We start from the raw sequence: 140,102 nt of genomic DNA, 5'->3' as shown, positions 1-140,102 counted from the left end.
GAGAATAACTTTCTGTTGTTTTAAGCCACTCAGTTTGTGGTACTTTGTTATGGCGGCCCCAGCAAACTAATATACTTGGTATCCAATCTTTCCACCTATATCCAAAGTGACACTAAGGAATAAGGGGGAGGATCCCAGGCCCTCAGTGCACAGGCCAGAGGCCAGGCCAAGACAGGATTTCAACGAGCAGAGATAATACTGATAGTATAATGTTTATAAACATCTGACATTGTTCTATGTGCTTTACAGATAGTAACACATTGACTCCTCACAACTGTTCTGTGAGTAGGAGAGTCCGATTGCTATATCCATTTTAGTACCCACTTAATAGTCAAAGTGCTAGCTCCATTTTATAGATGAGGAAACTGATTCTCAGAGGGCTGAACTGAACAGCCTAAGATCACACAGCTCAGAAATACCAGAGCTCTGACCCAAACACAGGCAGCTGTGTCTTCATCGTGGCACTCGGCGGAGGCAGAGGTGGAAGGGTGTATCACTCCTGCCAGAGAAAAAGGCATAAGCAAAGCCCCAGAAGGAGGCACTTTGGGGAAATGGTTAGTTTTCTCAGGTGGAGCACTCAGGAAAGGACATTTGGTAAAGGCAAGAGCATCCTACAAGAACACAAAGGCTTGGGCTCGGCCAAGGTCAGTGCAGCCCAGCAATTACGGGGGCTGTAAACGGGGCCGTGTTTTCAGTATGATTCTGGATGACGTGCTGTATTAGTCAGAATAGTTAAGTTACGCTGTGGTAAATAAACTACCTGAAAGTCTTCATGGCTTTATAACACCGCGGCTTCTTTCTCGCTTGGGTTACATATTCACTATGACTCCTCTGGGTCTTCTCTCCTCTGCACTGTCCGCACTCTGGCCTATGAGAAAGCCCCTCTCCGGAAGGCTGTTCAGGGCCTCACACCAACAATTAAATGCTGCAGCCCATGACAAAGTACAATTCAGAACCGGCTCTAGTCACGTGGCCCCACCCAACCACAAAGGGACCAGGTGGTATCATCCGTCCTCCTGCTCGGGAGGCAGAAAACCAGAAAGGCTCGGTGGACAGCCCTAACGAGGACCACCTAGCTGAGCTGCATTAAATGACAGGGAAGCACACCGTGAAAAACTGAGTTCCCTTTCAATCTCATTTTACCTTTCATAGTCTCCCAAGGAGAAAGCCTCAGTTCAGTGTGTCAGTGACACCTGTTAATTTCTGTTTTTGAGCAATTGAGGACACCACTCGGGCTCCCATCTCTGAACAGCAACAGTATTTAGTTAGACGTTAGGTAGAATTTACTAACATGATTTGGTTTGCGTTGCAGTTATTTTTACCTTTGCCCAATATGGGCTTTTTATTAATAGTAGTAATAACAAGGTTCCTTTCAGAGAAGAATTAATTTAAGTAAATAAAACACAATGAAAAAAGAAAACAAACAGAGGGAGCTTTAGAGTCAGAAGACCTGGGTTCAAACCCAAATTCCTCCATTTAGTAGTTCCTTGACCTTGGGGGCATGTAATTGAAAACTTTCTAAGCCTCAGTTTCCTCAGTAACTACATCACAGGGTTGTTGGGAAATGTTGGTCAAGCTCTTACTACACTGCCCGACCCATACATAATAAGTGCTCAATGTTGGCAATTACTATTATCTAGCTGGGTGACCCCCTCCCTTCCCCGACCTCAGTTTCCCTGTCTCTAAAGTGGGTGCAGGGCATGACCTATGGCAGCCTCTCATCCCTACTTAGGATAGTCAAGATGCAGGTCCTCGAATGCCAGTGTGACTGAATTGAGAAGGCAGGGAGAGGACCCCAGAGAGCCTGGCAGCCCCCACCCCTCGCCTGTCTGGTCCCTCCCTGCACATGTTGTGTTGGGCCTCTGGCTGACAGCTGTGTTTTCTCTGCTCAGCAACGGCCTTCACCATAAACAGCAGAAATCGGGTGACCTCCAGCCCCCAGAAAGCCTCACCCCTGGGGCCTGGGTGAGAAAAGGCTCCTTGTGTCTGGGATCGGGGTGGGCTCTGCATTCCTCAGGTCCAACCATTCGGGCAGATTTGCTCCTGGAATGCGGCTGGAGGGCAGGGGCCCCTGCCAGAAACAGCGATGGGGTGGCTTTGCTGTGGTCTTCCTACTCCAGGGAAAGGCTCACCTCCAAGGGCCCTGCTGGTGCTGGGAAGGCTGAGGGTCACAGCACCCTGGACAGGATACAGGCTGCCCCATTGGAAAAATTTCCAAGCCCTTCCCAGCTTAGTTCTGATTCAGGCATTTGGTGTGTGTGTGTGTGTGTGTACGTGTGTGTGGTGAGGGGGTGGTCTTGCCCTGGAACCTCAACCTACAGAGGTGTGGAATTGTATTTAGAGAGAAGTGAATATGTTTTAACAGGGCACTCCCTGTCCTCAGCCTGCGTCGCTCCCTTTCTCACTGTAGTCAGTGTGTTCACGGAAGCTCCATCTACCTTCTTGCCATTCCTTCCACAGCAGACTTTCTCCCGCCACTGGTGTTTGCCCTCGCTCTTGCCCTGGCAGAAGTACTTTTCCTCCTGCCTCTTCAGAAGGCTGGTTTCTTCCCTTGGTTCAGCCCTCACCTCTCAGTGTAAACATCTCCCCCTGAGAGAAGCCACCTCTGGCCCTTCCATCTAAATGGCATTCTCCAATCACTGTCCATCATATGTATAATTTTCTTGCTTGTTATCCATTTGCCTCTTCCCATCTCACTTTTCCTCACTAGCATGTTAAGTCTCATGATGTAGAGACCACGGCTCTCAACACCTGTGTTTTGTTTGCTCAACTAAGGTCTGAATCATGAACATCAACAATTGGGTGACCTCCGGTCCCTTGAAAGCCCTATTCCCAGCTCTGCCCCCACCTGGTAGGCACTCAATGATCACTGGTTAAATGAATCAATGAGTGAATGGGTGAATAATAAAAGGGGAATGCCAGAAGAGACCCTAGATAATATTTACTATTATCTTAATAATAGTTACCAATTCTTGAGAGCTTTCTCTAGTCATAGGGTTGAGTGCATTACATACCTTATCTCATTTACGCAGTCCTGCGACAGCTCTGTGAAGTAGATACCAGTTTTCCCATTTTCAGAGGCCCAGAGTGGTTAAGTAACTTGTCAAGATCACATGTGAGTACAAGACAGAGTTGGGACTCCAACCCCAACCCAGGTTTATCCTGTGAAAGCCCGTGCTCTTAACATACTCCCTGAGTGCAGAGTTGGGGAGTGACTTGCCCGAAGAGGGGTGAAGGGAGTGTCAGAGAATCTTCTCACTGCCTCCCCGCAGCCTCTCCCAGCTCAGCAAATTGCTAGTTCCTTCTGCCCGGGGCTCCTTCCCAGAGAGCATGTGGGGTCAGCTTCCGGCTTTCATGCAGCACAGACCCAGCTGGCGTTTCTCTGATCATCTGAGGCCCCCCATAGGTCAGCTCCCAGGCTGTTAGGCCATGACCCAAGGCCACTCATTTGGCTGACTCTCCAACATCCAGCCTGCTGAGGACGCACAGGCTCACGGAGGTACAAGGGAGGGCCTTGTGGCTGAGCTGTGGTGCTCTCAGCCCCAAAGAATGCTGCTGACTCACAGCAGGCAGGCGGGTGGACTGTGAATCAGGGCTGATGTAGGCACAGCCCATGGGAGAGGAGCACAGAAGCTCTCAAGGGGAAGGCATGTCAGGCCCAGCTCGTGGCCTGACAAGCGTGAGGGCTCTCTCCACACAAGCTACTGTTAATCTCCAGCTCAGTGACTTCAGATGGCTTTGCCCTCAAAGGGCCTCGATTTCCTTGTCTGCTTGAAGTAGAGGCAGAGTATGATCCGTGATGGGCTGTCATCTGTGATTAAGATAAAGAAAGTGGATGAGAACTAGGTGATAGAGGGCTTCACGTGCCAATGTGAAGGCCGTGGGCTGGACTTTGTGGAGGTCTCCTGGACTGGGAGGTTGGGGGTCCTGGGTGCAAGTCTCATCCTTAACCCCAACTCACTGTACGCCACTGGGAAAATTGCCTCGCCTCGCTGGGTCCCAATTCCCTTATCTATCAAAAGCCAGCTTCTAGTGGGCAGAGTGGACTGTCACTGACTTGACTTTTGTCCATACTGTTTGTTTCCTCTGAGGAGAATGCCCTGGCCACCATCTCTGCCTCCTGATCCTGCAAAGGCCTGTTCAAATGCCACTTCATCAAAGGAGCCTTTCGGAACCTTCAATTCAAAATTCATCTCTCACAGATCTTAAAATGATGGCACGACTCTACATTTGATGACATAAAAAAAATGTCCAAAATATATTACGCGAACAAAGCAGGAGACAAAAAGGTGCTAGTGCTATTTGGAAACTGAGTTAATGCACATCTAAATAGCCATGCTTACCCAGTGGCCACCAAATTAGTGGTGTAATGCTAAATACACTTTTAGCTCAGATGTTTGATGGTTTTTGTATTTATTAAACTAACGTTTCATTTTCTCAGAAAAGCACTCTGTCGCCCACCTCTTCAGGAAATGTAACTCTCCCTGACTGAAACCATGTGACTCCAATGAGAGCTGCCGTCTCTTTGCAAATCCCACCCCTAGTCCCTGTTGATTGGCCAGGGCAGGCACATGACCCAAGCAAGGCCAATCAGAGCTCTTCTCTGGGACTTCTAAATTTATTGTGGTGAAATTTGCATAACTTAAAATTAACCTTTTAAAAGTAAATCAATAATTAATTCAATGTTGTGCAACCACCACCTCTATGTAGTTCCAAAGCTTTTTCATCATCTCCAAAGGAAACTGCGTATGGATTAAGCAGTTGCTTCCCATTTCTCCTTTCCAATTCCCCTGGCAACTACAGGCTGCATTCTGTCTCTGTGGATTTACCTATTCTAGATAGTTCACACACAATATACAAACTTTTGTGTTTGGCTTCTTTCATTTAGCATCATAGTTTAGAGGTTGTTCATCGTGTTGTAACATGTAAAAAGTACTTCGTTCCTTTTTATGGAGGAATATATTCCATTATATGGATTCACTACAATTTGTTTATCCATTCATCTGTTGAAGAATTGTTGCGCTGTTTCTACCTTTGAGCTATTATGAATAGTGTGGCTATGAACATTCGTGTACAGGTATACGTTTCTCTGTCTTTAGCTCTTTTTTAGTATTTACTTAGGAGTGGAATTTCTGGTCATATGGTCATTCTAGGTTTAACTTTTTGTTTTCCACAGTGCCTGCACTATTTTACATTCACATCAACGATGCATGAGGTCTCTTAATTTGGACCAAAAATAGGGTGGCTCTGAGTCTCTTCCTGGTGACCCTGGGTGCTACTTGTCTGGAAGAATGAAAATGGCACCCAAAGAGGGGAAAAGGTGAAAGATAGGACGAGTTCAAGTCATCCCTGAAGTTCTGCTCTGTCCCATCTCCTTCCTCATGGTTACACAGGTCAGAAAACTCCCCCTTCTTGCCTAAGCTGGCAACTTGGGTTTCTGTCACCCCATGAGTCCTGATCAATACTCTCTTCTCAAGGCTGAGTTCAGAATCTTGATAGCTCAAGTTGTATTTGAGGGTGCTGTAGGTAGAACCATCTACACTGTGTGCCACTGAATCCCTTCCTAGACCACGCAGCCAAACCACTCTTTAGTTCCCTCTGCTCCTCCCCAGGTCATTAGCCAAAAGCCCCAGATAGACCCCTAAGAAAGATTGGACCCTGGCTGGTCATCTGATGAGAGAGTCAGCCAAGGAGACTCATAGGAAGAGCAGGTGGGAAGTGGGTCACAGGAGAGAAGAGGGCCGGGGTTCCCCTGAGGACACTGGAGCAGGGAAAATGGGAGGGAAGCTGGAGGCTGGGCCTGGGGAAGGAGGAGGAAAAGGTGGAAAGAAAAACCCAGCAGAATCGCCAATGTTTAGATGGCCTTTCCAGGGTGATTGAGAAAACTCATTCAGGGCCAAACATGAAGGAAATGTTTCTTCAGGTTCTGGGAGAAAATCACTCCGATTTCGTTTTCTGGGAGGGAGAAAGAAATGGAAAGCGATGGGGAAGGGCAGTTTTGGAAACAACCACTCTAACTCCTTAATTCTCTAGAATCTCAAATCTGGGATCTGGACCCTAGGGGGCAGAGCCCAGCTAGTTACGTTTCTAAATAGGATCTGAGGAACCCACTCAGGCACCAGTACAAGGGCCCTGGTGGTGGAGGAATTGAAGTCCTAGTTGTGACAATGAGAGAAAGTTCCGGATGGCAGGAGCAGTATTTGGATAATGAGGGCAGGCCAAAGTGTCATCTTAGGTTATACTATTGGTAGGAAAATGATTTTGTAATCATTTTCTATAGAGAAAGTAGAAAGATAAGCCACTCATCCGTCTTACATGGTTAATTGAATGATAGTTGGAATGCATAAAACATGGGACTTCACAAATGGATGTGCTCTTTGTGGCACAGCTCCTGGTTTGTGGCCTAAAGACATGGGTCTTCTGACAAATTCTATTTCACGTGTGTGTTAGTTTACTCGGGCCTCCATAACCAAGTGCCACAGACTAGGTGGCTTAAACAACAGAAATGTATTGCCTCCCATTTCTGGAGGCTAGACGTCAGAAATCAGTTCTGGCAGTGTCGGTTCCTTTTGAGGGCTGTGAGGGAGACTCTGTTCCAGGCCTCTCTCCTAGCTTCTTCGATTCTGATACTTGGCTGACAATCTTTAGTATTTGTTGGCTTATAGACGCATCACCCTGATCTCTCCTCTCATCTCTACATGGGGTTTCCCCCTATGTGTGTGTATCTGTGTCCAAACATCCCCCTTTGACAAGGACCCCAGTCATATTGAGTTAGGGCCCACCCCAATGACCTCGTTTTGACTTGATTACCTCAATGGAGACCTATTTCCAAATGAGGGCACATTCTGAGGTCCTGGGGATTAGACTTCAACGTGTCTTTTTGGAGTATTACAATTCAATCCATAGCAACATGACAACCATCAAAAAAGAAAAAAGTTTATGATGCATTTATAATTATATCCATTGTATTACAGACTATTCCTGGCAGGAAATAACTTCCATTTTGTCTAAGCATCTCTGAGCACCAATTCCTCTACTTACAATTGTACAGAGCTGATAATTGGAAGAATTTTCCACAGCCTCGCTTCTGGCTCCCTAGATTTCAAACAGTCTCTCCTCTCCAACACACATAGTTCTGTTGCCAGGTACCAGAGGACACATTCCCATCACTATGCAAGCTCTGAGCCTGTACCTTGGTGTCATTATGCCAGGTGAGTCAGCTCAGCGGACAGCAAAAGGGTCCTGTGAGATATTTATATACCAAGACAGCCTACTTAACTATACACAGCAACTAGATAGCCACCAAATGCAAACTCAACGTATCCTGAATTCAACTTCCTGTTAGCCAGACCCCAAAAATGCCACAGCCATTCCAAAACTATCTGACACAAGGAAAAAATGACAGAGAAGGTCAGAGTGGGAAGAATCAGTGATCTCAACTGATTTTAATTAAAATGACTTGTGTAAACTTCACAGAAGCACATGACTATGTGAACACATTGTTAGGGCTCCTCCCGAGGCTTCGAGGGGGCCGTGCCAGGGACGGGTCCTGAAGCCTAAGCTGTTCCAGTTTCATGGTCAATCGGCCTCGGGATGGTGCCTCTCTCTGTCTTCAGAATTAACTCACAAACGTTCATTCAAGAAAAGCTAATTCACCTCCTATATGCCAGCCCCTGTGCTAGATACAGGTGAGGCAGGAATAAACAAAGCAAGCTGACTGCAAATCAAACTTATAGACATCACAGCCTCCCCGAGGGGCCCAGCCCTGGAGAAACTACAGTTTCCCAAGGGTGAGTCATTGGATGAAGGGAAAAACTAGCCTCAGCTTAGGCTGGAAAGTGGGGCTTTTCCCTTTGAGAAGTGCAGGGAAATCTCCCGGGAAAAGAAGCCTCTTCTCAGGATATTCTCAGTGCTGGAGAGCTTTGAACAGTTGGAACTGCAGCCCACATAGAGAGGCTATCCATGAAGCCAGAAGCGTGTGAGTCAAACCTCAGAAATCAGACCTTGGAGCTATGCTGCTCCCAGGAAGCTTCCCTTAGAAGGTCCCCTGGAGTCCTAAACCCGGGGAACTAGAACCTCACCCTCTAGGTCCAACCTCTGACCTGGGCCCAGAACCTTCCTTCTTTGACCTGGGATGAGCAGAAACTCATGAATGCCTAAACCAGTTCTTCCTGCCCCTGACTAACCAGTCCTCGCTGCTGGCCTCATTCAGGACCGTAGCACTCTAAATCATTTGAAGGACATGGACTTCAGAACATTCCCCTCTCTGAGCCTTAGGCTCTTTATATGTCAAGTGGAATGACAATGGACTATCAGTTCCAGGAGGGCCAGGAAGTTTGTCTTGTCTACCCCTCTAGTCTCGGCCTCGGTGGGTGGGTGGTACATAGTAGGTGCCCAGTAAGTGTTTGTTGAATGAATGAATGGACTAAAGAGATCCTTGACTTTTGAATGGAGGAGAGTATACTTGCAATAGTCGGTACTTGTTCAGTTGCATGTGACAGATACCAGTGCAAGTTGGCATGAGAATGAAAGACTAAAGCCGTTCACATAGCTAAAGTCCAGGGACAGTTCTAGCTTCAGGACTCATGTGCTGAATTATGATAATATGAATCTATTTGTCTCCACCACTATCTTTGCTTTCCTCTCTGTTAGAGTGAGCCCCAGGCAGGTCTAGGCTTATAGACCAGAAGAAAAGAGACAACCTCATTCTCAAAAATTCCAACAAAAATCTCAGAATTGAGTTTCATTGGACAGACTTGGGTCGCTTGCCCATTGCTGAACTAATAATCACGGTGTCCGGGGACATTTGCTGCTCTGATGGTCCAAGCCTCCTCCTGGAGTTGACCCACTAGTGGTGAGGAGTGGCTCTGCAAAGGAAAATCTGGGTTCCATCACCACGAAGGGAAGATGGCTCCAAGGTAGACAAATAGGTGCCCAGCACAGTGTTCAACTAAAGTCTGAGTGTGTAGGCAAATCTTTCCCTCTCTGAGCCTCAGTCTCTTCATATGTCATTGATGATGACAACTCTAACAAAAGCCCTGCCCTTCTTCACATCCTAGAGCTTTTGTGGGGTCCAAATGAGAACATGAGTTACAATAATAGCTAACATTTATTGAGGCATCACTAGGCATCTGACCCTGGGCTAAGTAAACCTTTTACACATTTATTTTTATATTTACAACAATCCATTTACTGATGAGAAGCAGGTTATGAATGGTTACAAGGTTTGTACACTGTCACACAGCTAGCAAGGGTGGAGCTGGGTTTAAAGCAGTGCCCTCAAGCATGAAGCTATATATAAACTGTAAATAATTTTACGAGTGTAAGGGATTATTAGTAATGGTCTGTACTAGTAATAATAGTAATTTTTAAAAACTCTGAAAGGGAAATTCAAATAAATTCAAACAAATGTTTGTTTAGCACCTACTATGGGCTGATCACTCACCAGGGGCTCAGAAGGAGACACATAAATAACTGTGAAACAGGCAGACTGTGATCTAATTGAGCCATAAACACGCCCCAGGGGAGTGTGGGGAGCAAGAGATTGACTCCAGGTGGGGAGGGGAGAGGAGAGGGGATCTGGAAAGGTCTCTTAGAAGAGTTGGAATTTGAGCTGAGCTTTAAAGATAAAAGGATGTCCACAAAAAGAGGAAAGAGAAAATCAACTTTATAAAGAAACTGGCAGGATCTAAAGACCCAGAGCAGAGTTCCTGGATAAGAGTTAAGCACTCATATGCAAAATAACTTTCACACCAGCAGGAGCTTCCAAAAGTGATTGACTAAGTGGAGCATAGCAGTCACCATGGGAACAGAGGCAAGCCTTATATCTGTCTTTGGTGAGTCTCCCTGACTTCGAGCTGTCTAGCCAAGGTCAGAAGGCAGTGGGGAAGTGGGGGTGGGGGTGGGGCTGGGCTGTGCTATCCCTTAGAAGAAAAGCCCAGCAAGACTGCTGCCCTGGGAGGTTGACTCTTGTTTCATAGGAAGGCAAAACTGACAGGTGACATCTGAGTCTGAGAAGATAGACAGCTAGGGAAAGCCTCTGCCTCGAAGGGCTTTGGGACATACAGAAGCTACTGAAAGTCGGCATTGGGGCCTCAGAGAAGGAATGTGAAGGGCAGGGAACAGGCCTAAGAGCAGGCTTGCAAGGTAGCTCCATTCCCACTTGATGCCTGAGGGGTGGAGCAGTGCAGGAGGCAGCTCTGTCCACGATGTCAGAGGAGGAGGGAGCCTCCCAAATCCTGTATCCCAGGGCCCATTTAGACCACCCATGGCCCCTAGGGACCACCAGGCTATTCTAATGCATTGGGAGAAGTGGCATCTAACCACTCAAGTGCGGGGGACAGGGGGGAACTATAAGTGAAGACCCCATTGACAGGCCAGCTGTCTTTAACAGGAGAGTGATTGATGAGAGATTTTATACAACAGGCATTAGATTCGAGACCTAGGATCAAATCCTGACTTTGACACTTTTTAGCTATGTGACCTTGGGCAAATTACTTACCCTTTCTTTGCTTCTTGGTTTCTCCATCTGTAAGACGCAGATGATGATAATAATTTTACCTACGTCATTGGGTTGTGTGAGAATTAAGTGAGATCATGGATATAAAGAGTCCTGCATGGTGCTTGGCACATAGTAGATGTTCAATTAATGCAAGCTATTATATTATTATTACTACTCTCAAATTTCAATTTGGTATTAATTCAGGGGTTTTATTCCCCCCACCCCGCCCAGGCAGGGTCTCCTTTGAGTTTAGGCTAAAAGCTGTTTTCTCTACATATAGTACATGACAACAGCACTATTAACAGTAGAGATGGGACTATTTACCTTCCATATAGCCAGTGGCTGTGATGAAAGAGGGAGTCAAAGTTCTATCCCTGAGTGTCAAGCAAAAGAGCTGGAGCTTTTTACTGTAGGCAGTTGGTAGCCATTGAACATTTTGGAGGAGAGGACTGACTTGATCAGGAGCATACAGATTTTTATCCCTGAGGCTATACACTTGTAGGAATAAACCCTAAGGATAATGACAATCTAAGTTTAGTAACAGTCATCCCAATAGCTGTCATTTCATGAGAGCTTCTGATACACCTGGCACTATGCTAAGAGTTTCCCACGTCTGTTATAATCCTTACAACCTCATGAGGTAGGTACTGTTATTATCCCCATTTTTCAAATAAGAAAACTGGGGCATTGAGAGGTTCACTTGGGTAGCCAAGTCACACAGCTATGATAGCAAATGGCACAGCTGGGCTGGAATACAGGCAATCGGGTACCAGAGGTCTCATATTTAACCAGGACACTTCTTTTGCGTTCCCTGAACCTGGAAGGAACTTGGAGCTGTGGTGGGGGTGGGGGGGGGTGGGAGGGTGCTGATGGGCAGCCTGTCATTCTCACTTTTAGGAGCCCTCCATTTATCTGGATCTCAGCACCCCCACTCTCTGTTTGATTCTTTGGGACTTCACCTCTTTCTTTGAAAATCTCATCTGGTGTGTGTGTGTGTGCATGCGTGCTTGCATATGTGTGTATAAGAGAGAGAAACATCAGCTGACCAGTGAGGACGGAAGCCACGAGACATCAAAGAGGGCATAGCCCCGGATGGATGGGTTGGAGGCAGGCCTGGGTCCCGTTAGGCTAATTCCTCCCGAGGCTGGCAGAGGCCATGGCGGGAACTTCTGAGAAGGTGGAGAACAAGTCCTTTCATACGGTCTCCCTTTGAGCTAGCCTTGAGGTGGGGCGGGGGGCGGGTAGGTGGAGGGTGGGGAACGTGCGGAGAGGCGAGGCCGCAGTCGGGCTGGGCAAACAGATTGGGCAGTGGCTGTGAGTACAGAGCACCCATTGTGTACCCAGAGCTCTGCTTTCAATAATCTACTTGGAAGAATGTTTCATTGAGCGCCAGAGAAAGGAGCCATTGAAATGCCCGGGCCAGGACCCCATGAAGGGTTAAAGGCAAGAGGCTAGAGGTGCCCAGGCTCTTGGTCCTCTGGGTTCTGATGTTTGATATGGGGATCCTGATACTAAGACACGGGGCACTCAGCGAGACCACCGAGCGGGCCAGAAGCTAGGGTCGGGGGGATGTGTGCTTCTCCCGGAAGTGCTAAAGCGGGGGTTACCAGCATCCAAGAAGGAAACACTTTCCCTCCTAGAACCATTTTGCCCAAGTGATATCCAGCAAGAGCTGGGCTTCAGATGCCCTGCTTCCTGTCCATGGGAGAGAACAGCTCATCTGGCCTTCTTCCGTGGACCCTTAACTGGGGCCTTTGCAATACATTCTCCATAATGCAGCCAGCATGACTTTCTTAAACACCTCCAACCTTTCCATTCATCATTAATTAATTATAATGAATGATGCCCTCGTTGAAGCATGGGAGTGAAAGTGAGAACCGGTGGTCTCTAGACTAGGTGACCTGTGGAACCTGTGGAATTTTCTCTTGTGGAGGTCTTTTTCAAAGAGAGAAGCTGCTCATTAGGAGGACAGGGCTTCACTGTTGGAAAGGGCACCAGAGGTGAAAATCTGTTCTCCGCTCACTGTGCTTCTTTCCCGAGGGCCACTCACCCTTTCATGCTATAGAGGCTAATGGGGCTTGAGGTGCAGGGAACATCTGTGGGCTGTGACAAGGAGGCAGGAGGTAGATGAGGCTGGCCTGTCGCTGAGGAGCGTGGTCCTGGGTTGCTGAGCCTGACCGCCAGCATCTTTATTACCACGGAACCCACTGCAGACATTACTGCCTTCCGAGCCTGCACCTTCAGGGAGCATGTTCTAGAACTGAAGCCAAGCATACCTACATCATGAACTTGTCATAGTAACCATTTTGGATGGAAACCTTAAAAAATAGCTGATGCCTTCCCCAGCTTTCTTAGAAAGAGGATCCTGAACTGAATTTATCTCTGGAGGGCAACCCATCCTTCAGCTCTGGGCTGGGCTGTGATTGAGTGATGGCCTTGGGTCTGTTTAGGTAAATATGGCGCTTTGCTCCTGTACCACATGGCCCCAAGCTCCCAGCCTTTGGAATTCATCAGTCTGATTCTTATGTTTATTCTTTTGCTTCTCCCTAATGTTTTCACTTTGAAACTGTATTAGTATAAAACAGGCAGTTGCCTCAAGCCATCTTCTTATATATTCTTTCCGAGCTGCTTCCAATCTTCTGAGGCTGGGAAATGAAATCATTAGCCTCGTAAGAAATGTGTACGAAGTAAGAGTCCATAGGCTTGGAGTGAGGCAGGCTTAAGTGGCTCTTCTCTGAGTTAAGGGACGGAACTCTGACACTTTTGACTGTTCAGAGGTCTTTTATGTTTTCTCTTAGGTCCTTGATTTGGTCCAGCCTAGACAAATTGACCTCCAGAGGATGACAGCATGTATAATCTAGGCATAAGATTTTTGCCAGGGTCAATGAAGTCAGAAAAACACACACAAACCTGTACTAAGATAATTTTAGTTCAAAGGTGGACAAACATACACACACACACACACACACACACACACACAAACACACACAGCGTAGCAATGAAAGCCAAAGCCACAAACAGACTCACCCAGTTTTTCACTTTTATATAAAAAATTTTCTGGAGATAAATAATTAGAACCATAACATGTTCAAATTGGAAAGCACTTTTAAAGTCCTTTAATTTTGCTCCCCATTTTAGTTCAGGAATCTCTCCTATTACCTCCTGGACAGATGGGCACTTTACTGCCTTCTTGCATAATTCCAGTAAGGAGGAGCTCAGTGCTTTTTGAAGTCTAATTTAATCTATGGAAATCTCTGACAGAAAGTAACCACACTGTTTTTCTGCCACATCTGATCCGTATTTCTTGTACAGATGTTAGATTTCTCCCAGTGTTTTAATGAGGCTATCTTTTGGGGGTTATGGGGTGAGCTTCACACCTATGTGAACCGGGGTACAGATCATAACCTGTATGAGATAGATTTTCTGCTGTCAATCATCTTGGAAGCAGGTGGGCCCCAAGACAGAAACAGCAAAAGCTGGCTTCTGTTTCTCTGAGGCTTACTTCTTGGACCTGACCTTGAGACATCTTGGAGTTCTTGAGAGTCTACCTGGATGGGGGTAGGGCTAATAGACATTATCCCAGGGAAGAAGGCAGGCAAGCATTCTGTAGAGGACATAAAGGGAAGATGAGTGAGTCACATACTGAAAGCGATGACCTGAATTCACATTACTCTTTGTGGTTATTTCCCCTTTGTCAACCCTGAGCCTTTGGAACCGTCTGGTTTAAACATTCCGGCCTGGCCCTGTTGTGTAATGGCATTAAAAGAAGAGTTGAGGGTAAGTATTTATTTCCCTAGAACATTAGAGGACGAATGGTGCTCTCTGAGGCCACTGTGGGTTTGGGGGATTACTGAGGGACTCTTAAAAGAAATGTGAATATTGAGGAAAAAGATTTAGGCCCGAGAGGTCCATCCACTCTTCCCCACATGTGATTCATCCATCACTGCCATCCTTTTATTAAGCAAGTTGCTAGATTTCCTACAAAAGTAATCCCTTACATTGGGCTGAAATCTGTCTCTCAGTCATTTTTACCCACAGGACTTAGTCTTTTCTCTCAGAAACACAGTGGACAATCACGTTAACCATTTCTATTCACTGAGTGCTTACTACACGCAGGGCCCTTTACGGAGCATTGTATTGTATCTCACTTATATTATCATCCCATTTTACAGATGGAGAAATTGAGACTGAGGGAGGCAAAAGAACTTGTCCAAGCCTTGATTGAACTCAAGCATTCTGCTGTCAGAGCCGACAGTCATGAACTCTCAGAAATTCTGCTTGTCTTGTTCCTGTGACAGCCTCACCGAGATCTGCAGCCTGTGAGCTTGCCTCCCAGACCATTTTCCTTCTGGGCTGAATCGCCACCCCATCCCCCTTGCCATTTCTCCTTGTGCCATTTCTCTAGTTCCTCCTGACCAAAGTCTGGGACAACACAAAGAATGCAAAACTGAAGTCCATCTGACACCCCAAGTGGGTCACTTGTCCCACTTTAACCCCCAGGACAGCGTCAGGAGGAAGCACTATTTTAGCAGCCTTCCCCTCAGGAGGCTGTATTTTTCTTGTCTGCCCTCAACATTTCTTCTTCTAGAACAACAGGCTCAGTTTTCCCTTCTGATAAATCTGGTCACCCTATATATGGGGCTTTGAGCAAACTGGAGCAGCGGCCTGCGCAGCCCTCATTTCAAAATGCAGATTGACTCGGGCTGCTATTTTGGAGGCCTGGTTTCTTTCCCCCCATACAGTGCTTTTAAGGAAGAGGGAAGGGATCATGACAGACTACTGGCAAGGGAACGACCCGAGGAGAAAAGACACACCTGGGCGGTCTTTGTTTCCCAAAGTTCACAAAACACTTGGCTTTCGAGAAGCTCTGTAAAAAAGAGGGTCCTTGGTCACAACAAATTGGTCACAGTTTACCAACCTCCCTTCTGGAGATTGGCATATTAAACATTTGACGTCCCGGTAGTAAAGAAACCTAACTAGTGTTGTTTAACTCAGTTTTCCCATTTAAAAATGTAGCCTACTTTGGAAAACAGTGATGCAAAGCAGAAGTTGCAAACGGGCACCCAATGGCCTAAAAGGATCCTCAGGTTGGATTTGCCTGTACAGTGCTTACTTTTGCTTTAAATTAGTGACTGGCACTTCACAATTGGAATCTTTCTCATAATAACCTGCATTTGTTTGTTCTTAAACAATCAGGAGATCCAGACATTCTTCCCCTGGTCCACATTCTTCCCCTGCCTTCCTCTAGCAATAAAGCACCTCCCCCTGACCCCCCCATCACCCTCCACCCCCACTTACTCATTTATGAATCTTGCCTGGTCCAGGTTCTCCCAAGCTTACTTTCTCTGTCATGGAGATTTCCTTGAGTGGGAGTTGGTCTGGATAACCTTGAGGCCCATTCATCCATTCATTCCTATGGCATATACTAATTGAGCTTCTAGAGCCTGCAGATACAAGATGTATACAAAAGCCCCTGCCCTCTGGATTCTAGCGCTGGCATTCTAAGATTCCCGCTGTGAATCGCAGAATGAGGAGGGGGAGGGGCGGGGGAGAGGAAGGTTGGCAAGGCCAGAATAGCTTCCTGATTCCCAGCCCCTGGTGCTTGCCCAAGTCGTCCCCTGTTCTCCATGGATCTCTCTACTGCCACTCAAACAGCCACCGTGAGCCCAGGGGAAGAAGATCTTGCCATGTTCTGGGACACAGCCGAGTTCCCGCCCATCTCAGGGCCTCAGTTTCTCTCACTGTAGACGACCGGATTGGAATAGAAAATTCTGTGCGTGCCTTACAGGGCTGGCGCTCAGAGATGCTAAGACTCCATGATCGAGGAATGTCTGACCGGGCCATTCCGGAACTGTTCCATCGAATTCCAAGCAGCCCCCTCCCTCCTTTCCCCAGTCCGGGCCAGGGCGGGGTGTGGAGCCGGAGGGCCGAGCGGGCCTGGGCTTCCCGCCCGGGGGCGGGGCCGCTGCTCGGCGTTCCGCCCCTCCACCTGGGACTCGGCCCCGGCAGATGGTACAACTTTCTCGCATTCTCTCCCGCGGTGTCACCCCCAGACCCGCCCAACTCGTGCCTCCCACCCCTTTCCCGCTGGGGTCCGGCCCACCTCCCTGCGGGGAGCCCAACTGTTCTCAGGACTCCGGGCGGGGCGAGAGGCCGGGCTGGGGGCTGGAGGGTCGGGAGGAGGAGAAAGGGAGAGCAGAGGCAAGAGAAATTAGGAGGCGGGAGAAATCGAGGGTTAGAGAAGCAAGAGGAGAATCCGAGGATGGGGGAGAGCACTTGTTGGAAGTCACCACGCCGCGTCTCAGGCTGGCCGGGCTGAGCTGGGGGACAGGGAGCCAGGGAGGCGCAGGGCAGGCGAAGGGCGGCGAGAGGCATCTCCGCGCGGGCCTGACCTCCCCTGAGCGCCGGGCTGCGGCCGGGCAGGTCCCACCTCGCCGTCTGGCCGCCAGCCCCGGGCCACTCGCTCGGCCGCCCCCGGGGCGCTGAGCGCTCTCGGAGCGTCCAGGCCAGCTGACCCGCGGGCGTGCAGACCGTGCGCCCTGGGCGCGCGCGGCGCTGAGGCCCGGGAGCCCTGTGCGCCGGGGCCCGCGGGCAGGCATGGCGATGCACGCCCTCACCGGCTTCTCGCTGGTCAGCCTGCTCAGCTTCGGCTACCTGTCCTGGGACTGGGCCAAGCCGAGCCTGGTGGCCGACGGGCCCGGCGACGCCGGCGAGGAGCCCTCGGCCGCTCCTCCCCAGCCTCCGCATATCATCTTCATCCTCACCGACGACCAGGGCTACCACGACGTGGGCTACCATGGCTCAGATATCGACACTCCCACGCTGGACCGGCTGGCCGCCGAGGGTGTCAAGTTGGAGAATTATTATATCCAGCCCATCTGCACGCCTTCGCGGAGCCAGCTTCTCACCGGCAGGTAGGCATGGCCCAGCACGCTGGGGCTGGCCGTCCAAGCCCCAAATAAACCCAGTCGTAGATTTCCTTTGCATTTACAAACGTCCCTCAGGGATCTGGGAAACCAGGTCGACAGGCCAATTCTGGCTCCAGTTGGCTGTGATCATTAGTAAGTCCTTTGCCCTCTCTGGGCCTCAGTTTCCCTGCCTGTACACTGAATGGGTTGGATCGCCTTTGAGGTTTTCTCCCTCTGGTATTCTAGGATACTCACTCTGCCCACCATGTAAAGGAGACATCCGTCATCCCTTTGTTAGAGGAACATGGCAGCCTCTGACACTTAGGTTTGAATGCTGCTTCTGCTTACACACCCTGAGACCCTGAGCAAATGACTTAACATTTCTAAGCCTCAGTTCTCTTGTCCATAAAATGGGGTGAAGAACCGTTTTTATCTTGAAAAGCAGTGGTAAGGATGGAATGAGTTGCATGTACCCTGCTTGGCTGTCAATGAATGACAGCCTCTATGTCACTGGAGGGATTAGGGTCCCCAAACTATTACTACATTAGGAAGAAACCAAGGAATTGATAGCTGGAGTGAGTGAAAGACACATACAGGGTGCCGTGACCTACTATGTAGACTTAGTCTACTTACTTCATTTCTCCAAGCCTCTGTTTTTTCATCAGCAAAATCCTCCCAAATTGGCTGGGAGGCCCAAGGAGATGTACTGCTTTCTCCATAAGGAGTTGTCCACAGGCAAGGAGGCAGGATTACAGGATTAAAAGAGCAAGGAAACAGGAGGTGTGGGTGTAGAAAGCAAACTCTGGCCACTTAGGAGAAAATCCTTTGGCAAGGCTGAAGCTAATCCTCCTTGGATGGGGTCCAAGGCCTGCTTTCTCCCAAGTTCCACCCAAAAGCCACTAGTGTGATCTCAGGAACTAGAGCCTTAATCTGTTTCCTGGATGGGAGAAACTGAGGCATGGAATCAGGGAGGGTCCAACTCATGCCGGTGCCCAACTTCAGGGCCTGTAGGAAAGGGGACTGAGAGGCCAGGTGCTTGGCAGGGGTCCTGGAGCTGGGAGTCAAATAGCTGCCTTTTCTTCCTGCAACCTGGTCCTCAGCATTTAGATCCAGCAACAGAGAGAGAGAACTGGAGAAAGAGGAAGAGGAGCCAGTGTATGTGTTGTGAGTTGCAGTGGTGGTGAAAACTAAACGGTGACTAACCTCCAGAAGTGGGAGGAGGAATCTGCATTCCCAGGAGTTGTGCACAAGTTCGCATTTCTGTCCTGAGAGGTGACTTTTGGTTTTAGCAGGAGAATGAGCAGCCAACAGGGCAGCGTTCCAGCCCCCTGATCTGTGAAGTTAGCTGAGCGTGGCTGGGCAGCGTCTGCCCTCCGCCCCCTGCAGCTGGCTCCATCTGACTGGTGCTGACTACTCTCATTAGTGTTTGTTAAAGCATCCAGTCGTGTTTGGAGAGAGCCAAAGTTTCTCATGTTACTCACTTGCACACGGGCTTCAGTGACTCTAAGCCGGCCCACCCACTTTACAAAGCAGTGCTCTATGGTGCCTAGCCTCTAGAAAGAGGCTCAGCCCTGACTCAGGGCCTTAGAGTACCTGTTGTATCAAATCTAATCATTCATTAGCTTGATGGAGGTCTGCAGAGGCCATAGCACCAAGAGACTTTGAGCATGAGTTGGGTAGACCTGGGTTCAAAGCTCAGCTCCCCTGCTTGCCAGCTGTCTGAACTTGGGCCTGTTGCTGCACTTTTGGAAACCTCAGTTTCATCATCTGTAGAATGGGGGTAATAATAGTCTTCCCTGTAGGATTTTTTTAAATGAGGATTAAATGAAATAATGCATGTGGAATATAGTATTAAAAATGACAGTAGTAGCTAATGATAGCTAACAGCAATAACAGCTTTAAGATAAGGTAACCAAAACAGAAAAACCCACCCCAGTGCCCAGGTTAAAGGAGTCAGGTATTCAGGTCTTGGCTTAACTTGGATGCCCCAGGGGGAGAAAAAAGGTGTGGGCTTCTAATACCCTTGTGAAGTTCCAGGCTTCTTTACTGTGGACTTTTAAGACCTTAGTAAAGGCAAGACCCCATAAGCAGACCCCCTGGGGGCCTTGACCACAGCAGGGGGAATGGAATTTGAATGAATGAATGAGGAATGCAGGATTCTGCTAATCATTTGCTCCTGCTTCAGGATATTAACCTGGGTGAGTGACCCAGATTCAGGGGCCACGTGAACTTAGATTCATTTCATAAAATTTGGGAACTGGAAGATTTTTAAAGATCTCCCATTTCAACCAACTCACTCCTACACATGAGCACACTGAGGCCCCCATTAGGGAAGGAACGTGGCAGCCTAGTTTGCCGGAAAAGGGTCTGTGCTTGGACTGCTTGCATTTGTGTTCAAGTCCTGACTCTGCCCCTGACCACTGAATAATCTTGCACATGTCCCTTCCCTCCTCTGGATCTTTCTTCCAGACAAGATGAATAAGCAGGTGACTTGGGTCCCTTCTGGCTCTAAAATTCTCTGAGTATCATTCATTCATTCATTCATTCATTCCATAAGTAATTGAGTGTCCTTTAAACACCACCTGAGTGCTAGGAATACAAAGTTGAGTAAAGGACAGTCCCATTACATATCCCTGGCCTGAGAGCATATACGCTGAGTAGAATCTCATGGCCACGTAGGACAGTGATCATGGGTACTAAATGCTGGGGGAACCCAGAAGCAAAAGTGACTCATTCTTTGAGAGAGTTGTGAGAGACTTTCCGATGGGGGTAACATTTGGGCTGGGCTTTGAACAGTGAGTAGGAGTTTGCCTGGGAGAGCAGGACTTGCTCGAGTCCTCATAGCAAGTTAATAGCTTAGAACTTAGAAGTCTCTGAAGACTGCCGGGGAGACAAATCCCAACTCCAGTTACTAATTGTGTGAATCACTGGGCAAGGGATTATTTTCCTGAGCCTCAGTTTCCTCATTTGGGAAATGGGAGTAATAATGATACATACCCCGTAAGTTGCAGTGAGGATTTAGTGAAATAATTCATAAAGGGTCTTAGTGCGATGCTGAGCACATAGTGAGGGCTTTGTGTGAGCTATTATTACTTATTATTATTATTATTATATATTATTTTGTTCTCATGATTAACATGGGTTCTACTCTTAACTCCCCAGCTTCCTAGCTGTGTGATCCTGGGTGAGTGGTGTAACCATTCTGAGCTTCAATCTCCTCATCTGTAAAATAATAATATCTGCTTCAGATGGTTTTGAGGATTCAGTGAGATAATGCATTTGAAGTGTTAGCACATTTGATAATACCTGCTGGTTATTGTCCCTATGTTTGCTGATAGCACTGGCACCAGAGCCGACCTCAGGGTGAGTATTAGGGGTTGGGTGGACAGAGCAGTGTGGTCTGTGGCTCACCTGTGCCTTCTATGCCCTCTCCTCTTCCCACCAGGTACCAGATCCACACAGGACTTCAGCACTCCATCATCCGCCCTCGGCAGCCCAACTGTCTGCCCCTGGACCAGGTGACACTGCCCCAGAAGCTGCAGGAAGCAGGTTACTCTACCCACATGGTGGGCAAGTGGCACCTGGGCTTCTATCGGAAGGAGTGCCTGCCCACCCGCCGGGGCTTTGATACTTTCCTGGGCTCACTCACGGGCAATGTGGACTACTACACCTATGATAACTGTGATGGCCCTGGGATATGCGGCTTTGACCTGCATGAGGGCGAGAGTGTCGCCTGGGGGCTCAGCGGCCAGTACTCTACCATGCTCTATGCCCAGCGCGTCAGCCACATCCTAGCCAGCCACAGCCCTCGGCGGCCCCTCTTCCTCTACGTGGCTTTTCAGGCAGTTCACACGCCCCTGCAGTCCCCGCGCGAGTACCTCTACCGTTACCGCACCATGGGCAACGTGGCCCGGCGGAAGTACGCTGCCATGGTGACATGCATGGATGAGGCCGTGCGCAACATCACCTGGGCCCTCAAGCGCTATGGTTTCTACAACAATAGTGTCATCATCTTCTCCAGTGACAATGGCGGCCAGACATTCTCAGGAGGCAGCAACTGGCCATTGCGAGGACGCAAGGGCACTTACTGGGAAGGTGGCGTGCGGGGCCTGGGCTTCGTCCACAGCCCCCTGCTCAAGCGAAAGCGCCGGACCAGCCGGGCGCTGGTGCACATCACTGATTGGTACCCAACCCTGGTGGGTCTGGCAGGTGGCACCGCCTCAGCCGATGATGGGCTAGATGGCTATGACGTGTGGCCAGCCATCAGCGAGGGCCGGGCCTCACCACGCACAGAGATCCTGCACAACATCGACCCACTCTACAACCATGCCCGGCACGGCTCCCTCGAGGGTGGCTTTGGCATCTGGAACACTGCTGTGCAGGCTGCCATCCGAGTGGGCGAGTGGAAGCTGCTGACTGGCGACCCCGGCTATGGTGACTGGATCCCCCCTCAGACGCTGGCTGCGTTCCCTGGCAGCTGGTGGAACCTGGAGCGGATGGCCAGTGCCCGCCAGGCTGTGTGGCTCTTCAATATCAGCGCGGACCCCTACGAGCGGGAGGACCTAGCCGGCCAGCGGCCCGACGTCGTCCGTGCCCTGCTGGCCCGCCTGGTGGCCTACAACCGCACCGCCATCCCTGTGCGCTACCCGGCTGAGAATCCCCGAGCCCATCCTGACTTTAATGGGGGTGCTTGGGGGCCCTGGGCCACGGATGATGAAGAAGAAGAGGATGAGGAGGAAGCTAGGGTTCGAAGCTTCTCCCGGGGGCGCCGCAAGAAAAAATGCAAGATTTGCAAGCTTCGATCCTTTTTTCGCAAACTCAACACCAGACTGATGTCCCACCGGATCTGATGGGGGGAGGGGAGGATCTCTGCTCCCCTAGATAGACTCCCCTATCTAGGGGAGCCTGGTCCTGTTCCTCCCCAGGGAGGGGCCTGAGGTCATGTCCCCATCTGCAGCGAAACGGAGGGGGTACAGCCCCTCCGTTGAAGGGTGGGGAGCTTGGCTTGGGGGTGGCAGGAGGATGAACTAGATTGGGATTCCTGGGCCCCAGTCTTGCCTCTCCATTGATTTGTTCTGTGACCTCAGGTGACCTTACAAGTTCTGGGTCTCAGTTTCCTCACCTGTGAAATGAGCTCTAATGACTTCGTGGTTTCGTGGTGTGGACCTGGTTGGTGCCTGGGGCCATGGTGGGGTTCTCGCCAAACTCACCACCTCCCTCCCAGCTCACTGAAGGCCTCACCCTTGAGCCCTGACCTCGGTGATACTGCTTGGGTTGGGGGCCACATGGAGGCAGCTTTAGGCCTGGACCTCAGCCAAGGCATGGCCATTTGCCTGCTCTGAAGGGACCCCTGAGTATTGAAGGTGGAGGTGCAAGAATCGGGGGGTGACCTTCCTGGGTCCTCACATAGCCTGGGCCAGTCCTGGGGCGGGACTGGCGGTAGGGGCTGTGGTGGAGAGCGCTCCTGCTTGTTCCCAGAACTCAGAGGAATTGGCCCAGCTGTTGGTGCTGCAGGACCAGGGGTCCTGGACCAAACAGCTGTGAAAAGAGCCCCGGAACCAACAATCAGGACACCTGGGCTCTGCTTTGACCGTGGGCCCAGTCCTTCCCCTTTGGGCCTCCATTTCCGCACCTGCAAATGGTGATGCTAAGCCCTGGCTCTGCCTACCTCACGGGGCTCTAGAGGACTGGCCAGGCTAGTGGTGGTGGGGGAGCCGTGCAGTTGATTAAAATGCAGTAGCACAAAAGCAAGGACTGGAATGCTGTCTGTGAGCACAAGTGGGTGTGGGCACATGTGTCCTTGAGGGCAGGGGTGAGCTCACCGCTGGCTGAGTGAATGGGAGAGGAGGTGGGCAGCCTGGCCATGCTGTGGGACATGTGGGTTCTGGTTCTGTCTGGCGCAGATCCACTGTGTGACCTTAGGCAAATTCCAACCCTCTCTGGGCCTCAGTGCCCTCTGTGTTCGGTGGATGATCTAAGAGCCCTGCCCTGTTGGCCATTCTGGGCTCCCGTGTGTGTGTGTGTGTGTGTGTGTGTGTGTGTGTGTGTGTGTTGGGGGGCATGGGCTGAGTGGCAGGAGGAGGGACACGGGTGTTTCAGAGCCTGCTCGCTGCATAGCATGCCTCCATCCGCACACTGCGTTCTGCATCTCTCTCTTCAGGTTCCAGTGAGCACGGCGTGTGTAGGCGAAAGCCCTGCTGTGAATTTTGAAAATAGTTATTTTTGTCACTGGCAAAGGAGGCCTGTTAGGACTCGTCAGCTTGTGGATAAGCAGGACGGGTGGGGTGGGGTGGGGTGGGGTACGGTGCAGTGGAGGGGGTCCAGGTATTAGTTACAGAGCTGCCTCCCCACGGCAGAGGTGGCTCAGCCCAGGAGTTAGTGTCTGGCCTGGGGCTGCAGGGCAGAGGTCCTGGAGCCCTTCATCCCAGCCCTGTTCTCTACCTCTACAGCTGCCCCCAACTAAAACCTTTGTCTTTCTCCAGGATGTTGCTGCTGGGGCCGTGGTGGGCAGAGGCCAGGACTGGCTGAGGCCTCTGGATTCCAGCCAGCCCCCGTGCTGGCTGAGGAGGGAGACTCGGCGGAAGTCACCCCCTGGGATGGTGTCCCAGGCCCAGGACACTCCAGAAAGGGGTCGTCTGCAGTCTCCCCTTTACCCAGGATACTCTAGCTCTGCGAGGGGGCTTGTCCCAACTGTGTGGGCTGTGCCCTTCCAGAGTGGCGGGGCTCCCCTAGCTCCAGGCCTGCGTCAGTTGAGTGGAGTCCTTGCCTATACCTGCTGAGTGAGATGACCCAGCCTCCAGCTCCAGGCCTGTTTCTCTTCTTGTGCCCCTGACTTTTGGGGCCACAAGTGCAGGACCATAGAAAGCGCTTTCTATTCTCCCCCAGGCACCAAGACCCACCCCCTGTGGCCTACCTGGCCTCAAACATGGAGAGCCCCGCTGGGGCTGGTGGTGGGCTCCTGCTCCTATTTCTGAGAAAGGTTCAGTCTAATCTCCAACTCAGCCTGCAGCTTGCCTGGCTGAGTCCCACCTAAGCCAGAGCCCGGCGAACAGCCCAGGAGCCCCACTCAAGCTTCAGCCTGAGACCTGATCCACAGCCCAGCAGTCCCCAAGCCTGCCTAACCGGCGCCCTGGCAGCTGGCCTGGTTGAGTGACCAGGACTATGGGCATTGTGGTGAAAGGCTCAGCCCACTTGCTGTGGCTTCTACTCCGTCCAGCAATCAGCATGGCACCATCCCTATCTGCCTCTCGTTCCCCCCAGTCAGGGCACCTGGGTCTGCACTCTGTGCCAGGCCCCTGACTGGCATCACCAGGCAGATGCTTATACCACCTGTGGCGGGGAGGGATGCAATGGAGGGGAGACCAGAGGCAGCTGGGGCCCCTTGGGTCACAGATCTGGGGGACTAGAGTCCAGAGATGCCAACCAAGCCCGTTGTTTCTCCCTTGGCTGGACCAAATCTGCCAGCCTGATGCGTTTGAGCCAGGAGTGGCCCTGTGTGAGCTGGGCTCTGCCTATGGAATCCGGGGCAGGGATGACCAGTCCCCTAGGAGCCAGGAGAGAGCCGCAGACATGGCTGGAGAGGTAGAGCTCTGAGCCTTATCCTGGGCATTGGCCCCATTTCCTCCTCTCACTCAGTGCCTACTGGCTACCTTGGGACCTAGGGAAGCGGTCTTGCAGTGTCAGAAAGAGGGAGGGCAGAGCAGGGGAAGAGAAGGAGCCCTGTTCTGGGAGCTAGGGTTCTGAGTTGTCCTGATCTGTCCTTGAACTTGTGTGACTGCAGAAAGGCAGCTTCCTCTCTCCCTGGGCCTTGGTCCCCCATCTGTAGGGCAGATGGGCTCCCTCAGGGTCCGTCCAGCTCTAGTGGAGGCCAAAGAATCCAGGGCAGCGTGCTGAAGTCACACAGATCCCAGATGGATAAGTCTCGTCATGTCTCTGCAAAACGGGCAATGATCATATATGTCTCACAGACATTCCTTGTGAAATATAAATAGTGCAGTAAGTGCTTAGCGCAGGGCCTGGCTTGAAAGTGGAAATAACTGTTTTTCCTGTTCTTGGAGTCCATGAAGGAACATCTTGTCCCCATATTTCTTAGGAGGAAGTAGAGACCCTAATGGGGAAAAGATGGGCCATGAGCACGCACAGCTAGCTAATGGCAGGACTTGATGTTGGGTCCTCTGACTGTTGGTTGTGCTGGGCAGACGCTGCTACAGTAGCCGTTGTCCTCTGTCTCTTGGCTCTCTGCTTCTCTCTTCCTTGCAATGATTGCCTCCTACGTGGGATACCTCGGGACAGTGCTGCTCCCTGACCCCTGACTTCTCTGCCTTCTGAGTACAAGTCTAGCATTATTTACTGCAATGAATTAATCAAATCACACTCTGCCTAGACCCTCTGCAGGATCATTTCTCTCTTGGCCCACTTTCCACCGATTCTGCCCCTTATGCTCACTGCCCTTAGTGGGACAGGCCTCGTGGGGACCCTTTGGATGTCACGTTTTCTGTGGTGCCTGCCCAGGCCCTGCAGGACCCTGAGCCACTCGAGCATGTGCACGTGAACATGTGTATGGGCTGTGGAAGGAGGGATTTGAGTTGGCTGTCACAATGCTACTTAGGCTCTGATCTCCCCCCGACCCCCCGCACCGTGGCCCTGGTCCCCATTTGTCCCTCCCCATCTACATGGCTTACATCCGGTATTCACTTTCATGTTCCTTATCCTAGAGTGTCAGAGCTGTGCTCAGCGACCTGGAGGGCTCCCACCCCTGGCCGCCAGCCCATGGCATGTAGGTCTGCTCTTGAGTACCGCACGCATGTTGCAGATGGGGGCACACGTGCTGGCTCGCCTGCCTGCCATGGCCCTGGGGAGTAGAGCGTTTGGCAGGAACAGTCCCCCTGATGCAATCATCGGCTCATTCTCTCAGAGCCATGGAGGCAGGGCCGGCTCCTCGCTGCCCGCTACCACCGGGCACAGCTGCCAGCCTTTCAGACACAAGAGGAGGCAGTGAATTAACAGTGCCTCTTTGGCAGGGTGGCAGTTACACTCAGAATGGGAGTGCGGTCCAAGGCAGTGCCCACACCCCTGCACTAAGCTCTTGAAGGTTGGGAGGTGAGTGAGTGAGTGTGTGTGTGTGTGTGTGTGTGTGTGTGTGTGTAGAGTTGCTGAGGAGATCTGTTCCTTCCTTGTCTCCCTTCTCTCCCTCTCTCCATCTCTCCTCTCCAGCCATTTCTCCACCATCAGGATCCTGCAGCCTGGGTCCTGCGCATCCGCCAGGACCGAGTGCACAGGGTTTGGGCCAGCACTGGGAGGAAAAGAAGAGTGACAGAAAGGAAGGGAGGCAGAAACAAGACAGGAGGTGACACGGAACGGGGAAGGATAGGGAGCACCGAGGAGGAAGGGCTCAAAGGAAGGAAGGAAGAAAATGGGGGAAAGGTGAGAAAAAGAAAAAAAGAGAGCTGAAACGAGAGATGGAAGTAGGGAAAAACGGATGGACAAGGTAACAGCAGTGAAGGGTGGAGTAGGGCTGGGTTGGCCCTGCACCCTGAAGCCACATCGGTCAACTCCATGGTCACTGTCACAGGCAGGGAGAAAGCTGGCCATCGAGGGCTCGGTCCCTTTACGTTCTCCTCTGAGTCATCGCTGGCTCTTCCCGTGATGATGGAGGTACCTCCCCCGTGTGCTCTGCTCTCTTCCTAACATGCCCCATTTCATGGGAGAAGAAGGAAACAGGGTGGTCAGGACAGCACCAAGCCAAGGAGCACTATCACCTCCTTTTTTCAGAACATTATATTCCCATTAATATAGCCTCAGGCCTTGTGACCTTGTGACCTCTAGCCTCAGTCCTTTGTTCTATAGGAATTGCTGCAAACCAGGCTTGGACAAGGTGATGTTCCAATCAGGAGCTCCACTCCAGTGGGGACCCAGAGAACGACACCTCAAAGTGCTGGGACTTGAAGATGGTGTGTGCTTCCGTGGTGCAGAGGGAGCAGTGTGAAGGGCAAGGGCCATTTGAGTCCCGTGATACTAATGATTTCCTACCTATTGAGCATTTAGTGTGTCAGCCACTGTGCTCTTCTCATTTAATCCACAGGACAGCCCTGGAGGTAGGGAATATTATCAACACTCCTTTGCAGATGAAGAAACAGAGGCGCAGAGAATTTAGGATACTCATTCAAAATCACACAGCCTGTAGGTTGTGGAGTCTCTCTAACTACTGCTCAACACTGCCTTCCCTCTCTCCCGGGCAATGACTGGGTGGCCTCAGGGGTCATTAAGGGCTGTTCTAGCACTTTCATGTATGGAAACAATCCCCTCCTGGGGATAGGCTAGAGGGTCTGGGGCAAGGAGGTGGTGGTACAGCCCTTCCCCCACTTCTCCACTTTACGCCTCTAGCCTCTAGCATGTTCCTTGTTTTGCCTGCTGCCCACTGGCTGTGCGCCCCAAGCACAGGCCTCTCTTCTTTGCCTCTGAATTGCAACGTTGGCGGCAGAAGCGGGAAGCATATTGTGCGCAGAGAAAGAATAAAACAAAACTGAGTGGATTTTCCTTTTACTGTAGGTGGTAATGGTGCAATTAGTGGCTAAGCCATTACCCTTCCTCCCTTGTTCCCCTCCCCATCCTTCCCTTCTGCCCTCCTCACGTTTCTCTCCTGGGAAGAAATGGCTGCATCGGAGAGCCAACCTCATTATTCCCACCCCTGACTCCCAGGAGGAGAGGCGGAATTCCGGGGAGGGAGTATTCAATGTCTCCAGGCACCTGCTCGGTTTTGGTATTACCAACAAGCAGACACCATGTCCAGCAAGGGAAGTGACCAGTAAGGCAATTTGGAGGTTCAGAGGAGGTGGGCTAGGAACCCAGAGGGTTTGGATCCCGTTATTTGACCTGTGCTCATTGTGGGCAAATGCTGGCATGAGACCTCAGCCTGGCGGGCTGTGAAGTGCCCTTGAGTGGAGGGGGAAGGTGTGAGCAGTCTGAGATTCTTAGTCAAAGTTGGGGTGATGCAGGCGATCATGCTCCTGCTTTAGACAGTCCCCTTTCCTTTTCTAGGGATTAAAAGGAGGCCCACAGCCATTAATCCACTCCATCTTCACAGCCTTTCTCTGCAGTCGCAGTTTTGTTCTCTTATGTAGAAAAGAAGCTGGAAGCTCAGAGAGGGGCAGTGACTTCCCCAGGGTCACACAGCTAATAAATGGTGGAGGTGGAATCGAACTCAGGTCCTTAAACTCCAGTCTTCTTCTTCCTTAACCCCCCATGCTTTGGGGTAAGATTTTGGGGCCACAGATATGGCTATTGCCCTGAAGAGCTTAAGTCGGCTGGGAAAGTAACCACACAATTTGGGAATGAGGATTTCAGGAGAGCTCCATGGCCACTCCCCTCCATGCCAGGCCATGCTCCCCTCCCCACTGCCTCCTCCACCTCTTTCACTTTGACTTGAAGCACAAGCAGAAACTGGGACATGAGCCCCAGGAGACCGGATCTCCATGGTCCCTCTGGGGGCATGGCGTGGGGGAGAGGTTGTGGAAGAGGCCTCAGGAGGGGACCAACTGGTACAGCTGTGAGGGGTGAGGTGAGCGGGTAGCCAGGGCTGTTCCTTCCAGAATCCAGGTGTCTCCTCTCCTCTGCACTTCCTCCCCAAGTTAGAGTGCCAGTGTGATGGCCAAGGTGTCCAAGAGCAGAGAGAGCAAGAGTGAAATGAGAAAGACAGGCAGAGGAAAAAAAAATAAATGCAGAGGGAAGCAGAGAGACAGTTACAGAGACTACGGTGATCCAGAGAGAGAGAGAGAGAGAGAGAGAGAGAGAGATCCCAAAGAATTAGCCATGGTTTCCCTGTAAACCTTAGAATCCGGCTGTTGCCAAGACAACGGGGCAATACCTGTCTCTCCAGAGATGAAGTTGCCAGGGTAACTGCATCCTGTCTTTCCTGGGGACCATCCCGGAATGTGGCATCCACTGTTACCATGGCAACTGCCTTTTTGCCCCACTTAATCCCATCCTGTCTGCTATGAAGGCCCCACAGTTGGAGGTGGGGGAGGTGGGAAGAGAGATCACTTGTGGACTAAGTTTGTTCTCCTCCCCCGTGCTACAGCCCCTCCCCCAGCCCCTCACCTCGGGGGTGGCGGTGGGGGTGCTGGGTCCACCTGCCTCTGGGCCCACCCTGGCTTGCAGTATTGTGTGCGGTTGGGCCAGGGCGTCCTGGAGCAGGTTTCGCACTGGGAGGCAGGCAGGTGTTGGGGAGGCAGTTACCGGGGCAACAGGAACAGGGCGTTTCGGAGGTGGTTGCCATGGGGACCTGGATGCTGACGAAGGCTCGCGAGGCTGTGAGCAGCCACAGTGCCCTGCTCAGAAGCCTGGGGCTCGTCAGTCAAGCCGGTTCTAGGTTCTCACTCGGAAGTACGGGCAGGCAGGCGAGTGGCCCCTAGTTCCGGGAGCAGAACAGCAGTACCCCAGCCCTGGTCCTCCAGCCCCAAGCCTCGCCTGCCCGCCCAGCGCCAGGATGGCTACCATCACCTGCACTCGCTTCACGGAAGAGTACCAGCTCTTCGAGGAACTGGGAAAGTGAGTTGCACCCCAGACTCCTGGAGGGCACAGGGGATTGGTGTCACGGGCAGGAATTTGCACATGCGGTGCTCCCTGTGCTCAAACAGGGAGGAAGGCTGCATGTGTTTGGGAGCACTTGTACGTGCAGAGTGCCCAGAGGGAGCCATGGGCAGATTTGCGGGTACACAGATGTGCCAAGGCCAGCTGGACGAATGTGTGTGTAGAGGTGAAGGGTTGATGGTGCATGCCAGGAAGTGCACACACACGCACGCACACACACACACACGCACACAACCTGGGCAAACACAGATTCTTAGAAACTCAGGGTTAGAAAGGGATTTTCCTGTCAGCTGAGTCCAAGGCCGGAACCCCCTGTCGAGCTTCTCATGAGGTAGCCATCTGGCCTCAACTTGGATACCTCTGGTGACAGAGTTCACCACTCAGGTAGTCCTTCATGACTTTAGACACCTGCAGCGACTCTGCAGAGTGACCAACTTCTCCCTGTGAGCACATCCTTTCCCCACTTTCCCCCTCCCAGCTCCTCTAGAAGTGAGGGCATTGGTACAGCAGGGGTTAATAACTGAGTGACTGGTGAGGCTTTCTGGGTGTTGGGAGGAGGGGAAGAGCAATCAGGCAAGTTGGGGGGAGCAGTGCTGTTGCAGGGGTTAGTGGTGTGATGGTGCCCCAGCTCTGGGCCCTTGGCAAAGTTGTCCAGCCCCAGAGCTCATTTTCTGCCTTTGATGACTGGTGTGGAGAGAAGGGTGGGAGGATGGAGGGAGAGGAGAGCCCCTTGGGAGAGTCCAGTAGGCTGTGGAGTGTCAGGAGCATTGCTGGATGCCTCCGGCCGGCTTTGTGGAGGATCTGGGATGGATGCAGGGGAAAGGTACAGCTTGGAGGCAGAGTCTGCCCCGTGGGCAAAGCAGCTCCAATGCCCAGGTGGTTCTTGCTGTAGCAGCAGGAGTGCAGGGGAAAGGGGCCCTGTCAGTAGGGGTGTGCTGGTATGAGATCTGCACATACACAAGTGTGCATTTGATGTGTTGTATAAGGACTGACTCTGGGGGACACTTGTGTGTGCTGACAGGTTGCGCATGTGTGAGCACCAAGAGGGGGTGCTGGTGTGTGCTTCATGTGTAAGGCCTGAAAATGCAAGTGTGCCCGGCAAGGGGGGTGTGTGTGCAAGGGGCACAAGGGCTGCTGTTGGCTGGTTTGCACGGGAGTGAAGGTGTGAACATGCGTCACTGTGTGCCCATGTATGAGGTCAGAGCTGTGTGTCCATCAGCAGGCTCATGTGTGTGAGGTCTGGGCATGTGCAGACATATCTGTGTGTGAGGACGCACATCTGGGACGTGGGCACAGAGCTGTTCCTATGAGGTCACAGGCATGCACATCTGTGTGAGGACTCAGGGCCATGCACACGGGAAGTGTTATGTGTGTATGTGTGAGGCCTGGGCCCACAGGCTTGGGTGGGAGTGTGGGTGTTGTAGGCATGTGGAAGCTCATGCTGGTGTCTGCATATGTGTGGGAGGTGGGCCTGTGGCTGTGTGGAACAGGCTGCCTGCACACACACACACACACACACACACACACTTGCACACCAGGCAATCCGACACCTACAGGCCAGCTCTCTCGTTCCCTCAGACACACACCCAGGTGCTGCCGATGTGTGCTCACTCTGGTCTGCAGACTTCTTTCTGAGCGTGTTTTTGTGCTGAGGTAGAGGGGGAGCAGGGAGAAAATGTGGAGGGACGCTCTGGAGGACTGAGGCTGTCCATCAGACTTGTACAGGGGCCCCCTTCTCAGCTGGTGTCCTGTGCTCACTGGAGCCCCAAGGATTCCCTGATGAGCTGGGAGCTGCCTTTCAAGGTGCAACCAAGGCTGGGTTCTGGGAGGAATGCGTCACAGAGTGCAATGAAATGGAGTTGACATGTGACTCAGGTGGTCAAAGGGAAAAGGAAAGTGATGTTTTGCCCCAAGAGGAGATGGAGATCCTGAAGGCTGGGTGCTGTGGGGGTGCTTTGGCAGAGCGCTTCCTCAGCCCCACTGCCTGTCTGGGTAACTTGGAGGGACAGGGGCCACAGCAGTACTTCAGGAGACAGGAAGCCCTGGTATGGCCATGGCAAGAAAACCGAGGGTGGCAGGCATGGCCAGACCTGTCTGATCAATTTCAGACCTCTTCCTTCCAGAACCATCTGTGCCTTTAACCTTTTTTAGGTCACATATTCCTCCAGGAATCTGATGAAAGGCTAAGTCTACATTCCTTAGGAAAATGCGCAAAACTACAAAATGCTGCATGCGATGTCAGGACATCAGGAAGGCTGTGGATGGGCCTCAGGTTAAGGATGCTTGTATTGGAATAAAGGGGATGAGGCTCCCCACCTCTGAGGCCTGGGTTCAAAAGGCCAGGGTACCACTGAGGAGGGGAGTGTCTCCTGCTCTGCACAGCAGCTTCAGTCCAAGTGCCCAGTGAGGCAGGTTTGGACAGTACTCGGAAGAGGGCACAGGTTCTAGACTTTACCACCCATAGCTCTGTCACATTGGAAGGCCACGGCACCTCTCTCCCAACCCCCCGTCATCTGCAGATAAAAAAGGGCTGTGGGAATGAGATGAGATGGTGCCCGGGAAGATGTAGTAACAAACGTGGCACATAGCCTTCGAGAAAGCATCGCTTCCTAGGGCTGGACTTTGCCTGGCTTGGGAGAGGGGCTGACCAAACCCTGCCTCCCCTGGGCTAGCAGGGAGGCAACAGCTCTTCTTCTGTCTGGAGAAGCACCAAAGATCCCTGCAGGGCCCAGCCTTCAACTGGTGACCACGGTCCCAGCAAGCCAGGACATTGCCGTCACCACACAGAAGCTGAGCCCCCGTTCCAGGAGCCCACTTCAGATCACCGGCAGAGTGACTGGCAGAGGCAGCTGGGTGGGCTCTACAAGAAGACATGGGAGCCTTGGACCTCCTTCTGCAGGGCCCTGGACTACCCAGCTGGACAGGAGGGCACATGCCTCTCGAGGGCTTCCTGGTACTCAGCCCTGTGAGGCCTGCCTTGTGACTGCAGCCTTTGTTTCGAGTAGCCCAGGGGTAGGGCTGGCTCTGGATGTAAGAGAAGCTGCCTCTCTCCTGCCTGGTGGGCAGCCATTTGGGGGGGTGTGGGCTGGAGTCAGGGCCCTGGGCAGGGGCTTCTGAAGCCTCTTGATACTGTTGGAGGAAGGTCCCACTGCAGCATCTGATTCAGATAAGCCAGGAATTCATTCCAGGTCCCATAGAGGGTTGAGGTGGGGCTGTCACTTAGGTCTCAGAGTGTAACTCACTCTTTCCTCCCTTGACCTCAATCCTCTTTCCTCCCAGGGGATGAGAGAAATGAAAACCCAGACCTCAGGAGCAGAGAACTTGTTGGGAGGCAGGCTGCAGCATAGATGCCAGCTCAGTGTCAGAGTGGGCCTGGGCAGCTGGACCAGAGCTCTTGGCAGATGGGTTTTCTGTAAAGAAGACAAGCCTCAGGGAAAGGGGTCAGGTTCCAGGAGGTGGAGAAGGACAATGCCTCCTCCAGCCTCTGACATTCTCTGGGCTTTGGATCCCACTCCCAGGAGAGGTTAGGGAGGCCGAGAATTGCCCTGCAGCCTGTGTAATCACCAGGCTGTACAGAAAGAGCCTCTGAAGGAGATATTACTTGAGAGAAGGAGAGGGAGGGAGGGAGGGAGGGAGACTGGAGAGCTAGCGCAACCCATTCTTTTCTTTCTAGAACAAATCTGAAATTGACTCAAGTGTGGTGTTGGGGCTGGGGGAGGGATTTCAGGGGCCAGAAGGTTGGCAGAGGGAGAACAGAGAGCTGGCTTCTAACCTCTGCGGCTTTGTATTGTGAACTGGGCTTGGGCTGGGCTGATCAGGGGGCAACCATAGGGCCCAGAGGTAGCACCCTGCCCTGGGGGTGTCCAGGGTCCTGGGTGCTTAGGTTCCCTCTGGAGACAAAAACTCTAAAATCTGAAAAATATGTTTAGCAACATGGCCCTTCTCTAGCCGAGCTATTAGGAGGATTGATGATGTAACACTGGAGAGAGAAGGCACCTGGGCATCAAAGACGGGTATTGTACTTTTATTTTGCTTCTCATAACCTCTCACATTCATAGCACTTTCGGGCCGTCAAAGCCCTTCTCCATCCATGAGCGCATCCCTGAGCGAGGCAGAGGGCTTACTCATCCATCTCACAGATGAGCAGACCGAGGCTTGAGCAGGTGGAATGACTGGCTCAGGGCACTGGTGGCAGTGCTTAGACTTGCATGTAGAGCTCCAGCACCTTGCATACGGGGGAAGGTTGATGAGAGGGACCCCTCCTGGTGTTGTGTCTGGGGAACACTATTAAGAAGAAGGGCAGTGGCATGGTGGGTAAGGGGACTCTGAGCTGTCACTTATTTTCCAGTCATGATTCTGCCTCTCATTTACAGGGCCACGGTGGGTGAAACCCTTGTCCTCTGTGTACCTCCACTTTACCATCTGTAAAATGGGATACTTCTGCAGATGTTGAAATGCCCCATTAGAGTTGCTGCCCTCTTTAAGCTCCCTCTGTGGGAGGTGCACGTGGGAAATTTCAGATTCCCAGAACCTCAGAACTAGAAGGACCCTGGACACGATCTACTCATAGCACAGATGGTGGAGCCAGTCACCCAAAGAGAAATGGTTTGGCCAAGGCCACAGGGAGAAGCAGTGGCAAAGCCAGGAGGGGACCGGATGATGTGCAGGGGCCAGAGGCCAAGGATGGGAAGTTGAGGGGCAGGTCGTTACGGAGGGGTGGCAGGGACAGGGGAGGGGATAATTCCTCCCTCTCCTGCCAGCCATCAGAGCAGCAGACAGGTGCACGTTCTGGGGCATGCGGCCGCCCTCCGCCCCCATACAGCTGCCCCCACGTAGGCTGAGACACTGACACTGTGCTAGGCCTCCCGTCTGCCCACCTGCCTCCCTGCACAAGCGCACAGTGACACTACAGCCCTGTCAGTGGGGTGCGGGCAGAGCCTTGGCATGCAACACCCGCATCCTGTTGCTAGTGCACACGCGCACACACACGCACATGCACACACCCCAGTGCATACGGACGTGCGCACACACACTGGCTCCAACTGGGCCTCCAGCACGAGTCGACCTCCCAGTACAGAGAGAGCAAGATGATCAGGGTGGGCTTCTGGTCTCTCCCCCCCCTTTTCTCCCCCACCTCTTTATCTCCCTTTCCCTCTCTTTCTGTGGGTCCCTTTGCCACAGGTGACACTCTCTGCATGCATGTTGCCCATGTCACATTCTCTTCTGAGCTGCTCTGTGACATGGTCGGAAGCTTCCCTTCCCAGGTCAGCCTGGTGCAGCCCCAGAGCAGGTTGCAAGCCGCTGAGGCACAGCCCAGGGTCCTTGTGAGGATGGCCTCCCATCAAGGCTTTAGATGGACTATAAGGCCAGTGGGACTTTTTGTGCTGGAGAAGGTTGAGGGCCTTGGTGTCTCGGGGTCATGTAAAAGGAGGAACGCCTACCACTTTTGCACCCATTCAACAAGCATTTCCTGAGCACGTACTCTGTTCCCAGCCCTGGGCTGAGCCCAGCAGGTGCCACATGCAAGACCTATGTAGTCTTTGCCCCTCTGGGGCGCATACTCTAGTGGGAAGCTGACATTAATTAAATCACTTCAGAAATTATTATTTAAATGCAACTGGATAAGGACCATGAGCACAAACATGGAGCTATAAGCTGCAAAGAGACTTCAACTAGTTAGGGGAAGGGAGGGGTCAGGGAAGGCTCCGCTGAGGTGGTGACACAGGGAGCTGGAGGCTGCATAAGAGTTAGTCCGAGGGAAGAAGGTGGAAAATTGTTCTTCAGAATAGTGGAAACAGCACAGGCAAAGGCTCTGAGGTATGTGTTTTGATGGAGGATATCCTCCCTCAGGGGATCGGGGGTCCCACTCTTCTTAGGCCTGCTCAGCCTGCCCCTAATTTTTGGATACCTTGGGCCTAGAAGGAATATTAAAAACCTGTACCATGTCTGGGGGCCAGGCGGGGTGGCAAAGGGCTGGAAGCCGAGTCAAGTAAGAGGCAGCTGAGGAGCTGGGGGACATTAGCAGGAAGGGGAGACATCCTCTCCCCTCATCTCTGCAGGGATGTCCTAGGTTCCCAGGGCATAAACTGCTGGCCCCAGAGGGCAGAGCAGGGTCAAATGTGTAGAGTAACAGCGAGGTAGATTTCAGGTCAACATAAAGAAGAACCTTGTAATGGTCAGAACTGCTCCTCTACCCTCCAGATGGACGTGTCCTCAGAAGATAGTGAGCACTCTGGTAGCTGACATATACACATTCACAACCCGGTCCCACCCTGTGCCTCCGTTTCCCTCCTGTTCTACATCCGTCTGTGCTCACCGATGAGATGCCTTGCTGAAAGCTGGAAGTGGGAGATGGAGTAGGGGCCAGAATATCCTCAGTCCCACTCACATATCGGAGCAAGAAGTGCTCCCTTGTCTTACGGATGGGGAACTGAGGCCCAGAGAGGGCTGGGCCTCGTCTAAGGTCACAGAAGCCAGGGACACACGAGAAGTGGCACTCCAGCCTCTCTCCAGTCTAGTGCTTGGCTCTCGTACTAAACCTTGGAGTGTCTCACCCTGCACCTCTGAAGGCCTTTGGGGTGTGCAGGTGGACAGAGCCAGCCAGGAGTTCATCTGAAGCTGGAGAGGCAGCAGCCCTTCAGCATCGTCCCTGCTTTGCCTACTCTGGTCCTGTCTCCAAGCTCTGTGGATATGTATTTTTTAATTTTCCTTTTTTGTAAGCCATTCAAGAAAACCCATGCACAGCCAAAACAAGGAACTTCTGTTGGTTCAATGTTCCCTGCAGCAAACAGAATCTTCCGGTCCCCAGGCCTTCTGTGTCCCCCACGAGACTTCTGCTGGGTTGGCGTGGGGCAGGCCTGAGGCGGGGGGTGGGGACGTTGTTGTGTGACAGTGTGAGGGACAGCTCGAACACACTGTGTCCCTGCAGCATCTTCTGGAGTCTGGGAGTGGGCGGCTGCAGCCGGGGCTGGGAGGAGGGAGAGCTGCGGTTTCAGTAATAGGGCCCAGGATTTTCTGGCTGGAAAATGCCGTTGTGTGTGGAGTTCTGGGCAGAGCTGCTGTGGTGAGCCGGGGAGAAGAGAGAGAAAACCAATCAAGGGGCGTCCTGAGCCCCCAGCCCCTATCTCCTCTGCTCTGTTTGCCATTTGGGGACCTGCATAGCTGTGTTTTGTTTGTTTATTAAGAAAGGGCGCTACTGCTTGAAAAGAAATAGAGAGAGAGGGCTTTAAAATGACTGATCAACAGATGATTTCACAGATGGGTAAACTGAGGTCCCAAAAGGTGAAGAGATTTGCTGCAAGTACATAGAGGTGGGTGTTTTGGAAACAGGATAGTCCTTTTGTTTCTGAACAAATTGGACCCCAGCTTTTTAACTGTTTTGGGAATCTGGGAGCCCTCACAGAATCTTATACGAACCCCAGCCACTATCCCCAGGAAAAGGCACGCGCACTCCAACTCACAGAATGTTGTATATTATTTCCCACCGATCTCCCTACTCTAAAGCCCACCTGTGGACCCCACGTTAGGGCTCCCTCTGATCTGAGAGTCTAGGGTATTGGAAAGAGCAATGGACGATAAGGCAGCAGTCCCGGGTTCGAGGTCTTAGCCTCAGTTTCTTCCCCTATGGAATGGGAAAGGTAAGATCTGACTGAGCGTGCAGCTTCTGAAGCAGCCACGTGTGGCCCACACTCTGGCCCCTTGGGTGGAGCTGCTCTGATGGCCTACGCCAGCTCTGTCCTTTCCCCGGACATTCTAACTCCATCTGCTCTGGCTTCCACACTCCCAGGCGTTGCTCTGTTCTGAGGGATCAGATCAATTAACCTGGGCTGCGAGTTACTGACCAGCAGAGGTTTGGGATGGTAATCCTCTCACCGATCACAGACCTGTCTACATGTGACCGGGCGCTTCTGAAATGATCCATCATCTCAGAGACGTGGAATGCTTAGGTATTGGACCTGAGAGTGGGGAGGGCTTTGGGGAGGAGGCAGGACTTTGATTATGAGGTGCCTGTCGCACAGCATGTAGGCAAGATGGCAAGTACCTAGAAGTCTGGGACTAGAATTCTGGAGAGAGCAGGGCTATCTAGAAGCAGAGTTCAACCTTGAGTGATTGTCCATGGCTTTCGCCACTGGGGGGGGGTGGCACGGCACAGTGTCACAGGATCCCTTGTGATGCTAATGAAAAATATGCCTCCTCTGCCTAGAGCAATGCACAGACTGAATAATTTAATGAAAGTTTTAGGTGTGGTCATGAACGCCCAGAGTCTCCCCAGCGATCCCAGCTAATGGCCCGGGCAGATGGCAGGAAGGGAGAAGTGGTAAGAGAATGGTGGAGAGAGAACAGTGAGCAAACCATCATGGCGGGGAACATGTGGAAGTGAAAGCACCGTGGGAGGGGCGGTTGCCAGGGAGCACACAGTGACCTAGAAACAAAAGGGAGGAAGGGCCTCAAAACTGGGTGGTCACTGGGGCTGCCCGCCACCTGGTGTGGGGCAGGCCAGGTGGCTCAGGCCCAGCAGGCTGGGGCTGTGGGGGAGCATTGGGTGGGCGGGCCTGGCACAGCTTTTCTTCCTGGGAGCTCGGGGGTGGGAACCAGATTGTGGTGGGTTCATGGGTGTGGGAGGTGGGAAGAGGAGGCAGCGGATGTCGGATGTCGGACACTTGTTCTGGAAGTTTGGCAGCAAAGAAGAGAGGAAGGAAGTGGCCCAGGCTGGTGGGTCGAGAGAAAGGTTCTGAGTTTCTACATTTTTGGGGGCGAGGCGGTTGTTTATTTTTCCAGAATGGGGGAGACCTGGGTGTGTTTGAGGAAGCAGCCAATGAAGGGAAAACCCTCAAGACTGTCAGAAGCCCTGACAATCAGACCCCCAAGGAGTAGAGTGAAGGGAGGGTTCAGTGACTGTGTGTCTCCCACCGGTCCCCACAAACAGTGTTCCTGTCTGCTGAGGTCCACAGGCACATCCTGGGCTCTGGGTCAAGGTAAGAGGGTTTGCTTTAGAGGATGTTGGCCGTCACCAGTCTTGGGTAGCGGGCGCCTCATCCCATCACTACATTGCAGAGACTTCTCCCAAATGGCCCAGGAGGAAGTGGGGCTGGGGCTCCTCATCTCCATCTTTCCAATGGGAAAACTGAGGCCCAGAAGGATAAGTGAGTTGGTAGCCAAAGTGGGTGAAGACCCAGGTCTTTCCACTCCTCATCAAATGCTCCTGGTGCTGCACCTGGCTGCCATGTCAGCGTTTGGGGATGTTTCAGGCCAAAGAGGGTGATGAGCCCCTACGAGCTAGCAGGCAGCAACTCCCAGGACACTGCGCCTGCCTAGCAGCCAGAAAGCAGTTTCCCAGTGTGAATCTTGCTTTTCACAGCCCATCAGCACATTCCCACATTCTCAGCCGTGCTGGACCCACTCTCACTATGCCCTCTCCATCTGTCTTTTGGAGAGTAGGGCTCGACCTCCTTTATGCCTATGCACACCCAGGGGGCAGGCTGCTCTGCCTGGGGGAGCAGCCTCTTCTCCTCCTCACTGTGCCCCCACCTCCTCTCCTAGCTTGCTTCTTCCCTGAGCTTGGCAAACGAGGTCCATTTTGTTTCTGATGATGCCAGCTGTTCTTATCACTCCGTAGGTAATGATGCCTATAAAAGACGTTGTTTTCTGAGCGTTTACCGTACTCCAGGGACTGTGCTAACCCATTGCATACCTTATTCTCTCATCAAATCATTGAAAAAGCTGCACAGGGTGGGCACTGTTCATATCTAATTTTACAGTGGGAAGAAACAGCCTTGCAAGGTTAAGTGACTAGTAAGCAGCTGCACCGCGATTTGAACTTGGTTGGTCTGGTTCAGGACAGCCTGCTCTTGTCCACGTAGAACTTCACTATCCAACGTGGTGATCACTAGCCACATGTACCTATTTGACTGAAATAAAATTAAACATTCAATGCTTCAGCCCTACTAGCCACATGTCAAGTGTTGTCATCATACGAGGCTAGTGGCCGCCACACTGGACAACACAAACTAATTCCATCATCACAGAAAGTTCTGCCAGACGGTGCTGGTATAGAATATTAAACATGGAAAGGCCTCTGCTATTTAACCTCATCCCTATCCCAACCCCATGTTGCAGATGAAGAAATTGAGGCTATGTTGGTGCAGACGCCTGCCCAAGACCTCCCAGCATGACAGACCTGAGATTCCATTCCTCCAGTGTCTGTCTGTCTGTCTCATACACACACCACTTGCTGCCCATGTTCTGTGACCCTTTCGCTAATATGGATACAAACTTCATACCCAGGGTGACGCACATGTGCTTTGTTACACCTGGGGCCATATGCCTGGCAGTGTGCCCATCACATACACCAGGGCACTGACCGGGCTCCCGACGCACACCTGTGGGCAGACACATTGCCTCAACCCCTCTGCACTCAGGAACACTTTCACGGGCGCTCCCAGGGCCTGCCCATGTCACCCCACATTCACACAGGTCCCTCACATGCAGGCCTCACCCCTTCCTCTCGGGACCCCTGGTCATTCCCTCCACTCTGCCCTCCCCACCTCGGCCCCCCCCTTCTCCCACTCTGTCCTGTTTCCAAATGCCTGCCCACCTACTTGCTGGCCACCTGCTCAGCTCAGGGCCGGGGAAGGAGTGGGCTGGCTCTTCTGTTTGCCAAGGCAGCTGGGCTGTGGCCACTTGCTCACTGCAGGACGAGAAGGCAGAAACATGCCCTTTTTAAACAGAAGATGAAAAAGAGAGGAAGTTAGGGCAGCAGGCTTGCTGCCTCTGCTCTCATTTTTGCTATAGATTTTCTTCTTCCTCGTCTCCCTGATCCCAGCACTGCGGCAGGTAGGAAGGAAGCTTCCTACTACTAATGGAGACCTGAGGCTGCACAGGTAGAAAGAGAGGCTCCTTGGCCGACGCCTTTTCTTGCCCCATTTGAGATTCTATGTGCCTGGCAGTGTGCCCAGAGTTTTGCACGCATAGACTTCCTTAGTCTCCCCAACATACCCAGGAGGTAGATACGATCAATGCCCCCATTGCATAAAGAGGTGCAGTGCCAAGTTCAATATCACATTGAGTTGGGGGTGAGTAGTGATCAGACCACAGGGCTTTGTGAGCCTGGAGACCCTACTCTTGATGGTCACACTCCCCTGCCTTTGGTAGAATCAGAAGAGCACGTGCAGGTGACCTGGGTTCTCTCTGCAGCCTCACTAGGAATATGCCTGCTCCCCGAGGCCTCAGTTTCCAGATCGGTTAAATGGGGTATTATGATCCCAATTTCACACAGCTGCTGTGAGGGCCCAGAAGGAGCTTAGTGGTGAACTTGCATTTGTAGGGAGGATGCCTTCCGGGTGTACGAGAGACTGGTGTTCTCTGAATCAGTAATTCTGAACAGGTTTGGATAAACGCCTCTCTCTGAGCCTCTACGAAAAGCCATGCATCCTTGCCCAGAAGAAAACACGCACCTCCACTCAGAGGCATGGGATGTCCTTCGAGGGGTACAGGACCCCTGCGGCCACCCCATCCGTGGCCTGGACCCCGAGTTAAAACCTGGGATTTACACAGAAGTCGAGGCTGTGTTCTGTGGAGGAAGTTTGGAGGAAGTTCAGCACTTCTCTTGTTTTACAGGCAGAGCTCTTAGGTCCTCAGCTCCTGGGGCAGAGCCAGGATCACGGGGCCTGTGGCACCTCCCTGCTCAGAGCCCCCTGTGACAGCCCCCCAGTGCTGATATCCAGGTGGGGGTGGGCATCAAGCAGGACTTCCCCAGAAGGTGGGCAGGACAGTGCCGAGCTGGCTGCGATAGGGTGTTAAGTGAACATGCAGATTCCCTAGGCCCAAACCCAGATGTTCTGATTTGGTAGGTCTGAGTGGGGCCTTAGAATCTGTATTTTTCAAAGAACAAAGGATTCTGCAGCAGGCAGTTGGATAACCATGGATTTAAGATCTTCAGCAGAATGGAGTTTTGTTTCTTTAGTGGAGAAATTGTACCCTTCCTCTCTCTCCCTCCCATGTTAATGGATGTCCAGTTTGGGACCAAGTCCAGACTAGATACTGGTGAGCAGGAATAGACCCAGTCCCTGTACTTGGGAGCATATCGCCTTCTTCCTTCCCTGCTGCTGTTCTCCCTGGAGTTCTCAGAACCTTCCCCTAAAGCGGCCACTTTAAACATTCTCTCCCCTGGGGCTTTTGAGAATTGTGGCCTCCAGCTGAGCAGGGACCTGAAGGTCCTCTGTTCTATCTCCCTGCCTGGGTACCGTGGTCACCTTCGAGAGACCAGTTGTGCCCTACCTTCCTCGGATGCCTGTTCTTCCTAACACCTGTGGCTGAAGTCCTCCTCCCGTCTCATTTCAGTCCCTCACACTGTTGCTTAAATCTACCTCCTGTTCCTGCAAGAAACATCTGTGGTTGCAGACAGTGGGTACCTGGCAGGGGGCCTGGGAGGAGACCGTTAAAGTCCTGGCCCGCAGGACCTCACTGTCGGGTGGGAGAGGCAAACTAGACGAGCAGACACAAATCCTGGGCCGGATGAGGAGGTATGGGGTGCTCTGGGAGCGCAGACGAGGGGTCCTGTAACAGGAGGCTTCTCAGGTAGCGTGACCCGGTCTTACTGCTTGTCACGCGGGGCGTCCGGCAGGGTCTCTGGTCCCGCTCCCCACGTAAGAATGCAGGACATGGTGAGGCCAAAAAGGAACACGCATGGAGCCATAGGTAGGGGAGTCACACCACTATAGTCTCGCTGGCAGCTGGGTTGGAGACACAGGAAGCAGGTGCCACACGATCCGCAACCCGCCATCCACTTCTGTCTGCCAACCCACCTCACTTGCTAACTGCAATCTGCCTCTCTGCAATCCGTAATCCACACTCCGCCACGCCACAACTACACCACCACCCTGCTAGGTTAACCGCGGCAGTTATATCAGTGGCTAATGGCTAACTGGTAACAGCTGATGGCCGACTAGTCACAGGTGATGGCCATCTACTACCCGAGCCAGCACCTTTCCATGTGAGGCCGAGAGCCTGGAAACCGCTCTCTGGGGCTCTGTCCCACATTGCTTTCCTGCAGGTGATGGAGGAAAGGTGATGGCAGGGGCTGTACATCCTAGGGAGGGTCTGTCACTGTACAGGACAATCCATTTGCCCACGAATCCTGGCCTTCTCTGCCTTTCCCACAAGGGCATATTTCCTGATCTCCAGCCCTCCTCCCAGCCCTTTCGTTTTCATCTTTCTCCACAGTTTTCCACCACTCTCTTCCTGCTGCCCAGACATGAAGCCTCTGACCTGATGCCCAGGGGCATGTGCAGAGTGGGCATCTGAGCCTGCAGCCTTCCTCAGTGCCCTCCAATGTCCTCTCCTGTTCCCTTTAGCTTCATCTTGGTGGCTTGGACCTGCTCGTGTGCCTGGGAGGGGGGTCAGAGTTTGGAGGATACGATGGGGTGCAGCCACAGCAGGAACCGGGACATGGAGACCAGGAAGCAGCAGGCTCACTGGAGGGGGAGCATTCCAAAACGTGGGAGTGCAAATACCTGAGTTCTAGACGCAGCCCTGCCTGGAGCTAGCTGTGTGACCTTGAGCAATCTCCACTGAGCTGTGCTGACGCTCAAAGTCTTGAGCCCCACTTCAGATGTAAGGAATCAGAATCTGCTTTTTAGCAAGATACCCAGGTGATTTGTGCAGACATTCAAATTAGAGAAGCCTGTCCCACAGACTTGCTTCTTGCCATTTGCTTGTGGTGAGGGCAGTAATGGTGGTGACCACAGTCAGTGTCTGTGATATGAAGGGGTTAGACTACATGACCTTTGTGGTCGAGGGTACAGCATGGCACCTAGATGCCAGATCTAGTCCTCAAAGTAGTTTTGTGGAGGTTAACATTCTTCTTGGAATCAGGTGTCAGTATTTAAAAATTGGGAAAGTTTGCATAAATCCGTATTTCAAATTCTCTTCCAACTACCAATACTTTGAGGATAAAATCCAGGGACCTCTTAAAACATATGAAAAGATACTCAGCCTCACTCTTAGTATGAGAATTACAATTCAGATCTCGACCAAATTGTCATTTACCACCCATCTCACTAGCAAGATAAGAAAATTTGATAACACACCGTGTGGACAAAAGTGGAGAAAAATTGTCCCCTCACGTACTAGTGGGAAAGTAAGTTGGTACGATCTATAAGATGAAAAGTCTCTCATCCTCTGTCCAAATTACTAAACAACACCTACCCTTTGACCAAATAACACCCTTTCTAAAAGTTTATCCACAGACATGTGCACACATGGGAAATGTAATTCTAAGGCACACATACTATAAGGTTAGTCATTGCAGCACTGTTTGTAATAGCTATAGACTGGAACTAACCTAATTGCCCATAAATAGGGGACTGGCTAGGTAAATTACAGGATAGCTATATGATTAAATACAATGTCATGAGGAGATCTTCATGGAACGGAAGGCAACTCTCCAAAATAGATACTGAAAAATGGAGGATGCAGAACAGCTTGCAAGGTCCAGTAGCATTTGTGTGGCCGACAGTATCTGTGGAAAGATGCTCTGTTAACACTGTCCATCTCTGGTGAGGGGACCTCAGAGCCTGGGATACAGAGGTGGGAGGGAGCCTTTTCACTATCTACACTTTTGCATCTTTTGAACTTTGAACCATGTCAATGTGTTAACTACTCAAAGAATAGAAAACTAAAAACTCTCAGGGACCCAGAGTCTGTGATTCTAACACTATATGATTCTAATATTTTATAATTTGATAAGCCTAACTTATTATGACTCTGAAAGGCTTGTCTTTCATGAGGCCAAGCTCCTAATAATTTGCCACCAGTAGTTCTCCTGGGTCTCTGGCCCTGCTCTGTCCCTGAGCTGGGCCACAGCAGCCCCTGTGAGCTCAAGCAGCCCTGTACCTAGCAACGTACAGCTGTATGAACTCCAGGATCTCTTGGGGATGCAGCCCTCAGGCCTGCCCTCACCTTCTTCACCTTCTCTGTCCTTGTAGGGGAGCCTTCTCAGTGGTGCGCAGGTGTGTGAAGGTGCTGGCTGGTCAGGAGTATGCTGCCAAGATCATCAACACCAAGAAGCTGTCAGCCAGAGGTAGGTGGCAGACCCGTGCCTTCCCACCCTCCAGGGCTCTCCTTCTCTTCACAACCTCTCTCTACCCCTCGGCGTAGAACCAGGACCTGAGCTGTCCCTCTGGGTGATGCTGCCAGCAGGAGTGGGGGCTGTTCTTCCTGTGGGTATTATGAGAATAGACCCCTCCATTTTTCTTCTTTGGGGATCTAGGCTGGAGGTCATAGCCTTTCTGACAGGCCAAGCTCTCGGCCCCCCAACCAGGTGAAGGCTAAGGTGCCAGGTGGGACTTTCTTTCCCTGCTCTTCTGCCACTTGCCTCCATTCTCCCCTCCAACCTCTGCCCCTGCTGTTACCTCTGCCTGGATGCCCTTACCTGACTCCTTATAAGACTGGCTCATTCTCAAATTTCAAGTCTCAGCTTAATGTCAAATCCTTTGAGAGACGTCCCTGACCCCAAGATCTGAGGGCATCTCCCCCAATTTATAGCTCTCATTACAGTTTACTGTCCTGTGGCTTCCCCAGCCTGAACTTAACCCATTTACTGGCTTGGTTCCTTGTTTCACATCTCTCTTTCCTCTGGACTTGAAGTTCCAGGAGGGTAAGGATGGGTCTCATTCCCTGGGATACGCCCAGTACCTAGGACAGCGCCCTGCACATCCAACGTGCTCAACCAGCGAACTCCAGGTGCGCTGCTTCCGTCAAACCAGTTTAATCCCTGGTCCCTAAATACACCCTAGGACAGTGGCTCCCAAACCTGTCCTCAAATTGGAATCCTCTGGAGACCTTCAAACACTTCTGATGCCTGGATTGCACCCCTAGAGGTTGTGATTTCATTAGCCTGGGGTGTGACCTGGGTTTTGGAAAGGATCCCCAGGTAATTCTAATTTGGAAGGCATCCTAGACCAGCAGCAACAGCGGCAACCCCAGGAGACTGTTAAAAATGCAAATTCTTGATTCCATCCTGAAGGAATCAGAGTCTGCCTTTCACAAGACACCTGGGTGATTCATGTGGACATTAAACTTTGGGATGGCTGCCCAGGAGTCTTCCTTTTTGCTTTTAGTGGTTAGGGTAGTAATGGTGGTGACCACAGCCAGTGTGCTGGGGAGGGCTATCTTCAAAGATCCACTCCCCGGTCTGAGCAGTGTCAAACCTGCCTTGGGGACCACTCAGTGGGGAAGGGAATTCTGGTGGTGGGAGGAAGATGCAGCCCATGGCTTGTACAGCACGGGAGACATCGTGTGCAGGGCTGGCATAACGTCCAGGTGTTGGCTGGGCACAGGTGGCAGCTGTGTCTGAGCCAGGGCCCAGCAGGTGTGGGGTTCACGGAGGCTGGTACAGGATGTTCACACTGTCCCCCACGGGTCTCCCAGCAGGTCCCGTGTTAGGCCTTGTGCTGCTGCTTTTCATCTCTCTGGCTCAGTGCTGTTGGGAGTCCAGCACTTTCTCCTAGTTTCCGAACTCGTCTGTACGCAGGCCAGTGTCCTGCAGGGAGAAGAGGCTGGGGTGGGGGGTTTGTCTTAAAGCCCAGGGCCCCTGATGGCACACAGTCAGCATGAAAGCTGGTGTGGAAAGGAGAGACCTATGGAAGGTCCAGAGCAGAGCCAAGAGTACGGAGCCAGGGTGGGCAGGAAGGCTGACTAGCTGCCTCATGTCCAGAGGATGGCACTGGCCTTGCTGTTGCTGTGTGACTAGTGGCAGTCTGATGCCCTCTCTGTGCTTTGTGTCTAGCAATCAAGAGAGGTGTCCCAATCCCTGAGATACTGTGGGAGCAGGACTAGAGCCATGACTTGGGGTGAAAGGTTAATGTTGCCCCCAAACGAGGGAGGATCGGGAACCAAGGTCCTTCCTGGATGCTGGGGATCTTGGGCCAGCTCACCCCGCACTCAGAACCACATCCATACATGTGGGCACGCGTGCACACACACACACACAGCGGAATAGAGGAGAATGTAGGGGCACTGCCTCATTTCTGGGAAGTGACTACCTGGGCAGTATAGACTTTGGCTGTCAGGCAGTAACCACCATGCCCTCTCTCTTTGGCAATTTGTTGAGCCTTGGGCCTCCTGGTAGGAAGGTGGCCCAGGCCTAGTGAGCATGGAGGGTGGTAATGGGGATGTTCTCAGGGGAACCTTCTCGAAGAAGCCTGCTCACTGCCAATGCTTCCCCCAGAGGGAGAGGACAGCAGAGCTCCTTTCAGCAGGTTTCTTTGTTTAAACAGTCACACAAGGTGCCTGGGTGGGGAGCGGTTTGAGGCTGAATACTTGGCAACACACTCCAAGCATCTCCTGCTGACATTCCCGGGTGACTTCCGCAGCTCTCAGTGGGGGGGCTGTGCCCACTGGGGTGTCTCTCCACCTCCCAGGGAGCTGTGCCTTCCCCTTTCCCACCCAGCCAGCCTCTTCTATCCAGCGGTTCTCAAACCAGGGAGATAGTTTTCCTATGTATTTTTAAACTAGCCTTTAAAACAAAATGCTCATAGTATAAACAATTCCGAGAAACCATAAAGACATGAAATGAAAAGTAAAAATTTTGCCTCTCCCAATTCCTCCCAAACCCCCTTGGGAGCCTTTATAAAAATGCAGCTGCCCAGGAGCAGTTCCACCCCTGGACGATTGGATTCCGTAGGTGAGGCCAGAGCTTCTGCATTGACAGAACCCTGTCAGGGAGTATCTGCTCAGTGTTCGCTCTGTATGCTTTCTAGCTCCAGCTCACCAGGCACACACAGAAAGAGTCTGTTAATGTTTTCGGGAGCGCTGGGTGCGTGGATGTGGCTGGTGCAGCCAGAGGTGACTGGCCCGGGTATGGCGACCTCCTCAGACCCCACTGTCCACCCTGGTGCTGAGAGGTCACTTTCTCAGCCCCCTGGCAACCATGCCCAGGACCGGCTGGGAAGCGTGGTATGAGCTTATTCAGGCTGCCCCTGAGAGTCAGGTCCACACGAGGGAGCCTGTGAGGTGGTGTGATGATATCGTTCCCATCCTCCTCATCTTTTTCCCCATCACTATCTGGCACTCTCTGGCCTCACGATTATTTCTCCAACCTCCCAGGATCAGGAGTCCTGTGGAGGCCCTGTGGAGGGTGGGGCATTTTTTGTTCCCAATCATAGAGGTCTATTTTCTCTCCTGGCTCCTATGTGTCTGGTCAGAATCCCGCTGCCCACCTGCCTGCTGGAGCCCAGCCCCTCTGCAGGCAGAGAGCCCTCGAGTTGCCTGAGTGTACTCCCTGCCCCTCGCACCTCTCCCTACTCCCCCACCCCTGCTCTGCTCTGACCCACCCTGCCCTGCTGGCACTGTCTGACCCCAGAAACCTAAACCCAGAGTTTCCATCTACCCTTTCCTGCTAAGATCAGGCCAGGACTGCCCCCCAAAACCCCAACACCCTGGAGGCTTGCTCCCAGGGAGGAAGGGAGAAGATTCACAAGGCATCATTGTGAACATTGGGGCAACTCTTTCAGGTACCTGGACAGGAGGCTGCAGACTTACTTCTCTCAGACCTCTCATCATCGTGAGTCTCTACTGAGCTGGATGGATTGATTTATCAATTAATTCATTATTAGAAGGGGAGACAATATAGTATAGTAATGATAAACATGGATTAAACTCCTGGCTGTGGCACTTCTTAGCTATGGGATCTTTGACAAGCTGGGCTTTAGGCCTTGGGAACATGGCAGTGACCGCCAGACAAAGTCTTGTTCTCATTGCACTTGTTTTCTAGGGAGGGAGACTGAAAAGAGCATTAAACACACAGGTAAGCTGGGTAATTTCAGGAAGCGGTGAGTGTTAATGAAGAAAGTAAAACAGGGTAATGGGGAAATAATAGGGCAAGAGGGCCATTCAGAAAAGGCAGCCAGGGAAAGCTCTTTGAGGCGGTGAAGTGCTGGGACTGTCCCTAGGAGAACCAGGAAGACAGGAGAAGACCCAGGATAAGAGCGTTCCAGGCAGAGGGCACAGCAAGTGCAAAGGCCCTGAGGTGGAAAGGGGTTTGCTGTGCCTGAGGCCCGAAAGGAGGCCAGTGTGGCTGGGTCTTCAAGGCCAAGACAAGGCAGGACCCTGCAGGGTCTTATTGTTCGTTGTGGTGAGGAGTTTGGGTTGTATTATAAATACATTGGGAAGCTATTAGAGAGTTTAAGGTCAGGGAGTGGTAGAATCTAATTTATATTTTAATAAGAGCTCCTTGGCTACTGAGGGCTTTTGACTAGGGTTGGTGTTAGGGGGTGCGCCCAGGAGTGGATTCTCAGAACTCTGGGTTCTGATAAGGCTTGACCACCTTGATGAGTGGTTTCGATAAATGGACTACTCCTTTATCACTGGGCCTCAGTTTCCCCATCTACATAGCAGAGCAAGGCCTCAGAAATCAAGAGAAACACTGTCCCTACATTTCTTGAGGTGTCCTGGTAGTACTAGAAAATGAAAAACTTTCAGAGTTACAAAAACTATCATATAACGTGTATGTTTACATTCCACAAATTAATGCTTTTAGCACTGAAAGTTGCAATGTAGTGTAATTGTACTACGCACAAGATGATTCCAAGATTTATAAAACCAATTAGTTCCTAGTAATTCCAGCAGTAAGGTCTGGTAACCAGGCACAGGTTTGAAGCTACGTGACCAACGTTTTCTTCTTTCAATCCTGTCAGTGTAACTCTGCTCCTGGATAACCTCACATGGAGAAAATACCAGAATTCTGGATTTGGCCCCCACCCACCAATGTGTAGCCTGGCCCAGAAGACTCCCAGACCCCTCTGATAGGCCAAACTTTGCCTAGCTAGGGATGGGGGTGGGGGAACAGGGTATGGAGCAGGGGGAGGGTCCCTCCTTCCGCAGCCCACTGAAGGTCCTTGGCCAGCTGTAGGTGGGGAACTCCCTCCTTTGCCCCCGAATTGGCCTTCCCTCACCCTAAAGTATATGGAAGGAGGCAGGGAGGAAAAGGGAGTTAAGGGGATGCCCCTGGGTCCACCTCCCCTTCCTTAGCCTGCAGCAAGTCTTCAGCTGGGGAATGGAGCTTACACACTATGGAAACTTGATTGGATTTAATTGCTTTGCTGAAGGAAAAGCCACATTTCAGTATTGATCTTGGCTTCTGCAGCCCTTGGACGATGGCCAATGATTGCTCTAATGGAGGGGGGCAGGGGAAAGGGAGCTGGCTGCTCGGGGACCAGGGATGTTCTCCATTCTCATCAGCCTCCCTGATGCTTACCTGCTCTGGAGGGCCATTGGGAGAACGGGGTTCTAGTCTTGGCTCTGCCTCTGAGTGTCTGTGTGAGTTCTCTCCTGTGGGCTTCAATTTTCCCATTTGAGAACTGGGGGCAGGTAGAGGTGGTGGCAATTTGTCAGGGAGTGGAGAACAGTGTTGCACAGGGTTTTGAAGCTCATCCAGGAGTCTAACTGCCTGGGTACAAAGCGTGGTTCCACTGCTCACCATGGGTGTGGCTTTCAGCCAGGTACTTGCCATCTCTGCACCTCAGTTTCCTCCTCTGTAAAGCCAGAATAGTAGTTACACTTCCCTCAAAGGGTTATGGTGAGGGTTTGAAATGCATATAAATTGCACTGTACAGTGCCTAGCACACAGTAAATATTCTACATTTGTTAATGATTCCTGTTTTATTATTTTGTTTTTTAAATAAAGGCATTAACTACTGAATTGTAAGAAAAGCACCAAAAGGGAATTGAGAAATGCATTTTCAATTCCATCTGTGCCACCTATGAAGCTTCAGCTTCTTAGGCCACAGTTTCTTCATCTATAAAATGGGGACAGTGGAGCTCATAGCTGGGTTGTTGGGAGGCTGAATGAGGTCACAGGTATGACTATTTCTAGCAGCCTCAGAACCAGAGACCACAGGTGGCAGATCGGGAACCAGGCCTCTCTCTGAGGTGGGTGGGGAGACCCAGGGGATTTTGGACAAAGTCCTGAAAGGCAGATGTGAGAGCTCTGGGCAAGCCACATATGAGTTCTGTCCTGCAGATTCTTTGGAGCTCTCTGCGTCTTCTACAAGGGAAGTGGCTCCTGCTAATAAATACAGTTCTTCTGCAGAGACTACCTGCTTTCTTAGAAAGTTTCATTCATCCAATTGTTTGTTTTTTCATTCAGTTATATCTTGAGCACCTACTATGTGCCAAGCATTTGGGTAGCTGCCAGGGGTACAACAAAGACCAAATCCCTGCCCTCAAGGTTAGAGTTATCCATGAGACAGCGTGGGACTGCTGTCCAGAAGCTCTGAGACCACAGAGGAGCCCCTGCCAGCCTGGCTCTTAGGGCAGGCTGCCAGGAGAGGGCGACACCTAAGAATGGGTAGGAGTGAGGGATGGCCAGTGAAGGACAGGTGGGAGGTTGAGGGGGAGTGTTCCAAGCTGAGCGCTGTGTGTGCGAAGGCCCCAAAGTGAGAGGGCTCAGCAGGGTGTGCCGGAAGAAGTGAAATTCAGCATGTCAGTCTGGCTGGAGGGCGGCGTGGGGCACAGGGCTGAAGGGGGGGCAGCAGGAGTCGGATGGCAGGGCACATTCCAGGCTGCAGGAGTTTGGGTCTTCTATAGGAAGGGATACAGGGATGCCTTTCATTTGAGAGCCCCAGAAACTGAAGCCTGAGAGGAGAAGGGATTTCTGAGTCATGGCAACCTCAACTTTTTCTTCTTCTGCGCTACCCCACTGCCTGCCTGGAGAACCCAGAGGCCCCGATTGAAAGACGAGGTTTCCAGGGCCTAGGGGCTTCCCTAGGAGGTGGAATCATAAGAGGCTGCAGGAGGGAGATGGAGTGGTGGAGGTTCCTCTCTCACCTGGGACTAACCTGGGTGTCTGTTTCAGATCACCAGAAACTGGAGCGTGAAGCCCGCATCTGCCGCCTGCTGAAGCACCCCAACATCGGTGAGTCCTAGGGAGCAAGTGAGGGGTGTGGTGTGGGGCTGGGCCCTACTCTCCTTACCATTCTGCTGAGTGTTTTGCTGCTGGGGTTTGGGGGAGGCAGCTGCTCTCTTCTCTGGGGATGGTGGCAATCAAGATGGGAAAAGGGGGTGTCTGCTGGTTTCCACATTCCCAGAGACCAGTTTGGTTGGGGGGAAGGTGAAGAAGGGGACCTTCCTTGCAGCCTACGTTGCTGGCAGCCTCCTTCAGAAAAGCTGTTTCAGGAAAACTCCCAAAGCTCTGAGAGAGACAAAAATAGGCCAAGCTTGGCCTTGGCCAGCACAGCCCACTCCCCTAACCCACCCCCATGCTGAGTCAACCTGGCGCCTTGGTCCTGACCACATGCCTAGACCTGCAGCAGGCCTGACCCTCAGAGGCAAACTCCCAGGTGGCCCCTGCCGCAGGGGTAGTCTTAATGCAGCTGGTATGGAGAGCCTGGGCCCATGGCAGGTCTGTCCTTCCCTCCCCAACCCCTGCACAGTTGGAAGGCTGCACCCTTGCTTATCAGGGTTCTGAGTCATGGTAGAAATAAGTACAGATTCTAGATATAGTTCTGTTAAGGAATGGCTGTGTGACTTTAGGTGGGAGTGCTACCCTCTCTGAGCCACTTTCCCCCATCTTCGCAAGGATAGGCCTATTTGGACCACCTGGGCATCTTGTTAACAGGTAGATTCTGGCTCAGCGGGTCTGGGTGGGGCCTAAGATTTTGCATTTCTAACATGCTACAAGGCAATGCCAAGGCCGCGGTTCACAGACCACACTTTGGGGAGCAGGGTCTAGGTTCCCTCCATGGAATGTTCCAACTCTGACAGCCACCCTACGTTCTCCCTCCCATGGAAGCGTCTCTCTGTGTCCAGGGCCCCAAGGGTTAACTCTCCTGCTGGAGAGAAGCTTCTCCATCTGCTATTTATACCCAGAAGGCGCCTCCCCTTCCCTGTGCCTGGGAAGGGGAGCAGAGCTGCACAAACAGCAGCAGCGGCTCCAGAGCCAGAATCAGAGAATGGGCAGCAGGGAGACTCGTGGGGAGCAACCCAGGTTGGACCCTGGTTCCTGACCTGCTTATGGCCTCACCGTGTGGCCGTGGGTGGCAACTGTCCTCTCCCTAACTGTATAATAGAAGGGGTTATGAGTGGTCTCTGACTACACAGTCCCATGGTTCTTATACGCTGTCAGAAAGGAGCGTAGGAGAGAAAGGAGCGTCTGGAGAAAGGAGGTGGGAGTGTGTGTGTGTGTTGCTGCACAATTGCATCTGTCTCGGGTCAACACTGCCTCCTCCCCGTTTGTGCCCCTTGGCCTCTCCTTCCGGCTGGCTATCGTGGGGAGCAGTAAGTTATGGGCGCTGGGGCTGACAGACCATAGCTCTCTTTACCGTTCCCACCTGCTGGTGGGGCAGACCCCAGAAGCCCACCCCAGGAAGCAGGGGACAACCTGAGAGTTGAGCAGGTGATTTGGGATAGGGAAGGGAAGTGAGGTGGGTTCATGATGAAGATGACAGTGTCTTCATCCACTAAGGTCTCCCAGGTGCCAGGCCCTGTGTTGAGTGATTTCCAGCCTGATTGCGTTCATGCCCTGGAGCAGCCTGGCGGTGTTAGCACTGCTGCGAGGACAGGAGGCTCAGACAGGTTACAGAATTTGCCCAAAGTTAAACAGCGTGTGAGAGGTGTTGCTGGGAGGTGAACCCAGCAAGTCGCACTCCAGAGCCCATGCTCTTAGTCATTTATTTAGCTTCCCAAGTGGCTATCAGGAGTGTGCTGTGAAGGGGTACATGGATAGGGGAATAAGTACCCTTGAACTTCTAAGAAAAAAATAACTGTTAGAAATATGACAGGAATGTCAGAAATTCATGAGTCCAGCTATATAAATGAAAACTAGTTTACAGATTTTTTTTGTCCTATGACAGTATTTTGAAACGTCCCAAAAGTGACAGCATAGCTCAATGGGAAAAGGCATACTAATTTCTCCACGGGGGTAGGACCGTTCGACATAGCCCATGGCCCTTGAATTCTGCCTTTCCTCTTGGGCTCTGGGCTGAGTTTTTCCTCAGAGAGGCCTCCACGGATAAGAGAGGAGGTTTTGTATGTGAAAACAGCCAGTCAAAAAAGAAGTCCTGTCTCCTGGGCTCTCAGCCATGGTTCAGACACCTCTCAGGGACTGAAGCTGCCTCCGAGATCCTCCTGTGTATGGGGGCTGGAATCCAGCCGGTGTCCCTCTCGCTCGGCTGCCCAGAAGGGCAGCCTTTTGCAATCAGCACAAAGGCACCCTCTGAGCTAGACTCAGCTCTAGAGAAACCCCCCTGCATCCCAATTCTGTCCATTTCCCTGAGCCTTGAGAACTTTTTCTAAAGGGGCTGAGCTCCTGGTCCGAGGGTGGACCTGGGACCTCAGTCTTCTTGGACTCCCCCTAAATGGCGGTTGGCCAGGTCTAAAAGTCCCTTCTGACATGGGTATGGCTGCAACGTGGCTTCTTAGAACTTCTCATGCTTAGGAAAGGGAAGTTAAAAACTCACACACCTGCTGGAACAGAGTAAACAGGAAGGAGTCCATCGGCACGGGTCCACCTGGAGGAAGGCGGGAAGAGGAAAGCGTCTTTTTCAAAACTTGATCTTGATACACTAACAATGCAAGTTTATTGTAGATAAACGAGAAGACAATTTTTAAAGTATCTCCTATAACCTCAATATCTAGTGCTAGCCTTGGACGATCTATGCTTCCATCCGATATTTGATGTCTGTGCCTTCTCAGGTACATCTGTACATTGTATCTGAGGTCAGGTGTCCTAGAAGTAGAGCCTGAGGCAGGGATTCAGGTGCTTCTGCTCCCAGTGGAGACCTGTTAAGGGCTGGGTGAAGCAGGATGGAGAAGGAAAGAATGTGTCCTCAAGTCAACTCCAAGTTTGACCTGATCCCAGGTGGGGGGTGCAGTGCAGAGGCCCCTGGAGCGTAAGTCTCATCTTGAAGTTGTCCCTCCTTAAGGCCAGGAGACTGACCCTTTGCACTGACCCTGACTCTCCACATTCATCTCCACAGTCATTGGCTGAACGCTGCAGGTAACCTGGTGGGCAAGGTGGCTCCATCTGCACTGATGGAGGGGGCAGAAAACGGGGGCAGCCGTGTGCTGCGAGCAGCCAACTCTCCCAGCAGCTGCAGGATGGCTGCACCAACTTACAAAAGGGGGTCTGGGCAGGGCCCCAGTGTAGGCTTGCCAGATTCTGCACACAAAAAATGCAAGACACCGAGTTCAATACACGTATACTGTTTTAAAATGAAGCCTGCATTTGCTTTGAAATGCATTAAAAAATTAAAATCGATGAATGGATAGAGGAATGGATAGCAATGTAGTAAGGCAAGTATACAAAACATTAATGATAAAACCCCGGGGGTGGGCACATAGCTGTGCATGTGACTGTATCTTGGCATTTATTATAATGTTGATTAAAAGAATTAAAACAGGATTATATTATATGTACTCTTAGGCAGCCTGCTTTTAAATTTTGCTTTAAAATAGATTTTAAGCATCTTTCGGTCATTATTTATAAATATATATCATCATTTAAGAATTTAAAAAATTTTGTTTAAATTTGTGTCCCTTTCCTCCTCCAATTCTGGTCCCCATTTCCCCTTCCCTATAGTAGGCACCCACTCTGCGGTATTTGATGCCTGGTTCTCTAAACTTTATATGCAGCTGTGAAGGCCATAAGCAATTTAGGGGACTCTGTATTGAGTTAGAAATACACGCACATGGCAAGGATTCTGATGGCACTAAGGTTTACAATGAAAAGTAAGTCTCACCTACCCACAACCTCCGCTTCCCCAATTCTACTCCCCAAGGCACCCCGAATGCCCACATCCCTGTATCTTTCCAGAGAGACTTATGACATATACAAACTTAAGTATATCCTTTTTAAAAGGACTACGCTCACTGTTTTGCGTTTTGCTTTTTCGCCAAACCACATAATTTAGAGATGATTTTGAACCAGTGGATGTATAACTGCCACATTATTTTCACAGCTGTGTAATTTTCCATTGTGTGATGTATCAGCTTCCCGGCCTTCACCCCCCTCCGTGGACAGCTTTAGGTTGGGGCTCGGGAGGATATGAACCTGTCCAGGGCGAATTTGCCCTTGGCTGGCAGGGTCTGTGCCCCTGCGTCAGCCCCAGGCCTCGGGCCCCTCCTTTTAGAAGCTCAGGGCATAATTTTGGGAGCTCTGGGCTCCTGGGAGCCTTGCCTCTGTTCCTGGTAAATGAGGTATAAAGAGATGACAGTTTCTCAGCATGCCAGAACTCAGGGACTGCGGTCACTGCAGCTTCCCCCAGCTCTATGGTGTCCTCTGACCTGGAAGCAGAGCAAGGACGTTCCCTCAGGGCCCTGACTTGTGCCTCCTGCAAGTCCAGGAGTCTCATTCTCATTGTCCAGGAAAGGAAAGAGAGGTTCAGAAAGTCATAGCAACTTGCCCAAAGTCACACAGCTGGCAAGTAGCAGAGATTTGAGCCACAGGCTCATTCCATGGTGCTAGCCTGCCCAGCAAAGAAACTGAGGGCTGGAGAGGGGAGGGAATCAAACTTTGACCATAACAGGGGTCTGTAGTCTTTTTAAGCCCAGGCCTCTTTTGCCGATGCCCAAAGTCAGTGAGCCCCTGTTCAGCTTCATCTGTCAAAGCACCTGGTACCTAGTTCGTGCTCAATGACTGTATGAGAAATTGCAATGTTGGCTGTTGGAGGGGTGAGAGGGAGGTTGGGGGTGGGGAGCAGTGTGTCCTGGTGTAATTGGCTGCCTTGGCCCCTCCCACAGTTCGGCTCCATGACAGCATCTCCGAAGAGGGACACCATTACCTAATCTTTGACCTGTGAGTCTGGGCCTACCCTGGGATGTACAGTGGGTATCGGGGCAGCGTGAGCAAGAATGACCTCAGTGGGTCCCTTGGCCTGATGGGTCCCAAATGCCCCAGACTGGGCTGAACTCCCTCTTCTGATACAGAGTTTCCCAGATGCATTAGGCTTGCCACCAAAGCAGTCAGGTTGGTGTTCTTGAAACACCAACGCACAGTCTTTGTCTATTTAGTTTTGCTTCTATGTGTGGCTGCTGGGGATATAGTTTCCTTTTGGAATAATTTTAAAGTTTCTAAAGCCAGTCGATTGAATGAAAAACAATTACGAAATGATAAGCTTCAGTGGCTCCTGGATTGGCAGAGAAGCTCAGTGATAACTGGTCTCATCTGGAAAAAATAGCCCTTGAGATGTTGATAATGGGGAGGCTATGCATGTTGTGGGGACCGGGTTATGTGAGAAATCTCGTGCCTTCTGCTCAGTTTGGCTGTGAACCAAAAGCTACTCTAAGAAATAATGTCTATTAAAAAACAAAAACAAAACCCAGCCCTTGGGCTTCCAGGAGCCTGATGAACTCTAGAGATGTGTTCTGAGGGTCCCCCCTCCAGCCTGGGCCTGCTGGGGAAGAAGGGCCCGGGTTGGAGGGGAGGGCAGTTAGTGAAAAGATGAGGTTGGAAGCTAGGAAAGGGGCTATAGTGGTGGGCACCCCTGTGAACCCTCCCTTTGGGGCTGAGGTTCTGATGTCCCGAGCCCCACTCTTAGCTCCCTGGAGACTCCTCCAGAAGAGGCAGCACCTGGGGCCTCTGTGTGAATGTGACTCGGTGTCTGTCTCCCTAGGGTCACTGGTGGGGAGCTGTTTGAAGACATCGTGGCCCGGGAGTATTACAGTGAGGCTGATGCCAGGTGAGGTCCAGGTGTGGCCTGGTAATGGCACCCAGGGTCCGGGCCTGTCGCTTGCCAGTTTCCCAGGGGAGGCCCATCTTCACACAGTGACCCCTTCCTTTCTCTCGCCAGTCACTGTATCCAGCAGATCCTGGAGGCCGTGCTGCACTGCCACCAGATGGGGGTGGTGCACCGGGACCTTAAGGTGAGCAACCAGCCTGAGGGTTCGGCTCACCAGGGAGCCTGCCCTCTGGCCCCTGCCCTTCCCTCCGCCTGTGGAACCAGGGGTATTAGCAGAATCCCTTTAATTTCCTCAAGTTGGGTTAGGTGGGGAGTATTTGTCCCACCAGACAGATAAGGAAACTGGGCTCAGGGAGTTCAAGCATCTGGGCTCAGGACACAGCCCCCGTGCTGACTCCCAGCCCCCCGTGCTGTGTGCCAGGCCAGGTGAGATGTAGTTAGACTGCCAAGACTAGCTATGGCCAGGTCCAAATCCCAGCTGCACAGTGGCAGCTTCTTTACAGTGGGGTTGCCATAGCAACCGCTGCACAAGTTGACAAAGATATCAAAAGAGCGAGCACAGTGCCTGGTACATAGACATGTTACTCTGGTTTCTGGGTCTTTGGCAGGTGGCGGGTGATGGAAAAGAAAAACAGGTCTTGGGGCCCTTGGAGTCCTCCCACTTCCCACCTAAAGAAGAAGATAGACAGGACAAGCACATATGGAATCCAGGGCTGGCCCAGCCGCACGGCCTTCCTCAGTCGTCAGCACAGACTTCACAGCTCTCCTTGGCTGGCCTCATGGCCTCGGTGGCTGGTAGCTCGTAATATCAGACCCGTTTTGCAGCAGGAAGCTAAGGCCTATAGAATCCAAGGGATTTGCCAGAGAGCGTGCAGTTCAGTTCTGCCTGAGCTAAGACTGGACTCTGACCTCTGATCCCAGATCCCAGACCCTGGGGGGGTCTGGCACCAAAAAGCCACTCAATCAAGCTCCCACTTCTGCAGGAACCCCTTCTAGGTGACCCTGCTGGGTGCCCATCCAACCTCTGCTTTTTGGTCCTCATTGACTATTGCTCACCTCTTACGGGGTAGCCCCCTGCACCACTGGGAAGTACTCCTTCAATGTTTCCTGCTATGGGGGTTTTGCCCATGAACCTCAGTTCCACCCTTTGGGGCCACACAGATCAAGCCTCCAGCTCGGAGCAGCTCTGGAGTCACTTGGGTAGCTTTGTTGTAGCTCCTAAGTCTTCTGTAGGTTCTTCTCTTCCATTCCCACCCAGGATAGTATTTCCAGGTACCCTCCCTAGGCATGCTCCAGTGGGTCCAGGTCCCTGTTTGGGGTGAAATGCTGTGACCAGAGCCCCTGCCCACCTCTGACTGTCACGAGTAGTCTGTGTCTCCTCACACTAGTCTAGTGAGCTCCCTGTGGCTCAATCTAGACCCACAGGCAAGAAGGTCTCTGGCCAGACAGCAGGGCGGCTGTCCCCGAGGGCCTGTTCCCATTATAGCTACAGCCCTTGCACAGGAGGAGAGGTAGCACAAATTTAGGCCACTCTGGATAGAATAATTAGTAGCACATTCATCAAATCAGGGCAGAACGGCTACTGAGACACAGGACACTTTGTGAACACAGCCCCCATAGGACAAAAGAGGCTTTAACGAGCTATATTTGTTTGGTTGATATAAGGTCAGATGTGAGACCCCTCAGAAGTCCCAGTGGGGAAGGGGGTCAGAGGAAGCCAGACTTGAAGCCCCGCCCCCTTCCCAAGCAGAAAATACAAATGCTGATGCTTGTTAGGCACTTGCTCTAAGCCACTTCGAAGTGCTTTACATAGACTATCTGCCACCCCATGAGGTAGGCATTATCCCACTTCTTCTAGGAGGAAATCAAAGCTCAGCGAGGTGAAATAATTTATCCAAATTCTAGTGTAGAAGTGGCAGCACTAGGATCAGAAGCTGGAGAGTCCACACCCTTAACTCCCCTCTGTTCCGAGAAGGGGGATTTCCTGTCCTCCAGACCCAGCAGAGGACAGCAGCGTCCACGCCCCAGAGGCCAGCTGGCACGTCCAAGACCTCCTGTCTCTCAACCTAGAGTGGTTAAGAGTGCAGCATAGGAGCCAGACTTCGTCTCCAGCTCTGTGATGTTTGTTGACTCACTTAACTTCTCTGCACCTCAGTTTCCTTCTCTTTCTACATCTGACAAATACTTATTTATTAACTGCCTGCTATATGAGGCCCACTGTCTTAGGTGCTGGTGATACACTGGTGGGCAGGACAGATTAGAAACTCACGTTCTAGAGGGCTGACAGCTAATGAACAAGCACGTAGACAAATGGGGAAAAACATTACACGTCGTGATGACATCTATGAAGGTAACAGCAACGAGGATCTAAGGTAGAACATACTGGGGGCTTCTCCTTATATAGAGTAATCATGGAGGCCTTCTTGGTCGGCGTGACATGAAGGTGAGAACTGAATGAAGAGAAGGGGTCAGCCCAGTGAAGCTCAGCGGGAGAGCAGAGTAGGCAGGGGGAACTAGAAGTGCAAAGGCCCTGAGGTGGGAACAAGCATGATTGTTTCAGGGGATATTAGAAGGCCACGGTAGAGAAACGGGATAATAATGCCTACCCCAAAGCGTTGTTGAGGTGATGGTATGCAAAACCCTTAGCCTACTGGCTGGCACATAGTAGGGACACAGTAACTGTTGCTTATATTTCCTTATTTTGGTGGTGTCTGTCCCCCCACCCACCACCTCCCACCCTCAGCCCCCGACTCTGAGGGGAGGGGAATGAGGGGATGGCTGGTGGAGGAAGGGTCTTCCTGTTGCAGAAGACAGAGGACTTGTAGTGCGGTAGTCCCCTCTCTGGGGACTGAAGCTTAGGGTCCTGTGGTTGGAGCTGGAGGTGGAGACAGGGCACCTCTGGATTGTCCAGCCGGTCCACCTATAAGCCCAGGTCTCTGGAGGTGAAGTTCTGAATGTGCTCACTGTTCTCTGGCCCTTTCCTCTCCCTTTTGCCCTCTTCTCTCTGGTCCTGGGAAGCCGGAGAATCTGCTGCTGGCCTCCAAGCTCAAGGGCGCTGCGGTGAAGCTGGCGGACTTTGGCCTGGCCATAGAGGTGGAGGGAGAGCAGCAAGCATGGTTTGGTGAGTGGGGGCAGGGGGCAAAAGGAGTGTTGGGACTAGCCTTGTATTGACACATCGCCCTCTAGGAACCCTCTCCTCTGCCTGAGCTGGGGCAGGTTGGACATCGTGTTGCACCAGCCAGGGCTCAGGGAGCAGAGATTCCTCCCCACCCAGCCTCTGGGTCGGTGGGTGTTGAGCACCTCCCTGGAGGCCAGGTGTAGGGATGCGGTTATCATTAAAACAGGTAAAATAGTACATCACTTCTTCACATGTGCATGTACCATCACTGTTGGCTAGACTTCCATGAGTTCCCTTAATAGTCTGGGTGCTTGAGATTACTATCTTGATTTGATAGATGGGGAATAAAGGCTAAGAAACCTGGAAAAGGTCAAGGGAGAGTAAAAGGATAGAGCCAGGATTCAAGCTCAGATGATCCAGTGTGCTCTGAGATTTTGGCATAATTGAGTCTGTTCAGCTTTCTGGGGATGCGTTTTAGTGGGCAATATTGATTAGTGGTTAAGAGTCAGAGCTCTGGGTTCAAGTGTCACCCCTGCTGCTTAGAGGTGTGTGATTAGGCATCATTGTACCACTCTGAGCCTTTGTTTTCTCATCTGTAAAATGCGCATAATAATAGGATGTTCCTCAGGGCTGTGTGAGGGTAAAGAGATGAGGCATAGAAAATGCTCATCCCTGGGGCGGCCGGGTGGCTCAGTGGGTTAGAGCACGAGCCCTGAACAACAGGGTTGCCGGTTCCATTCCCACGTGGGCCAGTGAGCTGCATCCTCCACAACTAGATTGGAGACAATGAGCTGCTGCTGAGCTGCTGGTGGGGCAGCTGGATAGCTCAGTGGGTTAGAGCACAAGCTCTCAACAACAAGGTTGCTGGTTCAATTCCCGCAAGGGATGGTGGGCTGCACCTTCTGCAATAAGACTGAAAATGGCGACGCTGCGCCCTCCACAACTAGATTGAAGGACAACAACTTGATGTGAAGCTGATAGGCCCTGGAAAAACACACTCTTCCCCAATATTTCCCAATAAAAAATAAATAAATAAAAAAACAGAAAGAAAGGAAGGAAAAAAATGTACATCCCTGCTTAGCACACACACACTCAATAAATAGGAACTATTCTTATGATTACTTATTAAAATATTTTAGGTGTCCATTATTTCAATTGATATTCCCAACAATACTGGGAGGTATTTAAGGTAGGAATCCCTAATCCCTCATTTGACATATGAGGAAACTGAGGCCTAGGAGAAGAAGAGACAACACAAGGGACTTGGGGCCAAGCCAGAGTTAGGGGCAGACTTCCTGCCCCCGCAGGACCAGCACATAGAAGGCGCAGGGAGTGAGCAAAGGTGCAGCTCAGCCTGGAGCTGACATTGCAAGGACATTTCATCTCAAGTACCACCAGCAATTAATTGGTAATAGCTGCTGGGAGGTTTATGCTGGACGTGTGTGGCACTGAGTCAGGGCCCTGTGAGAAGGGCTCTGAGACTGATCAGTGACTTCTGCTATAGGCTCTGGAGTGGGGATGGCGACAAGTGTACCCTGGTCTCGAGGCCTTGCTGGTTTGCCAGGCCAGGGCAAGGGGCGTTTTTGCCACCTCCGGGGCAACTCCAGTCCCTTTTCCAGCAGGTCTTGCTCCGGTTACTTACATGCCACCTCTGTGTGTGTGTCTGCCTGTCTGTGTGTCTGCGGAGCAGGGTTCGCAGGGACACCTGGATACCTCTCCCCAGAAGTGCTGCGGAAGGACCCGTATGGGAAGCCTGTGGACCTGTGGGCCTGCGGTGAGTCTGTCCGAAGGCGCCTTTATGCCCCTCGCTGCCTGTCCCTCTCGTGCCCTCTCTCCTGTCCCATCACCACCACCCAGTGCTCCTCCTCACAAAGGGTTGAAGGTTCTACTGCGCTTCTCCTCAGGGGTCATCCTGTACATCCTGCTCGTGGGGTATCCTCCATTCTGGGATGAGGACCAGCACCGCCTGTACCAGCAGATCAAAGCGGGCGCCTATGATGTGAGTGTCGCTTCTGTCTCCAGCCTCCCTGCCGTCCACTGGTCCCCGTCCAGTGAAAGCCAATGCCCAGTGAGGTCAGGACCTGAGGAGGCCCCCCTCCCACCCTCCCGGCCCGTTAGGTCTCCGGCCACTCTCTAGTCACGGGGGAGGGGGTGAGGACTGACTGGGGCCAGGCGACGAGCTGGCTGCGCCTAATGATCAGGGCATCTAACTGATGGGGTTTTGCCCATGGGGTCCCAGAGGGACAGCAAAGTGGGGCAGGAGGTAGGGAGCAGTCCCCAGGAGCCAGGTTCTCTCTCTCTCTCTCTCTCTCTCTCTCGTTCTCTCTCTCTCTCTCTCTCTCTCTCTCTCTCTCTCTCTCTATCTATCTATCTATCTATATATATATATATATATATATATATATATATATATGGCATAAATACATGCAAATAATAATAGCTAACACTTATATAGTACTCTTCTAAATGCTTTCTATGTATTACTACCTACAGTACATCCTCACACCAATCTATGACATAGATACTATTATCCCCATTTTACAGATAGGGAAGTTGAGGTACAGAGCTGTTAAATAACTAAGAAATGGTAGAGCTGGATTTGAACCCGGATGGTCTGGCTCTCGTGTCTATGCTTCTACTACCGAGCTATACTGTTGTTCCACATGGTTGATTTCCATTGAGCTCTGTGCCATGTGTTTTATATCATATTTAATTTTCACAACATCTCTAGGGACAGCTTAAGGAATCATGTGATTCACCCAAAGTCATACAACCCAGGAGGCAGACGCAGGACTTGAACCCACCCTTCTGATTCTGGAGTCTGGTCTATAACCACTAGTCTGCTGCTCCCCAGATAAGGCACAGCCTCAGAATAGCAGAGGGAGGTCTTCTTTCTCTCTGGTCATTGTTCTGATTTGTCCTAGGCTCAGGGGACCCTGCCCCAACTCCTCCTGGTTGTGGACGCCCAAGTGGATGGGCAGCAGGACCCCTGCCTGCTCCCCTGCCAGTCAGGGGCTGGGGGATCGCAGGGGTGGCCTGGGGTAGGCTGGGCAAACCTGGCCCCTCTGCCCCTTCCAGTTCCCGTCACCAGAGTGGGACACTGTCACCCCAGAAGCCAAGGATCTGATCAATAAGATGCTGACCATCAACCCATCCAAACGCATCACGGCCGCTGAGGCCCTCAAGCACCCCTGGATCTCGGTGAGCTTTCCTCAGCAAGGCCCTTCCCAGGAGCCCCTCTGGCCTGCAGGGTTAAGGCCCTCATGGAATCCTATACCTACCTGTCCCTGTCCCCTCAGGCCCAGCCTGGAGCTGAGAGGGTTTGATCCAAGAGACACTGACCCTCTGTGTTTCTCAGGGAGAAAGTGGAAATGGGAGGTTGGCATCAGAACTGGGGGTGCTACTGACATTGAATGTCTGGTCCCCAGAATGCTAAGCACCTGTAATGCTTAAACATCCCCCAGAACAAAGACTTGTTGCCCCAAGATGTCAATCACATCCATAAGACGACTTGTTGAGGACTTGTTGAGGGGCGCCCCGGTTGGCCTCCACTCACAGGCCTCTCCCCTCCTTCCCCCAGCACCGGTCCACCGTGGCCTCTTGCATGCACAGACAGGAGACCGTGGACTGCCTGAAGAAGTTCAACGCCAGGAGGAAACTGAAGGTAACAGGTCCTCCCAGGGTGTGCTCCTGGATATGGGAGTAGCTTGGCCTGGGTCTCCACTGTGGCCAAGAGACCCACTCCCTATGAAGTTCTTTCCTTCGCTGAGTCCACAAGCATGTGTTGAAATCTGCTTTCTGGGCGGGGCAGTGAGCAGTGGAGAGGACAGACATGTCACCAGGAGATGACAGGGTGGTGGTGAGTGCTGTGACCACAACCCCTGAGGCTGTGGGTGTCCGCAGCAGGGCCATGAACGAGGTCTGGAAGGGCCAGGGAAGAACGCTGGAGGCTTTCCTGGGCATGTAGAGTCTCTTCAAGCTGAGACTCTGAAGGACAAGCAGGCATTAGCAGATAGAAAAAAGGCTGTGCAGAAATCTGGAAGTATGAGCTTGACCCCTTAGGGGGACTGCAGTGTTTCAGTGTGGCCGGGGAGAAGTTTTGGTGGTGACATGTGACTGGGCAGAAGGCCGTGATGAGGGTGAGGTCCCAACAGCCGAGCACAGGAGAGGAATGGCCGAGAGACTTAGACAGGGGTTGTGGCCCCGAGGAAGCTACAGTGGGACCCAGGTGGGCCCTGAGCTGCTGGTCTCTCAGCAGGTCCTGTGTGTTACAAGCGCCATGCTAGCTCCTGGCCTAGACCTTGTCAGGGACCCCATGAGCAGGTAGGAAAAGTGACCGAGGGGTCCCCGGCTGGTCAGAACAGAGAAGCTATCAGCATGCTCAGTGACAGATGCTGAGTCCCCAGCTCATTGGGAACCTCTTCACCTATTGCTCCCAAGCCTGGCATGGTGGCTTAGGGTGGGGACACGGGCCAAGGGGGTGGTGGCCAGCATGATGCCAGGAGAACTGAGTCTTATCCCCAGTCCCTGGCGAGAGCTGTCATGGAAGAAGTCTCAAAACGTCAGAATCGGGGATTCTTAAAATCATGGACGTGGGACTCAGAGAGTGTCTAAATCAGACAGTGTCAGACCCGGAAGGGCCTTTGTCCCCCAGTCCCTTTGGTGACGGAAGAACAGAAGAGGGTTTTTCCACATTAAGCCTCCAGGGTTCCAAGCCCAGGGACCACAGAGGGATGAACTAGTACTGGAGGGAGGTGCTGAGTGCCCCCAGGTAAAGGGCAGATGGGGGAGGGACCCGGGGTGCAGGCTCTGCCCTCTTTGCCCAGGCAGGAAACTTCCTTGGCCTTTAGGAGCCCCCACTGGCAGATGTCCCCGAACCTATCACCGGCTCTGGCCAGGCCAATGGGACCTATTAATATCTGCTCCTAGGATGGCCCTGTCCTTGGCACAGTGCCAGCTAAAGTCTAGCTCACCCTGATTTCTCCAGGGAGGTGGGGGTTGTTCTCTGAGATGTGGGTGGGGGCAAGTGGCGGGGCAGAAGACTTTGGCTTTGTCTCTAAATGGAGCGCCTCCCTCTCCTTTCCCACTTCTCTCCCATTTCTCTGTCTCTCCTCCCTCTTCCGGCTTCTTCTCCCCCACACCCCCTCCTCTTTTCTGTTGCAGGGAGCCATCCTTACCACGATGCTGGCCACCAGGAATTTCTCTGGTAGGTGATAGGGGCTCAAAGTCCTAAGTACATCCTCCAAGACTTGGGGACATTACCATTTTGGATACCTGGATACCCTTAGGCCATGGGGCCTGGGGAGAATGGGGGCTGCAGAGGAGCCGTGACTTGGGGCTTAGCTTAGCTTACCTGATGCAAAGCTGTTCCCAGAAGCAGAGAAAGGTCAAAGGGAAGCAAGCCAAGGGCCCACCAGGAGGGGTCAGAGATTTGTCTGTCTCCCTCACCTCACAGCACTACTAGGGTTCTCAGGCTGGGCCAGCCAGAAGGGAAGGAGTCTCAAAGGTTGGGGTACAGGTCCAGGCAGGACCGAGCCAGCCCCAGGGAGAGACACTATTCCTGTTCCCTACCATTCCTGAAGCCCAGTGCTAAGCAGGCCCCATGCATTGCTCAGGTGGCCGCTGCGACAAGGCAGTGGCATCCCTGTTCTCTGAAGGAGGACACAAAAGCTCGGGGAGGTGACCCGTGAAGGGCCCCAACTTGCACCAGTAGAGAAAGGCAGAGCCTGCTTTCAGCTCAGGTTTGACCAACCCCAGCGCAGTACCCTTAACCTGGGTGGGTCACCAGAGAGTCCAGGGTAGGAGCCCTAGGCCTTGGCCAAAACCAGCCTGGTTAAGGCAGGGAGTGCCTAATGACCTGTGGCATGTGGCCCCGAAGAGAGAAGGGGAAAGGATTAGTGTCAGGGCTTAGCAAGAAGCTCCCCCTGGCACGCTGGGGAGTGCTGGGGCCAGCACTGCCAGAGGCTTCTCTCTGGGGAGCCTGGAGGCTGACGGGGCAGCTGAGCAGATATAGCAAAGCTCACCCTAGGGGCCCTCTGACTGGCACTGGTGTCAGCCAGAGAGGGCTGCTGTGGACACATGGCCTGCTCCACAGCAAGGGGTCGGCTCTGGGAAGCCACAGCCCTGGCTTCTCTGAGAGGGGCCACCTCCCCATTTAACCAGCTGGAAGCGTAAGAGCAAGGGTGGGAAAACCCTGGAGCTTCAGATCTGGGCTTTTGCCACCTCCTTGAACTACCTTCCCACTCTCTCCCCAGACAAGGATCCTGCAGTTCCTTAAACTGAAACATGAGCCACTCAGACAGTCAGAGTCTTTTTTTAACAGCTGAAGTGCCCCTGGAGAACTCTAGTCCAAAACGTACAAAATGGTGCCCATGGGTCGGTTCCAATCTCTAGATGTGCTTGGGGAGTGGGGGAGGTGGTATTTTAAAAACTTTTTGGGGAAAGCGTTTCTAGCACTTAAACATCAGGAGATTTCATGGAAAAGCCCAGATTTCTGTTTTCTCTCAAAAATCAGAATATGTGGCCTCACGGGACCAACAGTCCTCCAATAGTTGGCTGGAGCACAGGAGGGCCCCTTTGAGGCTTGCGGGGCAGCACTCCCTCCACCCCACTATCCATCCTCTTCCATCCCATAAACCCTGTGGAGGATGAACAGCTGTTCCTTGGCTTTGGATCTAGAGATACCCACCCCTGCACTTGATCTATAAGACAAAACTTTGGGCGGGAGCCTGCAAGGGGTCATTGGAAATGGGACAGTGACTGAGGAACAGGACCAGTCATGAGCCCAGTCCCTCAGAGCCTCAGGAGCTACAATATCCTGTGCCACCCCTCGTGCCCTGCTCACCGTGTCCCGGCCACCAGGAGAAGGGCTCATGAGAGTGGCCACCATTTACTGAGCATCTACTGCATGGAGGTCAAATGCTGCGCTAAGCACTTTGTAGATACCCTGTCTTGTTTAGCTACAGGCATTTGCTTGAGGTCTGAGCAGCCGGAAGCCAGGCTGAGCAGGGCTGGGCACTCATGCCACTTCCTGGCTGATGCCTTCCCTTTCCATGATCTCCGGCCAGGAGGTGAGGGGGGAGGGAGAGGGGAATGACAGAGGTGGGGCCTCCCCAAGAGCTGTTGCTCTGCTTTTTCTGGCCACCAGGAACACAGCCAGTCCCAGCCTGGGGCTCCAGAGTTTGAGAGTGGGGAGGCTGCTGCCGGGGATGGGTGCTCTGGCAGGGGTAGGTGGGCCCCAGAGGGGGGCATCTGCTTCTTGTCACTGGCAAAACTCAGCTCGCAGCTGTCCAGAGTGAGTAGGCAGGGCTGACACATGACCTCCACAGCAGCATGGGGCTAAAATTAGAGCGGGCTGGATTGGGGAGGGAGAGTCCAGCCCTGGGCCGGGCAGCCAGGCCTCTGGGTTGGCCACCACCAGCACGGGTGGTGACCAGCATCCAGAGGGAATCCCCGGGCTGAAACAGCAGTCCCACAGTCCTGGGACACACTGGACACCTCCCTCAACCCATGGGGCCGGAGGGTCACACTTGAGATCTCTGAGAACTGGGGGAGCGCAGGTCCACCTAGTGGGCTTCCAGGACGCCTGTGCTCCAGAGGAGGGAGGAAGAGCGGAGGAGGAGGTCTCCCCAGATCACTGAGCCAGCTCCCTGCCTGCCGGCGCACTGTGGATGCTGCTTTTCCTCGCCCTGTGGGCCCTGGTGCCCTGCCTGGTGTTGGTAACCCTCTACTTTCTCTCCTCTGTAGGAGGGAAGAGTGGAGGAAACAAGAAGAACGATGGTGTGAAGGTAAGTCCCCCCGGGAGCCTGCCAGGGCCTGCCTCTGACAGCATTTCTGCCAACAGGGCCTGGCTTTCAGGGCTGGGGCAAGACCCAGGCCTTGCTGATGGTGTTCTGGGCAGATGTGCTCACTCCTGCAGCCATGCCATCCCCAGACCCAGACACCTGGGCTTTGATGACCAGGATTGGCGGAGGCAGGCGGGGGAGGGTTGAAACAGGTGGGAGAGGAAGGTGGCCTGGGGTCGGGGTGGGCACAAGAAAAGGGGCAGTTCCAAAGGAGGTTTCTGGGGTTCTCTGGGGCTGGAGGACTGGTGAGCAAGAGGGTGAAAGAAGGGGACAGAGATGATCAGGTGGGATGACCTCCCCCTTCCCGAGTATGGGCTGGCTAGAATGGGCTCCTGACCCAAAGTACACCCCAGTCCAACCCACAAAACCTGTGGAGGATGGGCAGCCATTACTTGGCTTTAGGGTCCAGAGATACCCCCTTCCTACCAAGGCCTGCCAGTTCAGTGCCAAGCATCCCCTCCTCTTCCTGACCCAGGCCTGCCCTCTGTCCCCACCCCCATGCCCGATGCCCGAGCTACTTCTACACCCCACTGACCCCTCCTCCCCTCCTCTCTCTTCTCCCTCTGCTCTCTGGGGCCTGGTCCCCACTCTCTGCAGCCCTGTTCTCCCTGCCACTGGCTTGCCTTGTGGGTTCTCCTCTCTTGAGATCCTGCCTTTCTCTGAGCTCAGAGCCCTGCTTGGCCAGGGCCCCATGGCTGGGCTGTGCCCAGGACACTGGAAGGTGTGGGACGCTGTCCAAACACAGCCACTCAGGTGGGCTGGTGGCTTCATGGCTTTGCTTGTTAGTGGCATTTATAGCTCAGGCCAACTGGCTTTGCTCTGTTGGGGGTTACCTGGGAGGGGGTCTGGGATAGGTGTCCCAGGCCAGGATTTGGGCCTCCCCTCTGCTGGCTAGAGTTTCCCCGTAGGTACAATGGGTGGCATGAAGTGGTATGGACTCCACAATTTCCAGAATTTCAGTTTTAAAACAGACAAGCAAAAAAAAAAAAAAAAGAAAAAAAAAATGAAGGCAAGAAAACCCTATCTACTCATTTTCCCTTCTCATCTTGGGTGCTTGAGGAATACATAATTATTTGGTTATCAGCCGAAGTTGGTGGTTTTCAAAGTGAATTCCTTGGAACACAAAGCTTCTGAGGAGGCACCTCAAGCAGCAGATGGGGTGGGGCGGGATTAGTAAGTGGGGTCCGAGCAGAAAAGCTTCTGTTCTTCTCACACCCACTTCAACCAGAGAGCCTGGGCAGGCTTAGCAGCTGCAGACTTTGGCTGGTTATTTGAACCCCCTCCCCTGAGCCTGTGTTTCCTCATTCAAGCAATGGGGGTAAAAGGAGTTTCCCCCTCACAGGGCTGTTTGTGAGGATGAGCCAAACTCATGTGTGCTTAGTATGGTACAGGGGTGTGACACATGCTCATGAGGTGCTGGTCAGTATTATCTCTTCTCTTTTGCATATTGGACTTTCGCGTAAGAGTTGTCTTGAAAACAAAGTTTGTTCAAGAAACTATGTGGTAATCCACAGATTTAAAGCCAACTCAGTTTCTAAAGTTAATGCACATGTCCCAAAGCCTGTAATGGAAGTCAGAATTGAGTTTTATTGCTGTTTTGGGTTACGTGTAAGTCAATCCCCTCTCCAATTTGAAAGGGTAATGTGGGGATGTGCAATGTGAGGGCGGCCCAGTGTGGAGCCGCTGAGGCTGTCTCTGGCCCTAGTGCGTAGACACTGGGGTGCTGGGTTCTCTGGGGGAAACCGTATTGGGGAGATATGGGGCAGAGGCCACAGGCGCTGGTGGGCTGTGGCCCAGCTCAGTGGAGGAGGGGGCGGTCCCAGTCGGCTTGGTGCTCAAGTGTGGCCCTGGGAAAGGTTAACTCAGAGTCACTGGATATAGGGTCAGGGCCTCCCTCAGGCCGGGTCTTGGGGCAAAGCCGTAGTCTGGCTCTTCTCCGGGCAAGGCCTGGAGGCAGAGACCGTCCCAGGGCAAGGGCATCGCGTGGTGAGGCTCTGGCTGGCCACCACAGGGCTTTCCGGTGGGTGCAGCTGAAGAAAGCACCACTCCTTCCTGCAGCACAGGACAGATCCAGAGTGATTACTCGGGGTGGGCTGGGTGTGGATAAACAGAGGCTCAAGTGCTATTCCTGGCCTGACCATCTCTCTGTAAGTAGCCTCCTTCCCTTCCTTGTGGTAGAAGAAGGGAAGTCCAGCTGGAAGACAAGAGTCACCCAGGGGCCTTGCCCAGGATTCGGGGCACTCAGTCTGCAATATGTCACTCCAAGGATCCGGTCATGTTTTCACTAAGAGAGAAACTGGACCTCACGTCAAGAAGTTGTGGGTTTGCGTCTGGGCCCCACTGCTTCCTCCCTTGGAGCCCTGGGTCTTCGCTTCTGTCATCTGTGCAAGGGGAGAATCGCAGTTGTTGGCGGGGCCTGGTGGAGTCATCGTGTGCTCCTTTCACCAACACATGCTCAGCCAAAGAGGGGAAATACAGATTGTTCTTACTATTTGGTCCTTAGAGACAAACCACCGATTTCATCTGGGGCTTAACTGAAGAAGAAGTGATTGGTTCCAACGCTGGAGGAAAACACTGACCAGTTCGAGTTGGAGATAGGACATGATACTGTACTTTATGGGCTTTTAATGGCTTTTCAAGGTTAATTTTGAACACACTCCATTACTACCATCCTTGCTAACCTTAGAACCATGCTTTTCTCCATGTGGTTCCGAAAGAGGTGACTCTACTTTCAGTGGAAGCCCCTTGTAAATTAAATTTGAACGTGCTGGTTAGTGTGAGGGTATTAGTATGATCATCGTTTGTGACTCAGGGAAACTGAGTCTTTCTATTATGAAGAAGCAATGTGCCCCTCCCAGCCACCCCTAGGCCTCTACTTCTATGAGGAGGGACCGACCGCTCCCACCCCTCAATCCCACTCACTGCCCCTGTTGGTGTCCCATCCGTGCTGTTGTGACCTCTCTCCCCCATGTCCCATCCTGTCACTGTACGTCCAAATCTGATACAGTCTCTGCTCTGTGTTCCCTCCTCGTGTCCTGCCTGGAACCTCCTGGCCCCCAGGCCACTCCTCAGGTTTCTGCTGACAGCCAAGCCGAGAGGCCCTGTCCCCTCCCACACATTCTGTGCCTGACTTGGCTCCATCCAAGAGTGAGGCTGACACTTAGAGGAGAGAGGAGAGGAGAGGAGAGGAGAGGAGAGGAGAGGAGAGGAGAGGAGAGGAGAGGAGAGGAGAGGAGAGGAGAGGAGAGGAGAGGAGAGGAGAGGAGAGGAAAGACTGACTGCAGCTGCTGGCTGTGGAAGTCATAGGGTCTGGCCCAGCTGGGGCAGATGCAGGGGCCATGAGCATTTACACTGGAAATGCCCAGTGAGCCACACTTGCCGTGTCTGTAGAGGCCCTGGATGGAAAGCACAGGATCACAGGCTCCTGGCACTTAGATGCTTCTGGATCTTGGAGTCCGAAAGCCCAGAATTAGACCCAGGGATCCTCAGAGAAGAGCCAGTGCTTCCCCCGGCAGACCTATCCTGAGGGCATCTCAAATCCCTCCGTGCTCCCTCTTCAGTACAGCAAGGAGCACCGTCTCCTGACCTCTCAGATGTAAGTGCATCCAGGAAGGATGAGCCTTTGAGGAGTAGTCAGTCTGGGTGCCTGGAGGTCTAGACAGGGGACAGAGCCTGCAGGCAGGGGTTCTAGCCTCTGCTAGTGACGAACTGAGAGACCTTGGGCAGATCACCGCCCATCTCTGGGCTCCAGTTTCTCATCTGTGCAATGCAAGTGTCAGTCTTGACCCGCAACCTTCTATGACTGCAAGTCTTTAAGACTCCTGGCCTAGAGCTGAGAGAAGAAGACAATCTACATTTGTCCTCTCTTTCTCTTCCTTTGCTTGGTTCCACAGCCAGTAATATGGGGGAAGCTACAAATCCCCCAAAAGCCAAAAGAAGCCGAATGGCAGGAATCAAAGACTCAAATTCTGGGCTCTGCTCTGTGTCTGGCTGTACCTCAGTTTCTCTAAGGGACTGAATTGATAGGCCAGTCACTAGGTAGCTGTGAACACAAGCAGGATTTCCAAGGCCTCTTGGAGGACTGCTTCCCACATCTGGCCCTGCTCTGAAATCTCCTGGAGTTATCGTTTCAAATGGAGATGCCCAGGCCCCACCCCAGACTGAATTACCTAACTCCACGGAGGGGACTGGCTATGTGTATTTTTGACAAGTTTCCCCAGTGACTATGCCATGCAACCAGGGAGTGGGATCCTTTCAGCAGAGATGCCTGTGGAGTCTAGGAGGAAAGATTAGGCCTCATCCCAAGACTAGATCGCCCTTTAGTCTTTTAAGAGCTTTGGGTTCTGGAGGCTTTAGGCAACTGGCACTGAGACCCAGGGTTGGCTTCCCCCATCAGAGCTCGGTGTAGAAAGAACCCTGGTCCAAGGGAGCCTTTGCCTGGAGTTTGGTGGTTGGAGTGTAAGCCCCAGGGAGCTGTGCACGAGGCCCCAGAACTTCAAGCTGAGAAAGGACTGGCCCTGCCAGGTCAGCTGTTGCTGGTGCCCTGACTCTTCGCCCTGCAAAGGACCACAGAGGTTGACCCTGAGGCCCATCTTCCTTCCAAACCTCCCCTGTCCTTTGTTCCTCTGCTCCCTGCCGTTTTCACGCTGTGTCTTTTCCTGTCCCATCTCTTCTCCTTGTTTTTCCAGAAAAGAAAGTCCAGTTCCAGCGTTCAGTTAATGGTGAGTGTCTGCCGTCTCCCAAACGCCGGTAAATGCTGGGCCTCGAACCCTTGCTCCTGCCTCCCTCCTGCAGGCTGCACCGGGAACCCGGGGCGGGGAGAGGGTGCTCAGGGCGTGCCTGGTACGTGTGCCTCGTGTGACAACATGTGTGTTGTGTGTGCGTGTTGTTGGTGTGTTTCTGTTGACACCTCCAGCTCCATGGCCCAGATCTGACAGTAGACCTCAGAGCTCCTTTGGGTCTGAAGGGTGATTTGAACTTTATCACACATCCAGCCCTTGGATTCTCGCTTCTGCCCGCCCTCATCTCAGGGCTTGGTTGGTGTCAGTTGCGGCGAAGGGTGGGGGCTTGGTTAGGCCAAAGCAGTGGGCGTCGTAGAGCCCTTCTTGAGCAGGGCTACTCAGGCACTGCCGGTGGCAGAGGAGCCACCAGCCCCTGCCTCTGTCTAAAGGTTCCAGTGGTGACATGGTGGCCCACGTCCCTCTTCTTCTGATTGCATTGCTGTCTCCCTCAGCTGTATGGTGTTTCTCCCCCTAAAAAGCCCAGCCTCTCTCATACTGGGCCTCCCTCTTTCTCTTTCTTCCTCTCCTGCCAGTGTGTGTATCCCTTCCCCATTCTGTGGCCACCATGTGCCTCTCTGCACCTCCGCATTCCCTCTTTGCCCCCTCAAGCAGACAGGGCTCAGGAACCCCTTCCAGCCCTTCCAGAAAGGCCAGGGTTCTCTTTGCATCCATCCCTTCATTCACGCCCTCCCCTCTCCCACCCCCACCCCAACCCACCCCACCCCCGCCACCAGCCACCTGCTTAGCTGGGCCCTTCCCCTCCTTAGGCTTGGAAGTCTGACAGGGTTCTTAGGGCAGCACCTGGATGGCAGAACTCATGAGGCTTACAGAAACCGGGCCGCAGCGTCAGGCAGCCGGGCAGCCCCCCACTGGACGCATCTCTTCCTGCTGGTCAGACAGGCCTCACCACCTCCTATGTTCTTTCTGACAGGAATCTTCAGAGAGCACCAACACCACCATTGAGGACGAAGACACCAAAGGTAGGGGTAGTCTTGCCGTCAGCGTCTGGGTCCCCGGACCTCCTGGCAGGTCCCCTGAAAGGGCCCCAGGGCCAACCATGTCTCCTGCTCCTCTGCAGAGAGCATTACTTTGGCTCCTTCCAGAATGGGAACAGTTTCCCCGTGTGGGATACTCAGCCCACTAGTGGTACACTGATGGACTTTTCTTATTGCAGGGGTGAAGCATTTACTTTACTACGTGGTAGAAAAAATAATTTAACATATTCAAGTCATAAATGTAGCACAGTGGTACACATTTTCCTTTGAAAGTGGTTTTGAATTTTTCTGAGTTGCTTTTTAAAACATGAAGAAATGATAATAAGGGAAGGAAAAGCACAAATGCAGAGAGGTCAGTTGAGTAGGGTATGAGAAACCCTGCCGAAGAGCAACCCAAACTGCAGGCGCGACTGTGGCTAGTGGCTAACGGTCCTCAACAGCCCTCCGCTGGACGAGGGTGCAAATCCCTAGATAAGTGTAAGCATATAGTAACAGAGGAACCAATGAGGGCAGTAACAGGAATAATGGCTGCCTTTTATGGGATGCTTGATGTATGCTACTCTGTAAGTGCTTTATATTGACCTGAGCTTCACTGACCCTAGGGGTCAGTGCTGTGATTAATCCCATTCTACAGCCCAGAAAACAGAGGAGACGAGTCAGTTGGCCCCAGGTCCCATACCTGGGAAAGGTGGAGTCAGGTTTTGAACCAGGCAGTGTGGCTCCGGGCCTGGCTGGTAACCACCGCTCTGGAGGTCTGGGTGTTTGGAAAGTGTGTGTGGAGCGTGGAGGAGGGACGATGGAGCGCTGACTTCTGCTTGAGGGACACCAAATCCCTGGATGAGTCAGTGATATCCTGCATCTGGGCCTCGTCGTCCCCCTTGAACAGGGGGATCAGGGAACGCAGCGGTTCTCACACTCAGGCGTGTGTCAGAGCTGCCTGGGAGTCTCTGAAATCTAGAAGAACACCGATGACCTGGAGAGATCACAGCGGTACCAGTGTAGACATTTTTCAGGAGTTTAATTTGCCTCTAAAAGAATACAATGGTGGGGAAAAGATCATTTTATTAGGTAATAAATAGTTTTGCACTATTGCAATTTAGCCTTTAAGGCAGTTTTGACACACGAAACACCATGACTGCCTCTTGACTCTGCCAGGATATGAGCCTCACCCTATATGTGTCCCTCTCAGGTCATTCCCCGCTGGGGGAGGGTCACTATTACCATAACCTGGCCCTGGAACAAACCGGTTTCCTATGATGGCACTAGTCACAACCTTTAAAAATACACGATCTTGAAGAACACCCGACAGGGTTAAATCAGCATTCTGAGTCCCTCCAGTCAATTACATTCCTGGCCTTGCCCCTGTGAATTCTGATTCTGTAGGTCTGTGTTGGGCTGAGACATGCCTTTTCTAAGACATTCCCTGTATTCGAGACTCGCTGTCCCAATAGGAAGATTGGGATTTTAAGGTGACTTGTAGCCTCATAATCCTTGTCTCAGAGCAGGCAGGGACCATGGAGGTGAGCTGGTTCTGTGCTTCTTCACTGGGGTCCATTTGCTGGGTGACCTTGGACAACTTACTCAACCTCTCTGAACCTCAGTTTCCTTAACAGTAAAGAGGTGATGATAACAGTGCCAACCTCAGAGGATTGTGGTGCAGATGAAATACGAGGCTGTGTATAAAGTGCTTATACAGTGCTTGGCATGTGGTAATTGTTTAATAAATCTTTATTTTGTTTTCAACTAGAGCTTGTGCTTGACAGGAAGCCACATGACATTTTTGGAACATCAATCTTACTCAAAGATTATTTTAAGGCAAATATTTATATATTAAACAGACAGAAATATTTGGAAGAGAATGCGACATTTGTATGTGCTATTAATGTAAAATGTGAGCTGCCAAAGACATTTTCCACCTGGGGTGATGGCTCTGGGCTGCATCCCTGAGGCCCCACATTTACAATCATAATTCTCTGCCTTAGAGAGAACAGGATGGGAAAACTTGTGAAGTCTTGAATTTTAGTTCACCTAGGCCCCTTTTACGGAGGGAAACCTGAGGCCCAGTGAGAACATAGGGCACATCCGGGTTATTAATGGCAGAACTGGGACCCCATTCCCTGCCTCCGTTTCCCCACATGTAAAAGGCCATATCTGATGTAAGAGACGCTGGCTCAGCCAGAAGCATTTCCCCGGGTTTGGCAAAAAAGAGGAGGCCTATGCCTCCCTCAGCTTCTCCAGGCCCCAGAGAAAGTTTCCAGAAAACCATTTTCTGGTGTTAATTTGTTAAGTCTTCTTTCTAAGTGAGAATACCAGCTGGTGGGGTGGATTCTGACCTAACGTTAAAGTTAATTAGAAATGTCATCCTCCAGGGAACATTTTCCCCTGAACAAAGAAAGGGACATTAATATTTCAGAGCACCTCAGCCTTCATGCACAGGCCTCTCGCCCTCTGAGCATCCCTGAGCTCTGCAAGTCTTCCCCCCCACTCCCGTAGCTCCTCCCGGTCAGCTCCATGAAACATTAATTTCCCCTCCAACCCAAAGAGCTGCCTCAGAATCTCAACAGTGACATTCTGGGAAATATCAGTCAGGAATGCTGATCCCATCTCAGCCTCAGCATTTTGGGTGCGCTCGAGGGAGTGCCTTAACCTCTCTGGGGCCTCAGCTTTCCTATCTGTAGGGGAGCACTCCTGGACTGTTTGGGTGAACACTTGGAAAATGACAAATGCCACAGGTTACTACTGAGCCGCTGAGGGATGAATCCCTCACACAGCAAAGGGACTGTTGAGGGGCCCAGAACCAGAGTGAATTTTTCTCCAGATTTAAGATCTTTTGTCCCAGAGAATGAAGCTAGGGAGGTTCCTGCCCACTAGGCTTCAAGTATCAGCATATTTGGTGTCCTGAGGGGCTGGAGGCACAGCCAAGTTAGGCACTGTCTCAGGCTGTATTAATAGAGGTATAGTATCCAGCATGGGGAGGGGGTAGACAGTGCCACCCCAAACCTGATAGTCTATAATATCCAAGCCACACTTGGGATTGTGTGCTTATGCTCAGAGAAGCATCAAGATAGCTCAAAGACCCTTGGAGAGTAGATGGCCAGCTTGAGTCAGATCCTGCAAACCACATCTTGGAGGCCTTCAGCCTTGAGAAGAGAATTGTCAGGGAGAGGGCGTAGACTCTGGGGGAGCAGGCACGGGCCCCAGAAGGCAGAAAAGGACCAGAACTATAACCAGGGGTTTTCAGGGGGACAGATTCCACTTGAAAGAAGAATGAGGCCGGCACCGATGGTGAGAGCTGTCCAACAGTGTGGCAGGCTGCAAGCCCCAGTTTCAGCCAAGACCAAACCGTCACATATTAGGCTGCTGGGAAGCACCCCTCGCTGAGCTTAGAAGTTGTCCTCAGGAGAACTTTCAATTCAGAGTCTTGCAGATGATAAGAATCAGAGCACTCATTTATGGAGTGCCAGGCACTGCACTGAATGCTTTACGTAATGCATCATTATTTGCATACATGAATTGATATAAAAGGCTTGGAACAGTAGGTGGTTCTTAGGGAGTATCACACAGGTATTAGCTACTTCTATTGATATATTCTTAACTCACTTAATCCTCAGAACTACCCTACGAGGTAAGCACTATTAGGAGCTTCATTATACATATGGGGAAACTGTGCCCAAGGTCACACAGTTATTAAGTAGCAGAGCCAGGATCCAAATTCAGGGACAATGGCTATAGAATCCATGCCCTGGACCACTGTGCCGGCTTCTCTGAGATGGCAGTGAGAAGTAGCCCAAGGAGACAGGACATTAAACACAGGCTCACGGATGATCGCGCTGGGAGAATTCTTAAAGTGCAAGCAGAGGAGGCGAGGGAGGTGGCACAGGTCCCGTGGCCATCCATGAGCACATGGACTCACTCTGTGTCATCACTTTTGATTTCGTGTGGGAGAGGCTAGAATGAGGTGTCTCCTGGCAGGGGTGAGTTTCTTCCTATCGTTGGTCTCCAGCTTCCATGAAGAAGGGCAAAGTTGACTAGGAGCTCAGGCTTTTGGTCTCCTAGGGACAGAGGCTATCAGGTGACTTGGGCAATTCCAGACAACAGGACAAAGACAGCAGCCCCCAGACCCTGGTTTGGTGCCATCTACTCATTCATTCATTCATGCCGCCTCTGCCTCAGCCCCAGGCAAGGCCCCAGAGTGACCTGGCAGAGTGCGTGGTCTAAGATAGACTCATTCCCAGCCCTGGTGATTCTTAGCAGAGCCAAGAGAGAAAGAATTCATCATTCACTGTGGTGATTGACATCGAAGATAATTGCTACATTTGCTGAGCACCCACCATGTCCCAAGAGCTCTGCTGGGCAGGGGCGCCTGCCCTGAGGGGCATGTGGTGTGGGCGAGAGTGTGATGGGCTTTGGAGCTACAAATGTTGGTTGGGCAGTTGGTCCACCGGTGCAGACTATTAAACTTCCCTCACATCCAGTTTGCTCATCTGTGACATGGAAGTGTTAATAACCACATGAAGTTGTGCTGTGAGCCTTCAAGATTTCAGAGGCTGAGCACACAGCACAATGCCTGGCATACTCATTCATTCAATAATGAGTGCCTTTTGGGGCAGGCCTGTTCCGGCTCCAGGGATCCAATGGGCCAAGGGCCATGCCCCACCCTCCATAGAGCTCGTATTTGAGTTGGGGAATAGACAAGCATGTGGGTCTAATATGTTAGAGAGCATATTGGGGTGCCCGAGTCCTGTGGAAAAGGTCCTGGGCTGGGAGCCAAACTCTGTACCCTATGTGTTCTCTGTGCTTGGGCAAGTCATAACCGCTTACCGCGCCGTCATTTCCCTAATAGTTTGATAAGGAAGTTGAGTCCCTGGTCTCCAGGGGTTCTGCCAGCCTGGACGTTCTGGGACTCTGTGTCCTCTGGTTCTGAGGTGAGCTCCCTGGTATGAGATGGCACAGGCAGTGATAAAGAAAGAGGCAGAGACAGGGCCTCAGCCAAGTGTGGTCTCTCTTCCATGTTCCCAAACTGAGAAATGTCCATCTAGCTCACTTGAGGCTTCTCCGTAGGCCAATGAGCTGACCAGGTTTAGAGCTAAGCTTGAGCCTGGGGGAGGAGGTCAGGAGGGCCTTCCCCTTGGGAAACCAAGTGAGGCTTCTAGTAGGACTGGCCTGTTGGAAGCCAGGACACCTGGCTTCAAATTCCTTCATCACTGAAGCTGTCTTCTCGGGTGTCAGGTGGGGGAAACTGGCCCTGCCCACATCCCAGGGTGTCTCGGAGGAGCAGATATGGCAATTATGTGAGAGGATGTAGGACGTGGCACTTATATGTGTACCTACTGCGTGCCAGGCTTTGTTCCAAGTGCTTCGTGCACATCATTTCATCCCAGCCTGGGAGGGGCACTATCATGTCATCTGACAGACTGTGAAACAACTTTGTGGCCCCCAGTTGCACAGCTGATAAGGACCTGGGCTGGAATTTAGATGAAACCTGTCTGGTACCAAAAGCTTGGGTTCTTTTCGTATGTTTGGTACTGAATGAATGAGAGGTGATGGTGTCCCCATTTTACAGATGGGGAAACTGGGGCTCAGAATATCACACATCTCATAAGAAAAGTGACATCTAACAGTGTTCCTGAAAGATAGAAGTTTGTGGTGTTTCAGTGGTGGCAGGGGAGGCCAGGTCTCAGCAACTGGGATTCATTATGCCTTAGAAAATTCTGGAAAGCTCAGTGCCTGATTCCTATAGGCACCCAAATGGAGCAAAAAGCTCCTCCAGACCTAAGGAATTGCAGCCCCAGTTTGGGGCATGGGGGGAGGCCCTGGTTCATGGCTACTAGTGACAACGGCCACAGTTGACCTTGTTTTGGTTCAGGAAGTGTTAGGGAAGCATATTTTGGAGCTAAGACCTGGTTTGAAATCATGTGTAGTCAGAATGCCCACCGTCCATTCTTCTGGAGGCAAAGGCTGCCAGAAGCCTTTGGCTCTATCCTTTGTAGTTTGAGGGAATTTTCATACCTTTTTTACCTTTCTGGGCCTTGGTTCCTTCCTCTGTAAAATGAGAGTAACGATACCTACCTGCAAGGGACACTTTGAGGATAAATGAAACTATACGAGGACTTCAGGTCCCAGTACAGGGTCTGGCACATGATGAGGACTCAGGAAATGGTAGTTGGTGCTTCATTACTATCACGATTCTACTATTTCTGTGTCCTTTCCTGCCCTACAGTGCGGAAACAGGAAATTATAAAAGTGACAGAGCAACTGATTGAAGCCATAAGCAATGGAGATTTTGAGTCCTACACGTGAGTCGGCTGGGCCCATCCTGCATGTCCTGCCCGGATTGTTGTTTGGGGGGTCTGATGGCTAACTTTGGGGGTCCTCGTTTCTGATCCTCCGTCACTCACTCTGCATGTGCTGTGAATCAGAATGAACTCAAATTTCTGCTTTACATTCAGACTTTATGCTTTTCTTAAAGCTTTCTGTTCACAAAACTTCTATATATCTCAGTCCTGCTTCTCCCCCTGCTCCTCATATCTCATAACCCAGGAGGGACTCCAACAAGACTCCTTTGCTTCCCCAAAGAAAGAGGGGGTGGTTTCCACTGCATCGTGGACCACCTCAGGAGATGAGCTGGGGAGGAGGGGAGGGAGGCAGGCCCCTCCTCAGTCTTACCACCTGGGCTTCCATCCTCGCCCTGGCCCTCCTCAGACCTCTGAGCTCAGCCTGGCAGGAGTGGGAAGGAATCTATAGGGTGTGTACCTCCAGTGAGCTGTGGGGCAGAGGAGGGAAAGGGAGCAAAAGGACCTCAAAATGGACACTTCAATCCTCTGGGGAATAAGGCAGGTGCACGAAAATAACATAAAATGAAACAGGTGATATGAGACATCCCTACACACCTGGGCCAGTCGTGGGAAGAGTGGCTGCCTGCAAAGGCTGAGCTGGAGCTCCCCCTGGTGGTCACCCACACCCTTCCGGGTCTGGTCCAGAAGCAGACCCTCAGACTGCCCTCAGCCCGCTCCAGGGAGATGGAGGATTCTGGGCCTAGGATTGGGATTCTCTCAATTTCTCAGCCAGGGCTGACAAGGCCTGGGCCTGGAAACCCCATGTATGCTTTTTGGTGGACAAAACCTGCCAACTAAGACAGAATGACCTTTGCCTGTTGAGCTCAGGTGCGATGGGAACAACCTGGCTGGCACTGGCAACTTGGGCAGCCTGAGCTTGGTTTCTTCTGTGCCTAGGAGCTGAAATTAGTCTCCCAAAAGCTTGGCAGGCCACTGTGAGAGGGTTTCAACTGCAGTGGGTGGCAAAGTCCCAGAAATCTACCAGTTATCTCTGAAGGAACAGGGGCCTTGGAAGGTGTAGGTGTGAGACTGAGGCCGCATGTATGTGTGTGTGCATGCACTTCTCCACACGTGCACGTTTGTGACTGTGTGCACAGGGGGTGTGCACATGTGTGTCTGCACGTGTGCACTGGGTGTTGCATAGAAGCATGGAAATGTGCCATTAAGCAGGTTTTGCAGCCATCCCTAGAAAGAGCTAAGTGAGCCGTGGGAGAGCCTGAGAATGGCCCGGGTAGGACACGGCAGGGAAGGAGGAAGAGAGGTGGCTGCTGTGGACTCCAAGCCTCACAGTGCCATTTCTGGGGACCTCCCCATGATGTCACTTCCTCTGGCACCTGTGGCCTACCCTAGGTTCTGACCCCTTGCCATGACCTCTGGGGCCTGGGGTGCCCCGAGTCTGGCCCTGTGTAACCCTGGAGAAGCCCCTTTGTCTCATGAGCCTTGGTTTCCTACACATACAGTTGAGTTGGAGCAGATGGTCTCCAAGTCCCTTTGGAGGTAGCGACCCCCAGACACCTCCTGGAGAGGGGTTTCCTCAGCGGGAGTGCTCAGTCTCCCTGAGGCTCAGAGCTCATGCCCTCGGCCTGGGAGGATTCTGCCCCTGGAAGGGTCCTGAGCACCTGTATGGTCTAAGCACAGCTCCCCAGCCCCTGGCTAATCCACCTGGAGAATCTGAGGTCCTGAGTAGAGAAGCGAGTTGTCTGGGCTCAGTCACACTGACAGGACAGTCGGGGCAGAACAGGGACAGAGTACCCTGCCCTCACCATGATGTCCAGTTCAGAAAATGTTGGGCCTGACACCCTCCTCCAGGGTCTCCAGCTCCTCCCCAGGTTGGGATTTTTGCTTGTCCGGGGACACTTCCTGTCTCTGGCTTCATCGTGATTGTCATGGGGGTCCCTGTTGTGCCTCAAAAGATCCTAGAGAACTGGGGGTGGGGGAGACAGATTTTCCCTTTCCTCACCTGGCTGTCAGGGTCTGTGGGAAGACTGAGGCCTAGAAGGGAGCACTGTGCTGAAAAGACACAGCTGGCCGCCTCCCAGGCCACCCCCTGCAACTTCCTCCCAGGCATTGCTTTGTGGAATTCGATTTTCCTCATTTACAGAAGAGGAAACTGAGGCTCACAGTGAGGGCTGCTGTTAACAATAGGGCACCTTTGTTTAAAGTAGCAAAATGCACCCCCTCCAGGGACATACCTGCTTGGTGAGCAGAAGTCACTATAACACGAAGGAAAGGGTCCACTACCTAGGAAGACAAATTAGGAAAAGACCGCTGTGGATTTGCTGCCCTGGGCGAGACGTGAGGTGGGGATGGGATGCAATTTGGAGAGTAGCATCCAGGCTGATTTGTCCCCACTGGCACCTAGTGCAGTGCACAACTCTGCACACCATATGGTGCTCTTGCTTGGAGAGGTTAAGCCACCTGCTGGGTAAATGGCAGAGCCAGGACCTGAACCCAGGCTTCCCAGTTCTAAATGGCACACACCAGTCAGCGATGCCCCACACTGTGCAGTTGGCGAGGCCATGGCCATCCACCAACCTCACTGATCCTCCGAGGTGGGTGCAGTCACTGACTTCACAGGCTCAGCCTCCTGAGGTCCGGGCCCCTGAATGAGATGGTGGCTCCGAGATGCCACTCCAGCCCCTCTTTCCTTTGACTTCCTCCCCCCAGGAAGATGTGTGACCCCGGGATGACGGCCTTTGAACCCGAGGCTCTGGGGAACCTGGTCGAGGGCCTGGACTTCCATCGATTCTATTTTGAAAACCGTGAGCAATTCCTTCTGTCTGGGGTGCCTGTTGTCTGCTCTTGTTCTGTGTCACAGATGGCACAGCAGGGTGACGGGCAGGGCCCCAGGGCAGCTCAGGAGCCAGCGAAGAGCAAGATCCTGCGTGGACAGGGCTTGGTTCCATCGGGTTCTCTCACCTAATCCTGGCCTGTCTGACTGCCAGCTGTCCCCCTGTAGCTGAGGATGGGGACCTGGGATAAGCATGACGAGACCCCTCAGCCCTCTCTTGCCCATGACCCAGGCAGGGTTATTCTGATTTTATAGATGAAGGAGCCTTCCCAGCAGGGCACACACCCAAGTTACACTGATCTTGGCAACCGGGACCACCCCAGCTGCCCAGCTGGTGGGTTGTTACTCAAGTGCCCTCTGTTGGCGGGCAGTCTGGGGAAGTGGACAGGCCCCGAGCTCACACTGCTGTGCCTTGCCTGTTTGTCTAGGTCTCTGTCTGCATGTCTGTCCTTTCTGGGCCTCTCCTCTGCAGGAGAGACCCGGCAGCTTTGCGACCAGGGACTGTCAGGGGCTGAGACTAGGTGTGACCTAAGGCGCTTCTGCTTGTGTCCATGACTCACCTTGGCCAGGGGTCAGACAGGGATGAACCAAAGCACACAGCTTAGGATCATCAGCTCAGGACCCAAAGGTGGCATGTCCAGGGCCCCCCAAAGGGAAGGCGTGTGCCACTGAAGTTACACTAATTGCTTTCCGAAGCATGTGAGCACCGCTCAAAACCACATGGGTTCTCACAGTGAGAAAGTTGGTCTCTTTCTAAATTCACTGTCAATATGTCTGGTTCCATCAAGGGGAAAGGCTCAGTCGGGTGCTAGTCTGTCTTGAATACTTCTTAACACTTTCTAATTGACCTCTTCATCAAAGATAGGGCAGTCTCAGGTTCAGATCCCTAGCAGGCAAGACTATGGAGCTAACATTACATAAGTTTATTTCATTTTTACTGGACTTACTATTGAAATGTTATCCTGTGATACTGGTTGTTCATTAATGATTGTGCTAGAAAGCGCTTTTTAAATAAATTTATATCCATTAATAAAGTGAATCGATTTAAGGAAATATGTCAATGAATGAAGTAAGTACAGGTGGCATTTGTAGATGACTAAAATAAAGGTGGTATTGAGGTGACTGAAGTAGGATCTAGTCCAATTTTTCATCACACAGAAAGGGAAACTGAGGCCCAGAGAAGAGAAGTGATTTGTCCAAAGAACACCAGAAAGTTGGTGGCAGACCCCAGTCCTGAGTCACTCAGCGCCTTTTCCTTTCCCATGCTCCCCTCCTCATCTGCCCATTAGTAGCCCCCAGCTGGACACTGCTCGCCTGCCTGTACCCAATCTGACTGAATCTTATCGAGTACAGAGACTCAAGAGCACCACCAAAAAGCTGGGAAGAAGCAAGCTGCATTTTTCCTTGATAAATCAAACTCTGATTCTCCAAGGCTAGCAATGGAGGTTGACTTCTCATGTGAAGAGAAGTGGCTGGAACCCAACCGTCCCCATCACCCTAGAGCTCCCTGTCTGGTCACTGTGCCATCTCTCTCCTGGTCTCTCTGGGAGCGCTGGTTCCCTAGTGTGTCTTTACAGAGCAGAGACTGGGCTGAGCTGGCGCTAAAGGCTCAGGGATGGCAAATTGGAAAAGAACAGAGAGAAGGCCGTGCTAGTCCTTAGCCTGCCTCCAGGCAGCACAGCCCCCTGGACTCAAGGCAAGAACATCTAGTCACATCAAAGGACACCCAAGAGTAAGACCCAGAGTAACTGCCGCTCTGAGCCAAGTCCCACCCTCTTGCCTGCTTCTTCCTGCTGGAGGACCTGGCCCTTTCTCCCATGCCATCCTCGAAGGTGGATGTTGGAAGCCTACAGTCTGTTCGAGAGACACCATCTTAGGATAGTTTTTTCTTTACAAATGCCCCTCAGGACCCCCCGCTGTCACCAACAACAGGATGGCTCAGTGCCCTCAATAATGCTAAACTCTGTCCCTTCTGGGATTGTGGTAGATCGTCCTAATTGAGTCCCATCAGAAGAATTATTTCTTTTAGGTCGTACTGCATTTCTTTCAGAAACTGGCCCAATGTGGGACAAGTCAGATTGCCTCTCTGGATCTCAGTTTTCAGATCTGCTAAATGGATGTGTTAAACTAGATGGTCTTGAGTGCCTCCAGCCCCAGATGCTGTCGAGGCTGCTTACTGAGGCCTCCTTGCATTTTTTAGGAGACCCACTGGGTGACCTCAGACCCCTGAGGTAACTCCCAAGCCTATAACACAAAAGCTCTACCTTCTCTCTGAGAGACCGGAATTGTAAAAGGCATATCTAAAACTCAGTGATTTTGAGTCCTTTATCCAAAGGCTGGGTGGAGTGTGATTATGATGTTAGTGGGTGAATACTGTTGGAAGCTGTCTGTAGTCCTGGGGGGAAAAAGACATTTTAGATTTTTTCAGGAAATCAGTCATTCCCAAACGTGGCTGAGCATCAGAATCGGAGGGTGGGGCAGGGGCAGGGATTTTTAATACAGATTCTTGAATTGGCATCTCTAAGGATGGAACGGACTGACTCTCTGTGGTGTTTGGACCTACGTTTGTAGGGCATGCATAAGGGTCGCTCTAGAGCACAAGATTCTGCTGACCCCTGTCCAGCCCCTCCCTGGCTCGTCTTTCTGTGCTTTGGTTTTCCATCTTGCTGAAAACTTAGGAGTTCCTAGAACCAAAATAATTACTACTACTACTACTACTACTACTACTACTAACAATAATGGTGTGTCTAATATTTCACATAGAGAGCTGATTTCAGGTACTTTTGTCAGTTCTGTCAAGATTCCTAGAGCCGTGCCTGTCTCCCTAACTTTGGAAAGCACCATGACCTCACCCCAGGACCACCAGTACCATCCTTACAATTCCAACATTCTAAGATTCTACTATTTTAATATTTCCCAAGTTGGCATAATTCTACATGTTGAGAGTAGAGAATGCAAGTGAGGGGCCCCCAGGCCATATGTGCCCTGCACGTATGCTTCATGTGGCCTGCATGTTGTTTTCAATTTGAATTAGATGCCAATAATGAAGAATGAGGCATTTCCACATACCATGTTTCCCCGAAAATAAGACCGAGCCGGACAATCAGCTCTAATGCCTCTTTTGGAGCAAAAGTTAACATAAGACCCAATCTTATTTTACTATAATATAAGACCGGGTCTTTATAATACAATATAATATAACATAACATAACATAACGTAATGTAATATATAATATAATATAATATAATATAATATAATATAATATAATAAACGTTCGCTCCAAAAGACACATTAGAGCTGATTGTCTGGCTAGGTCTTATTTTCGGGGAAACACGGTAGAAATCCAGATTTCTAGATTCTTTTGAAAAAATCAGAAGGTGTGACAACATGTGTCCCACTGACTCATATAGCAACCACCAGGGAAGCTGTGTACGGAATACCCTCTGGAGACAGGACACAGTGTGCTATTTACCAGTCTCCACCACTCCCTATTGCCTCCCTGACCCAGAGGCAAAGGGCCAGTTGCCATTTACCATCTAATACCCAGCTCAGCCCCTCGTTTATGTTCTTGCCTGGCCTCTATAGGGATCTGGGTTTGCGATTCTGGTCTAAAGTCATCTGATTCTATAATCATCTTAACCCTATATTTTTGTGTGTCTGTGACACTGTGATTCTAAAATTCCATTCCCCTGTGCTTGAAGAATTTGGCGTGTCTGAAATCCATCGTATCTAAGCTGGGATATGATCTAGTCATCTAGAAGTTCTGCCTTGACTCCCAGGTAACCACACCATGTTACAGAGACATGGAAATGAGGCAGGCAGAGGGGTCTCTACTGGGAGGGTCGCTGGGAGTTGGGGAAGTGAGACGGGAGGCCCCCCATTTGCATCTCCTCGGCCCCCTCCCGTCCCCGCTTGCAGTGTGGTCCCGGAACAGCAAACCCGTGCACACCACCATTCTGAACCCCCACATCCACCTGATGGGTGACGAGTCTGCCTGCATCGCCTATATCCGCATCACACAGTACCTGGACGCCGGCGGCATCCCACGCACGGCCCAGTCGGAGGAGACCCGTGTCTGGCACCGCCGGGACGGCAAATGGCAGATTGTCCACTTTCACAGATCTGGGGCGCCCTCCGTCCTGCCCCAGTAAGAGCCCCTCCTTCCTGCCATCTGTCATTAGGACAATCTAAAGGAATGGGGTGGTGTTGGTCTGTCTGCAAGGGGGACACATTGGGGAACCTGGCTGCTGGAATGCCATGGGGTTGGGGCTCGGCGGGTCCCACAGGCAACAGTTTGAAGTCCATCTAAGGAGGTGGGGTGGGGTGGTTGCCCAAGGAAATCAGGGTGCTCTCAAAAGCACCCCCATTACCCACCACACATACTGTGTCTTACAGTTGAAGGTCCAGGCTGGGGGCACTGTTCCGCGGAGATCTACTCTTCATCCGTGGAATGTGGCTGCTGGTTCTCCCACTTGGATTTTGCTGGAATCCCCCATCAGTCACCCCCCCACCACCATCATCTTCATACCTGCATCAAGAAAACCTGCTTGTTCACAACAGTCATCATGTCTTCAGAGCAAATGAGCACATCTCCCCGCCTGCTGCTTCCTGTCACTCTCTCTGTCCTCCGCCAGGGCAGGGCTTCCTCAGCCCTGGGTGCCCTGGGTGCCGGCCCCAAGGACCCCACCTGGCTGTCATTGGCCGGGCTGGCCTTGGCTGTAGTCCAGAATGTCCAGCTATGTGTTCACCAGGGGTTGGGGAGAAGAAGGGGCAGAGTCGGAAGGAATGTGGCATTGCCCAACACTCTCCCTGATCTCACCTCTTCTGGGGGTCCCCCTAGGAAGGGAAGATGAACCCCCAACCCCCAGAGCCAACCTCTGCTGCAGGAGAGAGAGAGGAGCAGACGCCAGGAGTCTCCTGCCTCAGACTGCCTCCCTAATTCTCCTCCTGTCCTGTCCTGCTCTCCAGGTCTCTGCCTGACCCTTCTCCCTCAGTGTGGGGAGCGAGAGCCTCTCAGGGTGCCCCCACTGTTTTCCCTCTTCCTTCTCTGACGTTTACCTCTAACACTAACCACTCATTCCACCCTTCCATCAGGCCCGGAGAATTCCAGCTTCGTCATATCTGAGGGAGAGAATCTGATTGCTTTTGGGGGGCAAAAGAAAGCAATGTTTAGGTATCACTTCTACTTGGACCGCATGCCTTTTTATAGCCAAACTTCTGTGTGTTTCGTAAATGGATTTTGCGTTAATGGATATTTATGTAATAACTAGACCTCTCAATCATTGTGAAGAGGGTTGGGTTGGGAAAAGAGGTGGGAAGAGGGGTGAAGGGTAGTTTTTCTCTGTTCTAGGTCTTTTATTTTTCTTTTTTAATGCCATCTCTGAGATGAACTTAGTCACCTGTCGTTACCCAGGGCTGAGGTGGACTCAGTCCCAGCAGGAAGGTCCTCGGCCATTTTGGTCCCAAGGTTCCTTTCAGGACTGAATCAGATGTTAGTGCTGATAAGAAGCAGTACATTGGGGCAGAGGTAGGGGGAGGTTGTCAGGATGGAAATATTGGACTTTCTTTGTTTGCCTCCCCAAGCAGTGTCCTTACCACCACGTTTCCCAGAATCTCACCCCATCTGTGTGCCACCCCCAGCAACCCCCCCCATCTCTGGGGGTGCTTCATGAGCATGTGTCTTCATCGCCCACACGCTCGGTGTCTGCTGGTCCAAGCAGAGCACTGGAATATGTACTCTTCACACCTCGTCCTGCAGCCATGGGTCAGCATCGCGCTTTCCCTCTTTCTTTTCCTTTTTCGGGCCCTCTTCCCTGGGATGGACGGATGTGGGATACCTTGGCAAGTCCACTAGGACCTACTGTCTGCACTGTTTTCTTTGCATGACTTTATATGCAGTAAGTATGTTGAAAAAAAAAAAGAAACGAAGAAAAAACACTCAGCAAAACCAATCTACATATTTTGGACAAAAAAAAAAAATAGAGGTTGTATTCTCAGTGTCCGACTCGGAATTATGTTGCTGCCTCTCTGTGCTTTTGGCCTCTGTGTGGCCGTGTTTTGCCAGCATGAGATACTGTCCCCTCTGGAGGATTTTAGGGGAGGAAAAGCCACATCCCCAGGGATTTGAAGGAGGCACTGATTCCCCTGAACCCTCTCTGGGGAATCCTGGATGGTGGGTGGAGCAGGACTGATGCAGGTGTTTGATCCAGACCTTTCTGAGTTTTCTCCCATTGTGCTGTCAGCTGGGCTCTTTCTCAACTGCTGCTGCCCCGGGGACAAGTGAGGCAGGCAGACCGGGTCTACAGGCCAAGTAAGAGGCTGCCCCGGCCTCCTGGTCTCCAAACTGGTCGATCACTGGCCTCTATCCTTGGCAGAGACCCTGCTGCCGAGGCCCAGGGGTGAGCTTCCCCATAAGGCCAAGTGATCCCAGCATGCCAGCAGTGAAGCCACTTGCCTCCCTTGTGAGCTGCCAGCTCCCACAGCTGCCCCGAAAGCCTAAGGTGAGGGTGTGGCTTTCCAGGGGATGTTGCAATTGCCAAGGCCAAGTCTAGTCACTTTTTCAGCCTTGGTTTCCCCATCAGTTAAAGGGGTTAAATATTCCTGCCCAGCCTATGTTGCAGGGCTGATGGGGGATCACATGGGATGGTGAAGTGAAGCCCAATACGCCTGTGAGAACTGACAGGGTTAGTCACTGGCTAGACTTCTGTTCCATTTTGGACTTGACCAGTCCCCTTCACTACCCTGTCTGCCCCTCATTCCCCTCTTTGGTGCCCGTCAACTGCTTATCAGCAGTGCACTGTGGAGACAAGAGCCATGGGTTGGGGGTTATTAGGATTCCCAGGCAAGTCCTTTCCCCACGCTGGCCCTCGGTTTCCCACCAGAGGAAACTGAGCTGGAAGATACCAACATCCTGCCTTTCATTTGCTGACACACCCCCTGCCCACTGTGTCCCTCTCTAAGTGCCAAGGAAGTGGAAGCAGGGCCCTACCCCAGGGTGCGATGGCCCCACTGCCAAGGCCACGCCTACGGGTGGGCAGCCAGCCGATGTGGACCACAGGGCAGCATCGTGATCCTGAGGCAGCAGGCAGGGGAGACTGGCAGACAAAGCGGCCCAAAGCCCACCCCCACCAGACAGTCAAAGTCTGTGCTCCTTCAAAACATCCTGTAGATGCAAAAAACTCCAGACCTAAGACAAGACCTGGGCTTCAGCATGCAAACACGTTTACAGGAAAGTATTCTCCTGGGTTCATGCCCACTGGGGCACTACCCCTGACCATGGCCTCCTGTCTCCCTTCAAGAGGAGACACTCTAGGGGGATGTGTTTGCCAGACTCCCCATGCTGGTTTCTTTGTTACTATTTGTTTGGGGTTTTGTTTCAGTTTTATCTTTCTTTTCTTTTTAAAAAATATGTGGCTGTGAAATTGAATGACCACTGCTCAAACCTTCTGCTATTTGGGGGGAGGAGGGTAAAATAGGGGTGTCTGTTTTATTCTTGGTGTTTTCAGTGCAATAAATAGCTACAAACTTCTGTGCACTTGCTGTCTCCCTGTCTTGGTCAAGCACACACTGGGAGATTTTTGTTTCCTGTTCTAGATCTCCCCAGTTGAAAAATAAAAATCCAGGTCTTCATTCTGATTGGATCAATTTGATCACATGGTCAAGGCTGAGCCAATCGCTGTGGGACTATGCCTGGCTTTCTCTCAGGCACATGAGGGGCCCTTAACAAGAGCAAAGGGGATACCACAAATAGCCAACGACAAAGTCTCCCTCCTGGGGCAAGTCTCTTCTCCAGGCCTCAGAGTCCTTGTATAGTGTGAAGATTGTTCTAGAAGAAGTCCCTCCCCACCCATTGTCTTCCTTCATCCCAAGCTCACAGACAAGTCCCAGGCCTCAGAGATCCTATAGAGTGCTTTGAGATTGGGGTAAGGAGAGGAAGGTTCTTTCTACCCACAAACTATCTGTGGATTAAGTGTGTGTGCCAGGAGAGAGGAATGGCATGAGAGGTTCCACTACTGGCTCATTAGAGGCCACATTAGAGGCCAGCCCAAACTGCTCTGGCTGAGCCAGGGTGGTGATGCAGAGAATTTGGCCCTTCTCAGACCACGATAGGGTGACCAACCATCCTGGTTGGCTGACACAGGACTTTCAATGCTAAACCTGGAATAGCCCTAGGCAAACCAGATGAGCTGGTGGCCCTAAACCATGCCCCCTAAGACACCTGGATTCCACAGGGCAGAGGGATGTGCCTTCTGGAGCTCACAAGCCCCTGTAGAACATGCTCCTAGCATCCCAGGGCTCCAGAATTCCTGCACCAGCCATTTTCGGGGTCCCTCCTTGCTGCAGCTGTGCAGAGTGACCAGGGGGGGCGTGTCTAAGAGGCATGTGCCCTTGCACACACGTGAGGACCTTCGCAGTGAGAGCAGAGGCCAAGGTTGAAAAGGAAAGGGGACGGGTTGCAGAGGGACCTGGGGGCTTCCATTTGCACTTGCCCTGGAGCTCAGTGCCAGAACTCCCAGCTCCACTTTCCTACGCCCTGGGTCTCCTGCCTGAACAGTAGAAAGGGCTTGATGCCTTGGCTGCTATTGCAGACACTTGCCAGCAGGTGGCAGCACAGGAGCAGGTTACAGATCTCAAGAGGTTTAACTCTCAAACAGTACCAATTCCACTTAAAACACTATTATTGTCTCATGGAGCATGACCCTTTGTCAAGCGGGATGACATGCGGGGTCTCAGCTCCCGCTCCCCACATAAGAACGCAGGATATGGTGAGGCCAAAAAGGAACACCCACAGAGCCCTAGATAGGGGAGTCACACCACTATAGTCTCACTGGCGGCTGGGTTGGAGACACAGGAAGCAAGAGCCACACTATCTGCAACCCGCCGTCCACTTGTCTCTGCCAACCCACCTCACTTGCTAGCTGCAATCCGCCTCTCTGCAATCCGTAATCCACACTCCGCCACGCCATGCCGCGCCAGGACGCCACACCACTACGCAACACACTTTGCTAGCTCAGCCACAGCAGTTATATCAGTGCCTAATGGCTCACTGGTAACAGCTGATGGCCAACTAGTCCCAGCTGATGACCATCTACTACCCGAGCCAGCATCTTTCCACGTGAGGCGAGAGCCTGGAAAATGATCTCTGGGGCTCTGTCCCCACACCCTTTACAGTTCACAAATCTTTCATCACACCTCTTGTCCCAGTTCTATTCTGAAAATGAAGATGAGACTCAGAGGCAAAGAGGCTTCTTGCAAGACAGCCAGGGCTTGAGCGCAGACCTCTGTTCCCCTTCCAGGGCCGCCTGTGCCCTGGTCTGTTTCCCTGTCTCTGGACCGCCAGCAATAGTGACTGGAATTTTTAGGAACCCGTCTATCTTTGACCCTCTGTCCCTTCCAACTATTGCCTCATATCTCAGTTGTCTACACCCATAAGTCTCCACCTCCCTGCCAATTTACTTCAAACCCTGCTGCAGAGAGCTCATTCCCCCTCATTCTCTTCTCAGCTCAACACCTCCTTGATCTCAGGACACAGCTCTGTATCTAGGCTGTGAAGCCTCGCCCTCCCTCCCACTACACACTGGGTTCAGTCCTTCCATGGGCTTCCACAACCCCTCTATCCACCTCACATAGCCCTCTGGTTTGAAGTCATCTAAGCAAGCATCTACAAACCTATGTGCTCCTTGAAGGCGGGACAGCGTTTTGTCCATGTTCAGGCTACACGCAGCAGGTGTCATCACTCTTTTTTTTCTAAAGGTTTTTATTGGGGAAGGGGAACAGGACTTCATTGGGGAACAGTGTGTACTTCCAGGACTTTCTCCAAATCAAGTTGTTGTCCTTTCAATCTTAGTTGCACGGGGCGCAGCCCACCATCCCTTGTGGGAGTCAAAGAGTCGAGCCGGCAACCTTGTGGTTGAGAGCCCGCACTCCAACCGAGCGAGCCATCTGGCACTGGCCCAGGTGGGAATCGACCTGGCAGCGTTCAGCGTTAGGAGCACGGAGCTCCCCGACCTCCTGAGCCACTGGGCCAGCCCAGGTGTCATCACCATTGCATGGAGTAGACCCCTGGCAGATGTGGGCTTCTGGAATGAAGGAGGGGTGGATGCTATGGCAGCTTGAGCATTACACCCACCTCTGCAATAACCATGGCATGCCCTACCTCCTTCAAGTGTGCTCTCACCTCTCAACTAGGTACTACTTTTCTCTTCATTCCATAAACGAGGAGCCTGCAGTGCAAAGAGTAAAGGAACCGGCCCATGGTGGCCCAGTGCATAACGGAAGGTGAGATTCGGAATCTTAGTTACTCCAAACACTTTCCAGCACATGCTGCAGCTGGCTGAGTTCCAAGGAGGCCCCAGACATGAGCAAGACCTGTCTCCTGTCCCCAGGAACCCCTGGCGTCACCCCAGAGAGTGACAGCCATGCGCAGAACCAGAACTCAGGGCAGGCTCGGATGTGGGCTGGACCTGGAAGTGCAAAGAGTGCAGAAGCCAGGAGAAGTATCGGCAGCTGGGGATTCTGGGGAGGCTTTGTGCAGATGCTCGACAGATTGAGATGTGAGGAGAGAGTGAAGGCAAAGGCTGACAGCTCAGAACAGTGGGTCAGGACGGGGTCGGGGAGAAGGGGCTGGGGAGGAGGCTGAGGGGGACCAAAAGTGGTAGAGGGCTGAGTGTGCCTAAGTATACTGAGGTGTGGGCATGCCTTTTCAGGGCGAGAGTGGGTCTGCAGCAATGGAGATAGACTTCCCCAGACCAGAGCTGAAGTAAATCTTTTAGGAAACATCTCCCAGCAGACAATGGCAGTGTTTGCACAAGGCAAGGCTGGGCAGGTTCTGTGCTGTGGGAATGGCCTCCTCTCCTTGTCCTTCCTCCCAGAAGAGTCCCACCTTCCCTTCTCCCCCTGGCCTGCCAAGGTCTAAGAGGCCACTTCCCTCTGGGCAGCCTGGCCCTGCTATTCCTTCCCGGGCCCTGGGCCACAGCTGGGTTTGGATGGAGCTATCCAGAGGTGGACTGGTCCTTCCCCCAAGAAAAAGGGGGGATTATCATCATTCTTCTCCGACCCTATGTGACCTTAGGTAAGTTACTTTCCCTCGCTGGACCTCAGTTTCCTCATTATTACCACAGTGAGGTTGAACCTATGATCCCCAAATATGGGAACTGGACTGGCTGCCGCAGTCGCCCAGAGAGTTTGCTAAAAATACAGATGGTTCAGGTCCCACCCTCAGAGAATAGGATACATCAGAGAGGGGCAGGGCTCCAGGCAGCTGTAGTTTTAGTAAGCACCCAGTTTAGAAATCCTGCATCAAGCACCCCCTTCCCTAGTTCCCACAGTCACACTGGGAGCTGGAAGAGCCAGTTATCAGTAAACCCCACCCCAGCCTTCCCGCTTCCCCATCCACTCTCCTGACTCAGCTAGGTCAATATTGAACATTGGCCCCTCCCCTGCCTCTGACTCCCAAGCCACCCCAAGCCCTGCAGTTGAGAGCGTAACCTTGGGGCAACAGAGTCAAGGTCAAAGCAAGGTTTGGGGCCCAGAGGGTTTTATTGCTGTCCCGCTCCCATCCTGCATCCCCTACCTGCTAGGTTTGGCAGGGTACCCAGGTTCACTGGGAAAACCACAGGGCTCCTAATCATTAACTTCATCCTGCAAGAGGAGTGAATCCCTGAACCCAGTTTCAAAGAAAGGGAATCTGCTCCCCCTGCAGCTCTCCGTGGCATGATCTCTAGCAGAAGGCTGAACTGAGCAGGCGTACGCACAGAACTTTCTTTTGCCCGCGACTCTCCCTCGAAGTACTACTGTGGGACACACTGTTTCTGTTCAACCCATTCGTCTTACAGATGGACACACTGAGGCCCAGCCTCCAAGGCAGCTTGCCATGGAACTGGACGGTGCCTACAAGCCCTGGGCCTCCATTAAGGCCAGTTTCTGGCTACAAGCACACCGCTCCCGCCCTCCTTCTCCCTGGGTGGTTGGACGCAGAAGCTGGGCCTCAGTTTCTTTATCTGTACAAGGGACAGTAGGCTCATGAGAGCTATCCCACTTGGAGGGTTTCTACATACCATGTTTTTCTAAGCATTTAATTAAAAAAAAATGCATTGAGCATCTATATTATCTCACCTAACCCCCGCCAGGGGAGAGCTATTCTCCCCACTTTGCATCGGAGCACACTGGGTTCAGAGAGGTGGAGTTAGCAGAGTCAGCCGGGTCACACAGCCTTGAGTGGTGGAGCCGTGACTGGGCTCTGGCCTGTGATGTCCCAGTCGGCTTTGGCGCTACAATTCTTGAAAGGATGCAGTTCATAGATGCTGTGGACTTCAGTGGGAAAAAGCTTTCTTTCCCCCAAATAAGAAGTGATCCGGGAGGCGGTCAGATGGCTCAGGTGGTTAGAGCACAAGCTCTGAACAAGGTGGCCGGTTCGATTCCTGTATGGGAGGGTGGGCTGCGCCCCCTGCAAACAAAGATTGAAAATGGCAACTGGACTTGGAGCTGAGCTGCGCCCTCCACAACTAGATGGAAGGACAACGACTGATAGGTCCTGGAGAGACACACTGTTCCCCAATATTCCCCAATAAAAATTGAAAAAGAAAAAGTGATCCTGGATGGGGGTGCTGGGAAGAGGCCTCCGTGTGGCTAGAGGGGGCCAGCTGCTGCTCTGTCCTGGGGAAGAAAGTTAGGCTACAGGAAGTCAGGAAGTCAGGTGGAGACGAGTAAGGGCGTGCTGGCCAAGGAAGCGAGGGAGGGTGAGCGGGCGGCCCTGGATCAGGACAGGACCAGCGCCAGCAAGGCCTTAGTCCCAGAGGGAGTGGCCTCAAGCTCAAGAAGCCAAACTTTCCATGAGCCACCAGCACAAAAATGAGTCTGAAGAAAAGTGTCCACCAGACCTGAAGGCTCAGCCGCCCAGGGTCACGTGGATAGCATTGGGGCTGGGATCATCTTAACTCTTTGCTGGCTGTCACCAGAGCCACCAACAAACTGCTTTTGGCGTGCTGCTTCCTCATGCAAAGCTGTGAACTGGCACTGGACGTCCCTAAGGACACACAGCCAGGGAGCAACCGCGCTGGGAACGAAAGTCAGTCTGTGCGGCTGAGCAGTCTGCACCTCCACCCCCCGCCCGCCACCCTCCTGATGCCCGGCTGCCACCCCACGTGTTCTGGAGTCTAAAGAGCACGCCATAAGAGTCTTAACAGCACGGAAACGAAATGGGTGTCTCAGAACGTCGTGAGTGCCCTATGCAGTCTGGCAGGGCTGTCAGGGTTCGCCAGAAGTAAGGCTGAGCCAGTCCCCTCAAGACCCTAGGAATCCACAGCTGGTGGGAATGGAAGGTATATGAAGGCAAGACCTGCAAAGACAGACAGGATTCCCGTGGGTGGATGGGGAAGACGCTGGATCAGGAGCCTGGGCCTGCTCAGGTCCCACGCAGGGATGAACTGGGCTGGGGCGATGGTGAGGAACACGGGGGACAGGCCTACTGAGGACCAAACACCAAGGTGACCCCTGGTGATTCTCACTTAACCTGGGGAATATGGCTATCCCTAATGATAATGCACCCCTCCTCGCTCTGCTCCCCTCCCCCACCACGTTTGCTCTCACAGGTTATAGGCTGGAAGGGACTACAGATAGTCCAGTGACCCATCTCAGCACTGTCCAGCACTGCCCAAGAGAACATCTTCTCGGATGAGTCCCAGAAGGGGAATGAGGGCCCCGGGCACCCTCCACCACACCCCAGCCAGGCACATATGCTGCTTCCCAGGGCTCCCCACCAGCCTCCCATCGTCAAGGGTCCATGAACATAGATATTAGCTGAGAAGGAGAGGAGAGCAGAGCACTGAGTAGGGGTAAGGAGCCCTGGGCCTGGCCTCAGTTCCAGCACATTCTCACATGGGACCTTGGGCAAGCCCTGCCCCTCTGACTGCTCATCCCTTAGGTCTGCCCAGCAGTCTGGCCTGCACAGAGACGGATGGGGGCCCTAACTGAGCCATGCTGTTGGACACCTGTTGAATTGGTCGTTCATGTTTAAAAATAGGAAATTTCTCATAAGAGTTCAGACTTCCAACTTCTTAAAAAGCTGGGATATCTGGGCAACCTGGGCCCACACTTCTGAGGGTAGCCTCCCCCTTAAGGGATGGATGCTTTCTTCTCTAGTTCACCCCAGTCCCCACCACTCCCTCTTGTCTCTCATTCTCACCAAGAATCAGTTACCGCTTACTGTCCTGCTCCTAACTATAGCTTTGCTCACCCGGTTCCCTTGCCTGGCCCTGTGGGTACTGGAGTTTGTCACGTGCTGGGACAGTCTAGGGCTCCTGACAGGAGTTCTACTTCAGACGTGGCTGTTTCCTATCAGGTGCCTGCTGTGTTGTCATGGGGTTGTCTAGCTGGGCCTCCCTGGTCTCCACTTAGCTCCCACTTGCAGTGGGGGCCTGGCTGGGGTCTTTTCTGAGCCAAAGAGACCTGAAGTCAACAAAGGGATTGGGATGGGAGCAGTTAGGAGATGGCACAGGCAGCAGAGGGAGAAGGGTGGTGTGGCAGGAAAGGCTGTCTGGGAGCAGCGGAAATGGGAAAAGCAGGACAGCCTGGAGGACTGAGCCAGGGAGGGCAGTCCAGGAACCGCAGGCCCAGCGGCAGGGTGGTAAGCAGGGGGAAGGAGAGAGCGGAGGACACAAGGCAGGGGAGGTGAGGCAGGTGGCTGTAAAGCTGGGGAGACGGGGTGTCCATAGACTCTGAGGATCCTCCAGGCGCAGCCTCAGAATCCAGGGAGAAGCCTAGACTCCTAGGATGCCCCATTCCTGATTCCCAGGACAGGGCTGGGTGAGTAGTACATGCAAGGCCATGGCCAGGGCCTGGAGTTTGTCCCGAAGCTAGTAGGGAGAGCCCAGGACAGAGGCACTGGGGACAGGGCCATTCCGCAAGGGCTGGCGCCAGGGACTCTGTGAGCAAGCCTGGAGCCTGCCCCCTGGGTGTGGGAAGAAGCACCCTGAATTGTGAAGTCCATTCTTACATCCTCTGCAAATTAGCAAACCCATCTCTCTTCCCCCACATAAAGCCCCAAACAAAAAGGGGTGGGAGGGGGCTTGGCTCTTTGTTAGGGGAAATTTATTAATATCCAAAACATGCAGCATGCAGTGGCCCTTCCTTTCCACCCCCAATCAAAGCCTTTGCAAACACCTGGGCCTTGCATTTGAAAGGCTCCGGGCTCTTTTATATGTCAAGGCCTTGCCAGGAGGGGGTGGGGAAAACCAGGAAATTCTTCCAGCCTGGGAAACTCTTGACTCCTTCCAACCCTGGTCTCCCAGCTCTCTCTTCACCTGCAGGGAAGGCTGGGGAACAGCTGGAGAGGGAAAGGGGAATGCTTGAGTGCCCTGGTTTATCCCCAGCTCTGCCTGCCTCAGCTGGGTAACCTTCTGAACTTCAGTGGACTTCGGTTTAGCCATGTGTATAATGGGGAACTAAGAGGTCTTTGAGGGCATTCCTCATCCTCTTCATCATCCTTCCTCAGCCCCACCCACTCACCCAGCCACCACTGCAATAGAGAAGTGGCCGAGCAAGTGTCAGAAGCCAGGCAGGCCAGCACAGGATGCTGGTGAGCCCTGTGCTGCCCACCTCATGGGTCTCAGCAGTAAGGAGACAGGGTAAGGAGGATGACCTCATTGGTTTTTATTAACAATAGACCAACAGAACACAGATGGGTTGGCAAGACACCAGGAGAGAGATGGGGTACAGTGGCTGGACCGGCTACACATGGGCGCCCTGCTCCACTGGAGAACGTCATGTGTAGGAGACCTGCTCAGGCATTTTCACACCCCACCCCCATCTCTCAGGGAAGAAGGGATCCCAGGGCAGCTGCCCTCATACCAAGACTTCTAGTCACAGGCTTGGGGTGTCAGCTGCCCTCTCCTCTCTGCCTCCACCCTTATACCCGGGCCCAGGGACCCTTGGAGCAGCGTGAGCGGCATCGACAGCTATATGTGTGAACCATCGCCAAGTTTCCTAGTTGCCCTGGTCGTCCACAGCCAAGGCCAATTTCCCAGCAGTGCCTGGAGCTGGAGGACACAGTGAGGGCCACGAGGACAGGGAGAAGGGAAGAGAGGGGCCCCGGGTCCTGACTATGACCTCTCCCTCCCATCTCCGGAGCTTGTGCAGCTCAGGCCTCTCTCTCTCTTCTGTCTTCATCAGCTCAGGGCTCCTTACACAAAAGGCCCTTCTTCAAAGTGCGGGGGCCCCCTTCTGTCTCCACCCCCACCCCCCAGCTCAAGCTACCAGCCCCTCTTGCCTGTTCTCCACAGGCCTTCCCCATCCACCATGCACTGACCAAGAATAACATTGTATTGAAAGCACAACCAGATCATGCAAACCCCCTGCCCACCCCACCTCCCTGGCTCTCCTCCCCGTCGTTCTTCATTCCCACCTGAACTCTGGTGTAACCTGGTAATGCCTATTTCTCCCACCTCTCCCGGCTCCTGTGCCACAGTCTGCCTCCTCCTCGCCCCAGGGGAGGAAGGGGCTGCATTCTGACCTCCACACCTTGGCTGTGTCAGCCCCTTGCCCTCTTTTTCTTCTCCTTCTCCAAAATCCCCCATCCTTCAGGGCCCTGCGGTCCTACCTCTTTCAGGAAACCTGGCCTGCCCACGTGAACCCACAGGGATCTTTCTGCCACTTGACGTGCTAACCCGCGATGCCTGGAGCCTTGTGGGTCTTGGGAGGTCCTGAGTGTCCCTGCCTAGTTCTGGCTGTGGGGAGGCAGGCTCTCCGAGAAAAGGCTGGGGGCTGAAGCCTGAACGGGGATGAGAGGGTGGTGCCAGCTGCCATACGAGAAAGGGAGCTGTCTGGTCAGGAGGCTTGGGGTCCAGTCCCCTCTGCCAGGAGACTTTGGGCAAATCTTCCTCCCTGCAAAGTGAGGGCTGAGCTGGGTCATTCTCAACTTTGAATGGATGCGTGTGTGTGTGCATAAGGGGTAGACAGAGGTTTCAGGGGAGGCAGAGGCCACAAAGAGGGACTTGCATTGGGGACTGGCATCACCATGGCAACCTTCCACAGCCTGAGGCCTCCCACAGCCACAGAGGGTGCAGCTGCCTTTCTTTGCTCCTGGGCAGGGCCTCCTGTCTGCCTGCCTCACATCATAGACTCCTCCTCCTCCTCGATCTCTCGGTCCACCTCGACGGCGGTGTTCTCGAAGCTGGTGATACCCCCATACTTGCGCATGTGCACCATCAGTGGCTTGGGCGACTGGCTCCCTGCCAGCGTGGCCACGTACATGCCCGTCCGGTTCTCCTCCAGCGACGGGCCCCAGTCCATGGCCGGCCGGCTGGCCTGCTGGAGCCTCTGTGGCAAAGCAAAGACAGTGGAGAAAACAGCCAGCGCTCGTGGCGCGCTTCTTGGGGCCGGGCATCTGGCAAAGCCCTTCCCACATGACCCGCGTTAGTCCTTGCAAGCACCCCGGGGACTGGGACACGGTTACTTCTCCAAGCGTGTAAGTCACAGGCCTGGATGAGACTCCTCCTCCGCCACGCACAGGCTGGGTGGCCTTTGGGCACAGAATTTAAGCTGTGCGTCCTCATCTGTAACTCAGGACTCATGGTGCCCTCATAGGACTGCTGCGCAGGGTGCTGGGGGCGGGGTAAGGCGCAGGAAATGGTAGCTGTGGTTATGATTACATGGCATCCGATCCAGAAGCCCCGTCTGGGTCCGTTTCCCTAAAGGCTGAGTCCTAAAGAGCTGGAAGCTTTGGGAAGAGCTGACCTGAGGTCAGAGCTGACTGCTGCCAATGGCCAGCCTCCTTCTGACTGATGTCTGACCGTTCTCTCTCCGAGGCCCAGTTTCCATGCGAGGAGGGAACGGACTAAGATGGTGACTACACCTGGACATTCTAGGGTTCCTTCTTCCTCCAATCACATTCTCAAAGCCCTCTCCCTGCCAGGGAGAAGGGCCCCAGATCCTCCAAGAAGGAAAGATAGCCAACGGGAAGTGGAGTCCATGGGAGAGAATGTGTGCACTGCCCTTAGCCCAGGGCCTCGCACGGCCCCATATACTCAAAGCCTGGTGACAGCTGAGGGGCAGTGGAGCTGCATGGGAAGTGGGGGCAGCCGTGTGCTGGTAAGCAGGCTAGAGAGGCGGGTGGGGGAGCACAAGAGGCCTCAATTGCAGCCGGTTTCAGTGCTGTAGTTCCACCAATGCCACCTTCGAGTTATCGCGCTATCTATCGACGGTTTAACAACTGGCTCACGACATCCCTGAATATTTAATGACTATCTCTCATGAGGCAGTACTAACTGGCTCCAGCACACCTCTGATGGAATGTGGGGGTAGGGAGTGGGGTCCCCAGGCTCTCTCTGGAGCGTAGCAGGGTCACTCAGCTCTGCTCACTAAGACAGCCTCCTGCCACCAGAGGACTCCAAACCCACAGCGTCAGATATGAAGGACTCAGTATACAGAAGGCGCCCTGAGGCTCACAGAGGGGCAGGATCATATACCATCAACAGCACGTCCACTGGCCCACCAAGGGTCACTACTTCCCTCTTCTGAGGCTTGCAGATCCCTGTGCCCAACAGCTTGCGCCCTATGCTTTCTGGGTCTCTCCACAAAGACCTGGCCATGGGAAAGGTTCCCAGGTCACCCATGGACTACATACAGCACAGCTCCTGGTGACAGCTCACCCTCTGGGGTCCATCAATGTTGTTTTCTGACCCTGAGTTCCATAAGGAAGCTCTGGGCTGGTGAGCAGAGTTCAAGTCCTGACCCCTGTCCGACTCCCCGTGAGACCTTGGGCAAGTCCCTTGTCCTTTCTCCAAGATTAGAAGGCATTGGCTGACATTGGTGGGCTTTGAATTGAGACCCTCCAAAGACCCCGTGTGATGTGGGGGGCCACAGGACAAGACTCCAGCCCCCTGAACCTGCCACAGCCCAAGCAGGTCTAAGATGATTCATAGCTCAGACTGGTTAGAAAACTGCTCTTTAGGTTAAAAGAAGCCCACAAGGCTGTGAAGAAGGTGTTGGTGCCTCTGTTTTCTCTTCTAGCAGGTGGGCCCAGGTTGGGAAGGCTGCGGGTAGGCAGGGGTGTGGCCAACTCACCTCCCACAGGGAGCCCTCCTCTCGAAGCACAGCCACCAGCATGCCGGCTGGGATCAGGAGGCAGGACAGCAGGCCCATCAGGATGCCCAGCAGCTCCGCCCAGGCTGGGAAGCGGTAGCTGCCGTACTCTGAGGGCTGGTACTTGATGATGCTATACACCAGCAGGGCCTGCAGGCGAGGGGCTCCCAGCATCACAGTGAGCCTGAGCCGGCCCCAGGTCTTGGGATAGCCCAGGTCTGAGCTCCCTTAAGACCTGAGAGAGCGCAGTCCAGGGCCACCCCAAGGCCTGAGGTAGCCCAGCCCAGAGATACCCAGTGCCTGAGGTAGCCCAGTCCTAAGTGATACCAGAACCTGAGATAGTCCATCTTTGTTTTGGAGCTTTGGCAAGGCCTAAGCAAGCCCTGCCCTAAACTCACTCAATGACCAGGCGTGAGAGGCCCAGTTCTGAAGCACCCTCATTCCTGAGATGGTCTATGCCTGACCCGCTCCAAACCTGAGGCTGAGAAAGGAAAGCCTCAAGGCCCCAGCCCTAAGGCCCAGAGGCCTGAGAAAGCCCCACTCATTTTTCCAACCAGACTCAGGACTAGGCCAAACATAGCTATTAAAGCTGGGGCATCAAGGGGGAGGGGAGTAGACCAGGGTCCAGGTGCCCACCCCAACCCTCAGCCCTGACAAACGTCTACTCTGGGCCAGGGCAGCCCTACCAGACTGAATGCCCAGGGGGGCCCTGCGCTCAGCCCTGCTCCCACCCCAGTTACCAGGAGCGTGGCGGGGGACAGGAACAGCCAGCAGGCCCTGAAGTAGAGGCCCGGCTTGAAACCCAGCATCATGTGGATGTCCCGGCAGAATCTCTGGATGCCTGCACAGGGGAAGGGAGGAGGATAGCCCCACCTTCAGCCCCTTTCCACCCCAATGGCCCCCACAGGAAACCCTGGCCCTCGGGACCAGGGACCCAGTTGCAGAGGGTAGACTCCCACCTCCCGCTGTGGGTGTGGAGCCTCAACTCCACCTCCCCTGGCCCCTCTCACCATATACCCGGGTGACAGCGAGGCATGTGGTAATCACCACCACCATGAGCCCGAAGCTGGCACTGTAGTCGTCTAGAAGGACCAGCCAGTACATGCCCCCCTGGAACACAAGTCACAGCTCTGGGGTCTCCTAGCCACTGCCTGGCTCCCTGCTGTAGCCCCTCCTCCAGGCAAGAAGCAGCCAGGCCAGCAGGGAGAGAAAGCTGATGACAGTGTACCACTGTACCTGCCCACCCCCTTTATATACATCATTTTATTCGAGTCTCACAACCCTAGAGGCAGACACCCGTTTTATCGATGGGAAAACGAGCTCAGGGAGGTGAAGCCACTTGTCCTGAGCTCACTTAGCAAGTGCAGGCATGAGGCTTGAACCCAGGTCTTTCATACTCCAAAGCCAGGACTCTGGGTCACAGGCCAAGCTACCCCTTGGGAGAGAGGGTCTGAGGTGGGCTAGTTTCCTCCCAAAGAGGAAGAAGAAGGGGGCTCGGAGAGTACGAAGCCTCGCCAGACAAAGCTTCAGGTGTCTCCCCAGCCCCATCCGCGGGGCGCCTGCCCTGCAAAGCCACTCACATCAGTGGTGAGGACCAGTCCCAGCAGGTACATGGCCACGCAGATGAGCCCAGAGAACACAGCCTTCTTGGGTCGTAGATAGTACGGGAACTCATCTGTCACAGCTGTCACAATGGTCTCCAGAAAGGCAAACTGGGAGGAGGGGCAGGAGGGTCAGCGTTCTGCCTCCACCACACACACACACACACACACACACACACACACACACACACACACACACTTAGATACACACATCACACACGCCATGTGGCACTCAGGGGCACCAACTAGGCTCACCTGGCTGTCCAAGCCCAGAGTCAGCAGCATGAAAAAGAAGAGGAAGGACCAGAAGGGCGACAGAGGCAGCATGGTCATGGCCTGCGGGTAGACGACAAAGGCCAGGCCGGGGCCTGGGCCAAGGGCACACGGGGTCAGCAGCCTGGGCCACGCAGCAGGCCCCCACATACACGCTCGCTGCCACTCACTTGGGCAAACCCAGAGATGCACACTAACTGCACACTTCTGATACTTGCTTTACTCCTAGGACACGTGCCAGCACATTGTCAGTGCTCAGCAAACGTAAGTTGATAAAAGAAATGAATTAATAATGAGGACATGAATAAACATAAGACCCAAATATGACACCTCATTCGAATGCACTCACGTACACACCCATTTGCACAAACTATTGCATTAACGCACGTACTTAAACACCGTGGCACAAGTCACTGATTTACAAGATTTCTTCACCCTTCATTCACTTGCACGCAGCCATCTCTCGACACAGGATATGACTCATTTGGACAAGCAAGGCAAGTTCCTAAGATGTGACAATCCATAAGACAGTCTCATACAGAAATTCGTCCCTTCATGCACACATGCCAGCACACGCAAACACACACACACACACACACCATACCCATCCACAACCTTGCTGGTCCACACAAAGGCTCACTTGCCCAGCCCCAGCTGTGCCGACACACACCCTCACCCACCAGGGCCGGGCAGCCTGCCCACCTGCTTTGGCTACTTGGTCCACAGGCACACCCAGCTCCTGAGACATGTAGCCCAGCACGGAGAAGATGGCGAAGCCAGCCAGGATGCTGGTGATGGCGTTACCCAGAGTGACAATGAAGGTGTCTCTGCCGGGAGAAGTCCAGGCGCAGGCCGGGTGAGCCGGCCCCGGCCTCCTGCCATGAAGCCCTCCCTGGCCAGCCCCTCTCCTCTCCGCTTGGGCCCTCAGGGTCTAGGAAGCTGCACTGACCGATAGATGTTCTGGTGAAACGTGTTGTAGGAGGCAAAGGTGAGGAGACCCCCGAATCCCACTCCCAGGGAGTAGAAGATCTGAAGGGCAGCTTCGATCCACACCTAAGGCAGGAAGGGTGCAGAGGGAGGGCAGAGAGAGGCACTGGCACACCACGGTGTCTGAGGGCCAAGGAAAGAGGAGGACAGAGGTGGGGCATGGGCCTGTCAACAGGTCCAGGGGTGGCAAGGGGACAGGGCCTGGCTCACAAGTGACGTGGGCCGGGAGCAAACCCAGCTCCGACACTTACGCTGTGGGACCTGAGTACGTCCCTTCCCCTCTCTGGTCCTCAGGTTCCCCATCTAGGATCCAGAAGGGACTCTCTAAGCCTGATCTAAGTTCTGAAGGAAATAGTGCCTTGTGCACAAATTTCCGTAAATTCACATGGACAATAGCCCATGTAACCCCAATCTTCCTCCTTAGAGTTGAAGGGACCTGGATTTGGATCTCAGCTCTATTATTTTCTAGCTGTATAGCCTGGGCAAGCCACATCACCTCTCTGGACCTCAGGTCCCTTATCTGTAATGAGGGGATGAGAAGAGGGAGGTGGTAAGGATTAAACGACGACATATACGCAAAATGCTAAAGCAGGGTCAGGCGTAGTCGTCCGTTAACAAATAAGAAATATCTGTCAGTGCCACTGTGGTTACCGTTATGATCACTAATGCCCTCCTTGGGGTTTAGAGTCAGAAAGATCTGCGTTCGAATCCCAGCTCCTCCCTTCCCTAGCCATGCGACCTTAAGCTGAGCACTAACTCTTTTGGGCCTCGGTTTTTTCATCTGTAAAATGGGAGAATAATGTCTACTTCATAGGATTGTCAAGAATAAGAAACGAAAGACAATGCCAAGCACAGCACTTGGTACTAGGGGCTTACCACGTGGGGGATTCTACCCTCACCCCGTTTCCCCCAGGGAGGCTTCTTTCCACTTCCCAGCTCAGGACTGATCTCTCCCTCCACACCCCAGGTCCAAGGGCCTCACCTTGGAGGACAACAAATAGTGGAACTGGGGGGTGAGATAGAACTGGATGCCCTTCCAGGCGCCTGGGAGGGTGACTCCTCGGACCAGCAGCATGAGCAGGATGAGGTAGGGGAATGTGGCTGTGAAATACACCACCTAAGAGAGGATAAGTGGAGACAGAAGGCAGGGGTGACTTCTTCTACCCTGCACTTCTTCCAGATATCCCCATCTTACTATCTTGCCTCCCCACTTTTGGGTAACCCAAGCCGGGAACAGCCATCATCCATGATGCTTCTCGTTCCTTCCCTCCACACATTGACCCCACCAGCAAAGTCCAATCACTGCTTCCCAAGGCTGTCCCAAATCCATCTCCACTGTGGCCTGGTCTGGGCCAGCCTTACCCCTTACCTGAAGGTTATAAGTGCCCCTCATGTCCACTTGCCCCCAGCAAACCCACCCTACGTGGTCATCAGCCAGCATGGTCGTCAGACATTGGACATCTCCAAATTCCCCTCTGCCCTGTCTCTGCTCGTTCCCAAACTTCCAGCCACCCCCTCAGCAGACACCATCAAGTCTCAGGCTCCTTACTGCCTTGGCTTGCACCATACTTCTCCTCTTTTTCTAAATGGCTCCTACCCTGGCTTTCTAGTCTTTCTTTTAATGGTTCTGTTCAAGCAGACAACACTTCCGAGCATTTTACAAAGGGACAGGTTCAACTTAATAAGTGATTGAGTAAACCATTCAGGTTTCCAAGGACTCCCGAGACAGCTTTATGGCCTTCCCACCTTCATAACCTGAAGTAGACATCTGTGGTTTTGTCTGCCTAGCATCTTGTTGACCTTCTTCCGATGACAGTCTCCTGACTCTCCCTAGATGGGGCTGATTCCATTCCCAGCTCCAGGGGTGGGCATGCAACTCAGGCCCAGCCAAGCAGAGCACTCCACCCTCCTGGCCCAAGTGACTGGTTCAGGGACGGGTACACCAGCTTACCCAGTGGTAACCCAGCTTACGCAGTGAGGCTCAGTTCTAAGATTTCGCAAACTGGGGAAAGTGAGAAACCTTCCCTAAGCTGGTAAGGTGTAGCCTAGAGTTTCTGGGGCAACCACATGAAGAATGAAGCCTGAGAAGGAAACCCATCTGGAGGGAAGCACTGCTGAGACTTTAAGAACTACATTCCTGATAAGAGTAATTGAGCCTGTAGACCAGCCAGGGCTGAAGCACATCCTCTGGACTTTTTAATTGATTGTGACAGCTGGGTTCTGGTCACTCGCATCTCAAACAGCCCTGATTCATATAGCCAGCCTCCAAACATTCAAGAAACACTTGCTAAGCTTCTTTAAAGTGCCAAGCACTGGGTAAGGACACAAACTCTAATAACAGATAGCTCCTACCCTTGGCAGGTTTCTAGTCTAGTGAACCAGCCTAGCCACTGTCCATCCTTACCTCCACATCTGCCTTCAGGCAATGTCCCCTCCCCAGTTCCATGTCCTCTCTCTTTCCCTATTCCCAGCTGAGGTATATTCATCCTCTCAGGCTCAGTCCATGCCCTGCCTCCTCCAGGAAGCCCTCCCCACTCCCAGTCCCTCAGGCTTCTGAGGCCTCCCACGCCTCACCTTGCCTGAGGACTTCACACCTTTGAGGATACAGAGGAACACGATGATCCAGGCGAGTAGCAGGCAGAGGCAGAGATTCCAGCGGATCTCCCCAGGACTGCCAATGCCCTGGCTGCCTTGGATGTGGAGAACGTAGCGGCTGCGAGAGACGAAGGTCTGAGTGTCCTCTGGTCACGCTGCCACGCTCCACTGACATGGAGGAAAGCCGCGGCCAGCCTGCGAGGTGATCCTGGCTAGTCTCCATGTGATTCCTCTCCATCCTCTGACCAGCTCTGCACCCAGGAGAGTGGCCTCTACAGACCCCATCACCCAGGCTGCCTTCCTCTTCAGTTTCCATTTGGGTTTGGCTAGTGGGGGATGACAGCTGGAGACTGGAGCGTGGGAGGAGTGAGGGGTCGGGGTATTTGCAAACACACACACACACACACACACACACACACACACACACACGCACGCACGCATGCCATCAGAGGGCCTGGCTGTGACCGCCTTCTTCCACAGCACAGATCTGGTTGGGCAGCCTCTCCTCCAAGGCTCCAAAGCTCTCTGGTTCCAGAACCACAGGCCCCTCTGCTTGCCTCTTTGGCTCAGGGGTGTTACGACTGACCGTCTTGCTAGTTCCTGGTGCCTCACCTCTTTGTGTGGATTTCCTCACCTTTGTAAAGTCCCTCCACTAAACTCCCTTTGGTGAAGCCTTGTGAGAGTGCCATCTGCTTCCTGCCTGCACCCCAGCTGACGCAGGGGGTCATGGTGTCTCCATGGAGACCCCTGGCAGCTACGAGACCCCATGTCACATTCTTTGGCTTTAAGCTGCAGACCCAAGTCCGTCCTTTCCCAGGGGTCAGACACGCTCCTCAGCAGGTGCACACATTCTGGGTGGACTTTAAATGGACAAATGAAGGAACTGCAGGTTGGAGACCAAAATATTTCAAGACGTGGGACCCACTTTGGGGGAAAATTCCTAAGAGGAGCCCTTTGCAGTGGAAGAGTTGGGAGTATCTGGTGTGTGTCCTCTGGTCAGCCAATGGCCTCTACCCAAGGACCAGGCTACTGTGGAATGTTCCAGCACAGGATCAGGAATCAGGATTACTTGGTTCCAGTACTGCCTCTCCCACCAACTACTGAGCAAGCCTCCGGGCCTTGTTTTCTCAGGACAGGCTGATGAGCAGTCATGTGCTAACACTCACCATTCATGGGGCTTGCAATGTGACTGGCACTGCGATAAGGATTTTACCTGCATTACCTTGTGTAATTCTCACAACAATCCCTTATTCGACTGTAGTCTTGTATTTCCTATTAGACTCACCAGAGATGGTCCTTACTATGTACGGTCCTGGCCTATGCTAAGTGCTTTACCTACTGACAGGTATAGTCAGTGCTCAATAAATATTGATTGAAAAAAATGAATGAATGAGTGACCGCAGAACATCCTGTGAAGTGAGGACTATTATTATCCCCTTTTACAGAGGAGGAAACTGAGGCTCTAAAAGGTTCCTATTACTGTTAGCAGCACCAGCACCAGCGTTATTGTCATCAGCTAGCATTTACTGAGCAGTTACTATCCACCAGGCTGGATGGCACAACTTACATGCCTTCATTCCTTTAATCCTCACGGCAACCCTCTGAAATACTATTATCATACCCACTTTAACATAAAGCATCAGAAGCCAAATAAAGTGTTCAAGGTCACACAGCTGTTCAGGTGAAGAGCTGGGGTTAGAACCGGGGGTCCATCTAACACTAGCACCTTCGAGGTGCATGCTGGGCCCATTGGGGACACAAGCTTATTCCTGTCCTCTGCCCCTGTTCCCCCCGCCTAGGTGGCTGCGCCTGGGGGGCCTGACCTCCAGTACTCCTCGCTGGGGCTGACGGTGCTGGTGAGGTTGAGGGGCAGGGCCCCATTGCGGTCCTTGGAGCCTCTGTGCTCAAGGCAGAGGTCCGTGTTCCACCAGTTGCCACAGTGTTCCCAGGGCAGGTCGCTGGTGAGGGAGGCGAAGAGGTAGAAGAGGACGTAGGCAATGATCATATTGTAGTAGATGGCCACGAGCCCCACGATGAGCAGCATGGCTGCGCCGGCACCTGGCGTGGGGGCAGGGGGCTGTCCTTAGGCCAAGCCTCCCCGTGGGCCAGACTGTGTGGCTTCTGGAGAGCCATCCCTTTCTGGGCTTCACGTCCCTCTCTGCGTGGAGGTTGGGGGTTACGGGGCAGCATCCCTGCCTCCCCCAGGCCCAGACCACCCCAGGACCAGAGAGGCCTCACCTTTGAAGAGGGGGCTGATCTTCCAGACGGCCAGGGGCCCCAGGCTGGAGAACTGGCCCAGAGCGAGCTCGAGGAAGAAGAGGGGGAGGCCACAGATGGCCAGCATGAGGAAGTAGGGCACGAGGAAGGCGCCTGCGAGGAGGAGGGAGGGTGGGCAGTCTCAGGTGAGCAGTCTCAGGTGTGTCAGCTCTTCCCAGAGCCCAGCTCCAGCCCAGCCTCTTCCCGACCGACCGGCGGACACCACCTACAACCTGATGGAGCACTTCTCGAGTGGACTGAGACTGTCTTCTTTTATACCATTAATTTCTGAGAACCAAGGGGAGGCGGGGATTCACTCACCTCTGTAGTCCAAGTGCCCAGACCAGGGCTGGGCTGAAAGCAGCCTGAGTGAGTGAATACATGAGTGAGTGAATTTCCTGCCAAAGAAAGTGAAAACTCCTCAGTGTAGAAATCAACCCTCCAAGCTCCCTGCCTCTGCCCTCCCTGCGCCACGTCATATCCCATGCGCTGGGCTGTCACCTGGGGTCCCGTGTTTCCAACACCCCTTCCCCCTTTCTTTTCATATAGGCAGCCAGCTCCTTTAGAGAACTGCCTACCACCATATGGCTTTGGAGGGGCTGCCAATCATACCAGCCAACCCCTGCCCACCCCCTCACAGGCACATATCCCACAATAGGCCAATTAGAGATCTTCCCTGCCATGCTATATAGATTCATTCAGAGAGAGCAGTTCTGAAGATGAAGTCATTCCAGAGCTGTCCCTGTCCATCCCTAACCCCAAGTGCAAGGAGGAAGCCTGGCCCGGAAAAAATGAGGTCAGCACTCAGAGAGAAAAGGAATCGAGAACTGGGGCAACCGGTGGTTCAAGAGAACTGTGGGTATCACGAAATTCCTGGAGTTTCAGAGGCCAGCTCCACTCCTACACTTCCCAGTCATATCAATTCTCTTGTCTTTGCTTCATCTAGTTTCATTTGGATTTCGGTCGCCCTGCCCATTTGCGCTTCTTGAATGAGTTTGGTAGAGATGAGAGATAGAGAGTGCTGGTGGGCATGCTTTGGCTCTGGAGAAGCTAGTCCGGGGGTGGAATGTTACGTTGGCCACTGTGTGCCCTTGGGCAAGGAATCTGGCCTCTCCAAGCCCCGGCTGCCTCATCAGAACAATGGTGCCTACCTAGGAGAGCTGTTCATCAGGGTTTAATGAGACAGGCATGGAGTGCACCAAGCTTGGGGCTGGCAGATGGGGAGTGCTCAACCCCGCTACTGTTAATGAGGCTTAGAACAGTTACTCGGTGGAGAAGCAAGGACAACAGAGAACTTGTTTAAGATGGGAGAGATTCGGAGTTTGCAGTCAGAATGGAAGGAGCCAGGAGAGGAGGACAGACTGAAGATTCACAAGCAGGAATGATGGATGGAGTAAAGTTCTGGAGGGGGTGGGGGTGGGGGATGGGGAGAATGTTGAGAGCACAGTGATCACTGGTGGGAGATCATGAAGCAGAGGCACTCCTCTGCCCGTCACGCAGGGCCCAGAAAGTGCCAAGGATTAGGGAGAAAAGTGTGTGGGTATCCACGCTGAGGATGAGAGGGAGGGAGGAGCGGCCCGGGAATGAAAAGGGACAAAGCGGCTGAGATTCCTCCTCCCAGGCCCAGGCTGCTATAAACCACTTTCAATTAATTCTTCCCAAGGTCACATAGGAGACAGTGGCTGAGGCCACCTTGAGGGCTGGCCCATCACCTGGCCACGCCTCAGGCAGGACGTCAGGCCCATACCTCCTCCGTTGGTGTAGGCCCGGTAGGGGAAACGCCAGACGTTCCCCAGGCCCACACAGTAGCCAATGCAGGACAGCAGGAAGTCCAGCTTGCCCGTCCAGTTGCCCCGGTCTGCAGCAAAATCCACGTCCAGGTCCACGTCACCCTGGTCACTGGGGGTCATCAGCAGGTCTGGGGTGACGGGCTGCCAGTAAGAGAGACCAAAGGTGAGGCCAGGCTGAGACGGTGACCCCCCAAACAACCATAGGGATTTGAACAGCGCGACACGAGAGATACTCTATTCGTTCAGATGATGAACTTCTCTCCTCTGGGCTAACGTGGTCCATAGGCAGGAGCTCCTCGGGTTCTAGATGACTGCAAACTTGTAAGACCAGCAGGGTGGCTCAGGCACCGAGAAGGCCACCTTGATTTTAGTTTGGCTAACACAGAGGTCAAAGCAAGGGATGGTCCTACTCGGCTGATGACAACGATGGTCATAATGAAGACGCTCTTAATAGTTACCGTGTATTGAGCACTTACGATGTGCCCATTGCACTAAACATTTTCCTCACATGACCTGATTTCATTCTCAGAACAACTCTATGAGCTGAGTACTCATCTAAGCTCCATTTTCATTTGGGGAAAACTGAGGGTCAAAGAGGAATCTTGACATACCCAAGGTTTTCCCAAGGCTGGCTAGGTCTGGAGCCCAGGGTTTCCTGATACTAAAACTCCTGTCTTCAAACACCAGTGCTGAAGTTTTGCTACTCCATTCTGGGCACCATATTTTAAGAAAGACATAGACAGTATGGAACGTGTCCAAAGGGCAGGTGGCCAGACTGGAGGTTGTTCAGGAAAGGCGATTACATGAGGACAAGAGGAAGAAGCTAGGAACCCTTAGCATTAAAGGGAGGGGCCTCACTTGGAGGGACCCTGGGCTCCCCTGAGGGAGGGATTAGATTTATATTCAGGGGGGCCTACAGAGAAATGTGAATTTTAGTTCATGGGCACGAAGAAGCTACTTAAGCACTGATCTGTCTCAGAAAGTCGTAATATTCCTATCACTGGAGGAGAGACGCATGCACAGCGGAGAATGGAGGCCAGCTGTCCCGAAGGGCCTCTCCTGTGATTCAAGGAGGGCAGGGACGTCCACTGGGCATTCTCCCTTCAGGCTAGGGCTGTGAAATGGAGGCCCTCCTCCAGCTGCTTATTATCCTGGTCCGGAGGGATGTGAGCTAGCATTTCCACGAGCTTCCTGGACTTCTGGCCTCAAAGGAAGCCCCAAAATACGAGGATGATACCTAAGATTCTGAGATCAGTTCCCAGCAGTGACTGTAGGAATGCGTCAGGAAAAAGGGAGAGCCACACCTCTCCTGCTTGTTTCTGAAAGTCTCACCCTATATAGGCAGCGAAGGATGGAACTACAAAGAAGGCCAATTATCAACTAACGCCCATGGTTTTCAGAGAGAAGAAAGGACCCCTGGCTTCCGCCTGAGAAATGGTTGTAGGAAATAGTGATTCCACTGGACTGGGAGTCAGGAGATCATGATTCTAGTTCCAGGTCTGTGCCAATTCACCATACGACTTTAGGAAAGAGTCTTCTGAGCCTCAGTTTCCCCATCTGGACACTGAGGGGATCGGATAGACCAGTGTTTCCAAAAACACATCCCTTGTGATGTTCATAGGTGTTTGGTGGAACAAAGGATTCAAAACCGTCTTTGATTCAAAGACGTTTGAGAAAAGCGGGTTAATACAAGGTAAAACGGGTTTCTTTTCCATAGAACTTGTCAGGTCCTTTCATGGACCAATGCACTATGACTCTCCAAATGGGGACTGGAATAGACAGTATTCTCCAATCCTATTTAAGAACAGCGTTTCAAGGAGCTGGCTGGCTAGGATATACTTAGGGGAAATGCAGATCTAGACAATCTCTATCTATAGTCTTCTGACTCTGATGGTCTGTGAGGCAAGAGTCACCAAAGAGACTTCACTGGAGACACTTGCAGTGGTCGAGGACCAGGTCAGGAAATCGCTATTGACCAGGTTTGTGTTTTCCCCTAAACATGCCCTTCCTGGCACCAGCCCAAGTAGGTGTCTACACACAAATCAGGTGGTGACAGAGAAGGCTTTGCTCAGGATTTGTCATATGAGCATCGCTGGGATAAAGATGGCAAACACAGAGTACAAGTGTCACAGGACTGCAGGTGTCTGCCTGCGGTGACAGGGTTGGTGCAATGGGCTCAGGTGGCAGAAATCAAGGAACAGTGTTGGGTTGACTCTCAGTGATAGTGGCGACCATGGGGGTGAGCCCGCCTGAGGCTGGCCGTTGAGCAGAGCAGCTGTGGTGACAAGGACAGCCTAGCATGATTATGGGTGAGGATGACAATAGTGAAGAGCAGGAAAAAGCTGCTTTTCAAGTAACTGGGCTCCCCAAGTTGAAACAAATATGTGCTTGGCGCTTCTTTAGCTGGGGTCTCAGACATGCTGGAGTGAGGGTAGCAGCTGCTCCCACCTATCTGAAACCCACCCTTTCCCCCAAAGGGTGAGCCTCATCGCTCTGGAACAACTCCCTCCCAGGTGAGCTCCAGGAGGGATGTGGGAGCAGCCAGTTGACACTGGTATTAGGTGGTGAAGCAGGCCTGTCACCCTGTGACACGCCCCCCGCCCCCTCAGCCCCATCCAGACCAGCTGGCAGGAAGGCACAGTGATGAGGTTCCTCTGATCCCTTCTAAGAAGCTGCTGCCCTTTCTATGTTCACAGAGCAGTCCCGACTCTGTTTCCATGGTGACAAGAGTTCCAAGAGCAGGATGCTGCCAGCTCTTGGTCTCCCTCCTCCCCCGACCAGAGGGAAGGCTGCTTCTGCTACAGGGGCAGGGGATAGGGTCCTCCAAAGCTGAACCAATTCGAAGCCCACCTGGAGCCACCAACCCCACCATGGGGTGAATCCCAGGAGGCTGGCACAAGAGAAGATAGAACTAGTCAGGAAACAGAGGAAAGCAACCAAATCAATGAGGCAGGGCTGGAAGTTTCACAGTTCCACCGGGATGGAAGGTTCCATCCCATCACCCCCACCCAGAGTCACACAGGAACACACCTGAGTTTGGCAGACCTGCACCCCCTCTTTTAGAGACCAGTAGATGTAGGTCACCAGCAAAACCAGGGGCTGGGAGAGGTAGGACTGCCCAAGCCAAGGCTCTCATACTTTCCTCAGGATGAGAGAGACAATAGGAATCTGGAGTCCACCTTCATCATTGTGCAGATAAGGAAACTGAGTTTCAGGGAGAGCAAGGGATGAGTCCAAGGTCAAACAGCAAGTTAAGGGCAGAGCAAGACCAGGACCCAGTCCCCTGATTCTCAGCCCAGTGCTCATCTCAATGCTGCTCCTTTGCTGATACCTGGCATTTCCTACCTCCCTGCCCCTTCTCCTTCAGGCCAAGGGAAGGGATCTTGAGATTAGGCAGCCCCACCCCTGCTCTGTTGGTCCCAGGTGGCTTAGTCCACTTTCAGGAAAGCAATAAGCTGTACTCCTCTGTGCCTCGGTTTTCCTTATCTATAAAGTGGGGAAAATAAGACCTTGTTGGTGGATTACATGCAATAAGGCTTCACAAAACATGACTATTTGCGTAATATGTGGACCTATGGCATTGAGGGGCAGGGCCTCTTGTGAGGAGGGAGAGGAAAGGAGATAGAGGAGGAGAATGGAAAATAATTGGGCAGGATTAAAGATCCAAAGAGACCTTCAAATGGCCCTAAGAAGTCACTCGTGTCAGGAATAAGAAGGACCTACTTATCACAGTAGTTCCATGCGGCTGCGCAAGGGCAGAAAGCTTGAATTAATGCAGAGAGGATGGGGGAAGGCAGGGGGGCAGTCAACAACACAGCCCCTGTGAGCTGCTCTCTGGCGTCTACCAGCCTCTGTGAGTTCACTGCATCCCCATCCTGCACAGTGGGGCCTGCTTTGTTTCTCCAACACTGGGAATGGACCAACAATGGTCCAGGTTAGAGAAAGGACTTGTCCAAAGCCACAGGGTAAGTGGCATCTACAGAAATAGTACCCTGGAGTTCTGACTCCTTGGCTGGGACTGGTACTTTTAAGCCAAAAGCCAGAAAACTTGCCCTAATACTCTCCCTCCCCAAGCACACGCACCTTGGCTGGGAGGTCCAACCCCGCAGGACAAGGTGGGGAGCGGGTGAGGTCTGGGCCGGGGCCCCAGGAACACACAGATTTGCCCACCTCTCTCATGCCAGCTCCCACCCCCTATACCCCTTGGGTCTCCAAGTTCCTCCCTCCTTGCCTTTGCCTCCTTCTGCCCGGCCGAGAGGCAGTCTGGGGTATTAGCAGGGATGCTAAAGCTGCCAGGAGAAGGAAGGGAGGGAGTGGGGAGAAAGCAGGTAGTGGTCCCCCCAGGCAGGAGCACGGGCAGGAAAGACTGGGTCCTTGCTGGCTGGCAGAGGCTGCTGGAGTGCGGAGTGCACAGCTGAGGGCCAGGGAGAAGCCTCACCACCTACCCTGAAATTAGTATATGGCTCAGGCTGGCGCTCAGTTATTCTAACACCCCCCACCCCCCAATCAGCCCTGGGGGAAATGGGTGGAGGACTGGGGACGGGCTGCAGACACCTGTTTGCAAGATCTGGCCCAGTGAACCCCAGCCCCCAACACACTACAACCCCACCGCCAGCCCCAGCCGGGGATAGGGTGGTGTGGGGTGGCGCAGACAGAGACTCCTCCCCTCCCTCAATCCAGCTCAGCCAGGCCCCCGGGCAGAGCCCTGAGCTGGGTCCAGATGCCCCCCACCCGACCTTCCCGGGGCCTCGCTGGGAGCGGGGCTCTGCACCCCTCCCTCAGGTGAGCCGCCCTCGTGCCCTACCTTACGGAGTTGAGCTCCCTGGACCTTCTTCATCTTGGCAGGTTGCTGGGGCTTGGCTTCCCTTTGCGCAGAGAGCAGCGAGGAAGCAGGGGATGTGCCGCGGGCCGGTGCCGCGCCTTTGCCCCGGCGGCTCCGGCTCACACGCCGCGGGGTGCGCGGGCGCAGGCGTTGCCGTCTGTCGGCTGCAGGTGTGCGGCGGGCCGGGCGCTGCTAACGCCTGCCTCTCCCTGCGCGGGGCCGGAGGCTGGGGCGGAGCGCACCGCTGCAACCGCGGAGACACCCAGACGGACGGCTGACGGACAGACAGCGGGGGGGATGCGCGCCCCCGCGCAAGGCTGCGATTGGAGGGGCCAAGCGCGTAAGGGGGGGGGGGGTCCGCGACGGAAACCCTTGAAGATCTGGAGGCCTCCGTCACCGTCTCCTGCGTGACCTTGGGCAAGAAACCTACCCTCTCTGGGTCTCTCTTTCCCCAGCTGGGCAATAAGGATAGAAATCTTACTTTCTTTATAAGGATGTGAGAATTCAGGGAGATCATGCATAGAAAACATTTAGCACAGAGCCAGGCACATACTAGGGGCCCAGGTAACATTTATTGACCCAACCGTGAATTGCCCACTCCCGTCAACAAGAACAAAAGCCATTAGGCAGCTATTTATCCAATCATCCAATCCATCAATATTTATTGAGCATCTAAAGTATGCCAGATCGCGGGTTGGGTCTTATTTTCTCAACACAGTGACCTAGAGAGGCAGATGGTATGAGGAAACTGAAGCACAGAGAAGCTAAGTTCCTCATGCAAGGTCACAGAGATAGTGAGTGACACCAGTGACAGAGGCAGACCTCGTGGACCTTCCAGGATAGTGGTGGCCCTGAGCACTTCTCCTTTCCTTGGGATGAAAGTGACATAGGGAGGTTTGGGCAGGGAGAAGGGACAGGACAAGTGCCACTGTTGTGGTGGTGGTTTGTGACTTAGATCGTGAGCACCTGGGGTCCTGTTCACCAGCAGTATGAGCTTGGGAATGTTATGATTGCACATCTGTAAAATGGGCCACCAACCAGCGCATGCCTGGCTGAGCTCTCAGAGTGTTATGAGAGTCCAGTGAGCCTGTGGTTAGGATGGGAATTATTAGCTAGAGTGATTATACATGCATTTGTTTGTGAGACTGAACCAGTGTATGCTAGTGGACCTGGCATGTACGTTACAATATGCATTATAAATTGTGCCCCTTTCACTCTCAAAAGTGCCCCAGCTCAGACACTAAATCATAGGGTCGCCGTACCATCAGCCCACATGGGGAGGCCTTTGGGGAGAGTGAATATAAGTGCAGCCACTTACACTCCTGGAGCCTGGAAGGAGGGAAGGGTTTAACTCAAAGCATGGTCTTAAGTAGACGGCCTGGCATGTCCCTGGCCCACCTCTCCTTCCCAGGTCCCATCCAGCTACTACTTCCTTGAAGCCTGGCCTCACAGGGCAGTCCAGGGGCTCTCCAGACCCAGAAAGGAGCCCCTTGGCCATGAATATGAAGAGAAAGAGCATTCATTGAGCCCTACTGTGTGCATTAGATGAACTCATATCTAATACCTAATTTTTAATTATTTCCAACAGCCTGGGAAGATAGGTTTGTGTACCTCCATTTGGCACCTGAGGAAACTGTCTCAGAGGAGTGAAGCCACACAGAGCACTCACTCTCTGGGCTTTGGAGATATAGCCAAGAGGGCCGTGGGCTATGCCGGGGGAAAGGCAAAAGCCAGGGGCTCCTGAATCCAAGGAGGCCAGGCAGTACCCACCTGCACTTTCCCCAGGACCTGTCACCACATCTCTCATAGGACAGAGGGAACTTTGCTGAACCAACCCCTCCCATTGGCACAGGGGTTTCATTGGACCTTATGGAAGGCACTGGGAACCACATGAACAGAGATTCAAGATGAGGCATTGGCTCTAGAGCCCTGGAAGACTGGCTTCCTTATAGCCTCTTCTCAGCAGTACCTGCTCCTCCCAGATGCAGCCCTGGGGGGAGCTATCCCTGGGGGAGGGGGAAGGAACACAGCTTGGACTTGAGCTTTCCTCAAGCAAACACATCATGGGGTGACCACTGAACATCAGCAATAGTCACTGGGGCTGTGAGTGCAAACGGGTCTAGGCCCATGCCTTTCAGATGGGGAACCTGAGGCCCAGAAAAGGTAGGACTTTGCAAAATCACTCTGCGGAGTAGAGGAAGGGTCAGGCCTAGCATCTAGGAGTCTGACCCACCCAGCCTCTGCCTTCAGATCACATCTTTCTGCCATCCTCTCCCCATCACCACAGCCTTTGTTGGAAGAGTCTGTGCTTTATAAAACAAACAAAACCCCATTAGAAGACATTGTCCACATAGGTCCATTTACCCATTGAAACCCCAGTTTTATGATCATAGAACTAACCACCATGAGTTCAGCTACCAAGCATGTTAAACAATTGCTACCACCACAATTTCCTCTCCCCCATCCTTGGAAGTCTGGGTACTACTTGGCAAAATAACTACTCAGGAATCCAAACCAGTGCATACTCAATCTCCCTTTCCCCCTTCCTCTCTCTCCTTCTCTGTCTCCAACCCCCTCTCTCCTGGTATCACATCAAACCAGAAGTGCAGATTTGTCCTAATTTAAGGAAAGTGTTAGATGAAGATGTACTTCCTTTTATTATATAGGGAGATATTTTTAAATGCATATAAATAAACATTCTTAATTTGCTTTAATGTTCAGACTTATCGCTGTAGAGCACGTGTTTTGTTACACCAGTGAGTGGCGACTGAAAAATGAGGATCCAGGCTGCTAGTCCATCTGGTGTGATTCAGAGAAGGTGGTTCCGGAGCAGCCATGCTGGGACAGGATTGCTCTCTAAAGCCTCCCTGGGCCGGCTGTGCAGGACTAGGCACTGCATTCCACTCGCTGGGCATCTCATCTGCCCAGAGCCATGCTGGTTTCCTTGGAGTGCCACAGTCCCCTGTCCCCCATCACAACCACACACACACACACTGGGCTGCTGGAGAACTTCTGTGCGAGAACACTCTACTCCGAACCCTGAGCTAAGAAGTCTTTTCTGGAGTGGGGTCTGCACCAATCTCTCAGCAGTCAATGATGAGATTGGCTCCTCCATAAAACTTAGGTTCTCAGCACGGCTTGAAGGGTCTACAGAGGAAATTACATGCAAAACATGGTGCTAACATGCATGCTTTTGGTTTACTAGAGGCCATGACCAGGCCAGGTGCCTTGGGGACCAAGCCATGGGCTTTCAGGACCAAGCCACGGGCCTTTGGGGGCCAGGCCAGGCCAGATCTGACTTTTGTCTGGTACCTGAATCTCTAGCACCAATGCAGGGCCTGCCACCCAGGGGGCAAAGGGCAGGAGGGAGCGTAAAATCATGCTATGCAAAACAGAAGCCACATTTTCCTGACAGAAAAGCTGGAGTACTTCTTACCATTAGGGTGGCTACAGGGTCTGTCAGAACATGAGAGGTCCCTTTCCTGAGCCATTATGACACACCAGCCCCTGGTAGAGCCATCTAGGTGACGGGACACAGTACCTCACAAGGCAGCCCATGGCATTGTTTGGAAGTGATCTTAAACAACAGTTTTCTTTTACCACGGCACTCACACCACTTAACAGGTGATTGTACGCCCCAACCTGTGGGCACCACCCAACCCCCTGACCTCCCACGTGCACAGCAGCTGTAGGTCACCCAGTTTTCCAGACCTGCCTACTGACCTCCTGCCAGGCAGAGGTCTTCCAGTGGCTGGGGACAGGCTTGTCCTGCCTCAGATCGTCCCAGCCACCATCTGTCCTCAGCATCAGGAGTGGGGGGAGTTAAAACATCAGTCAGCCCTGCCAGTCTCTCACAGGAGGACGTAACAGCTCTGGGAGCAGGTGGCTGAAACCCAGCCTTTACTATGTGCTAAGCCCTGTGCTAAACACAGTTCTGAGACAGATTAGAGTATTTATTTCCATTAGATAATGGGAAAAGGCCGAGGCTCAGAGAGGCTAAGCAATTTGTCGGAAGTCTCACAGCTTAGAGGTGGTGAAGCTGGAGCCCGGGCCATCTGAGAAAACCTGTTACTAAACAGAGTCATAGCTGAAGCGTGGCACTCCAGCCCACAGTACCCCACCTCCAGAGTGGGGTGTTCAATGGGGTGTTGGCAGGTGCTAGTAGGGAGCTCTGGGTCGTGAAGCCTGGGGAATGCTGGATTAAACATTCAAGAGATTTGTTTGCTGTGGGACTTGTCAGAGCATTTGATGTGCCATTGAACCACTGTGCCTCTTCTAGAAGGGCTGTGCCTGCAGGACTTCCCAAATTTCCTTGACTAGAGCCATTTCTTTTTGGTAAAAGCTCTCCAGTGTTACAGATAGGTAAACAAGGCCCAGAAAAGGGAAGCGGTTACCCCAGGGTCACACGGCAAATGTTTTTGAGGATCAGAAAACTAGATTCACTCACTGCTAGCCACCCTTCTGCCAACCCTCTTCCTGTGCTCCCGGAACCCTGGTCCTTTCCCTGGTATTACCTGGTTCCCATGCCTGACATGTCTATAATCCTCGGGGAAGCCAAAACTCCCAGGCCACCAGTAGGAGGAGAGAGAGAGTCTGCTGCTCTTCAGGGGCTCCTGTGCCAAAGGGATCCTCATGCCTTGTTGTCATGTGCCCCAGGAGCAAAGGGCAGGCAGGCAGGCAGGCTGTGCACACTTTTTATGGCTGGGCCACCTCCCAGAACAGTAAACAGAGGGGCAGGCAGCTGGCACCGGAGCCATCTAGGGAGTGAAGGCTTCAGGTAGCCTCCTGCCCACCTCTGGAAGGGAGCTGAGAACAGCAGCTTTTCTCTGGAGTTTAGGAAAAAATTATACTTCAAATTCATACTGCTAATATTCTTTTTACCATTCCTCCCTTCTTGGCTGGACAGTACTCACTAGTCCTTTAGACCTCCGTTCAAACCTCACTTTCTCTAGGAAGCCTTCCAGACCCTCCAGGATGAGCGGGGAGCCTGCTCTGGACTCCCTGGAGGCTCTGCTCCCTGAAACCCAGAGCATAGCTCAGACTGGGAACTTTTAGGGGGGCAAGGACTGTGCATTCACAGTCCCGCCGTGCCTGACACATAGGGGTGTCCAACAAATGTCATCGGTTAAAAGAAAATGCTGAGCTGAAAGTATTTGTAAAATTCAAAAGACTGATATATTGAGTCTGATGATTCTGCTTATAAAATGGACTTAAAATTTTACATAGTCTCAAAGGCTTACTCTAACAATGTTGTATTGGTCATTCAAATGTGTTTTAAAGGTGACCATGTTGTCGGCGGACAGAGGCTGGAAGGGATTGTGCAATTGTTAGGAAGTGTGAGGATGATTTATACTTAACATTTTCCTTTCATGCTATGTATAATGAGTTTTATACATCTTTAAAAAGAGAAAAACAAATTTATTCTTGAAGTTGCATCCAAGAGATTCCACTCTATGTACAACACTCGCCCAGCTGTGAGCTCTGCTTGGTCCACAGAAAGTCCTCCGAGGGCCCACTGGGGCCTGGGCCCTGGGGGACAGCTTGGTGGCGTGGAACTTTGCAGGGTGGACTCTGCCTTTCTGTCCCCCTCCAGGGGTCTCCCTCCCAACTGGAGGCCCCTCTGAGAATGCTAGTGAGGATATATGGCTCTTCAACTCAGAGGTGACAGTCATCAGAGCCTGTTGCTCAGGCCCAATCCAACGGGCTTCGTGCTCTGCATCAGCCTAGAAAGGGTTCAGGGCAGGCTAGGATGGGGGCAGGTAGAGGTAAGGCTGAGGAGGCGGCAGGTGTGAGCAGACGGCACCCTCCCCCCCCATAGGTCATGGTCTGCAAGTATTCCATCTTCCCTTAGCTCCATCTCCTTTCTCCAGGCTCAATCTAGTCCCTAAGCAGCCTTCCACCCTTAAACCTGTGGAGAAGGCAGTAGGGCTTGAGGACGTATCTTGGCTCCACCACCCATTCCTCTGAGGACTGAGACCTCCCACCCTGAGCTCCCTTATCCCCATGAGGCCTAGAGCACAGGAGTTAAGAAAAGGTCCTTATCCAACAGGCTCACTGCACAGATGGACCGAGGGGAGGCAGGGGCTGGGTGGGCGACTTGTCCAAGGCTCCCCAGAAGATGAGTGTCAGGGCAGGGACTCAGCCCAGGCCTCCTGGGCCCCCACCAGGAGCCACATTCCTAGCACCTGAGCCCCCAGGCCCCCAGCCCACAAAGCTGGGCTGGGGGCTATGGCAGATACTCCTCCTTGACAGGCATTGGGGAGGAGGCACCCAGGAGGCTGGTGGAGCTGGGGCACAGGCCCCCCAAGGGTGGCCCAGCGGGAGTGGGGGTGACTTCGTGGGCTGGTGGTGGTGGCTGCGGGGGCTGCTGCTGCTGTTGCTGCTGCTGCTTCTTCTTGTTCACTTTGCGCTCCTTTGCCCTCCGGTTTTGGAACCAGATCTTCACCTATGATGTCAGAAAACGATGGGTGGTGAGGAGACCCAGAAACAGAGTGAGAGAAGAGAGGGAGGACAGCTGAGATCTTATATTTCTTGACGTGGTGTTTGTGGCGTCCCTCCTGTCCCAGCCACCCAGACCATTCATGGGCCCTGAACAAATTCTCCCCTCCAGAACTTGCTCCCCTAAAGATAATTTTCTCTGTAACTTTCTTCCTCCCCATCTTCCAAGGTCATGGTCTAACACGCCCTCCTCCAGGAAGCCTTCCCTGTTCTCCCTGTGGCTGCTCCCTCCTGTAGATTTAAACAGCACTGATCATAGCCTGCTGTAGCCTCTCGCTAATAAGATTGGCTATCCCCCTACTGGGGTTCAGGGATGTTGGGTTTTGGGGGGGGGGGTGGGAGAGGGTTTGGCAGTAGCTCCATTTCTGCTGTGCTGTGTGACCATGGCCAGGAGACTCAACCTCTCTGTTACCCACCCTTGACTGAGCTCCATAATCTGCCTGTAGCCTGAAGGCCAGATTCCCAGTACTACTCTTGTGGCTAAAGTTGGGGGACCCACACACCTGCCGTTCAGTGAGCCCCAGATTGGCGGCCAGCTCTGATTTCCGCCGGATGGTGATATAACGGCTATAGTGGAACTCTTTTTCCAGCTCCAGGCGCTGGTGGTCCGTGTAGACCACGCGGTACTTGTCCTTGGTCCGGGTCTTACCTGAGAAGCAGGGAGGCCAGGAGGGAAGGTGAGTGGGGAAGGGGAGTCTGCAAAAGGCCCAGGCAGGGTCCCCAGCCCCCTAAAGGAGGACCCTGATGTGGGGAGGGAGGTCTACCCCAGCCCTGGGGGTGACAATCATTCCCCCAGGTTTAGGCTCAACGGCTCCCCACCTGAAAGGCAAGCACTGCTCCATGGCCATTTGGGGAGGAGCCGAGGCTCAGAGAAGAGAAGCACCTTGCTTAGGGTTACACAGCAAGCTGGTGATGGAGTTAGGTTCTCAATGCCTGTCCCCTGACCCAGAGCCCTCGTCTGATCCATCCCAGCTCCCCCAGCTTTCACCCAGCAGCTTCCAGATACAGATGCACGACAGACACTCCGGGGGCTTGTGGAAAACACAGCTCCCTGGGTATCCCTGACACATGAGTCAGCAAGTCTGGGGGTGGGATCTGCATTTTTAATAAGTTCCCCAGGTGGTTCTGTTTCAGGCCACAAGTATGAACGTGAGTGACGTAGAGGGACATCTGGCAGGTAAGGGCAGATTGAGACAGGTGAGATGGCAGCTGTTCCTTTCTCCTGTGCAGAAGAAAGCAGGGAAGAGTCACTGCAGGCAGAGGCGGGAGCTTACTAAACTGTCCTGGGGTGTATGGAACATCGAATCCTGTTGAATGCAGCTGCTAGTGACCCTCGAGGACCTGGCAGTTACCTCAAGAGTTCCTAGCTCTAGATACCAAGCTCTAGCCACCAAGCTCTAGCCATGAGCTAGGGTTGCACCAGGGGCTTCCACATTCCCACCTGTGCCCAGACATAGAGCAGGAGTGACTCTGCTCAGTCCACCAATATTTACTGAGCCCTTGCTGGGAGCCAAGCACTGGGCTACACCAGTGAGCAAAAGTAAAGAAAAGAAATCCAGGGGCTCTAGGCGGCGGGAATAGCAAGTGCAAAGGCCCTGAGGTGGGAGCATGCCTGAGGTCTGACATGTGTGAGAAACAGTGAGGTGTGGCTGGGGTGCAATGAACAAAGAGAGAGGGGCAGGTGGCCCAGGGCCTGATGAGCCATGGAAAGGACTCTGGGTTTTACTCTGTCTGGGATGGGAGCCATTGCAGGCGTCTGAGCAGAAGAGACAGGAGGTCTGATGTAGGTTTTAATATGACTCTGACTGCTGTAAAGAGAACAGATTGGTCACAGGAATTGGAAAGCACCAAGAGACCTGCAATAACCCAGGAGAGAGAAGGCAGTGGTTTGGCCTCTAGTGGGGCTCAGTCTGGCGCCAGGAACTGAGTTTGAGGACCAATTGGGGTTCATGTCAGGGTTTCTTTGGGGCTGGGATCAGAGGTCTGTCTGGAGAGAATATTAAGAGTCATGCTTGGCCTGGACTGATGTGAGGGCCTGACAAAACACCAGTTTCCTTTGTAAGAGGCTGAGCACATGGCTATAAATAGGAGGCACACGCAAGCGCTTTCCGATCCACACATGCGTCCCACCAGAGCATGGTGGGTCTTGGAAGAACCATCGACCTCCTCCCACTTCACCCAAAGGCTCCCACAACAGCCTGGCCTTCGCCTATGGGTCACGGCTCTGGCCTTGTCTGTCCCGCAGCACCCCTGTCCACACTGCCCCCCACCCCCTCCACCAAGCCCACGCAGCTTGGCAGGACAGCGCTGGGCTCCTCAGGAGCCAAACGGTTTTGTGGAGGACGGGAGACAGCAGATGTTCCTGGGCTCTGTTCCCTGTGTTTGCTGCCAGAGCCGCGGAACCGCACTGGACACTTCCCCATCCACTGCCCTCCGCTCACTGCCTAGTGCAGCACGGGACAACCGCGGCCTTCAGCCAGGCCTGGCCCAGAAAGGGACAAGGGAGTGGCTGTTGAGGCCCCGGTCCAGATGGAGCCCCTCCTTGGCCTAGAAAATTCAACACCAGCTCAAAATCAATTCTGCTTAACACCACCTCCACCAGAGCCTAGCAGAGTTCTGAACCCACCGACCCACTGGGTTCGCTGGGCTAAAGCCAGAAGGGATCATGGGAGTTTAGTATCCGCCTATTTTATAGATAAAGAGACCGAGGTTCAAGCTGGTTATACAGCTGCCGGAAATCCAAATAAAAGAGGCCCAGTGAGTCCTTCTAGTCCAGCCTCTTGGTGCAATCAGGGTCACCGAAGCCCCAGGCAGGCATGGACTTGCCAAAGGCCATGTCACCTGGCTTAGAGCTCTCGCTCCCCATTCTTGTTCATAACTCTTCACCCCATCAGGTTTAAGGTCCACAGAGCCTGCCCCAGAGCCTCCCTAAGCGTGGGCAGCAGAGCTCAAACACCCATCTACGTGTACTTCTGGGAAGGGAGGGGCCTGCCCATGGTGAGGGCAGTTCCAGAGAGCCCTAGACTGGGGCTGGAGGGTCTGCAGGCTGGGGGGCCTTGAAAATGCCCCCAAGACTCAGCCTCAGGTGGAGCATGAGGCTCCCTGCCCATCCAAACCTCAGTCTGAGAAATTACAGGTAGTGATTATGAAGTCACCTGTTCCCTCAGGTATCCAGCTCTCACTGCCATCTTTCCCCATGAGCAAGCAGGAATCCCATCACACCCATTCCACAAATGGGGGGAATTGAGGCTCAGAAAGGGGCTCTTGCTGAGGGTCATCCTGCTTGGTAGTGGTATGAACCCAGGCTCAAGTGTCCTGACCTCCAGCTCAGCTCTTCCCAGAGTGGGGGTGGGACTAGATGGGAGATAGTGCTCTAGCTCCATAATTACTCCTCTCTGTGCTAGCAAGACTGCCGGTGAAGACCCAGCCCACAAGCCCTGGCCCCCATTCTCTGTGCCCAAGAGAGGGGCTGGTAAGTTCAGGAACCTACTGGTCAACTTTTATCTCATGGAGCTGCTCGAAGCACAGAGTTTTTTATCACTAAGAAAATGGTTCTGCCCAAGAACACAAAGTTTGCTATCACACCGTGTGGTCCAGGAACCAGAGAATACCATGTGCTGTCCAGGGAGTGATAACTGAAGCAACCTCCTTGGAGCCCACCTTGGTGATGTCCAGTCTCACTTAACATTCACATACCCCTCTAGCCATGGATCCCACTTCCTGAATAGATCCCACAGATAAATGCCCAAAGCTGTAGCTGTTTCGAACAGCACTAGGTTAAAAACCATGTACATGCCTACAAGTAGGGAATGTGCTAAATAAGAGATGGTATATCCATGGAGAGGAGCATGAGGCAGTCATTCAAAAACAAAATTGTAAAGCTCCATATGTACCAATACGGAGCAATTGCTAAGATGTATTGTTCAGTAAAGAAACAAGACATTGAATGTCGTCAATAGCATGCTACTGTTTTTGTATAAAAATGGTGGGACACACACACACACACACACACACACACACAATCATATGTTTGTGCACCCATAGAGTTCTTTCTGAAAAAATATACAAGGAGCCATTAGCAGGAGCTGCCTCTGGAGAGGGGAGCTTTAGGTAGGAGTGAATCGTATGGATGTTTCCATTTTTGCCATGTGCAGATGTGAATTTGTACTTCCAATGACAGTTAGGAGCCCTGGGCTCCAGTCCCAGCTCTGGGCCAGAACTCCTGAATATCCTGCGCCACCCTCCCCTCCCCTTCCTGAGAACACCTGGGAGTCCAGCAGGGAGGGGGCAGGGAGGTGCCTGAGAGTGGTGGGGCGGGGAGAGGGCCCAGGATCAATGATTTACAGGCCCCTGGGACGCTAGGGCTCCGGGGGAGGCCGGGCTCCTGTAACAGGTGTCCGTTAGGGGCCATCCCTCCCAGCCACCTCATGAATAACCCTCTGGACTAGATGCCAGTGTGAGTGGGTGAGGGGAGGATAGGGAGCCCCCCCAGGTCTTCAGAGGTGAGCACAGACTCACCCATGTGAGAGACGTTCTCTCCGCTCTTGCTTTGGGACTCCAGGAATGGCCCACCCACGTGCACCAAGCTTCTGTGGAGGGAGCAAGTCCCTCGTTCCCTAAAGCGTGCACAGCAGAGGCCCTGGGAAGCTCCAAGCTAATGGTTCCAAAAGCCTGACCAACCACCTCAGAACCGCCTAAGGAGCTCATTGAAAGTACAGATTCGAGTCTAGAAATTCAGATTCTGTGGGGTTTAAATGGCGCTCAGGGATTTGATACGTGAATAGCTCTCAGGTGACCCTGACATGTGGTTGGTTGGGCAAGCAGGACTCTGGGGCTGTGCGGTACAGCTTCTCACTGGCTGGGTGATGTAGGACAGTCACCTCACCTCTCTGAGCCTCATTTTCTGTATCTATCAAATGGGGATAATTAATAATGGCCAACGTGTCCACATGTCAGGTACTTTGTGTACATCTCTCAACAACCTATGAAATAGTGCAACTGTTATCCCTATTTTATAGATGGGGACACTGAGGCTCAGAGAGGTCCACACATTTGGCAGGTGATATTGAAACCCAGGTCTGTCTAGCCTCGGAAACAGTATTAGAACCTATCACATAGTGTAAGGTCTCCCATAATTATGTCCCACCCTGGGGTGTACAGGGGGTCACTTGAGATGGATGGGCAAAGCCTAGCGCAGTACTGGCACGTGGTAGGTGCAAGGGGGAGGATAGATATCATTCGTTTCCAATAGTGGCAGGACAACAATATGGCAGGAATGCTGGGAAATGATCTGTGCAACGGGTGGTATGTTGGACAAGACTATTTATTTATAAGGTTCCTTCCAACTTGGAAACATGAAGCTCCCAATGTTTGTTGATTCTCTGATTGTGTTTCTTATTATTGCTGAAAGAATTCAGAGACTGATTTCCCCGTCTGACAGTCTAGATATGGGGCCTGCCCAGATGGAGAATAGGGGGCAGGAGCCACTGCAGCCTTCAGTGGGGCCTCCCCATCCAGCCAGGACCAGGCAAGGACAAAGTTCAGCATCTGCCTCCAGGGCGGGGTGGGTGGCTCCAGGAAAATCAAGTGGACTTTGGGTCAGCACTTCCTTTGCCCTCTTCCTGCTGGCTTTGTGGCTGCCAACTCTGGCCCTCAGGGTTTCGAACACAAATCCAGTCCTTGACCTCTGTGACCCCTCCCTCTGTGGTCCAGCCCCAATTGGCTGTGCATCAAAATTCCCTCCAACACACACACACACACACACACACACACACACATGCATATGCATATATGAGCACACGGAAGTTAAAAATACGTATTCCCAAGCTGCACCCCAGACCTAATGCATCCTGACCTCCCTGCCATCTTTCCCAAACACGCTGGGGGATTCTGAAGCACCAGCTGGAGTCAGTAGGTCATGGTCCCAGGTCTGTACCATCTGTGTGGCCTTGAATAAATCTCTTCTCCTCTCTAGGCCTCAGTTTCTCCTTTGCATCAGAATAAGGTTGGGGTGTCAGCTCTGAGGGCCCTATAGATTCTGAAGTTCTGTGCAGCTCTGAGCCCTCCTGTAAGGACCAGACACACACACACACTTACGCCCTCACTGTCCACCACCCACAGGAAGGGCATGGACTGCACATCCTCCAGCCAAGTCCCCCAGACACACGTGGGGCAGGAGGAGCCAGGGAGTTCCCTCATGTCTGTAGTGCTGGTCTGGGGGGGACAAAGAAGTGCAAGCTCTGGGGCCTTTGGCAGGAGTGGGCTCAGGGAAGGGACAGGGAACAGGCAGCCATAGAATCCTACTGCAGAAAGTCCCAGAAACTGGAGTGGGGAAGGAAAGAGATGTACTTCACTGCAAGGATGGTGAGCATTTTTCAGCATATTGATGAAGTTGAAAGAATTGCAAATATGAGGAACATGTAACTAACTTTAATATAAAACACATGAGGTGTTACTCAGATAATATAAATAAGAGAGCTGCAAAGGTGGTGGTGCTTTTGGCGAGGGGCCTGATCCTAGCCGCTTTCCACAGTGCTGAGATTTGGGGGAGTCTGGGTGCGCAGGGGTGAGTCCTAGACCTTGCTGGAGCAGAGACCTGCCCTAGATCTGACCGTCCTTAGTGAAGGAGTTGACAAGTGACTGAATTCCTTGGAGCCTTCCTTCCCGCTGGGGGACAGAATGGATGTGAAAGCAGTTTGTAAAGGGCAAAGAACTATGGAGATGACAGGAGAACTGAGCTATTTTCAGAAGCGGATGTTGGAGGGCTCCCCTGGGAGAGGGAGGAATGTCTCATGAGGGGAGCAGCAGGGCAAAGGACATGCTGGCCTGGGCGTGGGGAATCTGGCCAGGCCACCAGCTGGACAGGTGATGCTCAGTTTGAGTCTGTTTCCCCCTCTGTACTACCATCTGTCCAGATGTTTCCCCATCTGTAGTACCAGGGGGTGGGACCTCTGCTGTGGCAGCCCTGACCTGGCCAGTTTGATGATGAGTAGACAGCTATTCCTCCTGGGCTATGAGGCTTTCTGCTGGACCCACGATTGGGTCCTGTTCCGGCTGATTTGTTGGCCCCAGGCCCTATCACAATTCCTCATTCATGCCTACAGCAGGGGTGAGGCTGGTATGAGGATGGGGGAAAACGGCCTGGCCAGCTACACTCAGAAGCCCTGCAGCCTTAGGCCAGCTTTTCCTCCCCCACTGGCACCCTCCTTCCTAATCACAGTGCTCCGTCAGCACTGTACCCTCCTCCTCCCAGGCCACCGGGTGTCATCGCCTGCCCTATCTTCTTCCTAGAGGTCCACAGTCTGACGTGGGTCTGGGAGGCAGCAGAGGGCAGAGCCTACAATGTCAGACAGATCCGATGCTTCTCACCCAGCCCGGCCTCGTGCCTGTGGTGCAAACCCAGGCGAGTCACTGAACCTCTCTGGATCCCAGTTTATTCACCTGTAAAGTGAGGATGTGAATTCATCCTTAGACACGGTGGTTGCAGAGATTAGATGTGATAATGTACTTAACAAAGTAAGTATTAATAAAAGCTAGCTACGATGATGAAGATGATGACTTCAGAGACAGGAGAGATTCCTCAGTGGAGAGTAAGGAGCCCATCCAGAGTGGGTCACTACTCCAGGAACTCTTGAGAAGGACTTTCCTGCGCTGTCCTATATGACAGCTACTAGTCACATGCGGCCATTTAAATTAAATTACACACAATTAAAATTTAGGTCGTTCGTCACGCTAGCCATATTTCAAGGGCTCGAAAGACACATGCAGCAAGTGGCTAGAATACTAGACAGATACAGAGCATTTCCATCAACGCAGAAAGTTCTATTGGACAACCCTGCTAGACCAAACTCCCAGCAAGGGCCAGATGGCCAAACCTGCATAGCACGCTGTGCTTGTACCACTCTGAGCTTGTACTATCTGCAAAGCAGCCTGTTCTTGCATCTACCACCCATTTATTCCTTTTTCTACAGGGGCACCAAAAATAAGGGGAATTCTTGGTCCAGAGCAGCCCTTCTAAAACTTGTAACTTTGTCCCTTCAAGTCTCTCTGAGCTGTTTCCTGGTGGAGTTTCCAAGTCTCTGCCCTGCCCTGGCCATCCTCTCGTAGGGAAGTGAAGTCCCTGCCCATGTCTGCAGGCGTGGGTCCTGGAGTCTCCAACTGTGGGTGGAGATATAGGGAGGGGCTCTGCACTCCCGCCCTTTTCTAGTTAACTGTGTGACTTGGCAGATCCTCTCCCCTCAGTGCCTGGATCCTTTATATGCTCCCTGAGGGTAGGCACCCTGCCACCTTGCTCACCCAGTCCTATAACAGTGGCTGGCACACAGTGAGTACTTGACAGACCTTGTTGAATATCTAACACAAACCTACTTACTACTTCCTGGTCTTCCTGACCCCGATAAATAGCTCCCATCCTATAGCCACTCAGGGCAAAAGCCTCAATGGCACTTCCCTGCTTCGCACATGCAATCCATCCGCTGGTCAGCTCAATCTCCAAAGGAAATCCTTCTGTCCAGCTCCACTGCTCCCACAGCCTTAGCCAAAGCCGCTAACCTAATGCGAATGTGCTGCTCTGGGGTCAGAAATACCTGCATTTGGAAAAATGCTGAGCACACGCTGAGCACTCCATAGATGCTAATTCATAGTATTATTACTATTAATAATTCATATTATTAACTGATTTGTTAAATTGTTCATTCCCTTTTTCATGGGTGGGGGGCAGATTAAAGACAAACACATGAAATAATTATGAACGGGGATTCGTATGAAGGAAAGGAAACAGAGCTGAGAGCTAGATTAAGTGGTGGGAGGGCTACTTTATTTAGCTTGGGGGAGGTCTCCGGAAGGAGACAACGTTTCAGCCAAAACCAAAAGGTTGATAAGGAGGTTTTCTCATCATCAATGGGGAAGAATCTTCTTGGAAGAGAAAACAGCATGTGCAAAGGCCCTAAGGCAGACAGAGTCAGGGTCAGACAGTGTTACATCCTGGAGGGGACTCTGTCTGCCTTGGTCTGGCTGGAATCCCTAGCACCTAGAAAAATGTTTGGCACAGAAGAGACACTAGGAGAATATTACTGCCCTCAGGCCTGCCTTAATAAATGAGTGAATGAGAGAGGCCCAGGATGAGGCCAGAGAGGCTAGCAGAGCTCTGAGCCCTGAGGTGAGGGCTTTGGATTTGATTCCAAGAGCAATGGGAAGTGACTGGAGGGTGTTGATCCTGGAGCGTCAGTCTCGGCTTTCACCAATGTTTGCTCCCTCTCTGCTGATGCAGAGGGGTCTGTGTACCCCCTTACAAGCTCGAGGGATGGATGAGTGTGGCATAGGGTTAGCATGTGAACATGCTGATGGACCGGACTCCAGACACAACTGTTTCCAACTCCCAGGAGTTTCACAACAGACTCTTGAGTGGCCAGACCATGACGATGACTTCCTCCTGACAGGCCAGACACTACTGCTAACAAAGCCATTTTGGACCTTCAGAATGACTCCCTTGGCTCTCAGCAGAATATCTGCCAAAGCGGGGGAGAAAACACTCAACCAAAAACAGCCTTCTGCCACCTTCTAACTGGGTCATTCCTCTTCCCAGCTACATCTGAGAGATGAGGTGTCACATGGAGCTTCTGCCTTGAGAACCAGTTTTAAATAGCCCGGCCCCTGCTGTGCCCTCCCTCCCCCTCCAGGCTCTATAGCTCTGCCCTGATTGGCCTCCGCCCCCATGTCCCCCCCAGCCAGGGCTGGGATGTATATGCGAGGGGGCTCAGGTTCCCATGCCAAGGGTGTTGCTTTATTTGATAGACGCTCCTTAGGCTGCAGTGTCTGGGTTTGAACCCTGCGCTGCTGCGTCCCAGCTGTGTGAGCAAGCCACTGGACCCTCTCTGAGCCTCATTCAGTTTATCCGTAAAATGAGGCTACTAACAGATCCCCGCACCTCTGAGGGTTGTTATGAGGCTTAGCTGAGGTCACCCATGCAAAGTTCTTGGCACAGTGCCAGGCACACGGTAAGGACTCACAATTCTCAGTTTTATCATAAACTCCTACTCTGGGCAAGGCATGGTGAGAAGGATGGGACTGATTAGAACTGGCCCTTGAGGGCAAAACAGACGGTGGATAGCAGGGATAAACAAGACAGTCTGGTTGCAAATGATGTTAAAACAAGGGCCTGATATAGTGCGCGGAGGGGAGAAACCAAGAAGGGCTTCCCAGAGGAGGTGGCCTTGGAGAAGGAGCAACATTTGAACTGGTGAAGATGTAGTAGAGGGAAGGGAGGGTAGTTCAGGTTGAGGGACCCAGACTGGAGAGGCAGGGAGTGTGAGATGTGCCCTCAAGTGTACCTACTAAGGACTGGCAGAGATGGTCACAGGCACCCACGTACTGAGCACCTACTAAGTGCCAAGCTCGAGGCTGTGCTTTATAGGTACCATTCCATCAAGGTGCAACCCTATTATCCGAATGTTACAGTGGAAGAAACTGAGGCTCAGAGAAATAATCCAAGTTGATCTGCCTGATGTTAATGCAACTTCTAACAAAACTGCAATCCTAGGTAAGGCCCAGCTCTTAACTGTCCCCAGTAGGCATCTCTATACATGTAGGTAAACTAGTGGGCGAGTGGCTTCAATAGTGGGCTGGGGGCCAGGTATCAAGAGGGCTCTGAATGCCACAGAAACAGAGCTGGATTTTACAGCAATGGAATGGCATAAAATAAAATGGCAGTTGCATGGCAGTGGGGAGCCATGGGATGATCCTGAGCAGGGAATGTGCCTTGCATAGGCAAATCTGGTAGTGGGTTAGAAGACAGCTGGGGCATCAGAGAAAGGCTGAGGATGAAAGGCCAGTCGGGGCAGAGCTATAAGGGTGGCTGTGGCAATGAGCCAAAGGAGAGGGTCTGGAATGTGGTGGGGAGAGTGGGGTTCATCCCTCCACGGGCCTCAGTGTCTCCATCCGAAAGCTGACGGGGTTAGACCAAGATCTAAAACCTGCTGCAACAATCTCCTTACCTGAGTATCTCCCTAGCTGTGTGGGACCTCAGCCATCCCATGGGCCCTTAACCTGTGAAGCACTGCTTCTTCACAAGGAATGGATGCTGAGCCTTCGACAGAAGGATGATTTAGAATCCTTTCCATGAAAACACTGGTATGTATAGGTGCAAAGGGGGAAGGCAAAAGAAATAGCACCCCTTCGAGTCATTTCCTACCCTAGCCACACTAACCACTTGGAACAGGTTTATATTTTGATGATGGAATGAAGGCCAACAGCCTCTCCCTTATCTGCCCATTTTCACTGTGCCCTCCCCTTAGAATAAAGCTAGGGGCTTAGTCCCAGCCTCAGCTACACCAATCCTCCAGGTGAGGATGGCACTTCACTAACCCAGTGGGGAGAGGGGAGTAACCAGGCTTCGGCCATTGGCAAGAGCTGCTTAGCTGGACGGTCATGGGTCCCATCTCCAGGGCTGGGACATCAGAAACCTGCGTCAAAGCAGAGATCTCACCTCGCCCCTCTTCCCCCAGAGTCGCCTTATTGTTCCTGTTTATTCATTCAACAACATGTATTGAGCACCTACTAAATGCACTAAGCTGGGTGTCTGACATATAGTGATGGGTCAAATAGACATGGCTGTGGACCGCATGGGCTTTTACCTTGGTGGGTGGGTGGGGGAACAGACAACACAGACGCACATCCGTAAGTGAGTAATTGAAAGCAGGGCCAGTGCTCTGAAGGAAACATAGCAAAGATTATCGAGGCATAAGGGGAGCCTTCCTTGGAAAATCATGGAAGACATCTCTGAGGAGGTGAGCATTAAGCTGAGACCTGAAGGGTAAGAAGGAGCTAGGCCTTACGAAGAGTCAGGGGAAAGAAGTTTCTGGGAAGAGACTAAGATACGTACAAGACCTGCAGTAGGACATGGCATGTCTGAAACACTGAAAAAAGGTGACCAAGGGGAGAATGGCCTGGGCTGAGGTCGGGGACGCGGGCAGGGGCCCGATGCTGACGTTCTAACGTCTTGCAGATCTCAAGAAGGGAGATTTTGCCCTAAATATGATGGGAAGCCTTTGAGAAAATTTTAACTGACTCATCCAATACCTATTCCACTCCAGCCTCCACTTGTGTGAGACTAGAACATTCCTTCAAGTTTCTGGGCTTCATTCCCCATCTGTATGTCTGGTCTCTAACTGTCCAATTCAGATATTATAGAATGCTAGAAGCTCAGAAGGGAGGAAGAACGGACTGGCCAAGAAGTATGCCTTTAAGACCTGGATTGGGGCCAGAGGGGTGGTGTGGGGCACGCACTGACCTTCTCTCTGCCATCCGAGAGAACAGCATGCGCTGACACAGGAAACCCCCGAGAGACACTGAAACACTCTGTCTTTACTGCCCAGAAGGAGAAACTGAGGCCAAAGAAGGGAGGGGCTTGGGGACAATCTGTAACCCCACCCAATTCTACTCCATCTCAGGAGCACTGGTCAGTTAGATGCCCCTAGGCAGATAGGCAGCTTTCTCACTTCCAGAAGGCCAAAGCTCCTGCCTCCTTGGCAGAATGGGTCTAACCTGGCTCCCGAGCAGCCGCTTTCCTCAGGCACCCCCACACCTCCCTTGGCCCTTCCTTCTACTGGGAGTAAAGAGAGAAAGGTCTTTTGCCTTTGGGCAGAGTTACTCCTAGGCCCTTTATTTACCTGGAGCCAACAGTTCCCAAATAACTTTTGAGACCAGAAGCTGAGTAGTTGGCCTGGCAGCTCCTGTGCCCAGAGAGGTGATTTGCATGACTTCACACAGCCTAGAGGTTCCCCCAGGACTCTGCCAGTCTCTCACTGGCCCTCTCTCTCCCCCTCACACAGTGATGGCCTCTCTTCAAGACCTGTCCCTTGGGGAACCTCCCCATCCATCTCCAATGTCTCCTAATCAGCAGGAAGCAACACCTGGACTAGAGGAGCAGGAAAAGTGGGCTTCCTTTTTCAGGGAACAGACACAGAATTGCAGGAGGGTCAGTCATCTCCGACACCTTCTCTCATAAAATCTAATTCAGGGTTCTCAACTGGGGTTTATGGATAAAGTTTCTGGGGGCCTCTAGAACCCATGAAATTGTCTGCCACATTCGGCAACACTTTTTTCTAGGGAGAAGACTTGCACTTTCTACTAGATTTTTCAAAGGGGTCCTTTTGTAACTCAAACAAAGGTACAAGACCTTTCCCTTTTATGTCACAGATAGTAAAACTGCGATCCAGAAAAGATGGCAGATTAAGAGAAGCTGTTGTTTAGAGGATTAGAGCACAGGCTTGGTGGTCAATCTGACAGGGTTCAAGGCCCAGCCTCACCATTTCCTGGTTATACGGTCTTGCACACATATTTACCCTCTCAATGCCATAGCTTCTTCTGAAAACTGGGGGTGATAACAGTATGTATGATAAAGTTATAAGACTTAAATGAGTTAATACATGCAAGATCTTACTTAGGTCAGTGCCTGATCCATTAGGAAGTGTTCCATAAATGTTAGCTGTCATGATTTAGCCAAGGTCACAGAAACAAGGGGCAGAGCAGGGGCATAAGCTCCAGTCCTCTGAGGCTTCTGTTGGCAGATAGGAGGTTCTGTGTCCCTGGGCCTCCCAAGAAGGTGGTACTATTACAGCCAGACCTGTAGCTATTGATCAAGCCCTCCCCAGCATCTGCCCCCTGGGTGAGCTGGGCCTGTGTGGAGACGGGGGGTGAAGAAAGAGAGGGGTGGGGAAGTCCCAGGCTCACTCCCAGCTGTGGGAAGAGGAGGGCTGGACATCAAAGGGTGGGCAGGCCAACTTCCCGCCCCCCAGGCCAGGTGGCCTTTGTCAGGACAAGCCTGACACAGTCAGGACAATGGGGTATCATGTTCACTTTCCGGCCAACAGGAGTCACTACCGAGCCACCGCATAGCCTGTTACATGACAAAGGGGGGACCTATAAAGGAGGTCAGGCCGCCCCTCATTAAAGCTGGGCCTTTGTCCTGCCCCCTCCCCAGCCTTTGAAGAGGGTGGATCAGAGAGGCCTGCCCGGGGGCAGGAGGTTCACAGGCTCAGGAGCCAAACAGCAGTCACCTTCCCAACTGCTCCTGCTTTCCCCTCCCCCAGGGTCAAGAGTTCAGGAAAGGCCCTGGGATAGGAAGGTAGGGAGCCCCCCACCCGCCAATATAACCAAAGAGGGTTCTTTTTCAGTCCAAAGGATATGACCCACCAATCTCTTAGCTGTAGGGATGGGGGGTACTGAGGTGAGACCTGGAAAGGGAAGTGACCTGACAAAGTTCTCACCATCAGTGCACCCCGCATTCTGGGACCGGTCTGCAGCCTCTGCTTGGGGTTGGGATAGGGGTAGAAGAAACAGATGACTGCCAGGCCCAGAGTTGCTAAAAGAGCCGTGGGATAAAAGTCTGGGGATCTGCGATCTGGTTCCAGGTTTACCATGCAACCACATAGCGAGCGTACCTTCACTTCTCGTGGTCTCAGTTTCCCTACCTACACAGAAAGGTTGTGCTTCCTCAGGCTGGGATTCAGAAGGGGAAGCTGCGAGAACAGCTCCCCAGGGCTGGAGTGGTCAGGGAGGCCGCGCTCCGGGAATCCGAGCAGGGCCAGGGCAGAGGTCAGACACCAGGTGGCCGTGGCCTCGCCCTGGCACCTGCGGGCGCCCAGGAGAACCGAGCGGAGGAGGCGCAGGGCCAGGGAAGGGTCCTTACCGCTGCCTCCGCCGCCTCCGGCCGCCACACTGCGCCGCATCCACTCGTAGGGAGTCCGCCTTTGCGCTCCGGGCGAAGACGGTGCGCCCGGGCCGCCGAGGGGCTGCGCCAGGAGGCCTGGGCCAGGCCCAGGGGGCGCGGGCACCGGGCTAAAGTCCGGAGGGGGCCCGAATGCCAGCGGGACTGGGCTAGCAGCGGGGGCCGCGGGGCCCGGGCCGTAGGCGGCGGCCCAGTCGTCCTTGGGCGCAGAGAAGGGTGCGCTCCAGGCCGCAGGGGGCGCCGGGGCCGGCTCCACGTGAGAGTAGCCGGTGAAGTCGGGGTACTGTGGGGGCCCGGGGAGCGGGGGCGGGGGCCCGTAGGCTTGCGTGGCCAGGCCCAGGCTCGGGGGCCTGGCGGGGCCCGGGTACACCGGGGAGTCCTTGTCCAGCACATAGCCCACGTACATGGTGGCCGCAGGGCCCCCCGCGCATGCTGGGCCCTGGAGCCGCCGCTGCCGGCCGCCCCGACGAGCCACAGCTCACCTGAACTCGCCGGCTCGGCCGCGGGGCCGCCCCACCCAGGCCTTTTATAGCCCCAGGCCGCCAGCGGCCCCAGCCCAGGCGGGTTTGCATTTCAAAGCGGGGGGAGCCTCCGGGCCACGAATCAAAGGGGGAGACCCGTCGGGGGCGGGGGTTCAAAAGGAGACAAATTGCCGCCCCAAGCGGGAGGTGGACCGGCCGGGGCCTGGAGGGGTGGGAGCTCGGAGGGCGCTTCCTGGGCGAGCTTCGCGGCACGCTGGGGGTGGGAGTCTCCTGTGAGGTCGGCGGCCTAGGGGCCCAAACACCTCGTCCTCCTTGGGGAGAAAGGGGATTCGCGGGGCTGCAGGGGGCCCCCAGGCCAGGGTCACACAGCCACACAAGTCCTGTGGCACACTCCAAAGTGACCGGCTTGAGCTGAGGGGGGCAACCTGACTTCAAACAGGATTCCGGTCTGTAAGGTAGAGGGTCCTTAATCTTTTGGGGGCAGGGGTCACGACCCCTCTAAGTCTCCGCGGTGAAAGCTGTAGATGCTTTTACTGGGAAAACGTACATGTGCACATACACGAGTCTGCATACAATTGGGGAGTTGGCTTGAGTTGGCTCTCCAGATCAAGGAGGGTTGATCTCTCCTACCCTTAAGGAGGTGGGATAGGAGCATCTTTGAGGGATATTCTAAGGAACTTTTCACAATTCTCTTGCTGATTCCCTACAGGCCCTCCCTTTTATTTTAATGAGAAATTTCAAACAAACACAAAAGTAGAATTGTATGGTGAGCTGCTGTATACTCATCTCCCAACTTCATCCATTATCAAGACTTTGTCACTTATTTTGTCTCCCCAACTCCTTTTTTTGCTCAAGTATTTTAAAACACACTTCAAACGTCGTGTCATTTTACCCCTACATACTTCAGCATGCATCTCTAAAACACGTGGACAATTTCATTATCACATCCAAAAAATTAACACAAATTCCTGGGTGTTATCTAGCACCCAGTTCATATTCAAAGTATTGCAGTTCATTAAAAAATGTCTTTTTAACAGCTGGTTTGTTGGTTTGTGTGAACTAGGATCCTAAAGCCCTGATCCATTTATTATAGCTGGGGCCCCCTTGGTATTTTAAATGCATCGTACCCCCTCACCCCAATTAAAGTCTGGCAAATATTTCACAGCTATCCAAGTCGGGGGTGGTAAAAGTTGAGGGGCAATGAGTGAACTGGGAGTGCAGAGCAAAGTTGAGGGGTTTGGGGAAGAATTCATGAAGAACAGCGTTCTGGGTCAGAAAGACTGGAGATGATGGGTTTCCTCCCCACAGTGGGTTCAGTGCCAAAGAGCTGCTCAGAAGCCCCCTATGGGATTTGATCCTCTGACATTTCTTGGGGCTCCCTAAATGTCCACGGACATGGAGGCCCCAGAGGTAGACAGAATCAGGGGACTTGGCTGTTCAACCTGTCTCTCCCTTTGGTG

At 52.7% G+C, this 140,102-nt stretch overlaps 4 protein-coding genes across 6 annotated transcripts; 2 read left to right on the top strand and 2 right to left on the bottom strand.

The window, feature by feature from the left end:
- The first annotated feature begins 16,738 nt into the window (after positions 1-16,738).
- Positions 16,739-23,152, top strand: ARSI (arylsulfatase family member I). Its single transcript, XM_081035910.1, has 2 exons — positions 16,739-17,415; positions 20,855-23,152. The coding sequence occupies exons 1-2, from the start codon at positions 17,099-17,101 to the stop codon at positions 22,257-22,259; spliced, it is 1,722 nt and encodes a 573-aa protein (XP_080892036.1). The 5' UTR covers positions 16,739-17,098; the 3' UTR covers positions 22,260-23,152.
- Positions 23,153-29,742: 6,590 nt separating this feature from the next.
- Positions 29,743-91,070, top strand: CAMK2A (calcium/calmodulin dependent protein kinase II alpha). Of its 2 annotated transcripts, XM_081035185.1 has the most exons (19): positions 29,755-29,955; positions 44,982-45,076; positions 51,851-51,910; positions 56,734-56,788; positions 57,606-57,671; positions 57,783-57,855; positions 60,690-60,792; positions 62,480-62,563; positions 62,694-62,788; positions 63,868-63,990; positions 64,370-64,453; positions 65,953-65,995; positions 68,536-68,576; positions 73,322-73,354; positions 74,346-74,394; positions 80,630-80,705; positions 83,412-83,506; positions 87,455-87,683; positions 87,932-91,070. In XM_081035185.1, exons 1-19 carry the CDS (start codon positions 29,894-29,896, stop codon positions 87,933-87,935), a joined length of 1,470 nt encoding a protein of 489 aa, XP_080891311.1. In that variant the 5' UTR covers positions 29,755-29,893; the 3' UTR covers positions 87,936-91,070. The 2 variants fall into 2 exon arrangements, with proteins under 2 accessions (XP_080891312.1, XP_080891311.1); XM_081035186.1 differs by lacking the exon at positions 73,322-73,354 and having other exon boundaries at positions 29,743-29,955; positions 87,932-89,600.
- An 8,090-nt stretch (positions 91,071-99,160) lies between these two features.
- On the bottom strand, positions 99,161-117,225 carry SLC6A7 (solute carrier family 6 member 7). Of its 2 annotated transcripts, none has more exons than XM_081035940.1 (14): positions 116,920-117,225; positions 112,073-112,256; positions 110,308-110,439; positions 109,893-110,127; positions 108,049-108,187; positions 106,457-106,591; positions 105,437-105,540; positions 105,190-105,314; positions 104,470-104,582; positions 104,194-104,325; positions 103,624-103,723; positions 103,354-103,454; positions 102,596-102,763; positions 99,161-100,849 (listed from the first exon to the last, which is right to left on the bottom strand). In XM_081035940.1, exons 1-14 carry the CDS (start codon positions 116,950-116,952, stop codon positions 100,640-100,642), a joined length of 1,911 nt encoding a protein of 636 aa, XP_080892066.1. In that variant the 5' UTR covers positions 116,953-117,225; the 3' UTR covers positions 99,161-100,639. The 2 variants fall into 2 exon arrangements, with proteins under 2 accessions (XP_080892066.1, XP_080892067.1); XM_081035941.1 differs by lacking the exon at positions 116,920-117,225 and adding an exon at positions 110,647-110,723 and having other exon boundaries at positions 112,073-112,187.
- Positions 117,226-123,163: 5,938 nt separating this feature from the next.
- CDX1 (caudal type homeobox 1) lies at positions 123,164-138,566 on the bottom strand (the record flags this gene model as incomplete). The annotated part of the gene is made up of 3 exons (XM_081035308.1): positions 123,164-123,382; positions 123,939-124,084; positions 138,122-138,566. 3 exons carry the CDS (start codon positions 138,564-138,566, stop codon positions 123,164-123,166), a joined length of 810 nt encoding a protein of 269 aa, XP_080891434.1.
- Positions 138,567-140,102: the final 1,536 nt, after the last annotated feature.

The sequence above is a fragment of the Rhinolophus hipposideros genome (genome assembly GCF_964194185.1).
Source record: "Rhinolophus hipposideros genome assembly, chromosome: 23".
Classification (NCBI taxonomy): domain Eukaryota; kingdom Metazoa; phylum Chordata; class Mammalia; order Chiroptera; family Rhinolophidae; genus Rhinolophus; species Rhinolophus hipposideros.
The sequence above is the reverse complement of the archived record's forward strand: the minus strand, read 5'-3'. Positions and strand labels throughout refer to the sequence as shown.

What these genes read in the sequence shown, in the direction of transcription:
- ARSI (XM_081035910.1), top strand. Translation starts at nt 17,099, where the DNA reads ATGGCGATGCACGCCCTCACCGGCTTCTCGCTGGTCAGCCTGCTCAGC. An exon ending in AGCCAGCTTCTCACCGGCAG is followed by an intron (nt 17,416 to 20,854) that starts GTAGGCATGGCC and finishes TCTTCCCACCAG; the next exon opens with GTACCAGATCCACACAGGAC.
- SLC6A7 (XM_081035940.1), bottom strand. Translation starts at nt 116,952, where the DNA reads ATGAAGAAGGTCCAGGGAGCTCAACTCCGTAAG. An exon ending in AGGGAGCTCAACTCCGTAAG is followed by an intron (nt 112,257 to 116,919) that starts GTAGGGCACGAG and finishes TCTTACTGGCAG; the next exon opens with CCCGTCACCCCAGACCTGCT. An exon ending in TGTCCCCCGCCACGCTCCTG is followed by an intron (nt 102,764 to 103,353) that starts GTAACTGGGGTG and finishes CCTCGCCTGCAG; the next exon opens with GCCCTGCTGGTGTATAGCAT.
- CAMK2A (XM_081035185.1), top strand. Translation starts at nt 29,894, where the DNA reads ATGGCTACCATCACCTGCACTCGCTTCACGGAAGAGTACCAGCTCTTC. An exon ending in CATTACCTAATCTTTGACCT is followed by an intron (nt 56,789 to 57,605) that starts GTGAGTCTGGGC and finishes CTGTCTCCCTAG; the next exon opens with GGTCACTGGTGGGGAGCTGT. An exon ending in GTTCCAGCGTTCAGTTAATG is followed by an intron (nt 73,355 to 74,345) that starts GTGAGTGTCTGC and finishes TCTTTCTGACAG; the next exon opens with GAATCTTCAGAGAGCACCAA.